Here is a 119,375-nt window from a genome sequence, read left to right on the forward strand (position 1 = left end):
AAAATAATATGCATGAAAATGTAAATAATAATAATAAATAAATAAATATATTAATTAATTAAATTAATAAAATTATTACTATTAATTAAATAATATAATATAATATAATAATGTATTAATATAATATAATATTATAATATATTATATATATATATATATATATATATATAATCAATCCTGAAGCATCTAAGATGCTTCAAGAGATTTGAATTGCAGAGAGATCATCTCTCTCTCTCTCTCGTCCCTCTCCTCGTCTCTTCTCCTACTCTCCTTAATTTCATTGGCCTAATGAGTGTCGATCGAAAATAAAAAAATACTGCTGGACTCCATTCTCCGCCACCGATATTTCTACTAGAACATATTTATCATAGGAGTAACGTATGCATATCTCCTGTGGTAAGGTAAATTCTCACTCTTACCTCAATTTTTCTTAAATCCCAAGTCAAATGGACAATCGGACACCGCCACGAGAATTTAGGGATGATTCTCTACAAGTTTAACGGAGCAAATTTTTCGTGGGGTTAACGTAGGCATGGCCCCAAAATTGGGATAAGGAAGTTATTTAAAAATTAATTTTATTTAATTATTATAGATTTGTAAATGTTAAAATATTGAGCATTTTGGGATTGAACTAGGGTTATTGAATTTAGGGTTCGAGTGAGCGCCATGGGTATGATTTCGAAAACTCTGCAGGCGTAGTTCAAGAATTCAGGTAAGAGAAATAAATTATTACAGATATTTTAAGAATTACTGATTAGTTAATATGTGAAAATGAGAATATGTTATTTGCCTGAAATTATTATGATATGAATATCAAATAAAATTGTGTGGCATATGATTTATATTGAATTGTGATGATTTAATATTTGAAATATAAAAGGTAACGAAAAGTGATAAATATTAATGAGTATTTTTTGAAAAATACTGAAATGTGAAACATTGATATATTTTCGGGAAAATAATATGTTTAAAATACATGGTTGATATGTGACCAACTTGACTACCTTAAATGTACCTTCAATCACGTAGTAATCACATGGCAGACCAATTCTTGCATAGGCTCGTAGTAAAATCAAATGGTATAAATGAGAGACTTTAAAAAGTAATCTTTATTAAAATTTAAATAAACGGTAAGGGGGGAAAGCGAGATGACTAATGAGGAAAAAAATTTAACTAATTACTGAAGATTCAAAGGATACGGAAAGAGAGGGTCTGACCAGACGGGGGGAGAGGACCCCGCAGCGAGGAGTTCCCGCGGGGACAGAGCTCACCCATGACCCACCGTAGTTTTTGTTTTCCGAAATCACCCACAACATTAGCATTTTGAACAGAAGATCAGCGGCTCGGAAAAGCCCGAAGTATAGTGAAGTTGAGTTCGCTCCACGGCGTGCTCTGGCGCGTCCCGCGCTCCCACTGTATCGCCCCCTCAGAAGCTACAAACTGGAAATTGAGGTCTGGACCGGGGAGAACAAATCTTCGTCGGAGGGGCAGCAACTTCGTCCCCGATCTTGCTCCAAAAGGTGATTTTGAGTCACTTGATAGCCATTGTTACCGAATGTCATGGATCTTGAATTCCCCCCTTCTGGATTTTTTAGGGTTCTGAATCTTGTGAACTTATTTCTCTTCTGTCACGATTTGTGCCTTAAAAAAAAAAAGAAACGTTATTGAGTCCTTCAACTTATAATCCTGTTTTAAAACTTTTTTGTTGGTCGATTTGGGATTTGCGGTTTGCTTTTTTAGGATTCTGTTTTTAATTTGATGTTGTGAGATGCCGACTTTAACGTCGGTTTCGTTTGCTTTTTGCCTAGATGCCTGTTTTATGTCGCTCTTTGTCTAGAGGTCTAGTCTCTTTGATTATTACATGAATGTGAGTCGGGCTCTTTGTTTTCTTTTCCCTTTTGGTAAGAAAACAACTGAATAACATTAAACAATACGAACACAGCTAGGCGTACAACCCATGGAACATCTTCATGGAACAATTTTATCATCCCGGGGGAAGCGGGTACTGAATTCCAGAACCTACTGTGCTTTAGTACACACAGTTTCCAATGAAAACAGAAGGTGTAGAGTATAACCCCCCACATGTTTCTAATAATAATAATAATTATTATTATTAATAACAAATTGTCACTTGGATCAACCTTAAACCAAACAGAGTCTCATTGTTTTTACTTTCGGGAACAATTTTGAAAACAGATAACCAAGGGCGTTTTTTGAGTATCAAAATACATGATACAATAACTTATTTTCATTTTCCAAAACAGTAATATAGAAACTGGTTTTTGGATTCTTAGCCAAATGGGCCCAATATATCCCTAACCACAAATGCAACTCAATTTGCTTCTCTAAAAACACGTGAACTTTTTTAATTGACTCAACATTACCAAAAAAGTCTTCTAATACCCCTAACCAACGTCCTTGATTTTGCAGTTCCCAAGGCACTCAAACACTTGATTGATAACTAATAATGTATCTCCTTCAACATGAACGGACTAGGCCTTGTTCCTTGGCTACAAGAAAAGCTTGTTGCAAAGCTCTGCACTCTGTAACAGGAATAGAAGCCTTCCCAATGGTGTTCGACCCACAACCAATATGTAGACATGCACTGCATATAAAACTGCAAGTAGCTGAATCAGCTTGTGATCAAACAGACCTCTGTAATTGATTTAAACAGAAAAGATTACGAGGAGAATTCCATCATATATAACAAATCTATCTGGATTTCGCGTTACTACCTGAATCATTAACAAAATCAAAGCTGTCTGAATCATTAATAAAATAGGCCAGCATTCTAGATGAATTATTAAGAATTAGATAGAGTTGGATCAGCACTCCTGAAAATAATGTTATTACATTGATTCCTTGTGTACCACAACAAAATTGCAATTTTCTCAATCGGGCTAACACAAAAGATCCCACCTTTTTCAATAGATACTCACCCAGTCCTCCCATTTTCCAACCATTGGTAACAATGCTAGTCGAATTTTTTAACAATCAGTTTTCATGTTTCTTTTATTCAATGCTTTTTCCTTATATGTTTCTTATTTTTAATTTTGTTTCCTCCTAGTATGCATTTTACTTTACTGCACTGCATTTTATTCCTTGCTGTGTTTAGAGTTGTTAAATTAAATTTGTATTTTTCTTTTGGCTAGGTCATGGCCGCAAAAAAAATCATTGCTATCTGTCAGTCCGGTGGTGAGTTTGAGACTAATAAAGATGGATCCTTGTCCTATAATGGGGGAGAGGCCTATGCAATAGACATTGATCAGCAAACTCAGTTAAGTGATTTCAAGCAAGAGGTTGCAGAAATGTTCAATTGCAATGCCAATACCATGTCCATCAAATACTTTCTCCCAGGAAATGAGAAGACCCTCATCACAATTTCTAAAGATAAAGACCTAAAGCGCATGGTAAATTTCCTTGGTGATTCGGTCACTGTCAACATTTTCATCATGACTGAGGAAGTTGTTGCTCGTAATGTATCAAATATGCCTGCTAGTAGGTAATTATTGCTGGGTCCAGCACATTTCTCCATCTCTGTCACCCCTTGTTTCTATGCACGCGTGTGAGTTCATTAGTCTTGTATACACTTTTGGTCTGGTACGCAATGCATAAATTTGGCGAGTAAGAACCTGGCATGAAGGGTTGTGCCTTTCATATTGCTAGATCAGAATTTCCTTGATTTTCGTGTTAAACAATATCTTTTCATACAGTGTGATTCTGGACTGCAGTGAAACAGTCAAACTTCGTACTGGAGGGTGTGTTAAGTGTACTTTGCTTAATTCTTATTATGCTTCATTGTGCAGGTCAAGCAGGACAACAGCCTCTGAAGCAGTGGTTCCCCCTGTTGCCCTTGTTGATGCTGTGGCTGACAATACCCATGCCAATGATGATCCAATTGACATGGACATAAATGATGAAACCCCTCTTGCCAGTATTCCGACTGGTTCCATTGAGGGCAGACATCACAAAGCTGCAGAACAGTGGGAAAACACCATCACTGGTGTGGACCAAAGATTCAACAGTTTTACTGAATTCCGAGAAGCTTTGCACAAATACTCAATCGCGCATGGGTTTGCTTACAGATATAAGAAGAATGACAGTCATCGTGTAACTGTCAAATGTAAGACCCAAGGTTGTCCATGGAGGATATATGCATCAAGGTTATCTACCACCCAGTTGATTTGTATAAAAAAGATGAACACAACACATACATGTGAAGGAGCTGTTGTGAAGGCTGGGTATAGGGCAACAAGGGGCTGGGTAGGAAGTATTATAAAGGAGAAGTTGAAACTTTCCCCAAACTACAAGCCAAAGGATATTGCCAATGACATTAAGCGAGAGTATGGAATTCAATTAAATTACTCTCAGGCATGGCGTGCAAAAGAGATTGCAAGGGAGCAACTCCAGGGTTCTTATAAAGAGGCTTATAGTCAGTTACCATATTTGTGTGAGAAGATAAGAGAGACTAATCCAGGTAGCTTTGCTACCTTTGCCACAAAGGATGACTCTAGCTTCCATCGTTTATTTGTCTCATTCCATGCCTCGATATCTGGTTTTCAACAAGGTTGCCGTCCTCTCCTTTTCCTCAATAGCACTCCTTTAAACTCAAAATATCAAGGGGTTTTGTTGGCTGCAACAGCTGCAGATGGAGATGATGGGGTCTTCCCAGTAGCCTTTGCTGTAGTTGATGCTGAATCTGATGAGAACTGGCACTGGTTCCTAATGGAATTGAAATCTGCAGTTTCAGCCTCTCGGCCAATTACATTTGTTGCGGATTTTCAGAATGGTTTAAAAGAGTCATTAGCTGAGATATTTGGCAATGGATTCCATGGTTTTTGTCTACGGTTTCTGGCTGAGAAGCTCAATAAAGACTTGAAGGGGCAGTTTTCTCATGAAGCAAGACGTCTCATGGTTCAAGATTTCTATGCTGCTGCTCAGGCACATGGACTTGAGGCCTTCCAGCAGTGCACTGAGAGCATAAAAAGTATTTCCCTTGAAGCTTTCAATTGGGTCATACAAAGTGAGCCAGATCACTGGGCCAATGCTTTCTTTCGAGGGGCGCGGTATAACCATATGACATCAAACTTTGGACAAATGTTCTACAGCTGGGTATCAGAGGCAAATGAGTTGCCAATTACACAGATGGTTGATGTATTGCGAGGTAAGATGATGGAGTTGATCTATACACGCAGGGTGGATTCCAGTCAATGGGTAACAAGGCTAACACCATCGAAAGAGGAGAAGCTACAAAAGGAAACTTCAACAGCACAATCGCTTCAAGTGTTACTCTCTCATGGCAACACGTTTGAAGTTCGTGGTGAAACTGTTGATGTTGTTGATATTGATCACTGGGACTGCAGCTGCAGAGGATGGCAGCTCACTGGCTTGCCTTGTTGCCATGCTATTGCTGTTTTTGAATGCATTGGTCGGAGCCCATATGATTATTGCTCCAGATACTTTACAGTTGAGAGTTACCGGTTAATATATGCAGAGTCAATTCACCCTGTTCCAAATGTAGACAGACCAGTGCAGAGTGAGTCAATTCATTTGGGAGTTACTGTAACCCCTCCACCTACTAAACGCCCTCCTGGCCGCCCAAAAACGAAGCAGGCTGAATCAATAGATATCATCAAACGACAACTCCAATGTAGCAAGTGTAAGGGCCTTGGCCACAATAAAAAGACATGCAAAGGTTCTTAGTATGCATGTTAGGGCATTTAAAGTAGGCATCCATTCTGTCGCCTTTGAGCTTTTCTCTACTGATCTCCAGCTATGTAACTTCTAGAAATTTTTTTTCCACCCAGCATAACTTCTAGAATTTTGGTTAACAGTTTAGGCTTCTGCATTGGAACCTGAAGATATTTTAGGCTCTATAATTTATATGTAAAGAAATCCTTGTAATTGAGGAGTAACTGCATGATAATACACAACTAGCTCCGTCTGGTCTTGTAATTATATTCTACCATGGCCTCTGAAAGTTTCATTCTGTCTCTCTCTCACGCGCATGATGGAAAGAGAATGCGAGTATCCAAGTGTATCTATACATGAATTGTCCTTGGACATTTGAATCCTGCATGTACGCCTCCAATTGGTGCATGTTTAATACGCATTACCATCATTGTTAGAGGTAGTGCTGCAACTTTGATGGATTGGATAAAAGCCAACATGCTTAATCCAACACGGCAACACCTATTGGAAGTTCAAACTAAAGTCTGCCCAACTCAATCCAACCCTAGTCAAAGGTTTCCAACCGAAGCTTAACCCATGCTCATTTTCTTAAAGTCGGGTTTTGTTGGGCTGAGGTGGGTTGGGTTTGGGTTGACAATTGAGAACATGCTCTTTGTTAATGCCCTCCTTTCTACTTTATATTTTCTCTGTATTTATTTTTGGAAACATCCCCTAATTTTATCTAAAATGATTTAAACAAATTCTTTCACACTAAAGGTAAAAATGTACACGAGAAATGTCTCAGCTGACTAATCCCGCTGTTTTCACTAATTATACTTCGCTTCAATTCTTGAAACAAGGAGTTAACTTCTGAATCTCTGAAAATTTCTCCAAACATGGATTCTTGACATTGATATTTTGTGTAAACTAATGATATTTATTTGAATAGAAAGAACTTTGAATGCATGAGAAATAGCATGCTTGCATATATGTGGTCTGCGTTTTGACAATCTCATTGTTGGATTAAATGTGCCAGCCGTCTCCTTCATGCTTGCAAAAAGAATCGAGTCGACCAGATACTATCAGTCATTTCATTTAACAACTTTCATTTTATTGTTGAAAAAAATAGTTAAAACTCTAGTTCGGAGCAGCATTTAGATGAGATGGGTTTTAATCTTTGATCATTTTCGTATATAGTATGGATGATAAGAATATGATAACAAGAGTGAGCAGTGGGATTGTCAAAATGTGGACTCTCTCTCATGTCTCAGGTAGTTTTGCGCTTTATCCCTATGAAGTTCTATTTCCATTGTGTTAATTTGCTTTAGTATGTATAGACCCTTGAAAACATCAAAACAATTAAGAGATGATGAGTCAATTTTGGTTTCTGATTGTTGTGGGTCTTTTTGAAGACATCCAAGTGTCTTTTTGATGGTCTATTTTGATTCCTTATGGTTTCACTTTCAACGTCTGGCTACCGAGAAGTCAGGTATGTTTAATTTGATGAGCTTCATGATTATGCTTGTTTCTTTTCTGCCATTTTTGTTGACACTTTTGTTTGTGGTAATTTATTTCCAGGAAGTAATATTGGTTACAGGCATTAATAATAATTTTTTGGTGCCTATCTATTGTGTGATGTATGGTTTTAAATGGCTGTTGAATTTTTTTACCTGCCTTCTCAGTTTCTGTTGTGCCCTTGAACCTATTTTTTTGGACCAATATTTTCTAGTATGAATATGTAGTTGATGATTGTATAGCTGTAGTTTGTTAAATGTACAATTGATAATTGTACATGAATAATGCTTATATGTCATTTTAAACTAAAATTACGTCAATATTTGTCATCTAAATGGAAAAACATGCCTAAATATACTTATTATTTTAATTGATTAATATATCCTTGCCATGTTGTATCCTCAGTTTTTCAAACTATATTGCTGTTTTGGTATTGTGTCATATCTGTGTCCATGTCAGTATTGGTGTGTCCTAGTGGTAGAGAGAATGTGATTGCAAATTACCAGTTAATAATTATGTGTTTGTGTATTTCGTCTTCCTGATGTTGCATTTTCTACTCTCTTAAGATACAGAGAGTCCATGATCTACTTGAGGACACTGTGATATTGGGCCTAGTAAAAAAAAAAGGTGAGTAGTCTGAAGCAGGGGTGAATCATGACTAAGTTTAGCCTGGTTGAGACACTTACGGTCCTTGGGGTGCCCGAGTAGTCTGTAGCAGGGGTGAATCATGACTAAGTTTTTAGCCTGGTTAAGACTCTTACGATCCTTGGGGTGCCTCAGCTGGGAATAAGGCATACTCTTCAGTATGATATCACAACTTGACCACATGTATATATCTTATGTAACACATTGTTATAGTTATTGGTGCTCACTTGTTGACACTTACGGTCCTTGGGGTGCCCGAGTAGTCTGTAGCAGGGGTGAATCATGACTATGTTTTTAGCCTGGTTAAGACTCTTACGATCCTTGGGGTGCCTCAGCTGGGAATAAGGCATACTCTTCAGTATGATATCACAACTTGACCACATGTATATATCTTATGTAACACATTGTTATAGTTATTGGTGCTCACTTGTTACTCGGGGTGGAAACACTCCTTTTGAATAGGCTATCTTGTGAGGATTGGATATCGGGGCCGCATAATTTAACATCACTATTAGTTAGGGTGTACTGTTATTCTTAATATCCTGTTGAATTACGACTAAAGTGAATGCTTTAGAAAAGTAAATACTAGCAGGTTATATCATTTAGTTGGGATCTGTTTCGTGGTATGGGTTTCCTGTGTGAGGAGTGGTTTATGGTAATATTAAGTATTTTTCTTCTTGCATTCAGAACATTGGTCATTTGAGCAAGAAACATGCATCTAGATTGTGGAGTTACTTTCTTATGTGCTTCAAAATTAAGTAAGAACAATGTCATTTGAGCAGGTAATGCATCATAACATGCCTGTCAAAGACCGAATGGGTTTCCATATGCCGAAATGAATGATACACATATTTATGACCAAGAGATTATGATTCTCATTTCAAGCGTGCACATTAGGCTACAGTATCTATGATTCTTTAAGCACCGTCATGGTCCTAATATTCATCTTATATATTGAGGGATGTGGTTGCAAAAAAATATATTTCCACGTCTCATTTTGCTCACATGTATCTCTTCCTGGTTATTGTTGAAGTTAGAGTTAGGGGTGCTGTTTGAACTGAATAATGGTGTTTCTTGATTGTAACAGAATGGGTATCAAACATTGGATCCAGTGCTATGCTTCTAACAAGTCTATCAATAAAGGAGACTTGGAAGCGTCTGATGATTCATGCCTTCTTATGCATATTCAACCCCTTAATTGGTTTTTATCTCTGATCTTCAAATACATTCAATGGCCTGAGAAACCCGATGCAATGGAAACTACTGACCAGGTTACATTTCTCTCTTGTTTTGAACTTGTAGATTGTTTTTTGAATGCGTGATTGCATCACAAAGGATTATATAGAATCTGCCTGGTTTATGCTATTGTATTTTTTGTCTTGCTTTCTTTTCTTTTGGCAGTATCCTTTGTCATGATATTGTCCCAGTGATTGCTGGATGATGCTTATATGCGATTTGTAGTGTTTCATGGCTTGTGCAGTTGCTTTAACCTTTTGACCTTAATTTGTAATAGGACCTAAGTTCATATTATGTTAAGGTAGGGAGATCAACCACCAAGGATTTATATATCTAAGAAGATTACGGGAAACATTTAGGGGAAAATAAGAGGGGTTTGCATATGATTTTTATTGATTCAGATATGGCTTTGATAGGGTATGATGGAAGTTTTGTAGTAGGTTCTAAATGATAGGCTGTTGGTATTGTTAGTGGTTATTTAGTCATTTAGCACTATTATTATGCATTAGAGTGTAAGGATATTATGGTAATTGGTATTGTACTTGACATATATTATAAATAGAGGGAGAGACCTATCATTGATGTTAGGTTGTCCATTTTACTCAATTATTTAATATGGTATCAGAGGAAGATCCGACATAAACCCTAATTGCATGACCGCCGCTAAATCAAACCCTAAACATCATAATACCCACGCAACCTGCTACAGTAGAAGGGTCATCAGCATCACTAAAGTTCAGGAGCAGCTTCAGCAGTTGCCGGTAAAAAACTGCAGTCGGTGGAAAAATCCTGAATGCTGCTGTCCCTCTTCAACACCTAAAAAAAACCTCATATTTTGCAAAACTAATCACATAGCAAGCCACAGAACTTGCTGATCTGCCAGCCCTCAAAGTTTCATAGCCATAGGATCCTGAAATCCTCGATGCGCTCCCACGTGCCGGCGGAAAGCCGGCAAGGCCGATCCCACACGTCAGTGCATGAGGCATTTTTGAGCGATCATTTTGCTCCGATTTCCATCCAAATGTCTTGAATCCTACCTCACACCATGATACCAAGTTGTTTGTCATCTTTTTTGTCCAAAGGTATCACCTTTTAAGTTGTTCATGTGCAGCATTCTGGGAATGATTGCATGCTAGTTCCAGAAGCTGTTGGTCAATAATTATAGAGTTCATTGAGGCCTGAAACAGTGATATCGCTGTGTTCTTGATTCATTTTTTTTTATCTTCCCTGTTCATTGTGTGCTTGTGGTTTGCCCCGGTTGTCAAAAATTGTGTGTTGGGATGGTGTCCATGAATTCCAGGAGCATGTTGTTCGCTGTGTATTTCAGGTGTTCTACTGTATAGAGGCTGTTTGGTACTATTATAGCTGCATGTTGGTTTATTGGGGATGTGTTTAAGTCTCTTGGGGCAGGGGCAGCATTTATACGTTGATTTTGTAGGGTTGTGGCAGTGCTATTTCCAGCTGTTTAAGTCTCTTGGAGCAGTGGCAGCATTTATACATTGTTTATGGTTGAATCAACGGTTGACTCGTTTGTGTTTGGTTTAGTTGGTCTAAAAATGCACTTGTGGTTGTTCCGGTTGGTCCAGAAGTTCACTTTTGAAATCCCAAGAGCATTTTGTTCGCTGTGTATTTCTGATTTGCTACTATATCGAGGTTGTGTGTGTGTTGGGATGGCATCTTCAAATCCCAAAAGTGTTTTTGTGTTTCCATCGTCATGCATTTGTTCATTTGTTCAGGTGAATAGCGTACTATAATTATCTCGGAGGAAGAGTATTCAAGGTTCCTACAATATCAAACATCCCAGCAAGCATCTCATCACATTGCATCTTTTGCTCAGAAGGGCAATCCTATAGTTTGTATGTCTTGATATCTTTCCCACTAGTCCTTGAATTATTGACTCTGCTGCTAGACCATGTGATAGGTGTAACCAACTTCTTTTTTTGCCGTCCAATATCCTAAAAATGTACCTAAAGTTACCCTTGCTAATGGATGCACAACTATAGTTAAAGGGAGAGGAACAGTAAATCCTAGTCTCCCCATCTCTCTTTCTTCAATTTAATACATTCCTAAATCCATTTTCAATCTTATGTCAGTAAGCTTTCAAAGGCACTAAATTGCTCTATAACCTTCCCTGATTCCGTGATTATTTAGGATCTGAAGACGAGGAAGACAGTGTTGGTATTGGACCCGAGGCTTGTGGACTCTACTACTTTTGAGTTACTCTCTTCTCCCATTGCTTGCAGAGCCGCTGCTACACCGCTTCAAATTCATTGTCGCTTTGGCCATCTGGCCTTAGACAAATTAAAACAGCTAGTTCCTACCTTGAGTTCAGTGTCTAGTCTTGAGTGCTAGTCTTGTTAGTTGGCAAAACATCATCATCTTCTCTTTGCTTCCTGAGTCAACAAATGGGCAGATAGTCCTTTCATCCTCGTCCATTTTGATGTTTTGGGTTTGAGTCATGTCATGTCGAAATTGGGGTTTTAGTACTTTGTTACATTTTTCGATGACTACTCTAGGATGACTTGGTTGTATTTAATGAAATATCGTTCTGAGTTGTTTAATATCTTTTATGTTTTTTGTTTTCAAATAAAGACTCAGTTTGGTATGCCTATCAAGATGCTTCGTAGTGATAATGCTAAGGAGTACTTCAATACCCAATTTAGTACCTATATGACTAATTTTGGTGTGATTCATCAGTTTTCTTGTTCTCACACTCCACAAAAAAATGGTTTTGCAGAATGGAAAACAAACATATTCTTGAAGTCGCTCGTACCCTATTGTATCAAATGAATGTCCCCAAAGTTTTTTGGAGTGATGTCGTGTTCACTGCTTGCTCTCTTATTAATAAAATGCCATCCTCTGTCCTTGGTGATAAAATTCCATATTTAGTTATCTTCTATAAGGCTCCTATGTTCTCCCTTCCTCCTCGTATATTTGGTTGTGTCTTTTGTCCATTAGTTAACTCTAGAAAAAGATAAGTTGGATCCTCGCGCTATCAAATGCATTTTTCTATACTCAAAAAGGATATTGATTTTATAGCCCTACTTTACATAGATTCTTTGTCTTTGCTGATGTCACCTTTTTTGAGTCTATACCATAGTACTCTGATTCCTTGAGTTTTGTTGACCTTAATGAGCCTCTTCCTCTACATGTCTTTTAGATCCTAACCTAATATTACTGCCCAATCTTCCAACATCTTCATCCAATTTGAGTCCTTCTCACTGCTTGGATCATCCCAATTTGCAGGTATACACATGGTGACTCAAGGGAGGAGAGCCTCCTTTTAGCTTCCACTTCTACACCTTTAGTTCCCTTATCAGATCATCCTATTTCCCAAGATGTTGATCTGCGCATTGCTGTTCAAGAAGGTAAACGTAGTTGTACCCAACATCCAATCTCTAATTTTGTTTATTATGATTTCTTGTCATTCTCATATTACTGTTTTGTTAGTACTTTGTCTTCTTTTGCTCGACCAAAATCTATTTCTGAAGCCCTATCCCATTCTGGGTGGAGGTATGCAATGATAGAAAAGATGTGTGCTCTATAGGGTAATGATACTTAGCACTTAGTAAGTCTTCCTCTTGATAATTCTATGGTTGGTTGTTGGGTGTACATTGCGAAGGTTAATCTAGATGGTTCCTTGGCTCAATTGAAGGCCCACCTTGTTACTAAGGAATATACTCAGTTGTATGGCCTGGACTATTTAGACACATTCTCCCCCGTAGCTAAACTCATCGTAGTATGTTTGTTCATCTCCTTAGCCATCACTTATCATTGGCCTCTACACTAGTTAGACGTGAACAATACTTTACTACATGGTGATCTTCAAGAGAAGGTCTATATGGAGCAACCACTTGGGTTTGTTACTCAGGGGGAGTCAGGCTTAGTGTGTTGGCTCAAGAAATCACTATATGGATTAAAACAGTCTTCAAGGACATGGTTTGGTCGCTTTAGTATTCTAGTACTTGAGTTTGACCTTCAATGGTGTGCAGTAGTTCATTTTGTATTTTATCGCCTTACTCCATCTAGAAGGATTCTACTTCTAGTGTATGTGGATGATATTGTGATTATTGGTGATGATGATCAAGGTATCCAACCTAAAGCATTTCTTGCAGACTAAGTTTCAGACAAAGGATTTGGGACCATTGAAGTACTTCTTGAGTACAGAAGTATCGAGATCTTGTACAGGAACTGTCTTGTCTTAGAGGAAGTATGTTCTTGATTTTTTAGATGAGACGAAGCTGTTGGAATCCAAACATGTTGATACACCCATGGATCCCAATAGTAAGTTACTGCTAGATATGGGTGATTTGTTGCCTAACTCAGGATTGTACCAGAGAATTGTTGGAAATTTGAATTATCTTATACTCACATGACCAGATATATCCTTTGCAACAAGTGTTGTGAGTTAGTTTTTCGATTCCTCAAGAACAAGTCATTGGGATGTAGTAATTTGCATTTTGAGATATCTCCAAGGTGCACCTAGGAGTGGTCTTTTATACAATGATTGGGACCACATTCATATTTAGGGATATACAGATGCAAATTGGGTCGGGTCACCTTCCGACCGAAGATCCACAATCGGATACCATGTTTTTGTTGGTGGTAATATTGTATCTTGGAAAAGTAAGAAATAAGCTGTGGTGGTTAGGTCATGCTGAGTCGGAGTATAAGGCTATGACATGTGAATTTGTTTGGTTGAAGAACATGTTGAAAGAACTAGATTTTTCACATTCTCAACCTATGGAATTAATGTGTGATAATTGAGCTGCTATTCATATTGCCTCCAACCTGGTCTTTCATGAGCAGACAAAGCAAATTGAAGTTGATTGTCACTTTATTCAAAAGGAACTTATATAGAAGCTCATTACAACCACTTATGTGAAGTAGGAGTTTCAACTTATTGATTTGTTCACTAAGGCCTTAGGAGGTACTTGTGTGAAATTCATTTGTAACAAGCTAGTAGCATATGATATATATGCTCCACCTTGAGGGGGAGTGTTAGTGGTTATTTAGTCATTTAGCATTATTATGACTATGTGTAAGTTATGTTATTAAGTGTTGAATTAGTAAGGGTATTATGGTCATCATTGTTTTAAAAGGCTTAATCGAAGCTCGCCTTGAGGCTCACCTCAAGGCAAAACATGTCTAAAACGCCTTGAGGCTCAATATAAAATTCCAAATCCCAAAAGGCTAACACATTACACACTGAGGATTACGCATTTGTACAATAGGCACCCCTTTTGTTCCTTTTTACTTGAGGCTTACGCATGTTGGGTGTGTGATTCTTAAGTATGATTTGGCTAGAAAATATTAACTCCATGTTTATAGAAAAGGAATGTTGTAATGAGTTGATTTCTAAAACACTTGACCTCAACCTTTTCTAAACAATTGAGTTTTATCTTAGATATTGAAAAATAATTTGAACTTTGTGATATTATAGCTATCTCTTGTCATGATTTACGTAATGAATGGCCAACAAGTAGTTTGCAAATTATATTTGATTTTTTTTAACATTATATTTGTGTTTTTCGTAAAATTTTTCTTTATTTTTGAAATATGTAAATTTTATTTACATATTTTTGTCTAAAAAAAAAATTTTAAAAGGCTTACATCCCAATGCCTTAAGGCTTATGCTTCGCTTCTTAATGGTTAGAGCACCTTGCTTTATGCCTTTGCCATTTAGAACATTGATGGTCATTCGTACTTGACATATAGTATAAATAGAGGGAGAGACCTATCATTGATGTTAGGTCTTCCATTTTACCCAATTATTTAACAGGTATTAAGTAGATAGAAGTTAAATAATGTATGATGGATGATCACAAATATTAGGACGATAATAGGGAAAAAAAAAAATGTAGTTTCTGATTGTGAAACAGGTTTATATGAAGGGATAGATTTTTCTTACTTATTTATATCCAAGATTAGGTTCTGTTGTGTGATGCAGGATGGGAAACAGGTAATTGGATGGATCATTTTGACCTTGGAGACTGATTTCAACGAATAGGATCAAGGGATTGTTGGGCTGTAAACCCAGATGTGTTTAGCTAATTAGTAGTTATTATATGTGTTTAATTTAATTTACAGTTAGGCTCATGCAGATGTGGGGTTTATTTGCCATTTCTTGTATTTTAGGGGTTCATTTGTAATTTTCTTATATTTTAAGCTTTCTTATAAGTTAGATGTGAAGGCAATGAAAATTTGAGTTCTTGATGAATTTGCATTTGGAATTTATGTGTATTCTTCCATCCTCCCCACAAGCACTGCTTTCTTCCTCCCTTCTCTCTTCTAGTTCTCTCCCTATTTCTCCCCTGACAACAACTCCAAGTGCTGTTCTGCATCATTTGGTATCAGTGCTTAATCACAGCTTCCATCCTTCCATTTTTAATCCCCCTTTTCCCCCTCTCAATCATTCTTCTTCTTCTGCTTCTTCCTCTATTTTCTGTGAAGTCCTGCCCCCTTTCCCTCTGTAGGAATCAAATTTCTGCAGAACCTTTGAACCAACTTGTCTTCTAAATCTTTCTTTCATCTTTTTTCTCCTTCCCTATCTCTTCTTGAGTCTATATTTGCACTGTTCATTGCCAGAAAATAACAAAAATTACAGCTGCTGCCCCTCAGTTTTGAGCACCGCTTTCCAAGAATCATTTAGCAATGCCACAAGCCATTGGAACAAACAGTTATGATCAGCTCCTCCCCCATATTTCATTGCCGTCCAGCAAGGCTTGCGGCCTCATGTGCCGATGAATCTCCACCCCTTGGCCTTTTGAATCTCCAATTTCTTGGACTTTTCACATTACCACCACCACCTGGAACCACCTCCTCTTGATCCACCATCCCATTGTCGAAGGAACCTTGCCAGTGGTGCCGTTGATGTGTGTGGGAAAATTCCCCCACTCTTCTGCTACTTTTAGAACATGTGAGAAATGAATTCCGGCCATGATAATTTGATTTTCTTCCTGATATTTTGAAGCTCTTTAAAATTGATTGATCGTGTTTGATGCATATGTTGGAGGGTCCCCTGGCACTGCGAGGCCAGCATTAAGAATCAGACTTTATGTTTAATTTATTGGTGATACTTTTGAATTAAGGTTAATTTCAAGGTTGGAAGTTCCATTCAAGAAAATTGCATGAAAAGATTGAGATTATTGGCAAGTTGTATTAAGGTAGTGTTTGGAAGCATGGTTTTCAGACCTTGAATTTGGATTTGGGTAGATTTGAATAAATTTCAATACAGTTTTATACATCATCTTAACCAAATCCAATGCAATTCCAAATCTAAGGTCTCTCCAAACATAGGGTAAGGGTCTTTGGTGATATTCACTTGTATTATATAAGCGGTATGTGACTTGTGTTTAGTTGCCTGCAAAAGTGGAGTTGTTATCTGTGACTCTGTATGTTACAAAGCAGTAGAATGTTTTGGAGAGTGGAGACTATTACTAATGTTTCAAATGGGCTAACAATTTAAGTTGTGGGAGGTCTGCACAATGTCCCAAACGACTTCCCTTTTGGAGACTGTAGAGAACTCTAAACAACTTTTGAGGTCCAACCAGCAATCAAGTGCTTCAGATGTTAGGGTTTTGAGCAGTGGGGTGCCCCAATGATAATTGTAGATAAAGAAGATGATGATGATGCCATTTAGGTGATTGAAGCTGTGATAATAGAAGTCCCAGGTGACTTGGATGAAGATGACAATGTAAGGGATTGTTTACCTCTTTGATCTATTATCACTTCCGACAAGGTTGAAGGAAATTATGAATGGAGATGAACCAAACATGTTTGGACTTCCAAAATTTGTCACAAGCAACTTTGTACTTTAGTTATTGATCCTAGTAATTGACAACTGTACAAATGTAATTTTTGAAGAGGTTGTGAGGAAGTTGAAGATAAAGGCAGAGTCATATCCTGATCCATATAAGATTGAGATTGCTTCAGTGAACAGTACCAACTTGAAAGTTCATGATCTTGCTTGCTTACCTTTGAGATTGGTTTCATCATTAGGGACCTGGTTGCTGAATGTATTATCTTTCTTCTCAAAGTTTGCTCCATTTCTTTTGTGAAATTCATGGCTGCTTATGGGTGAGTCTAGCATGGTGCTTTTGGTAATTCAGATACCTTCTCCATGGACAAAATGCTCTCTCAAGCCCTTCCTCTAACCAAAATTGAACCAGCCTTATGAAGCAAGGTGACTGCTTTCATAGTGACGGATTTCTTACTCATGTTTGGAGAGACCTTGGATTTGAATAAGATGATATATAATATTATATTAAAATTTATCCAAATTCATCCAAATCTCAATCCAAGATCCAAAATTCATGTTCACAAACACTACCTTAGTACTTGCTCTGACCTCTTAGTGTTGGAGTTCCTTTTTTGGAAATTAATATAGGATGGAAAGCAAGTAATTGTTTTGGATCATTCCGAAACCAATTTCAAAGAATAGGGTGAAGAAATTGTTGAGTCCCTACTCTGAACATGTTTTGGTAATTAGTATTTATTTAGTGTATTTAGTTTAATTTGTAGTTAGGCTTATGTAGATGTGGGGTTTATTCATAATTACATGTATATTTAGTTTTTTTTTTTTTTAATAAATTGAAGATTTTTATTTATTTAGTATAAACAATGTCATGTAAAATGGTGAATTTGAATTATGGGCATCCCCCTCGCTATCTCATTTACGTCTCTCTGTACTCGCTTGGCATCGACTTCAACTGCCGTTTGCATCACATTGTCCATCTTAGTAAACATAATTATATATTGAAGAGCACCTCGCAATAAAAATGATGATAAATATGCACTTCATTATTATTATTATTATTATTATTATTATTATTATGTCATTTAGCATACAAAAAATTAAGATGGTCCTGCTCTTTCACCTTTCTTTTTCATATTTTTCCTTTCAATTAATTTTTTAAAATTGATTTGGTATGCTAGAAGGAAATGATTTTGGAGCAAAATAAAATAAAAATTTTCTACAATAAAGAAGTAAAACTATGAAGTTTAATTTTATTTGATTTTATTTCATTATTGTGTAATAAATATTGAATTGGTTTTTTTCACAGGAAAAGAGGCGTGGGGATGCATGGATTCAAATTAATAATGGTGAAATGAAATTTAATATTTGAAAGTTTTAAAAATTATAAGTTACTTTATAGTTGGTGATGGCCCAGAATGTAAATGGGTACATACATTAAAGCAAGGAGCCTGGAGTATTCAAAATACGTTTGGGCAAGGTGTTGGAAATGGGATATGGCTCGTCGGTTGTGGTGTTAGATTAGACAGCACACGTGTAGTGCTGGCAATGTTGGGGTTGACATGGGTTGAAGAAGAGACGGTGCCACGGCAGATTAAGGAATGTTATGAATCGACCAGTGGCACTTATCTGTCGCCTTCACATCCTCCCACCCTATATCTTGGACTGCCACGTCGCATCACACGCGTCCGCCAAGCCTTACCCATCGGCCATCTTCCGTTTGTCCGACAATAACTATATCTATATATGCATGTTGTTTTTTTATTCGGTTGCTGGCTTAAGTTTCTTGGTCCTGGTCGGTGCTTCAGCTTCATTGATCCATACGATCCTTTTTCCGTTGGTCGTTGCTACCTTATATTTGCTGTAAATTACAGATCGCCTACTATATATTACAAGCACATAATCAATTTTAATTTGATTCATGGCTATTACCGTCGCTAGTATTACTTCTGGGTCATCTGCTGGCAGCAGGTCTTTTGTGGTGGTGGCAGTGCTGTTACTGCTACTGCTGCTTACCGTCGGTTGCAGCAGCTCCAGCATCGTTGAAGATAATGAAGTAGCTAAAGGAGCTGATGATCAGCAACAAGCTGGTGGACATGATCGTGATAAAGAGGCAGCGCCGGAAACATCATCCAATTCCTTGGATAAGGATGCCATGCCTTCGTCAGAGTCCTGGACCGGGTGGGCTAAGGAGAAACTTTCTCAAGGCCTGGGATTCAAACACGAGCAAGCTGCTGCTCCTGATGTAGGACGCGGTGAAAAGGCAACGACAGTAGCGAGGGAAAAGGCGAGTGAGGTGAAGAGGGCTGCAACGGAGAAGGCAGAAGAGGGAAAGGAGAGAGCAATGGAGAAAGCAGAGGAGGCCAAGGAGAAGGCAAGCCACAAGGCAGAGGAAGCGAAGGAGGCAGCGGCGGAAATGTAAAAGGGTGCGGTGGAGGAAGCCAAAAGAAAGGAAAGGGAGGCAGAAGAGCTGATACAGCAGGGGAAGAACAAAGCCAAGGAGGGTTTTGACGCAGGCAAAACCGAAGTTGAGGAAACTGTGGCTTCCGCCTATGAGGCGGCAAAGCAGAGATCAAAGGACACAGTGGCAGGTGGTGCTCGCAAGGATGACGACGAGCTTTAATCCATATTAATTCTGTCGCGCATCCTCTTGTGATATCGTCATGCTTGTTTGCTATGTTTGTTCTTTTGATGTAGACGGCATTAGGGAATAGGGATGGTCTTTATTTATGCATGTGTCATGTGTGTGTTCTATTATTATATAGTGTATGGTTGGTGCATGCTGCGTTACATATGGAACGGACGTTGTAATTGAATTAAGCCTTTGAAAGGAAACAGTGTTCTAAATGCTGTGCGTCACCGGCTACAGATCTCCAAGGCTAAAAGGAATCACTTTTGCTTTGATCTACTCTAATCAAAGCCTGTGTGGCATGGCATGAGGACAGATTCGAATATCTAATTTAATGGGGTGCTAGTCTTACGAGTTGAGGTTGTCGTTAAAGAATTCACGCTCCAATGGCAAGAGTGAAATTCATATTTCACTAGCCGGGAAATAAATTTTTATTCTCACATTAGAATGTTTGAATCAAAATATATATCACTTATCGCTCACCATTAAATAGTCGGTCGGAATATTTCCCCCCAACTATTTATCGAGGGGAATGATTTTCAGTTGAGCCACAACCTTCGGATGAGTGTTTTTTCATTTTTAAATAGATCATGCTTGGCGCTTATTAATTTTTATTCTTTGAGAATATTAGTAGTTCGTTTCTGAGCGTTCTTTACTTGATATCTAATAGGATGTCAGAAAGAGTAGACCTTCATGCTGGTGTTTTCTCTAATAATGTCTCCGAAAAGTTCTCATTTGTATATGAGTAATCACTGCAGTTTAATGATCATATATTTTAAGTTCCAAGAGACGAAATAATTCTTTCTATATTCTAATATTCAAATCCACGTTGACCAAATTTCCTTTTAATGCGTGCAATGTGCTTCTTTGTGCAAACTTCGGTGTCTTAAAATTTGGCTTCTCGTTATTTAAATTTCTTGATTTGGAGAAAATATGCTTATAAAACGTGTTCACTCTCAGTTATTTGTATAGGTTAAATGTTGGAAATTATGTTCCTTTGTTCTATGATTATTGATTCTGGAAACAACAAGTCTAGCATGATTAGATTTCGAAATGAAAAATAAATGAACTTGGTTAGAGTTTTATGCTAAAGCTAATAGAATTGTTGTTGTAGTAATGTTGGTGTTTGCAGAACATTAAATGAAGTTATCAATACGATTGTGGAATACAAATAAAGTAGGTGAGAAGTTGTTTTATTCATTTTTCAAGTATGAAATTACAGTATTTTAGAATCTCTTTATGAAGGGAGCGGTCTGTATTTTCTTCTTGAAAAATTCAATAACAATTTGATTTTAAATAAATAGAGAATTTCTTTTTAAAACTTTGATTAGATGACATCAAACTCTTAACTTTGAAGTACACTAAATTTAGCTTATAAAAAATGTATCTTCAAATTACATGGAGTCTTTTAAGAGCATTATAATAACTTGATTTACAAAACTTATTTAAATGTTGTTGGATTTAAAATATCTTAAAATGTGGGGATTACAAATTAAAAATTTGTGATTTACGATAATTGGTCTAGCATAAAAATTATGGGCATTGTTAATTTCAATTATATGTTTGCATTAGATGTTATTATAATATTCTGTCATTTTTTTTTACTGCATAAAAAAATAAATAAAATATTTTCCATTTTTCTTAGTTATCACCTAAATTTAGTATCTTTAATTGCGGGTTATTTTATTAAGTGTGCATTTTTTGGTATTCCTATTTATATGATATATGATGGTGCATAAATCTGAATATAAATATATATGTTTTGTAATTATTATTATTATTAATATTTTTTTAAAGCAAGATATGTGTACAATCCTAATCACTAGATCAATATTTAAAATATATAATATCCAAAACGAGTATCTCTAATTTATGTAATAAACAATGCACTATATGGCACAAACAATCCTGCTAGTAACACAAATCTTTAAAATATAAAATATCCAAAACCACTAATTATATTATCTCTAATTTAAATAATGAATGATTAGCACTTGTGCATCGTAACAAATGAGCAATAGCAATACCCAACTATTGAGGAGCGGGGGAGGTTTGTCTTCACGCAAGGAAGAAGGAAAGGAAATGGTTGCCCATTAACTATTGAAAAGTCAATTTACTTACCCCCACAATTAGAGAGATACATATTGGTTGATGGGACGTTATGTCAGTATTTTAATAGTCGATAGGTAGAGGATGAGACAAATATGTGCGCCATGCATTGACCCCATTTTCCCACCTTCCATCAACTACTACCATTATCAATTATATACATAGGTATGCCCCCATGGCGCAGCTCAGGTGGTTGAGCGGATTTCGGGTGTGCGCTTCATGGAGTCAGGGTTTCCTCCCCACTCGGGTTCGATTCAGCGCCTGAGCTCCTGATTTAACCTCCCTGTGGTGTGTGGGGTCATTCTACAGGGCGTGGGAATAGTCACTGGCCGGTGCGACGGACCGCAAAACGGACGTCGTTGACGGTAGGTGGACACCCGGACGTAATCCAAAAAAAAAAAAAAATTATATACATAGGTAGGCGTATGCAAAACTTTTGAAAATAGAAAATTTCAGCTCCGAGTTCTGTTTCAAGTGTGGGACATGTTATCATTATTTTTAAGATCGTTACAATCACGATAATGGTTTTCCAAGTTATCCACCTCCTTATTGCAAATTGGTTTTACTCGGGGCAAATAAGATTCTTCTCTCTTTATCAAAACAACCCCCTCAGCTTTTATAGTTTTACTCATTTATGTTGATAATGTTATTCTTGCTTCTGACAATATTGCTCAGATTAATGAAGTCAAGAAATTTCTCCATTATTCTTTCACAATCAAGGATCTTGGTGAATTAAAATACATCTTGGGTTTGGAAATAGTTAGATCAGCTAAAGGCATTGTCATATCTCAACGAAAATATGCTCTGGATATTCTCCAAGACAGTGGTTTCTCTGGCTGTAAACCAGCAAATTTTCCCATGGAATCTACTCTGAAACTCAGCACAATAGATCTCTCTCCTCCCCTAACTGATCCTGCATCATTTTGAAGGCTCATAGGTCAATTGTTGTACTTAACTATAACTCGGCCTGATATTGCTTATTCTGTTCAAGCATTAAGTCAGTTTATGGCTAATCCAAGTACACTTCATCTTCGAGCTGCTGAAAGGGTTCTCAGATACATTAAATCTACACCAGGTCAGGGTATTTTTATGTTTACAAACTCATCTCTTCATCTCAAGGAATACTCAGATAGTGATTGGGGTGGTTGTTTGGATACTCGCCGAAATGTGACTGGTTTTACATTTTTTATTGGAGATTCTCTTATTTCCTGGAAATCGAAGAAGCAGCCCACTGTCAGTAGATCATCTGCTGAGTTTAAGTACAGAACTTTAACTACAACTACATGTGAAATTCAATGCCTTCTTTATCTGTTAACTGATTTACATATTTCTCATTCTCAAGATGCCTTATTATATACAGACAGCAAACCAGCCTCTGAAATTGCTTCTAATCCTGTACATCATGAAAGGACTAAGCATATTCTGTTGGATTGCCACTTGTTTCGAGAAAAACTGCAAGCATGCCTCATTACTATAATTCATATTCCTTCTAAGCGCCAACTAGTTGATATATTAACCAAGCCTCTTGGTTCAATTCATTTTCATCATCTTATTCACAAGATGAGAATGATTAATATCCATTCTCATCTTGAGGGGGGGTGTTGGAGCTTACAAGATGATCTGGAGTAAGATCAAGAACCAAACAAAATACATAAAGCTATTATAACTAATATGTGTAGTTAGATTAGTTGTTCAATGGTTGTTATTGTATCTATATATAAGAAGTTTACTTGTATACTACAATTTAATTCAGTTTTTCTTAATGAAGAGAAAATAGATGATTCTTCTTCTTGCTTTTATCTTTGTTTTCAAAGGCTTTCTTGCATTTTACACAACAACCCTCATGAAAAATAAATGTTAAATATTTTAAAAATTGATTAAAAAAAAAAAAAATGCAACTGAATTGCGAATGTTTGATTCTCCATGGGATGACACATTTCGTTCAGTTTCGATTTTGAAATTTCATAACTACAATTTTTCAGTTTGATTTTTAGTTTTGCCCTGACCGAACCAAATACACCCCTAATACATAGTGGCAAAGAGATGGTATTTTATATATATATAATTTTGGTGATTCTAAAATCTTCAATTAATTTTTTTGAGATATAAATTTTTAGTTTTAAATTTTAATTTTAATTTAAATAAAATTTAATATAATTTTATTTATATTTTTAAAAATTTATATAAATTGAAATTTAAGATCGCTTCTAAATATAAAAAATCTAAATTTTGAAAAAATAAAAATAGATTAATGACATATAAAAATGGTAACATAAATAAATTTGAGGATGAGATCTATTCATTTAAGAAGAAATTAAAAATAAGTTTAAACAAAAGAAGATATAAACATGCACGATAGCCATGCCCATACCACACTAAAATATCCTAAAATAATGATAGTGATAATAATTTAAAATATTATAATTAATTTTTTTATATAATATATATTTACATATATGCGCGTAAATATTCATTGGTTAGATCATTGACTTTATTATTATTATTATTATTATTATTATTATTATTATTTTTGGCTCTTTCCTTAGGTCTTATCAAAGCATCAAACCAAATTTAAATTACATTGACCACCAACTTTTCCATTCTCTCGTTGCCCACATGTCTAATTTATAAATGCATTTTTTTTAATAAAAAAATTGTTTCATTTTCTTTTACAATTCAAAGTCAAATTCCTCTCCTACATCAATAAAATTGGTTAGTAATTCTCCACGTTCAAAATGCACATATTAGGTTTTGAAAAACAAAAAAATCATTAACCACCCTTGAAATTTGATAGAAAAATAAAAACATTTTCTAAGATTTCAAAAATACGATAGATCTTTCTTGAAGTTTACCAAAAAGATACAAACCTTCTCTCAAAAGACTTGTGTTTTGCAAAAACTAAGAGAAAACTTATGTCTTTTTTACAAGCCTTAGGAAATGTTCTTAACATTTTTAACGCTTTAGATGAGATCTTTGAGATTTTTGAAACTTTAAGTATGTTCCTATCTTTTTTGTCAAGCCTAAAGAGAGAGATCAGTTTCTTTTACCCTTAGTTTTTTCATTTTTTGTTCCGGTTTTTTTTTTCCCTCGAAGAACAATAATACTTTTAAAGAAGTTTTTCTTGCTCCATTGTGTGAGTGATACATATCATCCTAATTAGTCTCACTTTCTCCACCCGAAATGCATAATTCTATTCGATCGATGCTAAACGTATGCTAAATACAATTATTCCTCTTTAAGTGTCACTCATTATCGCAATTTTTACATTAATTACAACTGAAACCATTCCCCTAGAAAACATATATATATATAGAACCAAATGGATAGGCTATACCAATTTTGTTTAAAATTTAATAAAGTCATCTCTAGTTACATAGTTTGATCATAATAAAAAGGTTAATTATAGTATATCTTAAAAATCATCAATAATTGTCATACAATATTTCTTATCACCTTCATTCGTTCGACTATTGTAATAAATTTAAAATATTTTCTAATAAATTTAAATTTCACACAAATTTCATTTTTTTTCTTTATTGAAATTTGTTAAACTTGTTATTCGACATCAGATAATTTATATGTTCTAATATATCATGGCAAAGGTATAAAGAATCAATCAAGGGAGCAGAAGAACAAACACTATTATTCATATTATTAATAAAAGTATGCACAAATAGTCCACTTTTATAATAATCTTTTCCTAAGAAAACTTTGATACAAATCAAGATAACTCAAAAACTATGGACTCCAACACATCCATCGATCTCAACGTCTCTCTAGATATGAGTTTAAGATTTCCTAAGACCTTTCCTTATCGTTAGGATTGTGCAATGAGCGGGACAATAAATATATATTCACTACCAAACTTTTCATTTCTTGAAACAGGTATGATTGGTGCACATATGTTCTACGTATCCAGTATCTACTACCTAGTTACATAGGTTCTTCATGAGATTCACTGGAATACTAAAATAGTATAGTAGCAATTACCTTATCTTTCATTATATTGACTTGAGGCTTATCGTTATTATTAATATTACCACACTTCAGCGAAACCTGCATTGAGGTGCTTGTTGTCTAGGTTTACCACCAACGTAACAGTTATCTTTTTTTTTTATTTTTCTGTGTTCGATGAGTTGTATCTTAATCAATTATTTGAGTGGTTTATTTTGATCGTCTTTTTGATTGTTAGTTCAGTTGCGATTGGTTGTTGATTTGATTGTTTACTTTATTGCTAAGCTTTTTATTATTGTAGCTTCCACTAACTTGTTTAGTTCTAAAATATCTCTAGCATCTATAGTTGTCATCAATTTGTCTTTTCCCTTATTATTTTGAGTCCATATGTGTCTTTTAATTTTTTCATTATTTAAAAATGTTTAGATAGATAATAAGTGGTTCCAATTCATATCCTTCTTAATATGCATCCATGTTCCCTTCATAGTGGCAGTTTGTCAATGGTGGGGGCTTTGTGGTCCTTCGACCATCAGAAATTGATATGAACAGCGATACAATATTATATAAATTAATATGAACTGTTTGTTTGGCTCCAGACATTAATAAAATAATAAATGAGTAAAATGAGGCATTGATGGCTGGGCCCCACTCCCTTTCATTCCATTTATTGAAGCGGACCTTCTGAAACCCCCACCTGTGCACCTTATTCACGTGGTGGGAGTGGTAGGACCCTTCTCTCTCTCTCTCTCTCTCTCTCTCTCTCTCTCTCTCCAATTACTTTTTTACGTCAAGTATTTTTATAATCTCATTAATTAATTAATCATTAAATAACAACTTTATCAAGCTCCCAAAGCCGGCCTAACTCAGGGTGACAAAAGGGATTAATGGGCCAAGTTTAGACGGATTATAAATGAATTAAGATTAAATAAGTTTGAGTTCAAGTTCAAATTGACTTGTTTATTAATGGGCGACTGCTATATAAATCCAAATCCACCGTTCAATAAATGAATCACTACTTAAAAAAATATGATTTATTTATTTTAAAATTTTTTAAAAGTTTCATATAATTAAGAAGATATTTAAAAAAAAAAAAAACACTCCATTTTATTTTTAAATGGGTGACCCACAACTATTTCAAAATACTCTTATAATCATATCAAATTTATTCCTATAACTATTCAAAAATATTCTAAAATACCCCTATAACTATCTATAACTATCCAAAATGTCATCATAATACTTTATTTTTTATTATTTTCTTTAAAATAAATTAAAATTAGAAAGTTATGAAGCACGAACCTAATACGTGAGTATGGCTAGTCATAATAAAACTTATGCGTGTGTATATTTATAATTGGTTGCATTATTTTGACTTTATTCTTTCCTATCAAAGCTAACATAATAATGCATATTAAACCTAAATTAATGAAGAATGCCCACATATTCACTCAACCAAATCGCATTGCCTCCACTACACTTTTCCAATTAATTAAATTCAAAACCCTAACTCCTTTCCTTAATATAATAATTGGCTGTGATTCCCATGCATGTTCAGAATGCATCCATTACTTATTTTATTTTTAATCTTCAAAGTGCATCCATACAAATACATAACCATGTGTCACAGTTCGCCTTTTTCACACCGTTGTGAAGGGCCGTGCGGCGCTAGCTAAAGCACTCTTGCTTAACTAGCCAGCCTTTTGTTTACCAACATTCATCCACGAAGCACTTTCATTAACATTCAATCAGATAGCAGCGGAAATTATAATCAATTCATGAAAGCCGTGACAACCAAGCAGTAAATATTGAAGCAAACGTAATTCATTAACAAATCCTCCGTTGACATGTTGTACTTAGCGAGGGAGGCAAGTAGGCTAAGCATGTTGACAATTGCTAGTGAGTTTTACAATGATTGATGAACACTCACCCTCCCCTAAAGAGGTTTTTATGTAATTATCATCCTGGCACTAGGAAACATCAAAGTGACCGAGGAGTCATACTGCCATATTTGGCTTACAAAGACTCTACTAGCAGAAAATAACCCTACACTAGTATTTACATGATGGAAACCCATCCTAAGCACACGAGATAAGCGGTCATAGGCAAGCATAATGCCCTGAACAAGCTTAGCCCGTGACACAATGCAATGATACCATTAAAAAAGATTTTCCTAATATCTTTAAGATGAGGATAATATGGGTCATTCCTAATTAGCCCCACAAAAAAGATAATTCTTTTTTTATTAATTAAATACAACTATTAATTCCTCCTTAATTAATTAAATGAAACTCCTATATTGTATATTTTTGCATTAATTATTGTTAGTATTATTCACCCAAAAAAATAATATTTTAATTTTTTTGATTTGACCATTATGCATGGAAGACTAGTAGTTTAGAATCTTCAATTTAGTTATCCATATGCTATAAAAGTTTTAATAATTTTGACTTTCTATATATGAAATTAATAATAATTACATATGTTTATACTCTAAAACAAAATTAATAATTAAAAATTAATTTTTTAATCAAACCAAATCAAATTTAACTAAGTTATCCAACATGTATCAATTCAGTCAATTAATTAATTAACTCTTATCTTATTCAAATATTTTTAATATATGCTGCTAAATAATTAGCACACTCATTTGAGGAAAACGCAACCCTTCACGATAGTGCTCCTTTAATTTTTCATCAACTTCTCTATTTTTACTATTTTTTTTGGCAACATTGATCTCTTTATGAATGGTATAAACTCTCTTTCTCCTTCTCTCTTCGAGAAAAAAAAGAAAAAGAAAAACCAAAACCTCTGAGAAGACAACATTTCTTCTATTAGGTCGTCAAATCCAATGAAAATATATCCAATAGTGAGTGTCACATGATAAGACATTTTTAAAATTTGATAGGATCTACTATTTGATATATTTTCATTGGATGGGAGGGTCTAATGCGATGAAGGACCAAGTTGATCCTCCTCGAGGGCCTAATTTTTTCTCCTCTCACCAGCTATGAGGTTAGAAATTCTCTCTCTATCCCAATATCATAAAATATTGTTTAAGAAAAAATAGATTATGTTTTTAGGGCAATTTAATTCATAATGTGAGGTGGGTTTACCAAGTTAGAAATTTCAAAGCTACAATTACATTAGAATCTCTCTCTCTGCAAGAATACAAATTTAAAAAAAAAAAAGTCAAAACATATTTTTAAGGCAATTTAATTAATTTATTGGAGGTGAGACTATATATAATATTAGAAAATTCAAATTACCATTAAATTAAGATTTCAAAAAAAAAAATTGACATTAAAGCAAAATATTGTTTCATTCAGAGTAAGTTAATATACAAAATTAGAAGAAGTCTTTTCCCAAATTTGTTTTAAAAAATAACAATATGTCATTAGACAAATAAAATTACATTTGGGGCATTATAACAGAAAAGCTAATTGATCAAATTATTTTGGACGAGCCAATCGTAAAATTTTGATCATATTTTCTGAAGAAAAATTAGTAAAATAATTAAATAAATCAAATATTAGTCTTATGATTTTAAAAGCTCTAACTATAAAGCTTGGAAATTACATTTCATAGTTTTTCTAATTAAAAAATTAAGATTTCTCTTTAAAAAATTCACACTAAATACAATTTTTACAAGTTAAATCAATAATGTTGTGCTCCCGATTGTAGTAGCAAATTAAATTACATTACATATGAATATTTTAAACAATCTATAAAATAGGGATAGAAGATAAGACCACCACCCTCCACTAAAGGAAGGTTTTCTTTGCATTAGGTGCCTTCTTCGCTTTTTCACGTCCGCACCTTATAAAAATAAAAGCCCTTCCTCCTGATAATCCGGCCATTTCCGAATTTTAATGCTAAAAAATAAATAAGTTTTTCCTATGGTCAAAGAAACAATTTTGTCTAACCTATTTTTCTTTCTAAGCAAACACAACATGTGCCTAATTTGGAAAATAATAAAAGCATAGGGCATATGGTAGAGACGACCTCTATGTTCTTAAAAGGGGAGACTAATAATCTAATGCCAAATTACGTATCTTTTTGAATGAGATTGATGCAATTGTTGATCGCAAATAAAGTTATCCAAGAGAAAAAATGGAAATGTATCCTTGAACCCGTTTGCTATTATTTGTATTTTCTATTTTTAGTTTTTAATTTTTGTAACCAAACAAATTACTACTTTTAAAATTTTAGTTTATATTTCTGATTTCAATTTTCATTTCTATAATTTTTGACAATAATATTGAGCAGCTAGATATAATTATTTGGTTCGTGTTTGAAAAAAATTGACTATAATTCATTAAATAGATAAGATAAGAATTTGGGATTATTCGAAACCTACAAATGAAAAATAAATTTTTTTTTCACAACTAAGTAATTAATTTTTTTTTAAAATTTTATGATAAATAAATAGATAAGATAAAAATAATAATGATACTAATTATCCATAGTTGCAAACTTCTTAAATTTTATTTTTTACTAAAAAATAATTATAAAAAAAAAGCATGCATTGATTAGTATTTCAGTTCGATTACAAAGCAGTTATATGATGGTTAATAAAGATTTTGAACAAGTAAAAAAATTAAAAAAAGTTATAAAGTTGCTATTTAGTAATATGGATGGGTAGCAAGAGTTAAAAGGACCATTTAGAGATGCTGAAATCGAAATTAATTGCAAAATTAAGTACAAAAAATTATATTTACAGTCATAGACATTATAAGTTATCAATTAGAAAAATTATGCAGTGTAAGTAGACTCGACACTCGTAGAGAAAATAATATCTAAGAGAGAGAGAGAAAGGAGGAAAAGGAGGCGTGCACGTGATCCGCGGAGGAGGCGTACTGAAAGGGTTTTGGCGGAGGATGAAGAGCAATAAAACAAAAGCTAGAAAATAGAAATAAATGGGACTGGATTTGGGTTTCGCTTTTTAGTTTTGGTTTCAAAAATTATCATTTTTTTATTGGACAAGCAATCATTATGAGCACATGAAATAGCAAGGGAGGTACTCTCATCGAACGGAAAATAATTTCTGCCTTCCCAAACACAAACCCAACCCATCGCATCCCCCCCTCTCTCTCTCTCTCTCTCTCTCTCTCTCTCTCTCTCTCTCTCTCTCTCTCTCTCTCTCTCATATATATATATATATATATATTCATATAACACACATACAAAGAGAGAGAGAGAACCAAATCTACCCAGTTCAATTTACTTCTCTCTAAATCTGTTCTGAGGTTTTGTGTTGACACAGAAACAGGAACAGAGGAGGAGGGGAGATCCATCGATCGGTCGATCGAGCTCTCACGTCCGTTCAAATCCTTGTTATTTAATTATTTAGTTGTTTAAAAATTGATGCTGGGAAAGAAGGGGACGGAGAAGGAGAGGGAGAGGGAGAAGGAGAAAGAGAAGAAGAAGAGGCAGAAGAAGGAGAAGGGAATGCAACTGGGGAAATACGAGCTGGGCGGGACCCTGGGCGAAGGCAACTTTGGAAAGGTCAAATACGCTGAGGACATCGAATCCGGCAAGCCCTTTGCCGTCAAAATCTTGGAAAAAACCAGAATCCTTCAACTCAACATCTCCGATCAGGTCCGTCTTCTCAAATCTCTTCAATTACTTTGCAATGGGGGTTCTGGGTTTACTTAGCATTTGGGCAGAAGAGAAATTAATTGTGGGTTTTCATTGATTGATTCATTGGTTGTCTGATTTTAATCAGATAAAGAGGGAGATTGGAACCTTGAAGCTCCTCAGACATCCCAACGTCGTCAGATTACACGAGGTATGTTATGTATCCAATTACTTTCTACATGTATGAATGTTTGTACGCGTATGTTCTCTCTATATTCAGTGGATTGCTGATTGTATGAATGCCAAAAAAAATGAAGGAAGGAACAATACAAAGACAAAAGGAAGAAGAAGATTAAGAAAGAAAGAAAGAACAATACCATGAATGATGAAAAAAACAAGCATCCTGTCGGAAAGAATTTCTTTCTGTGCCATTTAATTTACCTTTCTTTTTATATAAATTTGGATTTCCCGCAATCCCAGAAACTCGGATTCCCATCTTCATATCTGTTTGCGACAATAATAATAATATTAATAAAATAATTTTATTTTTTTAAAAAAAATTATTATAACAAAATAAGAATGTTGTAATTCAGAGATGTAAACCTATTCCATCATGTATTTTGAACCTATTCCATCATGTATTTTGTAGACGATGCATTTTTCATTTCCATTGTATTAATATTTTTGTGCAACTAAAAACAGTTTTTAAGTTCTAAACTTAATAATACCCATAGGCAAAAAAATAATTTCAACTATACTTCTATTTTACATTAATTAAGCTGCACCTGCTCAACTCCCCCATTAACTTCAATCTTCAAAAAATAACGTAAAAAATTAAAACATATTTAATTAATTAATTAATTAATATTTATTTATGTTTTTTGGGACTAGTCAAATTTGGACCACAAAAAAATTTGAGCATTTTTTTGGGATAATATTTTTTGTTATTTAAAGTGAATAAATATATTTATTTATTTATTTATTTATTTTATTATTATTCTTAATTAATTAATTAATAATAATAATAGGCTGGGCCGACCAAACACGGGTGGCCCGTGAATCGAGCCTGACATGGAATGGCTGACACGCAATGTGGGGTCGTTGGCAAATGGCAATGGATGGCATCCTGACAATCTTGACCACATCGCCCACTCTTTCCTCACCACGTGTCCCCGTTATCCTGCCTCACAATAATTAAATGATAGCTGGGGGAGTGGGCCCATGAGCAGAAGTGTCCAAGAAGCCATTATAATCTCGTGGGCCTCCTTGGCAGGCCCAACTCCCCTCTGGCTCTAGCCCCTTCCCTTCGACTTCCACAAATACAACATATACATTACTGTATTAGAAATTCACCAATTATATTAAAATCTCATTTTAACAGTTTAACCTTTGCAATGGTTTTAATGGGAGAACAAATGCAGAAAATACAAGACAAATAAATCAATTTCCTTTCTCATTTGATTCCCGTAAAATGCAAATAAGAGAAATGAAACTGAGAGCAAAAAATAAACAAAAACAAAAAGAGCATACTCCCCCTCTCTTCTTAAACCAAACGATGTGGGAAGAAATTAGTTTATTTTTCTTCAATTTTATATGAAATTTTTTACCTTCACTTTTTTTAGGTTTATGAAAATTTTAAAAAATATAGACTCGGACAAACTTGTACATGATACTTAAAGACCTAGTTATGGTGATTCAAATATTAAAGAGTTCAGCATAATTGCATATGACTTCAGTACTTTACTATGTTGTTAACGTATTATGTAATTTATCCCATCTTATTACAAAAAGAAATGATTCGTCATTAATTGCATTGTGTAGCTCAAGCTTTCAACAGACTATATTGACACATAACTGGCTGGCCCAGCCATGTGATGATACTATATTGTTCATTCAAATTTGAGCATAGGTTGAGTAATCGGTGAGTAGGCAATGGGTTGGTGATAGACATGCAAAATTAGGCATAATTGAACACATTCCCACTATGCCTTTTATGCCAAAACTGCTGTGTGCTGCAGCAGACCAGAAAGTTTCATGTGAATACAGCCGTGGCCCTTCCACTGTCTCTGTCCCATCCCTGTAGGTTAAACTCATAATGTAAATAATAGGTCTCTTTTCAAAACAAAAAACCATAATTGCCCATGGTTATTTATTTATTTATTTTTTAAATAATGGTGTCCGAGACCTCTATCTTTCATCACTTAAATACTAAGTCATTATCTCAAATAAAAAGTCACAACCCCAAAACTGGAACCTTGACCATTTAATCAGAAAGTCTTGAGTTTGCCACTTGGACCACCTTTGAGGTGGAAGGGGGTATAGTTAAATTCTTAATTGATTCTTCCCCTTGGAGCTCTATCCAAATGCTTCATCTTCATTCTTTGTAGTCATCTTCCACATTACCAAATTCAAGAGTTGAGGGGGCCTACAAGATGATGTTCCATTTTTTTTCCCTGGCGTTTGATTACCATGTATGTCATGAACATGCAGGTTTTAGCAAGCAAAACCAAGATTTACATGGTTCTGGAGTATGTGACTGGTGGTGAATTGTTTGATAGAATTGTAAGGAGCCTCTTTCGCCATGCAGAACTTCAATTTGACTATTCTATTCTCTCCAGGTTATTGAGCTTTTATTTTTTAATATATAGGCATCCCAAGGGAAACTCTCAGAAGCCAAAGGTAGGAAGCTTTTTCAACAGCTGATCGACGGTGTGAGTTACTGTCACAATAAAGGTGTTTCCCACAGGGATTTAAAGGTTTGATAAACATTTTGCACATCATAATCCCATAGTCAATAGTAGTTAACATGTTATATATTTCCACCATTTTCAACGTTTGCTCTTTTACAAACTCTTGCAGCTGGAGAATGTTCTTGTTGATGAAAAAGGAAACATCAAGATATCGGATTTTGGCCTCAGTGCTTTGCCTCAGCATTTTAGGGTACATTGCCTTCATGAAACCAGTCCTCTTTAAGTTTTCACATTTCTTGTTCATTTACTAATTCCTTGTTCATCTATAGGATGATGGGTTACTGCATACAACCTGTGGAAGTCCCAACTATGTAGCACCTGAAATTCTCGCAAATAGAGGGTATGATGGTGCCGCCTCCGACATATGGTCATGTGGGGTTATTTTGTATGTAATTCTTACTGGATATCTCCCTTTTGATGATAGAAATCTTGCTGTCCTCTATCAGAAGGTATTATAAAGTTGGCCTTGATCAATTTTTCATTAAATGTTTTGTCTAATTATTCAATATCTTTAAAATATGAGTCCAAAAGACACTTATGGTTTACCCTTGGGGGTTCAGATTTTTAAGGGGGACGTGCAGATACCCAAATGGCTATCACCAGGTGCTCAAAACATGATAAGGAGGATTCTTGATCCCAACCCTGTTACCCGGCTAACCATGGAAGGGATCCAAGCAGATGAATGGTTTAGGCAGGACTATATTCCAACCAATCCTGATGATGAAGAAGAAGATATTTATATTGATGATGAAGCGTTCTCAATACATGAGGTGGTAAGAACATGGGTATCCCCAGTTGTTTGTGTCCATATGTTTTTGCATATATTTCCTTTTTCACCAAGACTGAAAAGGGACTCCTCTTTTTCTTTTTTTCTTTTTTTTATTTTTGAGGTTCAGCCCTCTGAAAATGAGAAGAATCCAGATTCACCCCCCACCATCAATGCCTTTCAGCTGATTGGAATGTCCTCTTGCCTAGATCTCTCTGGCTTCTTTGAGAAAGAGGTGAGGACTAAGCTGATGAGCTGGTAATTTTGTTAGTTGTGCTTTCATTATTTTGTAAAGCCGATGAACTCTATAAGTTTTAGTATTTATCAATGAAAGGGAACCTGACTGCGAATTATATACATGTCTTCTTACTTTAGGATGTCTCAGAGAGGAAGATCAGATTTACATCTAATTATTCTCCAAAAGAACTACTTGAGAAAATAGAGGATACTGTAGCCCAGATGGGATTTCGAGTCCAAAAGAAAAACGGAAAGGTTAGTACTGTGGTCCTGTATATGTTCACCTGAGGCTTTTGACCCCCATGATCAGACTCATTTTCGTTGCAGAGGGTTGTATTCAAATACAGATGCTCATTTCTCACAGAACGAAAATTCAGAGAGCATAATGATAAAAACTAATGCTTACATCAACATAAAACAATCTAACGAAGTAGAAATTATTATAAATTTCAGAAGTCATTTTCTCCCTTTTGATCACTGGTGCCAAAGTTGGCTATTTTTACTTAAGGCACTTACCTACAGATTTCTCACTGGCCTTTATTATATTTCTTGATTACCTGTAACAATAATGTTAGTTTTATTGCAATTTTTACTGAAAAGTTGGTATACTTTTGCCTATATCTAGCTTAAAGTGACGCAAGAGCACAAGAGCCAGAGGAACACGGGTTGTCTTTCAGTTGCAGCAGAAGTAAGCACTTTCAATGTTTTGCACTTTAATTAGGTCCTAACGCAATAAAATTTTTCAATGGTACTAGTGTTCCATCGCCGCTTCTCTGAAAGTTTCTTAAATTTCATGGTACTTCTCTCTTTAATTCTGCAGGTTTTTGAGATAAGCCCGTCCTTGTACGTAGTTGAATTAAGAAAATCGTTTGGAGATTCATCATTGTATAGACAGGTTTGATCTCCCCCTTTCTCTCTTCCCCCCCCCCCCCCCCCTCCCCCCCCTCTCTCTCTCTCGGGGTAACTCTGTATGAGTGGGTTTGAGCGTGATTTCTGAGAATTAATTTTAATGTCTGATATGTGCAGTTGTGTAAAAAGCTTTCAAATGATCTGGGTGTATCTACGAGCCCAGCAATGTTGGCCACAGGACCGTGAGGGGAGGTTTCTGTGTTGAACATAGAAAATGAACAGAGAATTGATGTAATCCGAATTTATGTAAATATGTTCTTTGTTGACATTGAATTAGATATATGATAGTATGGTCGCAATGAACTTGTAGCCTGCTGGCTATCTTTTTGTTGTTGCATCTTCTGTTCAGAGTTTAGCTGTGCCCGGATTCTGCAACATTTTCAAAGTTCATACTATAGATGGATCAAGTCAAGCGAGATACTTGAACCTGACTCATGACTACATGTTCTTAAAACTCTCAACTCAAGTAAGCTCAAATTGCCTATAAAACAATATTAAATAGAAATATGAATATTAAAAAAGTTTGCCAAAAATGTAAGGACCTTCTTGAGATTTCAAAAATTCAGTTGACCTCTTTTGAGGATTTAAAAATGTCATAGAACTCCTTTAGGTTTGTCAAAAAGGCACAAATCTTCCCTTATAAGACTTACCTTTTTTCAAAATATAAGAGGAGGTTTGTGTCTTCTTAGAAAACTAGGAAGGTCCCTAAAAAATTTTAGGATAGTCTTTGAAATTTTTGAAACCTCATGAAAGTTAGTGTCTTTTTGTCAAACCTTAAAAGAGGTTAGTGATTTTTGTCCTAAAATTAAATATATGTATAAAATGCAAGTATAGAAATAATAAAAATAGCATGTGGGCAGTTATAATCTTGAGTACTATTACAGAATTTGCTATTCAAGTAATTTAAATTTGGCTCAATCCCAAGCATAGCTTAGCCATTAGAGGATCTAACCAAAAGTCTAGTTAATTCAAATTATTATAAAAATTATTTGCTTGTATGAAGGAATAGTTGTTAGAAAGAAGTCATTATCACTAAATCATTCAAGCCAAGCAATAGGAGCCTTTAGTCATCACCTCTAACTTGATTGACTTTGGACAATAGGAACCTTCTCATCACGATATAAAGACAACTAGCAACCTCTATTTTAGTTGTAGGAATCCCCTTTGTACATCATCATTCCTTAGCTACAACTCTTGATGGTAGGAACCTTAATAGGCCACTACTCAAGTTGAATTGAACAAATAGGAATCCATTTATCAAATAAGAATCCATTATTTTTACGAACATAAGCAAAAGGGTTATAAATGTAGAATTTATAACTTAAATTGAGCTATGGATTAGGAAGATTGATGGACCATTGACAAACCCACCAAGCACCCTAATTTGTTGTTCTGGTCTTCTTTTTTTGCAATTTGACAATAAAGAGCAATTATAACATAAATGACCTTTAGAACTGTGTGGAAGGCCCAAGGTCAATTATTCAAAGGCATATGGATGAATAATAATGGCGCAAAGAGCCACTAAGTTAAAACACACTATAGGAGCGAATTGAATCATGAATTTGGGCCAAGGTTTAAGTCCCAAGTTACTCACTGATCCTTATTTAAATTGAGAATCAAATCCCAAAGTTTGTTATCGTCTAATAAGAGAGTTGACTAAATTAGTATTAACTGCATTTAGATGATATAAAACTGACATGAAGCATCATATCGTATGAACATATACTAATGTAAGAGATAATTTCTTATTTTAATCTTTTCATTGCAACATTTCCATTTGCTTACAAGGCTCTAATGATGTTGATATTTTACTCAATGCTTTAAATAATTGTACTATATACATAGTACAATACCCACAAAACAGTGGATATATATGATACAATTATTTAAAGTAATAGGTAAGAAAAAGTATGATATTTGGTAAGTAAATGTAGCATTACTATTGTTAATAATATATGTGTGTCTATTGGAAAGATAAAAAAGGAATGCAAATATTATCATATTAAAAAATTAAAATTTTCTAGCCTGTCAAAAAAAGCCAAAAAAAGAAAAGCAGTCCAAATTGAATTCCAATCCTAAGAGTTATAGTGTTTGACTTTATAGACCTGAATAGATTTTGAATTCTAAGAGATATTTTGAATATAGATCCAACACTCCTGTCTATGCCCTTCTTTTTTCATGTTCTCTTGTCCCCCATCTTTTTTAGCAATGACAGTAGTGAACATATATCAATTCAAATAACAAAACAAATTTAATTTGTGGTTATAAGGCTAAATTGCAAATAAAACAACTATATTCTAAAATCAACACATCAAAGCCTCAAGGTCTCACTTCATGATGATGATTATATGAATCCATTTAAAGCAATATCTATACAATTTAAGTTCAAAGTGTCTTAACTCGAGTTAATCTATTTCTGTCACCACCTCTCACATAACTTTCAATGCTAGCTAAGAAATCACTCTTTATTAGAAGTGTGTCACTTAGTAATGTAAATCATAAATCATGTCGACTTTATATTTCATCTATGTTGTGCCTATATCATTCTAGGAGTGTTCACTTTTTATTTTTAGTTTTTAAAATTAAACCCCTCTTTTATCTTATCATTTTCATACAGTTATTTATTTATTTTAAATGCACATTTCTTATTTACAATATTTTATTATGTACAAAATAACTAATTTTAATGTTGGGATCTAAATTTGTTTGGAATTATGAGTTTCGAAACTTGAATTTAAATATATAGGAATTTAAAAGAAATACCTGAATTTGAATTTCTTTGAAATAAAAAAATACAATACAATTCTGCACCATGTTTCATTTAAATTTACGCAAATTCAAATCCAATAACTAAATTCTATACTCCCAAACACCTAAAAATAATAAATAACTCCACAGCTGCAAAAGCTTTATATTATGGTGTAGCATTTAAACCCTGAAGATGTCGGGCAAATGGGTATTCTTTCTCTCCCTCTAACGAGGTTTTAAAGTCTGATGAAGGATTACTTTAAAACTTGCACTGAACAACTTCATTTTCAGCTCATAAAATTTTGGAACGGGAAAAAAAATTTCTCCAAAACTGCAGTGTGGGTAGCTATTATTTCTAAAATGAAAAATGGAAGAAAAAAAAATTGCAATATACATAAAAATACAATATGAAAAACAATTTTACTACTTTATAGCCTAAACACTTCATAATGAAGTATTAAATGCTAATTAAGATACACAAACTTTAATTATTTACTGTACAGAAAAATATTTACATAGTGGGAAGAGAAAAATAGGGGTTAAATTAGATCCCAAAGCTTCTCCTTCACTCAAGACAGAAGCAAGACTAACTCATTGCTAGACTGTCATCGAGCTCTTTCCAGTCACCACTGCATATGCCTAAATCAAGCCACCTCTGTCTGCCATTTCATGCTTCTTATTCAACATGGTTCGATATTGATCATCTCTGCCTTCTAAATTACGCATAATTTCAACCTGCAGTAAAAGTAGGAAACATCATTAATTGACAGAACACAGGAAGTCTCTCATCCTACAGATTTGGGATAGCATCTCATCTTCCCGTAAGCCAGCAGTGACTAGTGAATTGCAATTCAGGACAAGCCTACAGCAAATGCCCAAAACCTTGGCAAGATTTTGGAACTTTTGGTAACAAACAGGATCCAAGTTGGGTAAACATTTTAAAAGGTCACATTAAATCTTTCTCCTAAGCAAAATACCTAACACAAGCAGCAAGTATTCATAGACAAGCCACTTTGTATTGCTTAACAAATACCACCAACAAAATGATCCATAAGCAAGAATAAAGTTCAGCTAGGCGTGGCAATCATGCAGCTGCAAATAGTTAAAAAATAAAGGCAGCCCATCATTTAGAAACCCAAAGCATCAAAGCATGTACAGCATGTATGTCAGAGGGACTTGACATCCCCGTGAGAAAAAGCCCAAAACTTATCCTGAGAAAAAACCCAAAACTTATCCTTTCTTATAATCGATGCATGTGAAACAAGCATGTGCATGCAAAACACTAAAATGGTCCATACTTCTTGTGGTTTCAGTGATTATTTCTACTATAGCAGGCTTTGATACCTGTTTTTGGAACAAATCAAACTCATCAGAGCTCAGAGAACCATCACTGTTTGAGTCAAGGAGCTGCATCATCTCCCGTGCATCTTCCCCTTGGGCACCAAGCTCTTCCATCACCTCCGTTAGCTCCTCAACGCTAATCTTGCCATCTCCATTTTTATCGAGAAGGCGGAATACTCGATCTCTCTCGTCAATTTCTATAGTTTTGTGGCTTGTGGAAGGAAGATCTTTAAGGCGCAATGCTGCAAGTTCAGCTGCAGCAATCATGATGGCTTTAAGCCGTTTTGCCTGGTCATAAAAAAAAAATGCAATCATCAATTCAGTTTTTAAAGCACATGATTGTACCTTACACAATCTAATTTTGAGTTATCCCTTCAATAACAAGTAAAAAAAATGGCAAAGATTTTGTAAATGCATAAAGGCAAAAATTTACATCCCAATTTTGACTTTTGTATGACAAATGACTTGAGGTGCATAAACTTTCAGCCACACTAATATGAGTATGAACAACACATGTAGGGTGCAGGGGGTGGGGGGTTGTAAAATGTGTATCCAAATAATAACTGGGATTACTATTTAGAATTTCCATAACATTGTAATTTAGATTTTTACCTCTTCTGGATCAGTAAGACCACTCTTGTACAAAGAATGAGATGCAGTTCCACCAGAAGCCAACATATCCATCTCTGTAGTCCGTATTTGTATTTCCATGAGTGGTCTAGTCCTGCTGTCATCACTCACATCAACTGCCATGTGCAAACTTTTATAGCCATTAGCTTTGGGTCTAGCAATATAATCTTTTGTCCTGTGTGGCATTTCTTTCCACATAGATTGGATGATTTCATGTGTCCTGTAGCATGCCTTCTCACCTATTTCTGGTACATCTACTACAGATCTAGGTTTCAATATGATTCGCAATCCTAAAATATCATTTACTTCTTCAGGCTTACGCCCATCACTTAAAAGCTTCTTCATGGTGCTATAGCGAGTTTTATAGCGACCTTTAACTGAGATATCATCCACCATTTCAGATAGCAAGGGATCTGTTTTTAAGGATTGAAGAAGTTGCTCCTTGTAAATGTCTATTAGAGGCTTATTTCCTGTCTCATGGCTTCTCAGCCAAGTATCAACATAAAGGTATGAATATGGAAACAAATATCTGAAAGAGAGGTCTTCCAACTCCAGCGATAAAACATTTGTTCCCACAGCATGAGCTAAAGGAGCATGTATCCTCATAACCTCCAGGGAAAACATCTGCTGTTGATATCTTGGCAGGAAATCTAGATGTCTCATCGTATCAAGCTTGATGGCTAGGTCAAGAATCAGAGCCCTTACATCATAGTATGTCAGGCAGAATTTTCTTAATGCAGCAGCAGTGTCATCATCAACAACTTCTACTTTTGTATGAATTTCCTTAACACGCAAACTTTCATGCAATAGATGAGCAGTAGCAGTACTGATCCGATCCCTAACATCCTGTATGGATACAGCACCTGCCTCCAGAACCTCCCGTAGTATGCCAGCTGAAATAACTTCTGCATCCACCTGCAAACACATTGTCGGTAAATATTCTAACTAAAAATGTAAATAAAAAATTGGCCAGCAGTTTCAGAAAAGAAAATGCTCTCACTTAACCCTTTTGAGAATGGACCGTAAGCCACACACACAAATTGTATTCTGAAGTTTTTACAGAATAAATAGCTTAAAGATATCTATAGTTTTGGGAAGAGCATATGTCAATTATTAAGTTACATCCATTTAAAATGGAATACAGATATCTTGGAAATATAATGCCATAAAAAATATTACATTAAGAATGCAGTGCCTTATGTAGCACTGAAATGAGTAACTTACTTCATATGCACAGCAAATCAATGAACTGGTGTTATACAACACAAGTGGTTTTTCTATTATTTAATTTTTTAATTTTTCCTAATTAGAAAAGTCTTTTCCTTGTACAATTTTTCCTCTTTACTGGACAAAGAAAGTGTTTGGGAGAATAATCACATGATTCTCAATACTGCTTTTGCTAATTTGTGTCATTTATTATACTCCTTCAAGACAAAATAACGTTAGGACCAAGGGAGTTCTCATGGATGGGCTTGATATACATAGGTGAGCAACAAATTGACCCAAAAGCTTAAGCCATTATGTCTTCGGCCCAACCATGTATGTAAGCACTGGAATTCTCAACAATCTCCCCCTCACTTGTGACTTCCAACACTCCCCATTGAACATAAATCATTCTTGATCACTCCATATCATGCAACCAACTAAAAGTCATTACTCAACCATGGGTGCGGCCATAAAACCATTGGAGTCGCCTGTCTACAGAATTAGCATCCGTAGGATCCACCGCTCCTCTTCTACAGGATCAACATCCACAGGAACACATGCATGAATACTCAAGCCCAATTTGAACTTTCCCCCTTGAGCGGAACCTTCTCCGTTGTGGGAGCAAGCTCATTTCTCCAATAGTTTGTCATGTAGGCATTACCCCCATGGCTTCCATGCCTCATATTGCATTCCATATGCCTCCAAACCAATCCTACCTTCCACCTCTTGACTCTATTCGAATCCATCTACCAAGTCTAGATGATCTTTATTGGCATCAGGTCACACACTTGGTTCTCCAATTGTCAGAATGTTAAGAGAATTAGTTTCACACCTCGACTTTATGATGTTGTACGCCCAAAGTTACAAACCGATGGCACTGATACCACTTGTTAAGACTAAGGGAGTCTTCATGGGTGGGCTTGATATACATGAGCGAGCACCAACTTAACCCAAAAATTTATACCATTAGGTCTTGGTCCCAACAATGTATATAAACATCCATCCTCCACTCAACTTTTCCAATGTGAGAAAAACTCACAAGCGGAATTCTCAACAAATAATTGTTGCCTTCATTGCATAACTTTTTTATTACTTCCACAAGAAAACTCTTTCCAATCCTACTACCTACTTTTAGGGCTCTATTGATAATCAGGATTCGTGCCAATGACAATGTATATATAAATTATCAGTTAGCAATATAGTTTCAACAGATATAGTCAGGCCAAAAGCCCACTTCAGGAATTTTAGAAAAATCTAACTGTTTCTTGTAACAATCTTATTTATTTCAATACTTTTATTCTTTAGGGAATATTTCTAGAATATTTAGGCTTTAATTTGGGAATCTACAGTTTTCACTTTAGTTTTAGTAGCAAGTCAAGAATCCTATAAATATCCAGCTGTAATGGGTTGAGTTACAAATTGAATTTGAGTGATCTGTATGTGCCTAACTGCACATGGTGATCCCTCGTGAAAATATACATTCCTTTATGCTCCAATCTCTTTCTATATCTACCTCCCATCTCCTTAATCCTACATCACTCTTGCTTGGATTAAGTGAAAAAAAAATTTGTACCCATAAATGTGTATTGAAGTTTTGTGCTCTTACAATGACTTTGAGATTGGGAAGGGTGAATTTAAAAGGGATACCAAAATTAAGGCACACATTTAGTGCACATAATTGTGCCAACAACTTCACATCCCATGTGGATTCTGTAGTCCTTAAACAAGCAGAGCTTCAGAAATTTTTATAAATAAACACAATCAGTTTCACACAATCACCGCACTAATTATAACAAAAGATTGAATAGCTATGAATCTTACTCTTGCCTATTTTGTTCTTGGTGATATTCGTTTTGTAGTTTCCACACACAGCTAATCTCAAACCCAAAATGAAGGGGAGTGGTAGGATTAGGTAGCTGTCAACTCATTTCTAGTGACATGATCTCAAAGTTTGCTATGTCATGTGATCTTATAAAAATAAACACATACATTTTAAAAAGATAGGAATTTAATAACCTTCATGGATAGAAAATGAAAAGTCAAATAATTTTTTTCTTAACTGAGGGTAGATTGACAGATTAAGCTATTCCAAGTCAAAGTTTACTTAAATATAGGGGCATTTAACAGCCTTCATGAGTAGAAAAAGAAAAGTGAAATAAAAATTATTTATTAATCGTAAGGGTAGATTCGATTGATGTATAGATTGCAAAGTTATTCAAAGTAAGGGTTTAGTTACTCAATATAAGATGCCAGCTAGGTATATGCATCAGGAAATAAGATAAAGAGAAAACAAAAATGAATTAGTATAAGAGAACTAGATGGTGGAACTAAGTGAGAGAAAATGTATAAATATAAAGATACCTTACACACACTATAAGGATTAATATGATTTTTCTGTCAGAAATATAGTAAAAGAGGCTTAAGGTGAATTGAAAGGATGATTTATAATTGGCATAAAAGATTCGGAGGAGGATGAGCGCATCCAAAAACAATGAAATTATAAATAATGTGGTTTAAGACAAGTCAACAGTGCAGAATGGGAAGAACTTTGAAAAATATAAATAAGCAAGCAAAGACATGCAAAAAACAAGTGTTAAGTGAAGCTAGGCTTAAAGGATATAATAAAATTATATACTAGAGTTTTCAACGATAAAGATGGAGAGAGGCATACAAAAAATTGCTAGGGCTGGAGAATGAAATAGTAGAGACTTAAGTAATATCAAATGTATAAAATGGGGATAACAAATGTTTGTCAAGAAGAAGATAAAAAGAACAACACTGAAATTATTTTAAGAAATTATTTAATGAAAACAAAGTACAAGGCTTACACACAAAATGGAATAATGAGGAAAATGCTAAGACTTTATATCCATCAAAAATGTAAAATGAAGTTAATAATTTTCTAAATTATACAGAAATGAAGTTGTTAGACTGAATGATGTCCCTATTGAAGTTTGGAAACTCTACGAAGATAAGAGGGTAGTAATATGGTGGACAAATTTATTTTAAAAATTATAAGGATTAAGAGAATGCAAGTCGAGTATACATGTGTATATATATATCAAATCAGACACGCACATAAACATGAATTAGTTTATGATCTTGATCTTCAATCATGTACCATGCGCCACATACTCCATGGGTGTTTTCCGAATCTTCTGCAAAGTTCTGAGGAGATACAACTACCTTCTTCCCTACTTTGATATGTGACTTTGATGAGGAATCACACTTGACTTAGGGTGAAGGCAAGACCTATCCCTCTTGTTTATATATTAGCACATGGAAAACCCTACCTATCACAGGCTCCCTGTGTAAACAAGGCCGACACACAATACCATACCATGGACTAGTGTTTTAAGGCACAGAACAGTCTCCCAATCAAACGATATAATTAAGCTTAACAAAAAATAAAGTTCTCTGGATTAAAATGGATAACATGTGGCCACAACAAGGAAGATGTCAAAATACACATAACCTCGTGATTGTGCATTAGGTCCAAGATGAAATCATGCATATCATTGTGAAAACACACACAATCTCGTGACCATCCATTCAACACATAAGTGTGGTCAAAACAACATGGAAAAAATGTGATCAACATGCCTGTTTTGCAAAAGGTCCAAGCATTTGCCCAAAATGATCTAGCTTCAAAGAAGCTCCTTGAGACTAAATTGAACTAATGTCTTGATACATCACACAATGAGACTGGACCAAAATGTCTCCAATAGCCTCAGCATCCTTCATGATGTATACGCTTCTTACAAAAGCCAATTAGGACCAATATCAAACCTGTCTCTAAAACATACCATGATGAGACTAAACCATAATGTCTCTATGTTTCACAAATAATGCTTACATCAAAGAATTTAATTGAGATCAATATAAAAAAATGTCTCCAATTTAATCATAATGAGACTACAATCTCAATATTTCATAAATGACACCAAACAAACGTCTCAACACATACATATATAAGTCATAATATGGTCATATCAAATTTACATACATGTGCACACATCATAGCAGGCAATCACTAAATTGATCAATTTTATTGTTCTCGTGAATAATACAACCATAAAGGTATAATTGGAATCTATCATTGTAATGCATTCCCACTAGCTCCAACACATCAAAGGGTTTCAACTACACTCATGCTAGTCACATGCTCCTGTAAGACTTTAGGGGTTAATCCCTTAGTCAATGGATCTGCTATCATCTGTCTAATGCTATGTACTCAATATGAGTCTATTTATCCCTAATCTTTTCTTAGACAAATAAATATTTGATGTCTATATGCTTCAACCACGAAGAACTACTGTTATTCTAAGAGAAACTAACAATAGCAATATTATCATTATATATTAGTTGCGGTCTCATGATGGAATTAACCACACGGAGTCCTATAATGAAATTTCGCAGCCATAAAGCCTTACAAAAATATAACTAGATGTGAACTTCCTATCATCCAAACATCCTACATAGTCTACATCAAAATAACCAATCACCTCAAGATGATCTGATCACCTGTAAGTGAACATGTAGTCATTAGTAAAGAAAAACTAAAACATGAAGAACAATAGTATTTTTATTCAAATAACTGAACCGTGAACACTACATGCTTTAGAGAGGATACAAGCAGAGGTATTTATACACTATTACATGATACAGGTAATAATAAATAAGGTATCATAAATCCCATGATTTGAGATAAGATCTGCTTTGTTGCCATATATCTTTTTTTTATAATCAATAGGCTCTGATTTGTTAGGCATATATGATCCTCTGACAATTGACTTTGGATCTTTGACACTCAGTCTTTGTTGTGATAATTTGCCTCGGATCTTCGTCATTTAAATCTACAACGAACATATGTGACCGTCAACAGTTTTGCTTCAGAATTGCTTTCTGAGTGTGCCGAGTTGTGATGCATTGTTAACACTCTCCCGCAAACTTTATCGAGGTTGGAGGAAAAGTTTGTTGCGAAAAAAATAATGAAGAGCGGCCTTTGAGTGAACTTATTGTTGTATTTCCAGGCGTGGCCTGAGGGGGCGGTAATCCAGCCCGATAAGAATTGTGTAAAGGTTGGAGTTAGCCCTGTGAATTTGACCTAGGGCCTTCTCTGCCCCGCAAGGAGAGTTTGTAAAGGTTGAGGTCAGCCTTGTGCTAATTGACCTGGTTGTATTAAGTGCCGCTCCACCCGTTAAGTGAGCATTAGTGGAATCCTTATGCTGGTGTGGCCAAGGCGGGGATGTAGGCACAGTTGGCCGAACCCCGATAACATATCGTGCGTGCTCTTTATATTTCAGCGAATTTATTTTCCACACATTTATTTTCAGCACATGTATGTTGTATGCTTGATTCATTATATGTAGTACATGTATTGATTGGGCTTATAATTAAATAGAAAGACCTTAGGTTTGTATAATGCTGCTGTTGAATTAGCTAACCAAGGAATAAATTTTTAATACCCAATTCACCCCCCCCCCCCAACACTCTTGGGAATACACCAAAGCTAACAATAAACAATGGTAGGGCGTGTGCATGTTTGAGAATACATAAAACTACCAACAACCTAAGAATAACGGACCTTTTTCATATATTTTCTATCATCATCATTTTGAGGACACTATTTTCTTAAGAGTTTCTCATCCTTCACTACTGGTGTTGCACACAATGAACAGAATTGCATATTAAATATGTTTAGAACTCTCTCAATGTAAGTTTTCTAAGATAAGTCTAAACACCCCTTGATCTATCATAATGTATTTGTATGCCTAAAACAAAAGAGGCATCACCAAAATCTTTTATATCAAACTATTGCAATAGCATCTTTTTGGTGTCACTCAGAAGACCTGCATCATTGCTAGCAAGTAGTATGTCATCAACATAGGGCACAAGAATTACAAACATGTTCCCACTCATCCTCAAATATACACAAGGATCAACTGCATTCTCTTTAAACCCAAAGGAGGTGACTATTTCATCAAATTTCAGATACTTTTGTCTCAAAGGTTGTTTCAATTCATATATAGATATTTTTCAGTTTACACACTAGGTGTTCTTTCCCAAGGTCCTCAAAGCCATCTAGTTGTTCCATATACATATCCTTAGCCAGATCTCCATTAAGAAAAGTAGTTTTAACATCCATTTTGTGAAGCTTTAGATCAAAATGTGCTACCACGGCCATTAGAACATGAAATGGACCCTTCTCAGATACCGGAGAGAAGGTTTCTTTGTGATCAATGCCCTTTAGTTGGTTGTAGCCTTTAGCCACCAATCTAACCTTGAATCTTTCATTATCGCAGCTTCTTGGAAATTAACCAGATCATTACCAATTTCTATATCATATTCATGTTTCCTACATATACAACATCAAATCATCTGAAATTGCAGGCCTTCTAACTCTTTGGGATTTCCTTAATGGAGGATTAGGGTCCTCTATACCTCAACCTCCATCATTAACTGATATAGAATCAAGTACTACGATTGGTGGAATAACAACATCTTCTATTTGTGGCAACACAACATTTGAAAGACAAAATGTTGTTACAATACTATGATATGTTCCTCTCGAAAAACAACGCTACGTGGTTGTGAATCATCTCTAAGAATTTCATCTTTAATGAAAACATCTCGATCTGTCTCAATTACTCTAGTAGTGTTAGAAGGCCAGTAAAATCTAGAGCCCCTTGAGCCAAAGTAGTTTTCAATGAAATAGCCACTAATAGATTTAAGACCAAGTTTCTTCAATTGTGGTTTATAAGGTCTAACCTCAGTGTCACGGACCCCCAAAATGGGACTCAAGTAAGGGCCGTGTGGCACTCGTTGGGAGCTCTCCCTCAACAAGTCAGCCAAGTCTCACACGTTCAAGCCTGCAATCACGAGCACCTGGTGAGTTTCAATACTCAAGAACACCAAGGAACAATAGGATATCACATGAGCAATATATTCTTATACACCGAATAAGACTATAACAATCAGAGACATCACAATCCAAGGCAACAAAACACCACAATAAAAGGGACTACTTATATTATTCAACAATAGGAGAATAATCATACAAACGATAACATAGATAATCATATATTCATTCCAAATCCCTGAAGAATACAATTCTAGCAGTATCTCACTCCCCCTTTTCCCCATTACATTGTCACACCCTAACATCCTCCCCCACTCAATTTATCGACGTCCTCGTCGATGTGTTGTAGACGGCCTTCTCGCTCTTCTGATGTCGATGTAGATGTCGTTGACTACGAATTTCTGAAATCTTCAATCTTCTGTATGGCATGCTGAAGGTTGTCTGCTGTTTCCCAACTATTCTCTTCTTCCCCCAGTCCTAACCACTGAACCAAAAATTGTTGTTATTGACGACCTTCTAGATTGACGACTCTGTCTGCAATGATCTCCTGGACCTCTTTGGTGACAGGATGCCTTCTGGAAATTGTTGCTCTCCTTAATTTTTGTCGGTGCGGATCTGCTTCATCTGTATGAAATGGCTTTAAATTGCTTACATGAAACACGGGATGGACTGGACGTCTGTGGCTTTTCATCCACTCGGGTTGTTCAAGCCGATAAGATGCATGTCCCACCTTTTTGATTACTTTGATTGGACCTTCGTAACGACGTAACAGCCTTTTATCCTTGCCACGAAGAAAGCGAAATGTCTCCGGCGGCACTTTTACAAGAACCAGATCTCCAGCTTCAAATTGTTGTGGTCGTCTCCCTTTGTCAGCCCATTTCTTCATGCGCTTTGATGCTTTTTCTAACTGAGCTCGGGTGACTTCGATGTTTTGCAACCAATTTTTCGTGAATTGGTAGGCTTTCGGGCAATTTCCTTTGTATGGACCATCCAGAGTGTGTGGGAGAGTCGGTTGTTGACCTGTCACAATCTCAAAAGGGCTTTTATTAGTTGCAGAAGATTTCATAGAGTTAAAACAAAATTGTGCCGTGTCCAATCAAGTAACCCAATTCTTCTGATTGGAGTGAACAAAATGTCGTAAGTATTCTTCTAGCATCCCATTAAAACGTTCAGTTTGACCATCTGTCTGTGGGTGATAGCTCGTGGAAAGATTAAGGTTTGAACCCATCAAGCGAAAGAGTTCACCCCAAAATCCCCCCGTGAATCTAACATCCCTATTACTAATTAAGCTTTCTGGAACACCCCAATATTTCACTACATGCTTGAAGAATAACTGCGCTGTCTTCTCTGCTGAACACGGCTTCGAGACTGGCACGAAAGTTGCATACTTTGAGAACCGGTCAATCACCATCAAAATTGTGTCAAACTCCTCAACTTTTGGCAACGAGGAAATGAAATCCAAAGAGACACTCTCCCATGGCCTAGCAGGAACTAACAATGGTTCCAATAAACCTGAGGTCTTCTTTCTTTCTACCTTGTCTTGTTGACAATCAAGCACGTTTTAGTATAACTCATCACATCATCTTGCATATTCGGCCAATAGTACCCCTGTGTAATCAAAGCATGAGTTCTTCGCCATCCCGGATAACCAGCCCACAACGTATCATGGCACTCTTTCAGTAAGGTTTTCCTCAAGTTTCCAGCTTTAGGCACGTAGACTCTCCTGCCTTTAGTCATTATCAGTCCATCTTCTACCCAGAATTGTCGTGTCTTCCCTTCGTCTATTAATTTGCTTAGTGACTGCGCCTGCTGGTCTGTACTTAAATGTTCCTTGATAAGATTCTTCAAAGGTAGTGCCACCCTGCTAGTTGATAGATGACTGATGATTTTCAATGCTGCCAATTCAATTTTTCTACTTAAAGCGTCGGCCACTTCATTTGTCTTCCCCACTTTATATTCAAAAGCAAAATCAAATTCAGCTAGCTTCTCCTGCCAACGGGCTTGTTTTGACGTTAGTCCAGGTTGTGACAAAAAATGAGTAACTGCTACATTATCGGTTTTTACCACAAATTTGGACCCCAAGAGATAGTGCCTCCACACCCGAAGACAGTGTACCACTGCGAGAAGCTCCTTTTCTTGTGCTGTATAGTTCCGTTCGGCACCTGACAATTTTCTACTTTCAAAAGCAACTGGATGCCCTTCCTGCAAGAGAACTCCCCCTAATGCAAAGTCTGAGGCATCTACTTGCACTTCAAACGGTTTTGTCACATCAGGAAAGATTAGCACAGGATCTCCTACAATCTTTTCCTTTAATTCAACAAATGCTAATTGGCACTCTTCTGACCACCCCCATGGTACCCCCTTCCTCAGTAAATTCATTAACAATACAACTCTTCTAGAGTACCCCTCTATAAACTTTCGGTAGTAGTTGGCTAGACCCAAGAAAGATCGCAGTTCTCTAACGGATGTAGGTGCTCGCCACTCCTTGATAGTTTTTACTTTAGCTGAATCCATCCGAATCTGGCCCTCCTCAATGATATGCCCCAAGAATTTAATACGCTTTTGAGCGAAAGCACACTTCTCCCTTTTTACATATAACTGATTTTCTTTAAGTTTTTGAAAAACCTTTCTAAGATGATCTTTATGTTCTTCTAAGGATGCGCTGAAAACCAGTATGTCATCAAGATAAACAACAACAAACTGATCAAGGTAGTCCCGAAAAACCTGATTCATTAGAGAACAAAAGGTAGCGGGTGCATTTGTTAGCCCAAAAGGCATGACAAGGAATTCAAATGCTCCATACCGGGTGACACAAGTGGTTTTCGGTTCATCTCCCTCGACAATGCGCACTTGATGATATCCCGACCTCAAGTCCAGTTTCGTGAAATATCTAGCTGTACTTAACTGGTCAAAAATATCAGCAATCAGTGGAATGAGATACTTGTTGCGCACGGTCACCTTATTAAGAGCCCGATAATCTACACACAAGCGCAAACTACCATCTTGTTTCTTCTGAAATAACACTGGGGCCCCAAAAGGTGCTTTTGAAGGACGGATGAACCCTGTTGCAATAAGATCATTCAGTTGTCTTCTAAGTTCAGCTAACTCTGGTGGCGCCATTCGATATGGGGCACGTGCTGGTGGCTTTACTCCTGGCAAAAGTTCAATTTCGTGGTCAATCTGCCGTCGAGGTGGTAAAACCCTAAGTAGCTGTTCCGGGATCACCTCCTTGAACTCTTCTAAAACTTCCTCAATCTCAAGTGGATATTTCCCTACCTCTGCATCTTCTGAAACTATCGGTAGAACCACGAAAGAAGATTCTCCCCTTTTTATTCCCTTTTTGAATTGGATGGCTGAAAGCAACTTCCTCTCATCGAAATTGTTGTAAGCTGCGGGGACCGCACAAGGTGTACTTCCCATAATCACAAGACAATCCGCAGCTGGGATAGGCATTGAGCGTGTCACTTTAAGAAAATCCATCCCCAATACCACATCAAAGTCGTCAAGGGGTGCCACTGTGAAATCAATTGTTCCAGACCATGATCCCATCTGGCATGCCACTTTAGGTACCACCCCCACTGTGGTTAACGCTGGAGAATTCACTGCTTTTATCTTGCCCACATCCTTATCTACTTGCAATTCTAATCGTCGAGCTTCAGAATCAGCAATGAAATTATGGGTAGCTCCTGTATCAATCATGGCCCTGATTTTCTTTCCATTCAAAAGTAGATCAACATACATTAGTCCCTTCTCCTGAGACTTGTTGTTAATTACTTGACGCTCTAATGCTCTCAAAAATCTCAATGCTCCCACCATATTCGGTTGTTCTTCTGGGGTTGCTATCAGGATTTCAGTTTCCTCTCGAAGAGCCTTTATAGCATTCAAAGCCTTACGATCAGGGCACTCCGCCACTCGATGTGGTCCCATGCAAAGAAAACAGGATATTGGTCGACGCTCTCCACCCCCTGTTCGTCTGCCCCTCCACTCCTTAACCATGGGCGCTCTTTTATCTTTCCAAGAATTATTTGTCTCCCTATCCCTTCCCCCATTTGTGGGCTTATACACTTTACTGGGCCTGGAATCATTATTGGCGGACGTAGGGAAATTTCGCTTCCCATAATTATTTGAACAATCATCCAACCGTTCGGCCGCAGCGAGAGCAGAAGAGAGATCACCAGCACCCTGCCGACGCAATTCATTCCTTGGCCATGTCTTCAAGCCCCGAAGAAAATGAATTAGTTTGTCTGATTCGGTCATGTCTATAATGTCTAACATCAAGGTTTGGTATTCTCGTACATAGCTTCTTATTGAGCCAGTCTGTTGCAATTCCATTACTTTGCACTTTGCTATGTACTCCACATTTTCGGGATAGAATTGAGTCTTCAAGGCCTGTTTCAACCCCTCCCATGTGTTGATAATACATCTATTGTGCTGGATGTCATTCCATTTAGTTCTCCACCACACTTTTGCATCCCCTACTAGGTATATTGTTGCCAGATATACCCGATCCACCTCTCGATCCACTCCTGAGCACGTGAAGTAGTGCTCCATATCAAAGAAGAAATTATCCAGCTCCTTGGCATCTCGCGTACCCCCAAAACTTTTAGGTTCTGGTACCTTAGATCGAAAACTCTCAATGGGATCTGCAACTGGCCTTCGGGCTAACTGTGCCACTACATCCACTTTCACAGTGATCTCTTGTAAATCCCTCTGGACTTGGACCACTGCACTTCGTACATTACCTATCTCCTTCAAATCTTCCTTCAAAACAGTAATGGACTCCTTAACATCTTCTGCAAGGAAATCAAAATTATCCGTTAGCTCCCGTAAGGAGGCCTCAAGCTCTATTGGCTCTCCCCGTTGGGACGAAAGAGATGGCAATATGCCCTCAATATGTTGCAGCCTACTCTCAAAGGCTTCCAACTGCTCGATACTCTTCTGGAAGGCCTCAAGTTCTCTTGGCCGTTTCTCCAGGGATTTCCCACATGGAATGAATTTTTCAAGTTCCTCCAGTCTCTCCACAACTTTTGATACCCCATAGAGAGATTCTATAGGGTTTTCTTCAGCGGCATCAAGCTCTGTTGGCACGCTTTTCTCTTTTATCAATGTTGCCACCAACCCTTGGAGTTCACCGCACGTTCTCTCCAGGGTCATAAGTTGTGTCTCAAGCGCCTCAATGCGCTCCACTTTTCCTGACTTGTTTCTCATATTACCACTCATGGTGCTCGCACAAACTGTGCTCTGATACCAACTGTCACGGACCCCCAAAATGGGACTCAAGTAAGGGCCGTGTGGCACTCGTTGAGAGCTCTCCCTCAACAAGTCAGCCAAGTCTCACACGTTCAAGCCTGCAATCACGAGCACCTGGTGAGTTTCAATACTCAAGAACACCAAGGAACAATAGGATATCACATGAGCAATATATTCTTATACACCGAATAAGACTATAACAATCAGAGACATCACAATCCAAGGCAACAAAACACCACAATAAAAGGGACTACTTATATTATTCAACAATAGGAGAATAATCATACAAACGATAACATAGATAATCATATATTCATTCCAAATCCCTGAAGAATACAATTTTAGCAGTATCTCACTCCCCCTTTTCCCCATTACATTGTCACACCCTAACACTCAGCTTTATAGCCCCAAACATGAAAATGCCTCAAACTAGGCTTCTTGCCCATCCAATGCTCATAAAGAGTTTCAAGAAAAGACTTGCTAGATACCTAATTCAAAATGTATATGGTTGTATTAAGGCATCTCCTTATAAAAATTTTGGCAATGTAGAATGACTGTGTTAGCCCTAGGGGCTAAGAGTTCTCATTTCCAACTTGTTTTGATGACAACAACCCATTATTGGTTCTTAGGTTTACTAATATTTTTCCTCAAGTTCAATTCAGATATACAGGACAATTCCAAGGCAAGCATAAGGGTCAGACATATATCGAACAAGCAAAGAGCAAATGACCATCAAAAAAGTTCCACACATGGCACATCCGGAGCTCAACCACCCAAACAGAGCATATATAAAACTCTACATTAATTGTATTTTTGTTGGGTTGTGTGTGTGAGAGGTAGGATGTACGTTACAACTCTTGTGAATGCGCTGTGGTAAAGAGTATCTTGCAAGAAACGAGCAAATTACATATGCATATAGTTCATAATAGGTTAGAACATGAATTCTGAGTTCTCACATGTATATCAAGTCACTTAACTGCATAAGATGTCAAAATAGCTTTCAAACATATTTTATCAAACCAAGACATCTTATAATTGGTAAAAATTAATTATGGACAAGATTGGACTTTAACTTGAACAAAAACCATTTTTGGACTTGTCCACATCCATTTCGGTCCTTATATAACTAAAACAAAGGGGCTCGTCGACGAATACAGTGGATTCGTCAACAAACACATGAAGGGAACTCATCGACATTCACAAGGGAATCGTCGACGATTAGATCCCGAGACCACCTAAAATCTCAGAGCAGACTCATCAACAAATACAAGGGATTTGGCGACAAATGTACAGGGTGGCTCATCGACGTATGCAGAGGAATCGTTGACGAAGAGAAACCAAGACCTATCTGAATTCAGCAGAGAAGACTCGTCAATGAACACAGGGATTCGTCGACATACGCATGTGTAAGACTCGTCGACGAGGTCATGGAATCGTCGACGAGTGTCAAGCAGCAGAACGCATTTAATGCGCAATGACGGCTAGTTTTCAAATTGTCTTTTCTCCATTAATGCCCAACGGCTCTCTAGCAAGTAGCTAGTCCCTTTGCCCTTTAATATGAGTCTTGTGCATTCATTTTAAGTTAGTTAAGCATTTGGTTGTTGAGCACATTCATTGAGCATTCATTCTAGGGATTCATCTTTGCTCCCAAACTCTCTTGCTCTTTGCTCTTGTCTTACACATCATTTACAAAGAGAGTAGTGTGAGGTTTGGATTTGTATTATTAGATCAAGAAGGAGCACTTCGAAGTTACATCTATTTGATTTGTTTCATTGTATTGAGGGGGTTCTTTGAGAGCCTTTGTAAGGTGACTCTTAGCGAGCATCATGTTGTAGCTCTTGGTGAGCAACTAGGGTGTGTACCTGTGATTGTAAAGGCTTCTCCGTCTTGAAGGAGGATTGCTTAGTGGATTTGGGGAATCCTTGAGTTGGTCTCAAGGCGTGGATGTAGGCTTGGGGCTGAACCACGTTAATATCACTGTGTTAAGCTTTTCTCACCCTACCTCTTTTTATTGCTTGCTTGTTTGTATTTGCTTTGAATATAAATTGTGATATAATACTCTTGCATCTTGCCAAGATAATTTTGTGATTATAGAAAAAGTAATATATCCGCGAAAGATGTCTATTCACCCCTCCTCTAGACGCACACCTAGGCTGACAAGTGGTATCAGAGCAAGTCACTAAACCGTCAGAGTAACATCTAGAGCGCAAAGATCAAATGGCGGATATGTTTTCCTAAGGACAATCGATTGATCTTCCACCAAAGTTCAACAGAAGCAACTACCCTGCATGGAAAGACCGAATGACAATCTTCATTCAGTCATACGACTTAAAAATGTGGAATGTAATCACCGATGGAGATTACGTATTCAAGGATAAAGAAGGTGAGATAATACCAAACAAGAAGTTGTCAGAATCCGACGCAAGGTTAGTTCAACTAAACTTCAAAACTAAAAATTTTCTCTATTGTGCTGTGAGTGATGAAGAATACAACCGAATTTGCGGATGCAACACTACAAAGGAAATGCGGGAGAAGCTCCAGGTAACATATGAAGGTACGTCTCAAGTTAAAAAGTCAAAAATCTATATGTTGGTGAAAGAATATGAGATGTTCAAAATGGAAGAAGGTGAGTCAATTAATTCTATATTTACATGTTTTACACATATAACAAATGGATTGAAAGCACTTGGTAGGGAATACTCTATGGAAGACAACGTGCAAAAGGTGCTTCGCTCATTATCGGAATCATGGCACACAAAGTTTACTGAAATTGAAGAAGCAAAGGACCTATCCAAAGTCACTCTTGATGAGCTGATTGGGTCTCTCATGACCTATGAGATCAAGAAGAAGAACGCTTCAGCTGAAGTAAATAAGCCCAAAAAGACAATGGACATGGCTCTAAAGACAGGAAGCAAGAAGGAAATTATTGAAGAAGAAGAAGAGTGTGACAATGAGGAAGAGATTGCTCTAATCACTAGGAGAATCAGAAACTTCCTTCTAAACAAGAAGGGTAAGCAAAAGAGTAAAGGAGATTCAAGCATGAAGTGCTACAATTGTAAGAAGCCCGGTCATCAGATGGCCGAATGTCCCTTATTCAAAAACAAAGACAGTAATCAGCAAGGGGATAAGAAGAAATTCAAAGCCATAAATGCAACCGAATGGGACGAGCTCGATGGACTTTCAACCGACGGAGAAAACGAAGAAGAAGTTGCAAACTTTTGCTTCATGGCAGATGAGCAAGATGAGGTAATTTTTGATGACGAATACACTCCCTCATTTGATGAGCTAGAAGATACTTGTACAAAACTCTATAATGAATTAATTGCTACCAAAAGGAGAAATAAACATCTTGAAGAAACCCATTCAAAATGCAAAAGAAAAGAAGTATGTCTTTGTTCTACATTAAAGGAAGAAAATGAATCTTTGAATACAAAAAATGAAGAGCTAAATAAAAGTTCTCAATTAGATCACGAGTTTTACCAAAAGAAAATCGAAAAATCTGAAAAACCAAATTAATGAAAGTGTTGAGGAAAACTTGTTTTTGAAAAAGAAAATCGAGGACCAAAGCAGGATTATTTATAAGTTTACAAGTGGAAAGGAAAATTTTGACAAAATACTTGAGGCTCAAAGATTTGGGATTTTCAAAGAAGGTTTAGGTTATGGTTTTTCATCATCCAAATCTATTGGTGTTACAAATTTATGTGCCAAAAGGAACTCATTACCTAACAAAAATTCGGCAACCAAACCAAACCCTTTGTATGCTAATAAAACTTGCTTATATTGTGAAAGAAAGGGTCATGTGCGCTTCACATGTCCTTTTAGAGGAGACAGAGGAAAAGGAAAGAAATATGTATAGGCGATCAAGAATGCTAACCCCATCGGACCCAAGGAAAATTGGGTACCAAAACAAATCACCTAACTCTCTTTGCAGGTTTGCTTGAAGACCTCGTTGATGAAAAACAAATGGATCCTTGATAGCGGGTGCTCAAGACACATGACGAGGGACGCCAACAAATTCCTCTCACTCATCTACAAGAAAGAAGGGCTCGTGACATTCGGAGACAACGCCAAGGGAAGAATCATAGGTAAAGGTAAAATAGGTAATTCCTCTCTCTCTCTATATTGATAATGTTGCTCTCGTAGATACACTTAAGCACAACTTGTTGAGTATTAGTCAGCTTTGAGACAAAGGACTAAATGTTTTATTTCAATTCACACAATGCTCAATAACTGACTTACATGGAAATACTATATTGGTAGGCAAACGTGAATCAAACGTATACACCATTGAATTTGATGATATTAATTCTTGTGATGTTAGATGTTTGACTGTAACAAGTGAATCTAGTTGGCTATGGCATAGGAGGTTAGGTCAAGCTAGCATGGACCTTTTGCATAGACTATCTTCTAAAGAATTAGTAAATGGCTTACCTAAAGATAACTACACTAAAGACAAGGTGTGTGATGCTTGCCAATATGGAAAACAAAGTAAATCATCTTTCAAAACTAAGAAAATGATTTCCATATCAAGACCTTTAGAGTTAATACACCTTGATCTATTTGGGCCAAATGATGTTGCAAGTCGAACTGGAAAATTGTATGCATTTGTCATCGTTGATGATTTCTAAAGATTTTCATAGGTTATTTTCTAGCAAACAAAAGTGACACATGCAGTGCTTTTATTCACTTTTGTAAAAAGTTCAAAACGAAAAAGGTGTGCCCATTGTCCACATTAGGAGTGATAGGGGGATAGAATTTAGAAACCAAGAGTTAGAAGACTTTTGTAATGTAATTGGTTATTCACATAACTTCTCCGCACCTAAAACTCCACAACAAAACGGAGTAGTTGAAAGAAAGAACCGAATGCTCCAAGAAATGGCTAAAACAATGCTTAATGAACATAAACTTCCAAAATATTTTTAAGCTGAAGCAAATGCTTTATTTTAAATGATAGAGATCGCTTAGAAAAATTTGACTCAAAATCCGATGGAGGGATATTCCTAGGGTATGCAATGAACAGTAAAACTTATAGAGTATTTAATAAAAGGACCCAAACTGTTCAAGAATCAACACATGTTTTTTATGAAATTAACCCGTATGCACCCAAAGCAACAGTTGACTTAGAAGAAGATGATCAAATGACTACTATGAAAATTGAAAGGGAACTTGAGCAACTTAAGATTAACGATGAACAAAATGAAAATGCCCAAGAAATCAAAAATGATCATCAAGAGTCGTCGCCTAAGGAAGATTCTGCAAAACCTGAAGAAGAAAATCAGGAACTCCCTAGAACATGGAAATTCGTTAGAAACCAGTCAACTGATCAAATCATAGGGAATCCATCCCAAGGAGTCAGTGCCAGATCACACTTGAAGAGTGGATGCAATCATATAGCCTTCGTGTCCCAATTAGAGCCTAAGAACTTTGAGGAGGCTGAAAATGATGAAAATTGGACAATTGTCATGCAAGAAGAACTTGACCAATTCAAAAGAAACAAAGTATGGGAATTGGTTCCTAAACCCAAGAACACAACAATAATAGGCACTAAATGGGTGTTTAAGAATAAAAAAGACCAAGATGGTAACATTGTAAGAAACAAAGCTAGATTAGTTGCACAAGGGTATAACCAACAAGAAGGAATTGACTATGATGAAACTTATGCCCCGATAGCAAGACTTGAAGCCATTAGGATGCTACTTGCCTTTGCTTGCTATAAAGGCTTCAAGTTATTTCAAATGGATGTAAAGAGTGTTTTTCTAAATGGGTACATTAATGAAGAAGTCTATGTTAAACAACCCTCAGGTTTTGAGAGTCATACACACCCTAAATATGTATTTAAACTCTCAAAAACTCTTTATGGACTTAAGCAAGCACCAAGAGCATGGTATGAACGATTAAGCAAGTTTCTCTTGGAAGATGGCTCCACAAGAGGAAAATTTGACACTACCTTGTTCTTGAAACATAAGGAAAATGATATGTTAGTCATACAGATTTACGTAGTTGATATCATTTTCGGTGCCACTAATGAGAATATGTGTAAAGAATTTGCCCAAACTATGCAAGAAACATTTGAGATGAGTATGATGGGCGAATTAACTTTCTTCCTTGAGTTGCAAATAAAACAAATAAAGAATGGAATTTTCATTAATAAAGCTAAATACGTCAAGGACATGCTTAAGAAATTAGGGCTTGAAATGGGAAAATCGAAAGCAACCCCTATAAGCATAACAACGAAACTTGATAGTGATGAAAAAAGGAAGAATGTTGACCAAGAACTATACAGAGGGATGATTGGTAGTCTGTTGTACCTCACTTCTAGCAGACCTAACATTATGTTCAGTGTTTGCTTATGTGCTAGATACCAATCATGTCCCAAAGAGTCACATCTCAATGTCGTCAAGAGAATTTTTAGGTACCTAGCAGGAACACGTGACCTTGGGCTCTTTTACCCTAAGAATGCTCCTTTTGACCTCACCTGCTATTCGGATGCTGACTATGGGGGATGCAAAACTGATAGGAAAAGCACCAGTGGTACGTGTCACTTTCTAGGACACTCACTTGTCTCATGGTTTTGCAAGAGCAAACTTCAGTTGCTCTCCCAACCACCAAGGCAGAATACATAGCAACAGGTAGTAGTTGTGCTCAAGCGTCATACATGAAGCAGCAACTCGAGGATTTTAAAATTGAAATTAGGAATAGCATCCCAAGAGAGGGGGTGAATTGGACTCTTAAAAAATTTCTTTTAATTCCTTTTTAGAATTCTTAAACTTATTTTATTTCTTTTAACCAATTTGTGACTTGTTTGTTTAATTTGTTAAGCACTCAAGAACTTAGTTTCTTTATTTAATCCTTAACCATACAAACATCCAATCATTCAACCAAACCAATCAACTATAATTAGAAAGCAAACAACCAAGCCAATACACAGCACTTATGTAATATAAAAATTTAAGATGGTTGTTTGTTTTTATTAGCCAAATTTGAACCAAGCCTTGTATAAATGAATTTGCTTCTTCAATATGATGTGCAATATAAAATCCAATCACTCTTTCCAAATATTTAGAATTCAGATAAACTCTTAGTTAATTTCTCTTTGGGATGTTTAACCAAGTAACGTACTCCCGTATGATTTCCGCAAGATATGGTTTAACCAACGTACTCCCTTTCGGTTTCCGCAACCCAAATCAAAATAAAACTTTAAGTTTACTTGATTCCCAAATATAACTAGTATATATGATTTTCAATTTAAACCATTCACGCAATTTAAATATGTACTGAAAATAAAGAGTAGAGAAAGAGAGAGTGAGACGGAGATTTTTACGAGGTTCAGCTTATACCCAGCCTACATCCTCGCCTTTGGTAAACCACCAAAGGATTCACTAAACCTGTTCCTTTAACGGGCGAAACAAACCTTTACAACACTCCTTGGTTAAGGCTAGAGCTCGCCTTCTCCAAACGATATCCCCTCGTCCGGTCACTCCTTAACTACGCTAGAGCTTGCCTGTCTACGCAATATCCCCTTGCTTAACCAACGATCCAAACAACCCTTGGAATCGTCAATTTACAAGATAAAGATCAAATAGATGCGTACAAAGAACTTGCTCCTCAAAGAGCTAGTTAGTACACCAATTACAGCACAACTAATATACTTCAAAGTAAATCACAATATGGAAATTAACTTGAAGCTCAAGGAAGTATATCACCGATTAATTCTTTCAATGATTGAAAGATTCAGAATTTGTAACACAATTCGGATGGAAGAAGATCAGCTAAAACTCAGTTGAATTCGTGCACAATATGTGAGCTTGAGAGCAAGAGAGAGCCATGAGAATTTGAGAGCAATTTGAGAGAGACTTTGAATTTTTTCAGAATTTGAATTCTTGGTTGTGTTGATTCAATGATCTTTAAGGCTTATTTATAGACTTTAAAAAGTGTATAACTTAATCCTCAAGTAGTTTGAAGTATTCGCCAAGTTTCCATAAGTTTTGAGCCACAAACAACCCCATTTAAAAATTTGACCGTTATGAAAAAAATCAAAACAGCCGCGTGGCAGATGACTGTCCATTTTGGGCAGTCGTTTGTCCAGTTAAAACAAAGGGGCAGTAGGGTGTCAGTCGTCTGTCCAAACACGCACAGACGTCTCATTTTGCTCTAACAGTCGTTTGTCATGCTGTCAGCTTCGAGCACCCTTCAATCTTTTGATCATATCTTTTTCTATATAACTCCAAATTTGATGATCTTGGTGTCAAATGAAAGCTAAGAGAAAATCCTACAACTTTCATGTTGAACACATTTTAAAATAAGGATGTTTTGATGGAGAAAAATGTACATCAATGCAGATGTAGAAAAATTGACAGCATTTAAGAAATCCTCTTTTTGGTGCTTTTCATTCCAAAACTGATTCTATCCTTTTTGAAACAATTTTTGACCTTATAAAAATATTTTCCAAGTATGTTCAAAGGTATCTATGTCCAATAAATTAACCTAAGAGCTTCATGCATCCATATTGAAATTCTTTGAAGTACTTACATGAAATTTCCTAGACTTTTTCAAATTTTCAATCCTTGAATTCCTTAAGGTCTTTATGCTTGCTTCATCTTTCTTTAAGCTTTCCATGTTGATCACTTTGGCTTTCATTCTTGAAGCTTTTTCTTTAATATCAATGCCCTCATGATCTTCAAGTTTTAATCTTTAAATCCATGCTTCAAGCTTGATATAATCATCCTTATCTGAGGTACAAGCTCTCATGAACTCTTTAACCTTGCATTCTTCATTTAGTCCTGAAAATACATCACCTAACATAGCATATTAAGATCCACTTGTTTTTAGCATCAAAATAGGATATTAAGCCTTGTAAGGCCAACAAAAATCTTAGTAAAGGGTACACCAATCAATTGTGACAATACCAGTACCATCAACATCTCGAAAAACCCGTGCTTACACTCTAGGACAAAACACATTGAGATCCGGCACCATTTTATTCGAGATCATGTGCAAAAAGGGGACACTGAATTAGTATACGTGAATACTGAAAATCAACTAGCCGATATTTTGACAAAACCACTAAATAAAGAAAGATTTAATAAAATTGGGCATGAATTAGGCATGTGCACTCCAAAGGATCTATCTTAATTGTGCCATGAATATGGTCCCAGATTCACAAGCAAAAAAGGTCTCTCCAAGAGATAATCTCCCATATAGGAGAAACTTTAACATTGAAGAGGGCCTTCCCGATAAAGGAGTAGAAGAGAGCAAACTTGTTCTTTGTTTTTGAAAGGATGAGTGAAAATCTCACTAAAGAAAATCAAGTTGTTCTTCAATGGCTCAAAACTCCTGAAGTCATAATGCAGCAGTTTTAACTGCAATCGTCGACGAGCCAGAGGCTCTCGTCGATGATTGGTAAAGAGCACCTCATTGACGATAGCACGATACTCGTCAACGAATCCTAACGGAGCAACTTAAAATCCTAGCATACCAGAACTGATTTTTTTTTTTTTGCCCTAACCCTAGGTTTCTCGCGACCCTTCCTTCCTTCGTCCATCTGAACACCACTCTCCATCTTCCATCCTCTTCTAAACTCATCTCCTTGACTTCCCTCAAAGCCCTAAGCTCCGGCCACTCTCATGGCACCACAATCAAAGAAGAGGGCTGCCGGTTCTTCTCATCCTCCAGAAATCAGCAAGGGTTCTTCAAAAAATCCACCTTCTGAGCAAGCTCGAAAAGCCTCCACCGAAGCTCAGTCTCGCTTCATCTCTTCAAAAGCCGAGCTCCATTACCACAATGACATCTCCAAGCGGCACATCATTCATGGTAAGATTGTTCCTTCCTCCTTCCTTCAGGATAACTTCCCCACTATGTTAGCCAAGATCAAAGCTATAGGGTGGGAAGTTTCGTTCAATTTAGGAGAGCCAGTCTATGATGAGTTAGTCTGCAAATTTTATGCAAATTTCGTTTCGTCTTCTCGTGGTTGTGTGGCCTTCTCTACCGTTAGGGGGGAAGTAATTCGGTTATCAAACCAAACCTTTTACGAGGTTTTGGGTTGCCAATTTTATCCGGTTCAAAGCCTTCCTAAGGCATTGTGGCCTTCAAGGTATGATTGATTCGATTCACACGAGGCCTTGAAGTTAATCACTGGTGACCCCCATATTCCTGCACTTGCAAGACCAAAATCTACAGACCATACTGTTGAATTTCGCATCCTACACCACATGATCACATATAACTTGTTGCCACGAACAGGCGGGCAAGACTGGATGACTCTAGGTGACATTTTTTCCATGTATTGTCTATGGAATGGCAGGGGGATTTACTTGCCAACAGTTATTATTCAGCATATGGAGGAGAATTTGAAAAGACAAAGGCTACCCTTCATAGGATGCATTTTGAGAAGAATGAGGACACCAACACCTAGGTGAAAGCCAATGAGCTACGCAGGGCACTGGTGGATGATGTGGAAGCCGCCATGGACGAGGATGAGGCAACTGAGGAACAGCCAGTTGATCCCGTCCTAGAGCGCCTGGATGGCATTCAGTAGGCCTTGGCACAAATGGACCAAAAAAATAGTGCCCGTTTTGATTCCATCGACACTCAACTAGCCGCCATCCTTGCCAAATTGGATCACCAGCCGTAGCAACCTCGTATTTTTTTTAATAATGACAAAGAGGGAGAAGAAATCGTTGACAAAATCGTTTTGTGAACTTTTTGAAGAAATTGTGATGCAAAATTTCTTTTTATATGGCTGATTTTGTATTGAGGCAAACGAAATTTGTAGAAATTTGTAATGTAGCACAACCTTCTGTAAGATCCGTTGTGCTTAACTGTAAGGTAGTTATTGCTCTGATGATGCTTATATTGCATCATTTTAATGTTTTGATCATCTTGTCCTGGTTATGTGTTTTGAAAAACTATGGAGCACTGACTATTGATTGATCCTTGATAGCTATTACTTAATTTAAACTGCTTGTGTTAAATGGACTGATCATACTGAACTGTTTGTGTTGAATGGAATATGGTGATATACTGAGTATACTGAACTGCTTGCGTTGAATGAAATATTGTTGAAATATTGAATTGTTTCAGGGTTGAATATATGGAAAAATGCTCTATTAACAAACGGCATGCTGCCGAAATTTCTATTGATTTTTCCAAAAATAAAATATGATAAAAGGGTCATAAAGTGCATATATTAAGGGGGAGGAACTGTTAAAATATTTTTAAAATGTATGCATATCTTGAGGGGGAGCATTTTTAAGAAATTATTTTTCAAAAGAATATCAATGGTTTGCCATCATCAAAAAGGGGGAGAATGTTAGCCCTAGGGGCTAATGGTTCTCATTCCAACTTGTTTTGATGACAACAACCCATTATTGGTTCTTAGGTTTACTAATATTTTTCCTCAAGTTCAGTTCAGATATACAGGACAGTTCCAAGGCAAGCATAAGGGTCAAACATATATCGAACAAGCAAAGAGCAAATGACCATCAACAAAGTTCCACACATGGCACATCCGGAGCTCAACCACCCAAACAAAGCATATATAAAACTCTACATTAATTGAATTTTTGTTGGGTTGTGTGTGTGAGAGGTAGGATGTATGTTACAACTTTTGTGAATATGGTGTGATCAAGAGTATCTTGCAAGAGACGAGCAAATTACATATGCATATAGTTCATAATAGGTTAGAACATGAACTCCGAGTTCTCCCATGCATATTGAGTCACTTAACTGCATAAGATGTCAAAATGGCTTTCAAATGTATTTTATCAAACGAAGACATCTTATAATTGGTAAAAATTAATTTTGGACAAAATTGGACTTCAACTTGAACAAAAACCATTTTTGGACTTATCCACATCCATTTAGGTCCTTATATAAATAAAACAAAGGGATTTGTCAACGAACACATGAAGGGAACTCGTCGACGTTCACAAGGGAATCATCGATGACGAGATCCCGAGACTACCTAAAATCTCAAAGCAAACTCGTCGACGAATACAGGGGATTCAACGACGAATGTACAGGGGTGGCTCGTCGACGAACACAAGAGATTCGTCGACATACGCATGTGTAAGACTCGTCGACAAGGTCATGGAATCGTCGACGAGTGTCGGACGGCAGAATGCATTTAATGCGCAATAATAGCTAGTTTTAAAATTGTCTTTTCTCCATTAATGCCCAACGGCTCTCCAGCAAGCTGCTGGTCCCTTTGCCCTTTAATATGAGTCTTGTGCATTCATTTTAAGTTAGTTAAGTACTTGGTTGTTGAGCATATTCATTGAGCATTCATTCTAGGGATTCATCTTTGCTCTCAAACTCTCTTGCTCTTTACTCTTGTCTTACACATCATTTACAAAGATAATAGTGTGAGGTTTGAATTTGTATTATCAGCTCAAGAAGGAGCACTTTGAAGATACATCTATTTGATTTGTTTCATTGTATTAAGGGGGTTCTTTGAGAGCCTTTGTAAGGTGACTCTTGGTGAGCATCTTGTTGTAGCTCTTGGTGAGCAGCTAGGGTGTGTACCCGTGATTTTAAAGGCTTCTCCGTCTAGAAGGAGGATTGCTTAGTGGATTTGGGGAATCCTTGAGTTGGTCTCAAGGCGTGGACATAGGCTTGGTGCCGAACCACGTTAATATCACCGTGTAAAGCTTTTCTCACCCTACCTCTTTTTATTGCTTGCTTGTTTGTATTTGCTTTGAATATAAATTGTGATATAATACTCTTGCAACTAGCCAAGATAATTTTGTGAGTATAGAAAAAGTTATATATCCGCGAAAGACGTCTATTCACCCCCCCTCTAGATGCACACTCGGGCCGACAGACAGATTATACATCTCACTATATCCATAAGGGTGCGATTCTAGTGCTCAACTATTCCATTCTACTAAGGGGTTCCGAGCATGGTATATTGGGTTTCTATACCACATTCCAAAAGAAATTTAGCAAAAGGTTTAGGATCTCGGCTTGTCTCGTCATTATCTTCCATAATAATCACCTCCTCTATCTGACCTTATTGTTTTATCTTTTTTCCCACTTTAAGCTCAATTGAGGCTTTGAATGCATCCAATGATTCAAATTTTTCATGAAGTTCAATAAAATCATAACGAGAGTAATCATCAATGAATGGAATAAAATATTTGTAATCACCCATAACAACAAGGATAAGAGGACCACAACTGTTTGTATGGATCAATTTAAGAACATTGTGACTTCTATTAGCCCCTTTGGTTCTAGCATTAGCTGTCATTTCCCTTTTTATACAATAAACACAAATCCCAAAATCTGAAAAGTCTATAAGTCATGAAGAACACCTTCCTTAATCAATTTCTCCATCCTTTCTCTCAAAATATGCTCCAAACATCTATGTCATGGAAGAACTTTCAATTGTTCTACGACGCTTGTATCCAACAATTGCATTCACTACAGATGAAGATGTAAAATTAGTGAAACTTAATCGCATTAAAGTTTACATAATCCATCAATCAAAGAACCATAACCAACAACAGAGGAATTAAACCTTAAAAGGGTTTTTCCTTTTTTAAAATTGAAAGAGTAACCATATTTGTCCATAAGTGAAACAGAAATCAATTTTCTCCTTACGGAAGGTACATAAACAACGTCTTTCAATTCTAGTAAGTGACTAGTAGTCAATTGAAGTCTAATAGTTCTCATTTGTTCCACTTTAACTTTCACTCAATTCCCCATGTTCACTTTTAGTTTGCCCTCATTTGGTGTCCGCTGGCTTTTGAACTCCTTTCTTCTCATTCCAAATCTTAAACTTCTAGCAGTATATCTTCTTTCGTCCAAGTTTGTGGCAAAAATTGCATTATCCTTCAAACGTATTAGACTTAAATTCAACTAACTGCTGAGGTTTCCCATAGTCCTCCTTTTTCTTCCCAGATTGAAGGTCGTCTTTGTCATTTCTTCCAAATTTCTTCTTCTCACTAGAAGAAGATGAATCGTGAGCAACAACTTGAACCGAGTTCGTCTTACCTTTTCTCAACATCTCTTCCTCCTAAACAACAAGTGCAGTGATTTCATTCAAACTCCATTACTCTTTCTGTGCATTCATGATATGCTCACGCACTCCACCAAAACCATCATATTTGTTGGAACTCAATAATTTCATATATGTCCCCTTCTCAGCCTTGTCAAACTTGGTAAATTTTTTGAAAAACACTTTCAATAAATCATTAGCATTTCCTGTTTTAGGAACACTTTGTTTGATGGATTTCTCCATTGAATGCTTCATAAGCATTAGACACCCGATTTGAGTGTTCTCATCCCTTTTAATGAGTTTTCTCACTAACAGAAGCATTTACATTTGGTTTCATAGGTTCATCCTCTCTCAATCTAGTCCTCATAATTTGTCCCAGACAACGTTTTAATAGTAGATAATTGCAAAGGCAGGGCAGCTAAGGAAATATTAAATAAACTTAATTATTACACATGCAAATAACATAAAATACGCTATACAAACAACATCCCCTTTGTTTAATCCAGACATGGGTGTCACGGGCTGAATATTTCACACCTTTGTGAAAGGACCGTGCGTCAATAGCCAAAGCCCTCTGGTTTAACTAGTCAACCTATCGTTTACCACAATTCATCCACAAAACACTTCCATTGTCATTCAATCAAACATAAGTGGAAGCAGTAAGCAAGTTATGAAAGCAGTGGCACTTTAAGCAGTAAGCAGTAAACATTGAAGCAACGTAATTCATTAACAACGTCTCCGTTAACACTGTGTGTCTAGCGAGGGAGGCAAGTAGACTAAACACGTTGACAATAGCTAGTGAGCTTTACAAGTCGATGAACACTCACCCTCCCCTAAAGAGCTTTATGTGCTATTCTCACTATGGCACTAGGAAACATCAAAGTAACCGAGGAGTCATATGGACTTTTTTAGCATAGGGAGAAACTACTACTGGAAAATAAACCAACACTAGTATTTACATGATGGAAACTCATCTCAAACGCATGAGACAAGCGGTCATAGGCAAGCATAATGCCCTGAATAAGCTCGGCTCGTGACGCTCCCCCACTTATGCAATTGACGTCCTCATAGACTTTGACGCTAGGTACACTTCAACTTTGTCCACGAACGGCTACATATCTTCCGCAGAAACCCAGCTGATTTCTTCGTCGCCAAGGCCTTTCCTCTTCGCTAAGAACTCTCGCTACTTCTTCCTTGAGGATGTGAACTCTCTGTCTGCAAGGATAACTTCAACTTCACGTCTGTCAGGTTGCACTATCTTCAATTATGCTCTAGCTGACTGACTTTTGCTTGGATCTTTGGTGTCGGCATTGAACAGCTTGAGGCAACTAACGTGAAACACAGGATGCATTTTCATCCAAGTCAGAGGGTCAATTCTGTAAGAGGTCTTCTTGACTTTGGCCAAGATGGGGACTGATCCTTCATATTGACAAAGTAGTCTCCTATCTCGTCCCCGTAGTGACCTGATATGTTCAAGATTGAGCTTAACGAGCACCAAGTCACCTACTTTGAATTGTTGTCGTCTTCTCCCTTGATCACTTCTTCATCCTCTTAGAAGCTTTCTCCAAGTAGGCTCGGGAAATCTCTGCATTCTGTCTCCATTCTCTGGTGAAGATGTACGTCTTAGAACTCTTTCCTCTGTACAGTTCATCCACTATGTGAGGTAACAGTGGTTGCTGGCCTATAACAAGCTCAAAAGGACCCTTGTTGGTTGTTGAGCTCCTTTGGCCATTGAAGCAAAACTAAGCCACATCAAGTAATTGCACCCAATTCTTCTAGTTGATGTTGACGAAATGGTGCAAGTACTCTTCTAGTAGCCCATTGAATCTCTCTGTCTGTCCATCTGTCAGTAGATGATAGCTCGAAGAGATGTCACTGAGGATTCTGAAAAGTTTTTTCTAGAAGTTGCCGGTGAATCTTGAGTCTCGGTCACCAACAATATCTTGGAGAACACCCCAATACTTCACAATATTCTTGAAAAAAAATTGTGTCATCTCCTCTGCCAAACAGTACTTTGGTGCAAGTATAAACGTACCATACTTCAACAACCTGTCTATAACCCCAAGTATAGACCCTATAACTATTCTATCTCCCACTCTGGGCAAGTTGGTGATGAAGTCCAGTGAGACACTTTCCCACAGTTTGGATGGTACTAGAAGGGGCTCCAGCAACCCTGCAATCTTCCTCCACTCCACCTTGTCTTGTTGGCAAGTGAGACAAGTTCGGGTATAATCAACCACATCATCACGCATGTGCGGCCAAAAATACCTCTGCTTCAGTAAAGCCAAAGTGCGCTGCCATCATAGATGTCTAACCCACATGGCATCATGACACTCTCTCAACAGTGTCTTCCTCATATCACTAGCTCGTGGCACAAAGATCCGGCTACCATGGATCATCAGCAATCCGTCTTCCATCCAGAGCTGACGTGCTTTCCCCTCTTCGGTCAGCTTCATAAGGTTCTCAAAATTGGATCTTTGGCTAAGTTCTTTTTTATGCGCTCTCGCATTGTCGTGGTTACAGTACTCACAGTCAAGTGTGCTACCATCTGCAAGGGGGCCAGCTCGGCCTTCCTACTCAGTGCATCAACAACTTGGTTCAGGTGCCTCGCCTTGTGCTCAAAGGAGAAATCAAATTCTGCTAAGAATTCCTACCATTGGCTCTGCTTGGGTGTCAACTTCAGCTATGTGAAGAAGTGGCTAACACCCGAGTTATCCGTTTCCACCACAAACTTTGACCCGAGTCACTTGGGCCGCGACACGCGGAGACAATGTATCACCACCAGCATCTCCTTCTCTTGAGCTGTGTACTTCCGTTCTGCTTCACTAAGCTTACGGCTCTCGTACACAAATGGATGCCCCTCATGTAACAAGACTCCTCCAAGGGCTAAGTCTGATGCATCTATTTGCACCTTGAAGGGTTTCATGATATCCGAAAGAGTAAGTACCGAATATTTCATCATGGCATCCTTCAAGTCATCAAAAACTCCTTGTCACTTCTCTGTCCAGTTCCATCCTTGACCCTTCTTCAGTAGTTCTGTCATAGGAGCAGTCCTCCGCGAGTACCCCTCTACGAACTTCCTGTAATAGTTGGCGAGACCAAGAAAGGAACGCAGCTCCTTCACTATCGTTGGGATCTTCCATTCTTGAATCGCTCTCACCTTCTCCATATCCATCTAGATATGACCTTACTCAATCATATGACCCAGGAATTTGATGTTCCGCTAAGCGAAAGAGCTCTTCTCTTTCTTCACATACAGACTGTTCCCCTTCAGCTTGTCAAACACCTTCCATAGTTTATGTTCCTCCAGAGTGAAATTGTAGACAACAATATCATTTAGGTACACCACGACAAACTTGTCAAGGTACTCACGAAATACTTGGTTCATCAAGGTACAGAATGTTGCAGGCACATTCGTCAACCTGAATGGCATCACCAAGAATTCATATGCCCCATACAACATCACACAAGTCGTCTTTGGCTCATCCCTATCAGCAATTCTCACCTGATAGTAGTCTGACCTCAAGTCAAGTTTAGTGAAGTACTTGGCATGACTCAGCTGATCCAACAAATCAGCAATCAACAGAATATGATATTTGTTGCGCACTGTCACCTTGTTGAGTGCCCAAGAGTCTACACACATCCGCATGCTCCCATCATGTTTCTTCTAAAACAACACCAGTGCTCCGAATGGTGCTTTGGAAAGGCGAATATATCCTGCTTCCAACAACTCATCAAGTTGTTTTCTTAACTCTGCAAGCTCTGGAGGCGCCATCCGATATGGCCCCTTAGAAGGTGGTTTCACTCCTGACAACAACTCAATCTGATGTTCGACACTCCATCATAGAGGCAAGTTATAAGGCAGCTTATCCGGCATCACCTCCTTGTACTCATCCAACACAGCTTGGATGGTCGAAGACACCAGCTCTTGGCCTACTTAATCATCTACCACCACCGTGGCTAGATATGTCTACTCACCCCTTCTCAACCCCCTTTTGAGTTAAATGGCTGAAAGGAACTTCTCATCATCTCCTTTCTTTGCAACGGCTTGCACCATGCAAAGGTGATCTCCCATCAGACACAATGAACCAGCAAAAGGCATCAGCACTACCTTAGTCTCCCTCAAGAATTCCATTCCCAAAATGACTTGGAAGTCATCCAATGGCACCGCTATGAAATTCACATGACCTACCCCATTGTTCAAGCTTCACAATCACTTGCTTAGCTACTCCTAGAGTAGGCTCGGCTACAGAATTCACCACTTTCATGTGTCTTGAATCCTTCTCCAAGGATAAGTTGAGTCTCCTTACCTCTGCCTGTGAAACAAAATTATCAATAGCCACGGTATCCACCATAGCGCAGGTACTCTTCTCATATCCTCAAGTCCACAAGCATCAGTCTTTTTGTTTGTTTAACTTTCGGTGCTTTTGCCTACTTTTCCAATGCGTTCACTAGCCGCATTGCACCCATCCTCGTGTCCTCCTCTTACCCATCACTTTCCTCTACCTGCTCCACAGTGAAAGCTTGTAAGACATTAAGTGCTACCCTGTGAGGGCACTCAATACCTCTGCGAGGGTCTCAACACAAGTAACATGAGATTTTACTCTTTCCAGTGGGTGTGTTGAACCTTCGAGACGATGAAGCTTCTTTTGAAGTTGATGCTTTGTAGTCGGCTCCCCCACTTTTTGGTTTGCCTTTCCTGAAAGACTTTCCGCTAATTCCCCTACGCCAAACTTTTTGGACAAAGCGGTTTATCACCAGCGTAGTCGGTCAAGCGTTCTGCGGCAGCTTGTGTGGTATATAAGTCTTGAACTCTTTGCCTATGACATTCTGTTCTTACCCACGGTTTCAACCCTCAAGAAAATAGAATAGCTTATCCTTTTCCAACATGTCCCTGATATCTAACATCAAAACAGAAAATTGTTTCACGTATTCCTTGATTGACCTAGTATGCTTAAGGTCTTTCAGCTTCTTCCTAGCATTGTACTTAACACTCTCACAAAAGAATTGGGCCTTGAGCTCTCTTGTCAAGTTTGCCCAACAATCCACAACATAACGTCCATTTTCAATCTCATTGTACTTAGTACGCCACCACAGTTTGACATCAACAACCAAGTACATAGTCGCAGTATCCACTTTCACCTGTTCTGAGTCCATCCTCAAAGCGCGAAAGTAATACTCCATATCAAACAAGAAGTTCTCTAACTCCTTAACATCACTGGCACCCCCATATGTCCTAGGTACTGGTACCTTGATCTTGCTAAGCCCCGGAGTGTTAGAGTTTTCCATAGCAAGAACCATCAAATTCACCTTTGCAATCAAATCAGCTATCTAAGCTTGCAAGATCTCCACAGTATGGTGAAAGTCCTCCAACATTTCACTTATCAAACTTTGTCGATGCTTTTTTGATCCCACCACTTCATCAACACGTTCCGTCAATCGAGCCATCTCTATGGCCACATTGTTGGCTGCCATCTCAGCCTGTACTTCCAACACACTAATTCTCTTAGCATTGGTTGGCATAGTCATTTACCAAAACTTTACCAATCCCACAACGAAGGCAACTGAATTCATGCAACAACTAACTGAGCTCTGATACCAGGTGACATGGGCCGAATATTTCACACCTTTGTGAAAGGACCGTGCGGCACTAGCTAAAACTCTCTTGTTTAACTAGTCAGCCTATCGTTTACCACAATTCATCCACAAAACACTTTCATTGTCATTCAATCAAACATAAGCGGAAGCAGTAAGCAAATTATAAAAGCAGTGGCACTTTAAGCAGTACATTGAAGCAACGTAATTCATTAACAACGCCTCCATTAACATTACGTGTCTAGTGAGGGAGGTAAAGGCTAAACACGTTGACAATAGCTAGTGAGTTTTACAAGTCGATGAACACTCACCCTCCCTTAAAGAGTTTTTTGTGCTATTCTCACTCTAACACTAGGAAACATCAAAGTGACCAAGGATTCATACTACCTTTTTTAGCATAAGGAGAAACTATCACTAGAAAATAAACCAACACTAGTATTTACATAATGGGAACCCATTCCAAATGCATGAGACAAGCAGTCACAGGCAAGCATAATGCCCTAAACAAGCTCAGCTCGTGACGGGGCAATGTCAACCCATTTACCATTGCAGTTCCGCTTAAGGGTCAAGAACTACAATTTTAATAACAGTTCACCTCAGAATAAAGCAAAGTAATTGAATATTATCCATTTCAAAAATTCGATATCAATAGGACATCACAATCTTCAAGTGTATAATACCCAATCCATTTTTTTATTCCCACAAAAATATTTCACAACAAGTGACACACTGATAGGGTACAACCACCAACCATGAAATTTCCAGCACCGTTAGCAATCTCAAAGAAAAAACAAATTACATGACCAATTTCCCTTTAAAAAGAAAATTTTTTATTCTTAGTGAACACAGTTGATTGTACCCCAAAATAGGTGAGGATTCAAGCAATTATGCTCACTAATTTTCAAAACAATAATGGTCATTCAGATTGCTTGCTATCTATTCCAACTTTGCAACAAATTGGAATTTCAATTCATGCCCAAAATAATGCCAACTTCCAAAGTATGAATTTAGTATGCTTTTTGCATGTTCTGCAAATAATCACAAAAAATTGTCCCCAGAATCAGAGAGTACGACAAAAATATGAATTAAAATTTTGAATTTAGAGATATTAATTTCTGGACAAGTCAAAAAATTACGAAGCAATAACTATACTACAGGAAATTCAAAATGAAAATGTGATTCCAGGCATGGTGCAAGTAAATGATACAATGTGGTATACCAGGCCTTGGAGAAGTACCTGAAGATCGGCGAGAAGAACGGCAACGGACAAGGCCTTGGATAGAGGAGATCGGCCATCGGGTGGGAGAGGCAATGTCTGAAGAATAGGGATGGAGAGGGTGAGAGAGTCAAAGAGTATGCGAGAGGAACTGGTGGATAGGACGTTGTTCATCCTCTCAGTGAGCTGATTGAAAGCTCCGACCAATTCCACCACCATCTTCCCTCCCGGCTGTTCCAGCGTCGTATTAGGCATCGCGGGCGCCGTGCTCCGGCAAAGTAATCGGAGTGCGCGCACCCTGAGTCCGCGGTGGGGCAGCGGAAGATGGAGAGGAGAGACCGCTGCTTGGCCATACTTCCGAATCCTGGTTACAGGAACTGGCTGCTGAAGAAACCTCGAGTCACGAGCCGACGCATACATCCCTAACCCCCACCGTGCGCCACCGCCTCGGAGCCGATCAGCAGATGAGTGTGCGAGTGTCTACTTTTTTGAGAGAGTGAGAGAGAGGAAGGAGAGAGGATGAGCTGAACAAGAATCCGCGCGGCCAGCGTCATGCCACGTATGTTGCATGCTATAAACGGCGTCGTTTTTGCTGCTCGCCAAAATGACGTCAATTAATTGTTGTTTTTTCTTTTTTCTTATTCCCTCCTAATTGAAGCCCGAGGGTGGTGGGGTCTTCTTTCAATTTCCTCCTCCTTCCGGATAAGTCGTACAATATTTGAATTCTTAATGCATTCATATTAAATATAATTAGTGATAAAGTATGTTATATTCACTTGCAAAAACTATAGTATCTACTAATCACTATCAAATTACAATGATGTTAAATTAATCCTTAGCAAAAATATATCTTTTGACTGTTGCAAATTATCATTAAATTTGATTTACATTTAATACATATTGCACAAAAATGCACAAGTATATTGTAACGACCCAGAAAATATTGATATTCAAATATTAAAGAGAGAGAGGAAAATGGAAACAAAAACAGAATGAGGCAGTAAGCTTCATTGACGAACGCTTCGCGATCGTCTACGACATCGCATTTTTGGGATAATAATAATATCAAGGAATTGTTAGAACTCGTCGACGAATACAGGGTTTCGTTGATGAGTGCATAAGGAAACTCGTCGACGAATACAAAGCTTTGTCGATGAGTACATAAAGAAATTCGTCGACGAATACAGGGCATCGTCGACTAGAAAATACCGAGAGGAGGTATGGAGCAGCCTGAATTTCGTCGACGAATACAGGGACTCGTCGACGAGTGCGTAAGGAAACTCGTCGATGAGTGCACAAGGAAACTCGTCGACGAATAGAGGGCTTTGTCGACGAGTACATAAGGAAATTCATCAACGAATACAGGGCATCGTCGACGAGAAAATATCGAGAGGAGTTATGGAGCAGCCTGAATTTCATCGACGAATACAGTGACTCGTCAACGAATTTAATGAATGACTCGTTGACAAGGTGACGTGTCTCGTCGACGAATCTGGCAGTATAAATATTTGAAAATCGGGATTTTTATCCATTTTTCAGCTCCCCACTCTCTCTCCTCTCTCTCTCTCTCTCTCTCTACGAATCCTCTCCCTTCTCTCTTCGATTCCGGCCCCACCAGTCGCCGGATCGATGACCCAAAACTACCACGACGCTCCTGGCGGAGTTCTCTACAAGTCTGCCGGAACAGATCGTCGGGAAAACAAAGTTGAATATCATCTCAAATTCAGGGTAGGTGTTTTATCCAGTTTTTTGCCTTGTGACAGTTATAGAAAATGATGTAGGTGGAAAAATACTAATATTTTGTTCTGGGATATTATGTTTTCAGGTCGTTGAATTAGGAATCCTGCGGGTATAGAGCCAGCATTATATAGGAGCTTTTCAAAGTTAAGGTAAGAAAAATATGCTATGTTAGGAGTTTTTATAATGTTAACAGAGATTTCATAGACGCATATTTATTCCAGTTTATTATACAGTATTTACAGAATATGCATTAAAATGTTGTATGGCCTTAGTGGATTTTTATGTGATGAAGAAATTTATATAGTTTTTATAATGTATGTTGAATACACAGTTATTGACAATATATACAGTTTATGTAGTTGTTTTTTAGCATATGAGATTATACAGAATACACAGATATAGATATATATATATATATATATATATATATTCACAGAGGTTATACAGAGAATGTAAATGCATATACAATTTTCATATGAATAGTTTCATGAAACAGATATGTACATATATACATACACATGTTTACAGTTACTCAGACTAGTATTTATATTACAGTTTTACACAGGACAATAATACAGAGTTATAGCATGTCATGTTTCCTATTACCATAACGTACAGAATATACAGACAAAGTATATAGACAAAGATACAGACAGATATATATATATACATAGAGGTAGCATCAAGATGCTACGAATACAGTATACAAAGATTACAGAGTATACAGTAAAGAAAGATAGAGTTATGGTAATTTTGGAAACATAACGAAAACAGTAAAAGAAGATATATATGTATATATGTATATAGTAACAGATCCTTGTGGAAAGATTATAGACAGACACAGTACAGATACAGTTTACAGAGCACGGTACCATTGCTATATACGGATAGAGTGCAACCACATATCTCAGATAGTATGTGGGTACCGTCTAACCGTGCTCGGAGAATATGTAGCTCCCCAGTACGCTGGGTAGAGGGGGCCGATTAGACGAAGTAGCAGCCAGTCCCGCACCTAGGAGAGGATACAGTTTGGCCGGACTGAGGTAGTGTAGAGTATATTGACTTATCTGGAGGGCCGACCAGATATAGTCTCGCCTATGGGCCGCACAACCCTGTCATGAGGGGTCAAATCATGATGTACAAAGTCCCAGGGAATAAGCACATATATGTATATGTTTACAGTTTTACAGTATATGATGAGTATAGTTTGATAATACCAGTATGAAAAGTAAAAAATCAGACGATACAATATATTTTAAATTGTGAAAGAAAGATATGCTTTACAGATGATTTATTACATTATAGTTCAGTTATTATTTTTAAAGATATCTTTAACTTAGCTGTCACACACTAGTAATAACATATTTCCACTTACTGAGTGTCGACTCACCCTATTAATTTAACATTTTTCGGGTGAGCCAGTTAGGCGAGCAGATTAGGCTCGCGGATAGAGTGTTTGATCACCTTGGTCTAGGGTGAGTTTTTGACAGAGTTGGGTATATTTTTTAGTAGATGATGATAGAAGGGCATTTTTGTATGGCTATGGTTTGTAGATACTGGAGTCTGGTGTTGTTCTGTATATATATATATATGTAAATGGTTATATGATTTGTGTTTCTGCTGCTTAGGTATGAATGCGAATACACAGATATATATATATATATATATAATTGGTATGAATTTTGAGGTCGTTACATATATTATGTATCTTGTTGGGATTTGTGGAGTCTAGTTATGTTTAATCCATGGAGTGAAGGCCCAAGCCGATACTGAGAGTCTCGCCCAAGTGCTTGACCAGTAAGACCCTGAAGGACGACCAAGTCAAGATTTGCAAATTTCCTTAAGGACGAGATCATACAAGTCTCGACCATCATCTCGACTAACAAGACTTAATGGTGTGACTAGGTCAAGGATGCCAAAGTTCAAGTTCCTGGTTTCCCGCGAGGCTCAACCAAGCTGCGACCATGGGGAACAGGGGTGCGACTAAGTCGATGGCGACGATCTTCTGTGCGAGATTTCGGCAGAACTTTCCTATTTCGAAAGTTATGATATTGTAAACCCTAAAATATATATATCAAATGTTCATTTATGTGTAGTGAGCGGCATAGAGTGTTGTAGCAACGTAGACAGAGTGTAAGACTCTTGTGTGCACGATTCAAAGGTGTTCGCTTTGGTGTTTAGGGTGTGTGCACGTTGTTTCTTCCTTGTTGAGAGTGAGAGAAACTCTCTAATTGCTGCACTCTGTATACTTCCCTGATAGTAGTGAAATCCCTACAACTCAGTGAATGTAGGAAAAATTGTCGAACCATGTAACTATTGTCTTATGTGTGCGTGTGATTATTTTCTTTAGCGTGTGCTTGTCTCTATCTTGTTTCTCACAAGTTTAGTGTTTTGGGAATTTTCGCGTGTTTGTTTATTCCCTTTTCAACTAGTATCGGAGCCAAGTTAGGTTTGAGTGGGAGCAATGGAAAAGGAAGTAGGAAAGACGCCTAGGATAGAAAAGTTCGATGGCACGAACTTTGGATTCTGGAGAATACAAATCGAGGATTATCTCTATGGGAAGAAGTTGCATCTACCGCTTCTAAGAGAAAAACCTGCAACCATGAAGGACGAGGAATAGACTCTCCTTGACAGACAGGTAGGGGTGAGCAAACGGTCGGTTCGGCCAGATTCGGTTAATTAACCGAATTAACCAAAAATTTCGGTTAATAAATTCTGTTAACTGAAGTGACCGAACAAGGAGAGCTACCCGAACCAAACCCGACCGAATTCCTTTTCGGGTAATTCGGTTAACCAAATCTAACCGAAATAATTAAAATTAATTATTAAAGAATGGAATATGTACCTGAGTCACTGAATTGATCCATCCAGCTACTGGAAGAGGGATTTGGGATCGGGATCGGGACGAGACAGAGAACTGGGAAGTGGGAAGTGGGAAGAGGGGCTTAGCCGCCGGCCCTTAGGGCCCGAGCCTTAAGCAAAGCAACGAAGATTGAAGAGACGATTTGCGAATAGGGAGAAGGAGAAGTGGAGAAGGACTGCCTGCTAAGTCTGGCGGAGGGAAACAGAAGAAGGACTGAAATCTGAAGGAGAAGGAGAACTGAGGTCCGAGATCGAGAGGGGAGACTAGAGAGGCTGCGGCGTAGAGGAGACTTTGAAGGAGAACTGGAGAAGGAAAACCAAGGGTCTGAGACGCCGAGACGGAGTCATCGAGAAGCTACAACGCATATGAGACTTGAGAGGACACAAATAATTGGTCAGTCGGGGCCGTCTGGCATAGAGGAGACTGGAGAGGACCTAGCATATATATATCTATTTTATGTTTAAATTTTAATTAATTCTTAATTCAGGTAATTCGGTTAACTGAATTAAATTTTTTCATAATCGACCCGATAACCGACTACCCGAAATTTAGCGAACCCATAACCAAACCGAACCGACCGAAATTGATCAGTTAATTCGGTTAATTCAGGTTTCCCTGAATTATGCTCACCCCTATAGACAGGTACTGGGAGTTATCAGATTAACTCTATCTAGGTCTGTTGCACAAACGTTGTAAAGGAGAAGATCATAGCAGGTCTGATGAAGGTTTTGCCTGGTATATGTATGAAAAGCAGTCGGTAAATAATAAGGTACATTTGATGAAGAAATTATTTAATTTAAAATGGCATAGAATGCGTCAGTTGCACTATGACGCCCCAATTTTCATACCATTTTTTTCCTCTTCAATAAATAATAAATATTAATCAAACATCGACCATGTCAAAAACTCTAACACCATTTAAAAATAATCCGACCCGAAGTGGGGTACAGGGTAATTAGTTCATCATATACACACATTCCTAATAGTGGAAGTCAATATTTACAAACCATCCAGAATACAAATACCTATAGTTTTATACAACCATAGACATCCCCAAAAACCCACAATTATATATCCCTAAACAAAACACTCACCCTATCTTTCAGGATACCAGCTCCCCTCTATCACAGAGCTCTATCACCTGGTTTGTCATGGTTTCCTGTAATATTAGATATTTGGGTGAGACACATCTCAGTAAGACAAAATAAATTATTCACAGTGTGTGGCAGTATGAGTTTCGTCACATCATAATATATTCATTTCAGCGATAATACCATTTGAGAAAATATACAAATTCGTATTCATAATCATATAAATATAAAACACAATCTTTTATAAGTTTTATTCCATTTCTCAAATTCATGCACATGCAACCCATATTTATCAACGCAAGTTCCCTATGATAGGGGAGATTACACACCCATGCATGTAGCTCTCCTCTGCTTTGATATCGTTTGTAACCTTACTCGAATAGTTCGGGTGCAGTTATAACTAATACTTATCAGGATACTCACCTTACTCAGTAAGCCCTCAGGCGGAGAGTTTTACTTCGCCTTAATTATTTATGTAATTAAACTCACACTTTTTACTTTCTCATTTTCATTTCACAATCTAACTCATGAGTGTCCACTATAACCCATCCATGTGTCATCTGTAACTCATGGCTACCTTGAGGATATTCTCCACGCCATGCTTCCCCCCATGGTCAGGGTTATGCAGCCTGAAGGCTGGATCTAAATTGCGGTTGGCCTACCCGATTAGATCAAAATAAGAAATCCATCAATTCGTCTGTAGTATGATTGGCCTGCCTATCCCTAATCCAAACCCAGGGGCCAAGACTACCATTCTCACTAACTCAATCGACTGTCACGCCACACACTCCACGAGACCGTGTGGTTGCACTTATCATCCCACTAGCAACGGTACCGTGCTTTCATAAATAATCCAGTCCATTAGGGTTCTTATTTCCACATTTCCATATTCACATTTCAACATTCACAATTCAGTATTCACGTTACAATATTCACATTTCAGTATACGCATTGCACGATTCACATTACAATATATTGGTACATTTCATCTCATGATAGTATATATCTCATTTAACGTATTTCAATATTTCTCAATAAAGCGTATCGATATTTCTTATTTCCTTGTTTATCATAGAAAAGCATTTCTCTCTCTCTCTCTCTCTCTCTTTTTATATATATAGAGAGACCCGAAAAAACTATAATAATTAAATAATAAGGGAAAGGAGAGAGAAGGACAATTTGTAATTTGGAAATTCAAACAGGGGTCTCGTGGATGAACACAGTACATTTGTCGACGAACGCGCTTGATAAGATCGTCGACGGGGACATGTGTCTCATCAACGAGAAGTTACCAAGAGGCTATTTTCAGTTCTGAATTTCGTCGACGATGAACAAGCATTCGTCAACGAACTCCCTTCATGGCCTCGTCGACGAAGTGACGTGGCTTGTCGACGAGTGCAGGTGTATAAATAGCCTAAAATCGATTTTTTCCTGCATAAATCACGGGAAGAACCTCTCTCTCTCTCTCTCTCTCTCTCTCTCCTGTTCATCCCCTCTCCCTTCTCTCTAAGATTTTGGACCGATCTCTTACCGATTCGACAATCTGCAGCCGCCACGATACTCTTGGAAAGTTTATCTCTAAGTCTGCTGGAGTGGATCGTTGGTGGGACTAACTCGAACTCTATCCCAAATTCAGGGTAAGACTTTTTATTTAGTATTTGGCTTTCCTACAGTTTTAGAAAATGTAGTACTCGAAGAAATACTGAAATTTTGTTTAGGGAGATGTTATTTTCACGGTATTGAATGGAGAACCCAGCGGGTGCAAGGTTAGTTATTTTAGGAACTCTTCAGTAGTTAGGTAAGAGAGTAAACTAAAGCAGTGATTTTTCATGAAAATCGTTATTATTTAATAACATATTAATTTTCAGAAAGCATGTATTACATATGAGTATATTTGTGAAAATGTATATTTGGGAAAATACTGATGTTACATAGGAATATATATTTTTACGTATGAAATGTCAGGAAATGTGATTTCATAATAGAATTCATGATTTTATTTAGTATTGTGTGGCATGAATATTATTTTACGCATAGTGTGTTATGTTAAATAAATTTTACAAAAAAAGCATGTTTCAGTTATTTTTAGGAACAACATGATAATACAGTAAACTATGATTTCAGAACATATGATAAACAGTACATTTATTCAGATCAATATGTATGATATGTTCGGCACAAGGTTGTGATTGATAGTTGGCACAAGGCCGAGATTATGCATGTTATTTAGCGTAAGGCCGCAGTTATGAATGTATTCGGCACAAGGCTGTAACTATTTATGTTAGTATAGAATTCAGAAAAATGCTATCAATCTATTAACGTTAAACAGTATATAATAGAACGTAGATGATAGTTCAGATTAGTTTCAGCAACACAGTACCGTAGCTATACAGTTCAGTTTAGTTCATACTTGTGCTAACTGGCCCTGCTAGCAGAGGGGGTGGGAGATGGATAGTCTATGTGACTTTCAGTGAAGAGTTGTAGACGTCCACCTAGCAGTTCAGACCAGGGTGTGGCGGGCCTATCGTACTTATAAACATTTTTGACTTAGCAGTGGTCGGCTAGCCATTGTCGGGTCTTGCCTTTAGGCTGTATAGTCTGTCATGAGGGTTAATACATGACATCATCTAGCTATACATCCTGGGTAAACTTCAGAACTACTATTTATAGCATACGATTTAATGAACATTAAGATACAGTATGTTTCAGTATAACTATGTAATATATGATAATTTAATTATGATATCATTAGCATTTTTCAAGCACATGACATGTATTGTATATTTATATAGCACGCAAATATTCATGTTGCCACACAACTGTATTTAGTTTATTTCCCCTACTGAGATGTGTCTTACCCTAGTTTAAACCATTTTAGGGAACCTAGAAAGACAGGTGGACCAAGCCCCACGCCGTTGAAGTGGTTGTACTACCCCGCTAGGTTTAAATATTTAATCATAAATACTACGAAATTTGGAAATTAAGTAAACTCAAGTGTAAATTGTTTTTGGGCTTGCGGAAACCGAAAGGGAGTACGTTGGTTGATCAATACTTTGCGGAAGCCACAAGGGAGTACGTTGTTTGGTCAACACCCCAAAGACTTTTTAACTGAAAGTTTATTTAAAGTCTAAACTTTTGGAAATAGTGTTGGATTTTATATTGCACATCATATTGAAGAAGCAAATCCATTAATATAGGGTTTTATATCAGTGAGCATAAATTATCATTCACTACAGGGCTTGGTTCAAATTCATATCCATAGGGCTTATATAAACAAACAACCATCTTAAGTTCTTATGTAACAACCTAATTTTTTTTTTACTAATAAATACTATGAAATTCCACTACTCTGTATCTTCTAATTAACATAAAACCATCAACCTTAGCAGCGAGAAGCTAAAATCATATAATCACAACCGTATGTGAATATAATACCATAACGTACAATACCAGAATGCTAACATACTTCCACAGTATAAATACACAGTTGTATCTCCCAAAATATACCTCATATGAGACTAGAACTATACAAGGAAAACCTTCCCCAAAATACTCACTTTAACAACAGGCAGCACTGAAGCCCCTTTATCTGCTCGCCTGATCTGCTCGCCTCCTGGATCACCTGAAGAATATCAATTAAATGGGATGAGGCGTCGCTCAATAAGAAGAAACATGCTATTACTAAGGTGTAGTAAGTGAGTCATATACTTGGAAAAATATGATCTGAAACAAGATACTATATATAACAAAATTGAGTAAAACCTGAATACCTGTTATCATATAAAACATGCTTATGTAGCTTAACATAAACTGATTATTTAGAATGTTCTATTCATAATATTGATAATACTTATAAGTATAACTGTCGTTTGTAAATCTGATCATAATATATATAAATAATAATTTTGAAAATTCTCTGGATGGATAACTGAAGTCATGAATTAACCCCTCGCGACAAGGTTATGTGGCCCGAAGGCGGGACCTAACCTGGCTGGCCGACTAGGGTAAGTCAACTAAACTCTAACAGTCAGATCGACTCCCTCAACCCATATCTGATGGGGAGTCTGTCCACAACATAGGCACGATCGACTTCTGAATACCACCTATTATCTGAATATGGGTTGCACTCTGAACTGAATATAGTTACGGTACTGTGCTCTGCTGCTGAATATGGTCCATCGGAGTCTGATACTATATACGTAACTGATATTTCTAAAATATTGTTTTTACCATGATTCTGTAACATCGGAAATAATCATAACATCATATAAATTGTTGAGTAAACTGTAATAACTGAGTTTCTAAGATATCTGCTTAACTGTATAACTGAAATATTTGATTTACTGTTTGAACTGAATGTTATGGTTTTGAAATAGGTATATCATAATATTCTGAAAATACTGCAAAATACAAGTTTCTGCGCATATGCTGAAAATCACGATATTCTGAAAATTATGGAAACTTTCTAATGCTAATACTAACTTATGCCACACAATTAAATATCAATATTATCAGACTCTGAAACTGCATAAATAATATGAATAATAATTTGCTGAAAACATATAATTTATACTGAACCATAATAGGTTTGCCTAACATAGCATATTTCCCTTACCCGATTCCTGCTAAAATCCCCTGCTGTGACGGGTCCTACACCCACAGGGCTCCCCACTCAATACCTTGAAAATCATATATCCCAGAACAAAATATCACTATTTCCCTGAGTATTATATTTCCTACAACTGCTGGAAAGCCAAACTTTGACAAAAAGACCTTACCCTGAATTTAGGATGAAATCCAACTTTGTTCCACCGACGATCCGTTCCGGTAGACTTAGGGAGAACTTCCCCAAAAGCGTTGTGGTGGCCTCAAATCGTCGATTTGGCAAACGACGGGGCCGAAATCGAAGAAAAAGGAAAGAAGAACTGTAAGGGAGGGGAGAGAGAGGATTTCGATAAATTTTTCTACGTAAAAATTGAGTTTCACACTATTTATACTGTGACCTTTGTCGACGAGCCACGTCACCTCGTCGACGAGGTCAAAAAGGCAACTCGTCAACGAAATTCAGAGTCGCCTAGATATATTCTTGGTATCTACTCGTCGACGAAGGACACCTTCGTTGACGAGCCCAAAGTGCGCGTTCGTTGACGAAGTCGGCAGCCTCCTTCTGTTATTTTTTTCATTTTCCTCCCTCTTTATTATTTAAATACCATTATTCTTTGGGTCATTACATCTTACATTACCAAAGTGCTGTATATTTTAATCTTGATTTGGTTGTTCGCTTTCAAATTGTGGTTGATTGGTTTGGTTGATTGATTATTTGGATGATTGAATGATTGTGTGGTTGTGGATTGAATAAAGAAATAAACTTTTGCTGAAAGTTTGAAAAATCAACAAGAAGTTAAGAATTCTTAAAAAGATTTAAAAGAAAATTTTTAAACCCAATTCACACCCCTCTAGGGACTACACCTTAGTTTTCACTGCATTTTAGAAATCATTTTAAAGAATCTCATGTTATTCTTCATCGTCCGATTTTTAATATTATCATTGCTTATATTTTTATCACAAAAATGTTCCTTCTATTTCTCGACATGGTTCATCCAAGAATGTGACGAAGATAGTGAACATGAAGAAAATTGTGGAAAGAAAATTAAACTCAAAATAATTTTTTCACAAACACGAGAAATCCCAATACATCATTCTATTTTATAGGAAATATGAATTATTGAAATTACGACAAAACTCTGAAAGAGAAAAATAACTAAAATATGAATTGGCCAATTACTATATTGAACTTATGTGTGTTTATTGGACTTCAAATAACTTAAAATTCTTTTAATCATGTCACTGTCATCAGTCCTACAATATTACTCATTTGCATATGCAATCATTCTAAAAGTTCTACCTACTTTAGTTTGAGTGTTTTGTTTATGCAAAAAGTTCTACCTACTTTATTTTGAGTGTTTTGTTTATGCAAATTTGCATAAACTAAATCATCATTGACAACACACGTCCAATAACACTGACTATCGTCTAGTGAATCATCTTGAAATCTAAACATTAGTAGATGATTTAAGAAAGAGCATGAGAAAAAAAAAAGGTGTAATATCAATTTCCATATTCAATCCACATAAGTTGGATCATCTTTTATCCTCTGGTATATAAAATGTGCAACATGCCAAATAAATTGGCAACACAATAGGTCAATGTTGTTGCGCTTGCCTAATTGAAAATATTTTATACAAATAGGTTTTTCAAATGCACTTTAGAAGAATGCAGGTTGAAGGTTGAATAGTTTCATTAGCATTATTAAATTGTATAAGTTCACTAACATTTTATTTGTCCAACCTGCAAATCATTGAATCAAAAGTATTCCATATGATAGAAAGAGGAATTGAACCTCAATTGAACTACACCTTAAGAATTGAAATTGAATTGACTGGAGTCATATAAGAGACATTTGAAAATTTTCAAGTTTCAACCACATTGAAAAACAAAAAAATGATGCAAATCTTACATCAAACATTTTTTTTCCCTAACTTCACAATATAAATTATAGAAACTTGAATCTAATCCACATATAAATTGTCATCACCATTACAAACTACATTGTCACCGATGCTGACAATGAAGTTTCAAATCTATTAAAAAAATGAAACTTTCAATACTTGGTCACAACACTCAATGGGGTGTCAATTTTTTTTTAAAAAAACTTGATGGGACCATAAATTACAAATGGTTAGGATGCAACCCTTAATGATAGTGTACAATCTTTAATTCTTCAAAGTTACTACAATCGTTGATAGTCTTTAATCCTATATTGGCGTGAGCTTTGATGATTATGCAAGGGAGACAGACAATAATAAAAAATTGAGATAAGCAAAGATGGAGACGAATGTTTATGACGATAATGCATAGTCATAGCAATAAGTCCCATTATATTAAATTAATCAACAAACGGAAGATAATATTTTCTTACGAAATATATAGTTGTCATCCCTTTTGCAAAAAGAAAATAATAGAACTACTCCACATCAATTGGTGCAAGTAAACTTTTAGATTTGTAAAATTTTTTTTTACATCACTTAGCTTTTGAAAATTATGAGAATGTCATTGTCAGGGTTATATAAAATTTTAAAATTAGATTTTACATTTTTTACCAAAATAAAACGTACGTAAATTTCTAATTAAAAGTAGATTGACTACTCAATAAAAACAAAAATCGTACTTCTAAGAAGACTTTGTAAGATTTATATCACAACTATCACGAAAGTAGATACAAAATAAAGTAGTATTCATTCTCATAATTTAAATAAATTTAATATTTGCCTCTCACACTATAAAAAATAATAATGTAGAAGAATACTGAGTGGGATTAAAAACTTTTATGTAGCATTAAAATAATTTTGAATATATGAATTATATAATCAAAACTTTAGAAAGAATAATTATATTAGATATATCACATTTTAAACAAATAATCAAATGCTTAAATTTTAATTATAGCCTAACTTATGATTATCAATTTGAATCAAATTATCCTACAAATAATCAAAATTTAAGGATTTATAAACAATATTGTGATTCGGCAGCCATTTAATTATTTATTAAATTTAAATTTTAGTTTTAAAATATTAATTTAAAAATTAAAATAAAAAATTATTCAAATATAGGAAAAAAGTGATTTTGGAATAGGAAAAAAGGCTTTGACGCAGAGAGTTCTGATTCGTTGCAACTTGCACGTGCCAGGCATAGAACCATTTCCCTTTCTTAATGCTAAAACCCTACGCTAAATCCCAAGTCGTGCCCCTCCGTCAAGCTTCTCTCCACCTCGCTTCAGTATGCTCCCTGCAACTTCTTAAGCTGCCGACCATTATGCCGGTGAAGCTTTCCCCGCCATATGTTTTGATCCCTCTCACCTGCAGACGAAGGAAGCTATAGCCCTTTAGATCCGGCATGTCGGCCGCGTCGAGAGGCCTCATTTCTCGTCTCCGATTTCTTTCTGTCGGCACTTGGCCGTCGTCTTCAACAACATATCAGCTCAGAAGCTTCTGTTCCGAATCACTTATCGGCCACGATGCCATTGAAAGCGAGCTCAACAACCGCGGTTCTCCTATTATCGAAGCCAAGCCCGGAGTCATGACCCCCACCTCCAAGCGCACCGGATTAATCGCCGTCAAGTGCGGAATGACGGCTCTCTGGGATAAATGGGGCGCTAGGGTTCCCATAACGGTGCTTTGGTTGGACGACAATATCGTATCTCAGGTCAAGACCTTCGAAAAGGAAGGATTCGCAGCTCTACAGGTATGAATAAAAGTGAATTTTCGCCTTTTATTTTGTTTTACTTTGCTTTTAATTCTTCTTTGTTCGATACTTCAATGAGTGTATTGAGTTGTATAGTAGTGTTGTAGTGTTTTTTTTTTTTAATGAGTTTATTTTAAATTGTTTTGTCGAATACTCCTACGGGTGTGTGTTGAATTGTATAGTTGTGTTGTGCTGTGGTGTTAGTTAGATTGGTTGCGGGCACAAGAAGGCCAAGCACTTAACGAAACCTGAAGTAGGTCATTTTAGAGCTCAAGGTGTTCCTCTCAAGAGGGAATTGAGGGAGTTCCGGGTCACAGAGGATGCTCTTCTTCCAGTTGGTACGTCGATTGGTGTCCGCCATTTTGTTCCAGGCCAATATGTTGATGTCACTGGAATAACCAGAGGGAAAGGTTTCCAGGTAAACTAATATTTTGCATTTGATTTTCATGTTTCTTATAATTCCCGTATAGTGATACTTGGTGCGTGGCCATATTTATTAATTTATTTAAATATAAGGATTCTATTTTCATTGTCTCAACTTTGCATATCTAATTTAGATTTGCATAATACTTCAAACCAAATATATGTTGGGATACAATTATTAAAATTTAATACCCGATATATTTATCAGGGACGGGCGTTCAAGATTCTTGACTCATGCTTTTCTCGTGTATTTTTTATTCATGTTTTCATACAAGTCTTAATCCTTTCTATATTGTATACATAATTAACATCTACACATGTACATAATTTTGCAAGCATGAAATGCTTTCTCGTGTTTTTTTTATTCATGTTTTCATACAAGTCTTAAATGTAGACTTTTCCTTTCTATATTGTATACATAATTAACATCTACACATGTACATAATTTTGCAAGCATGAAATGCCTCTGGAACAAGTCCTAGGATTTGGGGCTTGTAGCCAGTGCGAAAATTGTCATTGAAAATTTTTAAATATTGAATGGATTATAGTTCATATTTCACATTCAAAAAAATAAAATAAAAATAAAGTGAAAAATTCATTATGGTTTTATATTCTACGACTTTTTTCCCTAGCTATGATGGCAATTAGTAATTACAAATCCTTTGCCTTATATCCTGGAATATAAATGCTCACATGCTTGAATGTTTTTTTGAATTTCTGCAAAGCTCCAGTATTTTTCAAGCTTATATTAGTTTCTATCATGAGAAAATGATGATTATGTTGGTCGAGTATTGTGAGCCATTAGCTTTTTTGGCAGGAAGCATGACCATCACCTAATACTGGAGATTCTAGCTGTTCAACAACTCTTAATGATAAAAAAGAAAAATGGAGGTTTTAGCTGTCTGAGTCCCATTGCCCTATGCCTGTAATCCTCTTTACTTGTTGACAGTGTTATGCTGTAGCAAATGTCTTGAATTAAGGGTTATTACCAGTTATTCAGTGTTAGTTATTTAGTACTACAGCTGTTGTTAGTAAGCTTGAATTGGTAAGGGCATAATGGTTATTGTTGTATAAATGACATGTATTATAATAGAGAGGGAGACTTATGATGTGATTTAGGTTTCCCAGTTCACTAAGGTCTTGTTTGGAACTTGAAAAATAATAGGAATAGGAAAGGAATAGAAGAGAAAATACAAAGGATTCAGCTTATGCTGTGATTAGGCTTCCCAACATTTGGATCTGCAAAGCCATGAGAGAATGTAGGAGAGAAAGGAAGAAGAAGAAGAGGGAAGAGAGGAGAGAGGGGAGAGGAGATGCAAGGGGGAATCACACATTAACTTCTCAATTCAAATTCATCAATAACTAACTCCTACACGACTTTCACACACCATTTATAAGAAAGCCCCTAATACATGAAATTACACATATACCCCCAAAACTAGATGAAATTACAAACATACCTCCCAAATACATTACAAACAAACCCCCAAATACACATAATCTTATTCCTATACTAATTAAACCAAACACACATAATAAACTAATTAATTAAACACAACAACCCCTTTTCAATTCTTCTCCATTAATCTCCAACAAGGTCAACCCATGGTTTGGTTCCTTGTTTGACATCAAATCTCCCCTAGTCAAAAAAATAAAATAAAATTTGGCCCTTGAATTTTGAAATATTGGAGGATCAGAAGTAAAGTAGACTTGGACCCTTTGAAGGCCACACTTGAGTGATACAATAAACCATGTTTCATTGACAACACCATAGACTTGAATTGAGAATTGGCATCAATGAACACATTAGGAATGACAAACTCAACAATAGGAATGTTTGAAAGACTTTGGATGTCTTCTACATATGCATTTTTCTTCCTTATTTTGTCTTCAAGTTCAGTAACTTCGGCAGATTCTTTGTCTTGGTTCGTAAAGTGGGTTTCAAAATTATCATCTTATGTAGTGGAAGAAGTGTTCTCTTATCCTTCAGTCACCCAAATCATCCAACCAAGGAGAACCAAGGAGTACATGGCCAATATTCATGGGTATGAGATCACACCAAACATTATCAAAATAACCACCCATGTGGATAGGAACCAAATATCTTTCACAAACATGTAGAGTTATCAACCCAAGATATCTATGAGGCTATGGTGAGATTTTGGATGAAGTTGCGTACGATTGACACCATTTATAGAAACCACATTCATAGGACATCTTCCATCAATAATGATTTGTAGATATTTCCTCCACATTTGAGAAAGGTGTGAAAAAGCTTGAAATTTTGCCCATGTATGAAAAGTGGCATTCCATTTTCTAATAATTTGCACCATATTGGATTTTTACATATACTCACTGTGACTGTACATCACCAAAGTTCCTTAACATAAATTGACCACAATTTTCAATCCATTCACGTAAAGCCAGAAGTTTGACTCCAAATTTATGAGAACATCAAGTAAAACAAATCCTCATAAACAACTTATGAATGGCAGCAATTTGGTTTAATTGTGATGTTGGCATCAAATTTCAAGCCTTTCATATCAAATTATCATGCTTGCTTGAAAATATTGTCCCACAATCAAAATATCTTGCTGTCGGCCAAAACATCATGGAAAAGCCCCAAAATATTGTTGCTAAAGCAATTTCTCACGAGTCTGCCTGTTGTAGGGTATTCCGGAAACTTTTCTCATGCACAGCATTGGTGCGTGAGTTGCTGGTGGCGACTTTTCGACGATGAAATTTAGAGAGAAGGGAGATCAGGGATTGGGGATTGCACTGGTAGTGGTGCTGTGATGAGAAAAGCACAGGGAAGTTAGGGGGTTTTGAGGGCTCATTGTCTAGGAGATGTTTTGCCGGCATGTGGGGCTTTATCAGTGGTCAGATGGTGACGAAACTCCACAGGAAGGTGTTTTGGGGGGGTTCTGTCATGGGGAGGGAGATATTGTGAAAATCTTCCATGAAAGGTGTGTTTGAAAAATGAGGACATAAGTACATGACTGGATTTTTTGAAAAAGTTTAGAACTACTCTTCGTTCCTTTGTTTTCCCCTGAAATCTATGAGTGGTGATGATGGAGAGGGATAGAAAGAAATGAGAAAGAAATAAAGAATGACTAAGAAGAAGAAGAATATGGAAGAAGGGAGTAATTAGATAAAGAGAATAGAACATAGAAAGAAGGTTGGAGGAGAACATAAAGAATGAAGGAAGAGGAAAGAAGAAGAGAAAAAAATGAGGAGAAGAACTGAGTAGAAGAGAAGGAGAAGAGGAACAGAAGAAAAAAGTAAAGGGCAGATGCAGCTGGGCAGCAGGGGATTAGGAGAAAAACAGGGGAACAGATCAGAGAAAAGAGGAGGAGAAGAGAGGGGGGAAATGAGGGATTGAATTGGAAGAAACGGAGATTGATATTGGGTTCTGATACCAAATGATGCAGGACAGCATCATGAGTATAGGAGAGAAGGGAGGAAGGAGGAGGAGGAGGAAAGAGAGAGGAGATACCGCGAGGGGGGATCACATGTGAACTTCTCACTTCAAATTCATCAACAACTACATCCTACATGGCTTTCACACAGTGTTTATAAGAAAGCCTCTAATACATGGGATTGCACATATACCCCTAAAACTAGATGAAATTACGAACATACCCCTAAAATACACGAACTTTACAAACAAGCCCCCAAATACACATAGTTCTATACTAATTAAACTAAACACACATAATAAACTAATTAAACACAACCACCCTTGTCCAACTCTTCTCCATTATTCTCCAACCAGGGTCAACCCATTGTTTGGCTTCTTGTCCTACATCACAATCCTATGCATGTTAGCTGTCGTCCACACCACTGTAGGGCTGAAACAACTCCAGAAATAGCTAGGAAACACCACAGTTGCCGAAAAAAATCCTTGATGATGCTGCTAAACCATAAAACCCTATGAGATTGCAGAATCAGCATCACAATTGCCTACAAACGTTGTTGATTTGTAGCCTCCGAAGTTCCGTCACTGGAGGTCCCCCCACACACTCTCACACGCCGGTCGAAGGTTGTTGCTTCGACTTCACATGCCAGGAGGTGAGGCTTCGTTAAGTCTTGTTTCTTATCTGAGTTGTTGCCACTTGTTTTGAATCTCTATAAACCATGATATCAAGTTGTGGGTCATGCGTCCAAAGGTCCAACCTTTAGTTCTTCATACATTATTGATTTGTATCCTCCTGAAATCCCATTACGAAGGTACCCTTTGCCCTCCCACACCTTGGTTGAAGGTTGAATTTCGAACTCCACGTGCTAGCACGTGAGGCTTCATGAAGTCTTGTTTTTTATCCGAGTTGTTGGCACTGTTTTGAATCTCTCCGTAAACCATGATAGCAAGTTGTGTGTCATGTGTCCAAAGGTCCAACATTTTTAATTCTTCACTCGTGGCACTTGTCAATGCCGTTTCAAGCTGTTTTGTGATTTGTACTTGAGTTCATTGGGGCTGTGATAGTGTGTTTGTGATTCATTTGGTTGTTTATCTTGTACATTGTTGTTCTGTTTTGTGGGTGTTGGGATGCACTCCATGAATCCTAAAAGCATGTTCCCCTCATCACTGCCGCAACTAAGAAGTTGAATGGAAGTAACTATGTGCAATGGTCTAATGCTGTCAAGATCTATTTGACATGCTCAGGAAAGTCCAGACATTTGAGCACAGGTCCTGTGATGACAAATGGAAAGAAGTATGGGTTAAGGAGGACGCACTGATGGCAACCCCTAGATTGTATGAACACATTTGAAGGTATGTAAGAAGATTTGGGATTATTGCAAACTTTTGTATTCTAATAACAAAATCCGTTTGTACGGTCTCTCCTTGAAGCACTTTTAGCTACAATAGGGAGATAGGAGTTTGACAGAGTAGTTTGTGGAGATGAAGCATATCCATGAGCTACTCAACATCATGCAACCAATAAAAGCTAATGTTGAGAGATGCAAAAGTGGAGGGAGGAGATGAAAAAGCATGTACTTTGTACATGCTCCAGCACTCATTCCTCGTTCCAAGTTTTGAAGCTTTGACCCTTAGTTCCAAGAAGAAATTTTTAAAACCATGGAGGAAGGGATGAACATGGTAAAAATACCACAAGTGTTGTCGCTTCATGGTAAGCTCTCACTTGTTGCCAATTCAGTAACCGTAGATTCCAACTCTATTGTTTCAAAGGAGTATTTGAAGTTTCCACAATATCAACACACCTGCTTCCCTTCCCATTGTATTTTTTTTTCTGAAATGGGTAACCTTAAAGCCTGATTTGCTTGTTGTCCAATGTCTCTCCCACTAGTCCTCAGGCTATAGATTCTATGCCATTGATGGTAAAGACAAATTCCAGAGTGTACTAGTTGTGGACGAGAGAGGGTCATCTGATTGAGTAGTGCTCGGATCTTTAAGGTAAGCTCTCACTCATGTAGTCATCACAAAATCCATCTCTACTGTCTCAAAGGAGAAGTATTCAAAGTTGCCACAGTAACAAGCGCTCTGCAAGCTTTTCTTCCCATTGTATTTTTTTGCTCAGAGTAACCCTAAAGATTTATTTGCTTGTCATCAAGTTTCTCTCCCACTAATCCTTAGGTCTTAGATTTAACTGCCAACTTATCATTGATAGGTATAACTGATCGCTTTTTGTCCTCCAACATTATAATACTAGTAACCTACCTTGTGTTATTTATTTATTTTTGATAGCAAAATAAGAGAATTCATTAATAGATTAATAATTTACATAAAGGAGAATAATACATCTCCTAATAAAATCTGGAACAAACCAAAAGGAAAATATAATAACAACAAAAGAAAGAAAAGAAAGTAATCAAAAACTAGAATTCCCAAAATCAAACCAACAGATTACTCCTGTATCGCTAAACTTCCAAAAAGCTCACACCATTAAAATACCCAAAACCAACACACTGCAATGAAGCCAAATAGTGAGTCTTCTCCCAAAACCAACAACCAATTCAACTTATTTCCTGAATATATCCATGCATTATGCTGTAACCATAACCTTCACTATATGCAAATAAACCACATTTCCAAAGTGCAGCCCTATACTTCGTCCTACTATAGCCGACAAATGAAATATCCAAAAGCTCCTCCAGTGATTTTGGACAAACCCAACTTTCTCCCAAAACACCAAAAAACTTGTTCCAAATTCTCTATGTGAAATCACAATGCCAAAAAAAAAGATGAGATGGGATCTCTAAGTTATTATAGCAAAGCACACAAACATTTGGAGAAAGTGCCTTCAATAGGCTTCTAATTTGCAATAAGTTATTAGTATTGATTCCATTAAGCACAACCAAAAAAGTAAAAGCCTTGATTTTTTTGGAGAGAAGAAGAGGTATTAGAAAAAGAAAGATTTGTAATAGCATACCACCGAATGATCTAGACCAAGAATGAACATCCCTCCCCAAAGAAAGATGACATTTATTCAATAAAATCAACAAAAGGAGAACATCTCAACTAACTTTTTATCCTCATAAAGTGAAAATCCCAAGAAGGCAAATGATTGTCTGAATTTCTGGAAAAGAAAGAAACTACGTTATTTTGCCCTAAGTTCAAACGAAAGAGACGAGGAAAAAAGTGGATAAGACAACATTCCCTAACCAAGGGTCTTTCTAGAAACAAATCTTAGAACCCCTTCCGACTACAAATTTAGTTTGAAGAGTAATAAAGGGTAAATCTAAGGAATATACCTCCACGGACTCTTTGAAGAACATTGAAAATTGGCATTGGTGTCCCAACCATTTAACTAAGAGAGTGGTGTTTTTAGACACCAACTTCTCATGACCCAACCTACCCTCCAATTTTGACTTGCTTGCACACCACTTCCCAAAACACGTTAAATGATCCCTGTCTCTAGACCACAAAAAATCTCTCATAATCTTCTCAATCTTGCTAGCAATCCCCACAATAATCTAAAAAATTGGCAAGTAGTACAATGGGATACTAGACAAGCAAGCATGAATAGGAGTGACCCCCTTCTAACCATCTAAACCCTTCGTCACCCTTTAGGTTCTAAAATCCACACCCCTCTTCTCCCTCCCCCACCCCCAAAACACCCCACAAAGGGACCCCTAAATTAGTCAAAGGCCAATTTAGTAAACCACACCCCACATTAGAAGCCCACTTCCTAGCATGCTTACCAGGCACGTTAATATTTGCTAAATCGCTTTTCCCCATGTCAATATTAAGCCTAGACACCCTCTTAAAAACACAAAGAATACCCATAAAGAAAATGGTGCCATGAGCAAAGAAAAGGTGCAAAACCATCACTCCCTCTTGCACCATTGCCAACCCTTTTACCAGCCCCCTTTCCACAGCCCCATCCACCATCTTGCTTAAAACATCAACTACCAAACAAAAAGGGGGAAAGTGGGAGACCTTGTCTGATGCTTCTTGAGACACTAAACACAGACTTAGGTTCACCATTCACTATTACCAAAAACACAATAATCTCTCATCCACTAACACCATCTTTCACTAAAACTCTTAAAGAGAATTTATCCAAGAACTCTAACTAAGTCTTTCATTACCTTTCTTGAAACCCAATTTAAAGATAAATACACCTCTTCTTTCTCCTTTGAATGTCCTCATCCACCTCATTAGCAACCAAAATAACATTTGCTATTTGTCTACCCCCATGAACACACTTTGGGCACTATAAATGGTCTTATCAAGCACCGCGCTCAGATTATAAGCTAATAATTTAGTAATGATCTTATACACACTAGAAATTAGGTAATAGGTCTGAAGTCCTCTATCTTAATAGATTTACTCTTCTTAGGCACCAAAGTAATAAACGAGGAGTTTACTCTTGCTCAAAATCCCAGCCCGATAAAATTTAGTCAAGATTCTAACCAAATCCCCTTTAATCACATCCTGTCTATCCTAAAAAAAAGCCATATATTAAAACAATCTGGTCCTGAAGCTTTGTTCCTCTCCATCCTAAATGACCTTTCCAACCAACTCATTTGACCTTCCAAAAATGGGATTCCACCCTAACCCCTCAACCACTGGTAGACAAATGTCCTCTTAAGAATACAGGTTTGAATAGAAATTAGTAATTTCAAAAAATGGGATTCCACCCTAACGCCTAATACAATTCTTTCTCATTTTCCCAGTTGCCAACCTATGAAAGAAACCCTTTTTGACCCATTTAAAGTTGGTCTCTAGCCTCCAGCTCCGCATTTCCTTAAAAATCACCTCTTCCAATCCTTTTCTCTTCCTCGCTCTTCGGAAGGTTACCATCCTCTTCCTTCCTATCCAAAGAATCCAACTCATCGACAGTGCTGGATTTTTTAATTTTAACTCACCAAACACTTCCCTTTTTTTTTCCCTGGCATGAAAGGGGGTAGAGTTAGTCCTAAAATAACTTGGAATGAGGTAGTGAGAAAGGATTTAATATCCCTGAATCTAATAGAGGAAAATGCTCTAGATCAGGTGAATTGGCGGAAAAGGAGTCATGTAGCCGACCCCACCTAGTGGGACTTAAGTCTTGTTGTTGTTGTTGTTGGTACCAAACACTTCCCCATTTCAAACTTTCAAATTCTTTGTTCTTTCAAGGTAGAAAGAGAAGTTTTTAACTTTGATAGATTGGAATGACTCGATTTGTATAACGAGTTTGTGGGTAGCTGATTGTCCTCTTTGGTGCTAAAAAATGAAGAAATTCAGTGGGTCTCGATTCAGATTATGGGGGGTTTACATCTCAGAGTGAAAGAGGTTTTCTTCATCTAAAGCTACTTGGGAACATGTGGGAAGATTTTTGTGCTTTGAAAGGTACAGTGAGGAAGGTTGAGGCAGCTCTATTCGTTTTCCAAAAGGGTTTGAAGCTGCTTGATTGTGGAAGCCTTTATTTATTTTGAAGGTAATTGTTGGTCGGGAAATGAGAAATTTGAAGCTGGAGGGATGATCCTTTGTTGTGCCGATTCTGGGTACATGAATTTGTGAAAGGTCAAGACAGACAGAAGTATTATGGTGCTGACATGGCAGTCAAAGCGCGAGGCGAACTGAGGCATGAGGGTTGCTTGGAGGCGCGTGGGGTGAGGCGAATGCACATGGGTCACGAAGGTGAGGAGCACATTTATTAAAATTGTCTGCAAAATACCCTATATAATGAATCCTTGATTGTAAACACGTTAGCAATATTATTTAAATTTTGAAATATCAAAATATTAAATAATAGAACATAACAATGAATGCTATAACACAATTTTTTTGTAATGTGTGATGTTCATGCCATAAGTTCCACAAAATAGAAGCAGAAATTTCACGCAAAGGAGCAGAAATTCCAAAAAAGGGATCATCAACAAAAGGAAAAAAATCAGAAGGCCCCCCTTTGGGGGGTGTTTAATTCACAACTCTGACTGTGAGCAGCTTAGCAGGCCAGACGAAGAAGAAAGGAAGAAAGAAGTTTGAGAGCAGCTGAGCAGATGTGTCAGGGAAAGGTGGCAGAAATTGCATAAAAAGAGCAAGAATAAAAGGAAAAAAAAAACAGATGGCTGAGATAAAAAGAGAGAAAAAAAGCACAATATAAGGGAAACATGTGAAACATGTGAGGCGGCACAGGATAAGGGAAACATGTGAGGCGCGCTTCACTGTAGCGTGCCTCACTGCGTCTCTTAAAGGTCAGCTCGCCTCAATACCTATGTGCGAGCCTCCCCGCCTTAGTGCTTTTTGTGTCTAGGCATGCCTTTGATTAGTATTCGGTTTGGGATTTCAATTTTGAAGGAGTGGGGCGGTCAAGATCTGGATTTTACTATAATGGGCCTCACACTATTTGGTGGGGCGGAGGTAAACCAGATCTTGACCTTCCCATTTTTTAAAATTGAAATTGCCTAAGCCAGAATGTGCCTATTTCTGAGGAAAGGTGGAGGAGTAAAACTTGAGCTGTGATAAGAAAATTTAAATGGAGTTTCTGGGACTGAAGAAGCTCAATTGGCATGACAGAGTGGGAGGACCACTCAAAGGCAGAAGCAGTTCAGCAGATTTACAATGATGACCCAAATGCTGCAGAAGAGAATAGTAAGGAAAAGATGTTCTTCTAAGGGTTGCTGAAGATGATGTCCAGAGGGGCATTGAAGGATTTGGAGAGAAGAAAATGGTGCAACCTAACAATTTATAGATGACTATTCCTGTGCAAAAAGCTATTTCTTCTTTAATATTTTCTTTGGATGGTTCTAAGAAACAAATGGATGAGCAGTATAAAGAGATTTCATTGAAGGAGGATGAGCTTGGCAAGGAAAGCTTGTATGAGTCCAATGATGATTTGGAGGGCTTGTGTGAGTCTAATGAGGTTTATTATTGGATCTGTTGATGGTGGAACAAGGGATAGGCGAAGGCTTTTTGGGTTATCAACAGATAGGCCACAAGGTACTATTTGTCAATCCTGAGGTATAAGTGAATGCTTTCTTTTCTTATATGGGCAGCATGAGGCAGGGGGTGAAGCTTCTGGAAGGACCTCTGAAGATGCACAGGTTAGTGTTGACCATTTGAATAGCCCAGATAATCAAATAGAAATTTTATCTGAAGTGGGGGCTTTGGCTATTGTTCCTTAAAGAGATTGTCCTCCCGTTCAAATTGTTAATGTGTCTGCTTCAGTAAAAGAGCTAGGTATGGCTGTTAATGATCTTTTCATGGAGGATTAAGAGAGTCTCACATCTCAAAGGGGTATATTACGCATTCCTTGCATGTCAAATTTTACGCTTAGTTCTTTATGCCAAAAGTATACATTCTTTGAGGGAGGGGTTGTGATCATTAATTCGTTAGGATATGAGGGGATGAGAGAGACAACCAGGATCCTCGAGAACTCCTTGAGGGGATGAGAAATAAGATGGTGAACCCTTTAGGAAAAGAGATGAAAGTGATAGTTTCTATTAAGATATATAAGATGGGCGAACAAAAGAAGGTGCAAAAAGAATTGAATAAGTTAGCTACTTTGGTGAATTTTGGAAGGGCTGGGGGAGGAGGTAGGGAAAAGTAGTTAACTTATTAAGATAATTTGTGGTTAAATTAGGGATCTAGGGGATGTGAGAAAAAAGGACCTTATTAGGGAAATTTTGAATAAGAGTTCTGCTGATATTGATTTTATCTAAGAAACTAAACTTGAGAGTGTGGTTATGGATTGTCGGGTGATTCATAGCATGTGGGAGGGTAGGTTTAATGAGCTGGAGGTTCTTCCTTCTTGGGGCGGCTACAAAATCCTTATCTCATCAGATACTCGTTCACTTGTTAAAGCTGATAGTTTCATGGGTTTTTTTTCTTTGCTGCTCTTGTTGGAAGTGAAAGGAAGGGGTTAATGGTGGTTCTCGTTGGTGTATGGTCCTTCTAGACCTGCTCTGGCCTTATTTTTTGGATGACTTATTTGATGTGTTTGGTTTTTGCTATCCTAGGTGTGTTTTTTGGGGAGATTTTAGTGTGATGAGATTTCATAGGGAAAAAAAAGAAGGGGGGGGGGGGGGGGGTGCTAGGATTACCTTTAGTATGAAGAATTTTGATAGCTTTATTAGGGATTGTGGGTTGAAGGATCTTCATTGTCTTATTATTTTCTTCGTCAGTTCTTTTTTTTCCACTTTTTTTTTTGGGGGGAGGGGGGAGTAGCTAGTCTTTTGGATAGGTTCTTGTTTTCTAGTGAATGGGAGGATGAGTTTCATAATCTTTCCCAGGGGATCTAGTCTAGGCCAATGACAGATCGTTTTCTTATTTTTTTGGGGTGTAGCTAGATCAAGTGGGGGCTGACCCTGTTTAGATTTGAAAATATGTGGATGGCCGTAAGTCCTTTTAGCCTTTCATTAGGAACATTTGGAGTGAGAATGTTGGAAAAAACAGAAGGATTGGGAAGGGTTTAGGTTTATTAAAAAATTGAAATGCCTAAACAAGAGTTCATTGGAATGTTGAAGTATTTGGGGGTTTGGAAGCAGAGAAAAACAGCATTTTGGGAGAGCATAATTTGCTGGAAGGGCAAAAAAAAAAAAGCGGGTCTTTGGACTTTGGAGTGTGATAAGGTGAAGAGGGTAAAGCTGATTAATGAATTAGAAGAGGTGATTGTTGGGAATTGAGGATTTGTTTTTTAAAATAAGTGGAGGTGATTTTTAGGGAATTATATGGCTTTTGAAGGGCACTTTATATATATATGGTTGTTTTTTCCCTCAATATTTGATGCATACACAATTTCTTTGTTATTGCATATTGACTATATGTAGGGTGATATTCTAATGCCAATACATGGAAGTCAAAAAATTATTGTTTTGATACAGCAACATGCTGATTGTTATTTTTTGTCCAATCCCTGCAAGGGATGATGATAAAATGAGAAAAAACTTACTGATGTCCAGAAACTTTGTTGTTTAGAATTCTTATGCTGAAAATCACCCCTTTAAAACTGTTGTTTTCTGTTTACAGGGTGGGATGAAAAGACATGGTTTTCATGGAATGCCAGCATCTCATGGTGCATCATTATCACATCGAAGTATTGGTTCTACAGGCCAGCGAGATGCTCCTGGGAAGGTGCGTGTAGTTTCTGTAGAATGGTGAACTATGAAATTTTGTGTAGTGCATCAATGAGAACTTTGGGATGCTAGTTTAATGAGATGCAATAGGTGGATGAGCATAATTCTTTTTGTCCTTGTTAACCATTTTTTTTGGGGGAAGTTTGAAGAGTATTTTTAATATTTAAACTTAACTTATTTGGTGCCATGTGAGTGTAATATCTCTGTTAAATGATCATAATGTATCAGGAGCACTGCTCCGAGTGAGCAAAAGCTTACTTCTTGTATACAACATACTTCTGTTTAAAAAAAAAGTGATGTATATTGAGTTTGGGCAAGAAGTTGAAAGTATGTATACAGAATAGGAATATATAATAAAGGGAATTGTTAATGATGCTTAGAAGCCTAGTAGTTGTATTCAAATTGAGATAGGATCTTCTTATGACAATTTTCTTATTTGCCATAAGAACCTTGAATTATTAAGACATGTACAATTTACGCGCATTTGTCTGTCATGCAACTATTCATTATTTAAATGTCATTTCCAGGCCTTTTATGAAGATATTGAGTTTTTCCTCTTACATGATATTCTTTTTCATGTTGATTTGTTGTTTCTATGTGCATTTTGCTGTCAATTGCTTAAAGTACTCAAATTTCTCTCATATTCTCCCTTACCATGTCATCTTGCACCTTTAGTATTTTAACAAGAGCCAAGTTTCATAGTCTCTATTATGTTGAAAGTGTTTTTTGTTCAGTCAGGGATGGTTTTCAGCGATTTTCTTCCCTGGTGGAGTAAACTATTTTTTTTTTGTTTTATATATGGATTACAAAAGGAGGTTTATGAAGGTAAAAGATAAGATCTTTTTTCCATCCTTTAAAATAAAAAGGCCCGCCTATGTGGGTCCAAGGAAGGGGCGGACCACAATGGGTCTATAGTACGCAGCCTTACCTTACATTTTTGCGAGACGCTGTTTCCACGCCTCAAACCCGTGACCTTTAGGTCACATGGCGACAACCTTACTGTTGCGCCTAAGCTCCCCTTTAAAATGCAGTTGTTTTTTTTATGTTTAGGTGAAACATACAGAGAAAAATCAACTTGTTCAAAAATAGAATTTGTCTTGCTAATTCCAAGTTGAATGATTTCTGGCGCTCATATTTTTCCAGAACAAGAAAGACAATGGCACCCTTGTGTAGAAGTGAAACTTGTAGTCTGTTGATGAAAGCCATTTCATTTACATTTCCATACTTTTGGTTGTGTGGTTTGCATTGAATGGAGGCTATTTCAGAGTTGAGACTAATTTGTAAATCTTTTAGTTGTTTGGGGTTGATAACTAGATATACTTTGTTGGCTGACAACCAAATAACTTTAGCTTTTAGGTTGAGTGGTGATTTAATGTAGTATCATAACCTTGATTACCATAAGATTGTGGGATCAATTCTTGTTGGCCACTTAACTTGTTTTTATTATTTATCCTACATTGGATGTTTCTTTCATCTATTTAAGTATTCATTAAGCTCTTTTATGAAAATTCTCTCACATAAGTCTGGTAGGCTGAAGCAATGGAATGGCAATTCCGTTTTTCAATATTGATATTTGAGTTATTGTATTGTAAATATTTCACTATTTTCTTCTGAATAAATTTATTAATTTATGTTTTATTTATCAAATTGTTGGCCAACAACCTCATAAGTTTTTTGGTTGAGTGGGACTTTGTTATTAATTAGTAGACAACTGAAACTGGAAGCAACTGAAGGTTAACATATCAGTCTACCTATATCAATGGAAAAGTTCCCCTCCTCCCTAAAAAAATGGATATTACTTTCCAGTTTTTGGAAGTAATCTACTTTTTTAATGAACCGTGAGCTTTGGCTTCTTGGTAAGGAAACAGAAAAATGACCACTGATGGCACCAGTGAATATATTCTAAATACAAAAAAAAAAAAAAATACAAAAAAAATTGTATCTAGAAAATCAACTGCCAATATTGACGCAATGCTGCCTTTCAAATCAAAACTGCAACATCTTAAGCTGTCAACTGTTAATAATATTAAGAGATGTCTCTGCTTCTTCAAAAGCTCTAAGATTTCTTTCTCTTCAAATTATCCATATTCCAGAAATTAGTTAGAGGAATCAATTCTATAATCTTCTCTGTCTGTCTGTCCTGAAGCCCCTCCAGGCCTACAAGTCCCCCAAGACAGAACCTGCTGCCACCCACTAAACCCCCAACACAGCTAAAACATGATCACAAAGGTTTCTCAACTATTTCATTCAGCATGAAAATGGTTCAATCTCAATTTCCTTCTGCATGGAAAGCACCTCTTCATGATAATGGTAATTTCTGCAAATTATCCAGTGTTGAAATTCTTTCCCAAGCAGCTTTAATGGGACGAATAGGGAACTGAAAGTTGAGTTGTCCTCCCAAGTGGGGGGGTAAATTGGATTATTAAAATTGCTTTTAATTCTTTTTGTGAATTCTTTTTCCTCTTGTTAAATTATCAAACACACAGTAAAGAACTTAGTTTCTTAATCAATCCACAATCCAACACTTCAACACAACACAACACGACAAAACTTAAACAAACATCCAACCAATCAATCAACTTTAAAGTAATCAACCACTCAATATAATACTCAGCTTTTTGGCAATTCTCAGCTTTTGTATGTAGCCCTGTGTATGAAATCCAACACTCTTTCCAAAAACTTAGATTTTAAATAAACTTTAAGTTAATAAGTCTTGGGTGTTAACCAATCAACGTACTCCCTTACGGTTTCCGCAATTTATATTGATCAATCAACGTACTTCTTTTTAGTTTCCGCAAATCCCAAAATCAAATGAAGCTTTAGTTTATTCAATATCCAATCCACACAGTGTATATGATCAGAAATTAATTTCAACCACGCAGTTAATATATGCTGAAAATTAAACAGAGTGAGGAAAGGGAGTGACACCACGTTTTTTTACGAGGTTCGGCTTATTCTCAGCCTACGTCCTCGTCTTTGGCCAATACCACCAAAAGATTCCACTATACCACTCCTTTCCGAGCGGAACAAACCATTACAAGCGATACCCTACGCTTAAACACTCCTTCGGTAGGCTAGAGCAACGTCTCTCCAAGTGATACTTCACACTCAGTCACTCCTTCAATAGGCTAGAGTAGTGCCTCTCTAAGCGATATCCCATGCTCGGTCCAACAATCCAACAAACTGGAATCGTCAATCACTACAAGAAAAAGAACAAGAACTTGTGTACAAAAGATGCTCTCAGATAGAGCTGATTAGTACAACTATAAGCACAAAATATACTTCAATGTAAATTTCAATATAAAGAAATTGAAGCTCAACTTAAACCTATCACCGATATAATCTTTCTTTGAATGAAAGATTCGGACTTTGAAGCTCAATTTCGGTGTGAGAAGATTAGCAAGAACTTAGTTGAGAGAATAGCAAGATGTGAGCAAGATAGCTTTTGTGAATTGAGAGCACTTGAGAGTATGTAGTTGCTGAAATTATTTCTTGGTTATTAAAATCTTTGTCTTGGGGGCTATATATAGTGTTTAAAAAGTTAATTCCTTGTTCTCCAATTTTACTTGGAGTGTTGCTCAAGTTTGCAAAAAAGTGAGGAGCCCAAGAAACCAAATTTTGAAACTTTTCCATTAGCAATTTTTTTAAAATCTCTCAAGTGGCAGTCACCTGTTACGCATGGTCAGGCACCTGCCTCAGTTAAATTTAAAAGTCAGAACACTAGCAGTCGCCTCAGTTGACAAGGCAGGCACTTGTTTGGCTATCGTGAAGCGCCTGTCACCTTTCTGTCTACTAGTCTTAAAAACATAAAACGAGTCAGTCGCCTAAGGGTTTTGGTCAGACGCCCGAGGCTTTCAAAATACTTGTTTTTTAAGATTTTAACTTTGAAAACTCTTTTCTTTTGAGACCTTCATAATTTATAACTTTGAAAATTATATTTCAAGGTCTTTTTAAAAATAGTTTCTAGGATATTAATTTTTTCCTAAAAGATTTTCCTAAAAGAGCTTCAATGCTTTTATATTGAGTTTTACTTGAAGTACTTACATAAGACTTCCTTAAGACTTTTGACATTCTAAGCACTTAAGTCTTCATGCTTTGTTCTTTCTTTGGCTCCATCTTGTCGTCAAGCTTTTAGCAAGTTCTCTTTCATGCTCTCATGATTTTCAAGCTTTATTAGACTTTAGCAGGTTCTCATTGACGCTCTCATGATCTTCAAGCTTTAATAGATTATCTTTGAATTCATGCTTTTTATGCTTCATTTGATCATCTTTCTTTGGAGTATAAGCTTTCCTTGATCCTTGTGAGTTTTTGACCTTGTGATATTTAAGTCTTGAAATATCATCACTTAACCAAATATGTTAAGTTCCTCCTGTTTGTTATCATTAAAATAATATTTTAAGCCTTGTAAGGCCAACAAGAACTTTAATGAGAGCCCTTGGTCTTAAAAGAGAAGGGATCCACCGATAGCTATAAGCTGTTGTAAGCACCCTTTTGCCCAAGTCTAGAGCTCGAGAAGCCGGTACCTTATTAACTCCGTCTATCATTTTTTGACTTCCATCACCCACGCATAAACCTGATCATCTGTTAATGCATACAGCTTCCATTTCCTTCCCTATCTGACTCTCGCTACATGATTAAAGCTCATTTTGCATTGTGTGAAAATTATTGAAGTTCTTAATGGTTGTGTAATGGTATTGTAGTCCTTGTAATATTGTGCGTTGATTGCATGGGCTTGTAAAGTCGACATGGAAACAAAAGTAGGATGAATCAGCTCATTGTTTTAAAAGGCTCAATCGCGGCATGCCTAAAATGCTTTGAGGCTCAATCCAATACCAAATCCTAAAAAGGATATCACATTACACCCTAACGCTTATGCATTTGCACCAAAGGAATGTCCTTTGTGTCTTTTTAGTTGAGGCTTATGCATTTTGGGCATGTGATTCTGAAGTTAGATTTGGATAGAAAATTTTAGCTCCATGTTTATATTTAGTGTTTGGGAGCATGGGTTTCGGACCTTGGATTTGGATTTGAGTGGATATGGACAAATTTCAATGCAATTTTATCTTAGAATTTATTCAAATCCAATACAACTCCAAATCTAAGATCTCTCCAAACATAGGGAAAAAGAATTTCATAATATGTGTTGATATCTAAAACTCTTGAACCTCAACGTTTCCAAAATAATTGAGAGTTGTATCTTAGATCTTAAAAATAGTTTGAACTTTGCGAAAAGGAATTTCACAATATGTGTCGATTTCTAAAACTCTTGAACCTCAACCTTTCCAAAATAATTGAGAGTTGTATCTTAGATCTTAAAAATAATTTGAACTTTGTAAAGTTATAGCTATCTCTTATCATGTGATTTCAAGTTAGCAATTTTTAAGTGGCCAATCAGTAGTTTGCAAATTATATTTGATTTTCTTTAACATTATATTTGTGATTTTTTTTTAAAAATATCTGTAATTTTTTTTTTCAATATTTTTATATAAAAATAGAATTTTCAAAATACTTATGTCCTGATGCCTTCAAGCATATGCGTCTTTTATTAAGGTTTAAAGCACCTTGTCTTAACCGTTTTACAACAATGGTGAAAACCATTGCTGCCTGCTAGAAAGTATCTGGTAAGATAATATAGTTATGAGTAACATTTATAGCAGAAATGATATTTTGGAAAGGACGTACAAAAGTATTGATGGAGCAGTATAATGTGCCTATTGAAGGAAAAGAAATATCACATGGTCTAATTTAGATATGTGTTGGAAGGTCGGCTTCCTGTCTGAATAACAAAATAGTTGCTGGTTTTGAAAATCAATTGCATCTTTTTGCAGGTTTAGATGAGTGTGTAATATGTAGGCTCTATTTTGGGACATTGGTTGCAAACTCTTTGCACATATTTTACCTTGACTGTGTTCTTATCCAGTGAAAAGATTAGAAAAATGAAAAAAAATATTCTTTTCTACAACAGATTGATGTAATGTTAACTACTAAAAATTTCAGTGTCCCTTCCCCCGTATCTCATTAGACCGTCTTATTCAAGTTTATTTGTTGCTGCAAAAGATTTGTTTTAGCCTTCAGATATGCTGAGGATATCATGATTGTGAATCTTTTTTGTAACTCAAAAGTATTCTTTGCAGCATTGCCACCCTGGTATGGTTTTGACTTTTGCATGTTTTTTGTACAGGTGTTTAAAGGCAAAAAGATGCCTGGCCGCATGGGTGGGAAGCAGCGAACAGTTAAAAATGTATGGATCTATAAAATTGACCCTGGGAGGAACTTGATGTGGGTGAAAGGCCAAGTATGGTTACTGATTTTTTTTTTTTTCACTTCTGAACTAAGTGCTTGATGAATGGAAGTGCAGGATACTCTTTGTCTATTGTGAAATTCCTGTATGCTGCTGATATTCTATTATTCTATCATAACTGATATTAGAGTAGTTTAAAGATCCTGGTCAAATTTAATATCTGATGGTAGTGTTTTTTCTTTTGGGTGGGTATGGGTTGGGGGTTTGAGTTGCTGATAGCCACATGAGAACTTTTTATTCTTTTTTCCTGTATTTACTCCATTTCATTAATTTAAAAAACTTGGAAATTGTCTTAATAACAGGTACCGGGGGCTGAAGGGAACTTCGTGTTTATTAGAGATGCTGTTTACAAGAAACCAGATATTTCCACCCTTCCATTCCCAACATATTTTGTCCTAGAAGATGAGGAGGCGGCAGAGTTGGAACCAGTGGTTGCTGATCTTGGGGAATTTGACCCTTTTATGGCTGCAGATTAGTAGGTGGCTGGTTTTTCATTCTTTGTTTGAGCTGCCATATTTGTTTTGATGGTGGATATGGACAGAGAAGGCCATCATTAACGTGTGTTTGAATACCTGTTAAAATTTGTTGGCAGTTGACATTAAATTTACAAGATGTGCAAAAAAGAAATGGGGGCAGAGCAGTTGTGGAGGAATGTAAATCTGATGATGAGCCTCTGAATCCTAATGTCTGGATTTGGAAATTTTGTCCAAATAAGTCGCTAGATAATGTGTAGAGTTTTTGGCCTCTGCATTTATTTTATTTTTTTGGAATACAATTTATACAGGCATTATGTTGTTTCTGCATGCACGTGCCGGGGTTCGGTGGGCATGGAAATTATGACCCAAGGGCTTTGTTAAGTTTTTAGTGAGATTGATGGAAGTCTCCACCTTGGAGATGTGAAAAAATTTTCCCCCCATTTTTCTTGGGGGTTGAGGGTAGGCGTGGGGAAGAGAAGTGCAGTGATGTGGTTTTTTAAATCAAATTGAAGGCAATGCAATGAATGATGAGAGTGATATGACGGGGGGATGTGGGTATCTCTGTCCATCTCCACATCTATTTCCATTTCCACATAGGCCACTCCTTTATGCACATAACATTCACGTTCGCATGGGGGGTCCAGTGGCCCCAGACGATAAAAGGTATGTTCAACTCATTATATGGCAAGGTGTTCTAATAAAGTTCTCAAGAGCTTTTGCAGATGTGGTACTTTTAACCTGTCTTGAGTATGGCTAAATTTAGCTTAGTCTCTGGACTTGAGCTTACAGAATCTGCTTGCTGTATTATCCAAGCAAAAGGTGATATTCTTGTTAAACTCATGTTCTACAAGCATTAAGGTTTACTTTTATATGCACAGTACGATCCTCGTGTAGGAGCACCTAGCCATACGCTACCCGATTCAAACATACAAAGGATTAACATCCCTTGATAGTCCAATTGGATATAAGACGGCACTGTCCAACCAATACAAATGTGACTTCAGTATCCATTGAGTCGTCCATGTGGCTCCTAATCTCATATGAAAGCTTAAGAGACCTTTGGAGGATGCCAATTGTTGAGCTTTCCTTAGAATGCTCACTTAATACCCAAGACGATACTTGGGAGGTAGGCCCTTCACCTAGTGTTCCCCTAAAAGTAATCTCTCTAGTGCATTCTCGTTTACATATAAGTCACCATTTGTGGGCCTAATGATCGCACATCATAGCTTGAGAAAATCTCCATGATAATTATTTGAATTCACTAAAACATTATAGTGACCTTCATAATGTGTTCTATGACAGCTTCATATTGAATCCATTCCGAAGTTTCATCCACAACCAATTTGACATGAACATCATAACCATCCACACGCCAATTGACATATGTCATTGATACAAGAATGTAGCATCATGACATCTTCCCCCACTCCATGTTGTCAACATCCTTGTTGATAAGAACACACATTTGTCTTCTATTGAAACTTCCACAAATCCCAAGTTGGAACACTTGAACACCCCAGCTATTGCAACTTGTCATTACAACACACACTTATTTGTCTCTTCCAGAAGTAGCACGAAACACAATTCTATTATGACAAAACATAAAATGCTCTTCTAAACTCATACCTGAATTGATATTCAACTTCTTATAGAAACCACACTCTATCCTATGATTCCTTGATGGAATCATCATGCCTAAGAACATTGTTCAACCTTTCTAGCCGTTAGTCATCCCTATAACTACATAGTCAACAGATAGAAAACACTCCTCTTAGAACCATTCCTCACTAATCCTTGACACATATCCATATTTCATCCTTGTCCTTCAAAACCCAAACCCCCTCACCAAAGTGTACAAAATTTGTCATTTGATTTACCCAAGGCAAACTTCATCTTAGAGTTGACCTTACTCTTGAAATCAACTAGAACCCACACCACTTCAACTGGAAGAAGAATTTCATAACCACAGTGTCATTCCATTTATGATTCCATTTCACAATGTTCACCCGTGAGATCCCTTCCCCAATACCCCCACTTTGAGGTTGCTATTGAGCCTTTTTTTTTTTAAAAAAATTTTTATATAAAGGAAGTTCATTACATATCCCCTCTTCCCATAAGATTATTACATTTAAGGTTCCACCGTTTCCCTTTTTCACTTTCATCATATGTACATAAGGCTCCGCATCAATAAACCAGCCTAGTTCATTTTTTACATTGCATTACAAGTTTAACTCTACATCTCAAAAGCTCTCCAAATCTAATAGTCTTGCTAATATGAGCTATCCCAAGAAGTAGAATGTCAAAGCTTCCAATAGTCCACTACAAAGATGAATCCACATCCTTGAAGTCTTTCAAAATGTGGCCAATCATGTAAATCTGAGGTTCCACATCCCTAAAGTTTCCTAAAGTGTACCTAATATCTTTATGAACCACTAAATGCAACAATTAGTTATTTGGTTTACATAACCATGAGATAAATTTTAAAATTCCATCAAAAAGTCCATAGGGCTCGATAGTTTAGCACTTACCTTGGGTGCTAACACTTAGTATGACTTTCGGTCTTCCATTTCCTTTGACATTTAATCCTCAACACAACCATGTGCTGAAGATTGAAATTTCAATTACTCTTTGATTGATCACAGTCCGCCATGGTTAACTTTCTAATACCAATGCCCTTTGACTTCCTATACTTAAACTTAATCTTTTCTGCACTCTAACCAAATTAGCCTTTGGTCAAGTTGCTCTGGAAGTGATTAACACTACAACAACAGAAAAAAAAAAAAAAAACACAAAGCCCCCCTTCCGACGAACCAAATGGATTATATGCCCTCGGCAATATGGCTCCAATGTCATTTTCCAAACCACAACCCAATGCCCTTTGGCATAGGTAAAGATAAGGCCCACAAGCCAAGGGTGCACATGCGCTCAATTATCTACTCCACAAGTGTGGTATTCAACTGTTCTCTTCCTGAAACTCAAATTGCAGGGACTTCTTAAGGTTTCAAGAAGTCCTATAAGCAACATTTGTCGTCCCTTTTGAGTCCACATCCCACTGAGTTCTTCATCTTTGTTGCGATCAACATAGAGACACACTTATGTGGCTTGAAATATCTATTTAGGGCTTTCATAATTCTTTCTTTCACCTAAATTCAAACATCTCATCTATCACTTTTGGGGGTGAACTTCCCAAGTTTTGTGAAATACACCTCCAACAAAACCCCTGCATATGTTCCCTTCTATCAAATCCAAGAATATCACCTTTTGCCTATGGAATAAGGACATCACATAATCTCATTGGGCTATTATCCAACCATAAGTGCTAACTAAAATAGGAGAATTCCTATACTGTGGCCTTAATACTTGCCTCAATGGCACTAGATATTCACCTTATAAATTCCTGTAAATCAACTATCATCCCCTTCATCATGGGAATAGGGTATAATCAAGTATCTTGATTTTTACAACATAGTCAACTGAAGGCCAACTTTCGCCTTATTAGCTCAACGAGTCACATGACAAGACTAAATGTAACTTCATTCTTAACCCACTCAATATCATATCTTGAATTACCACAATAGAGTTTATGTCCATAGTATCAATCTTTGTTTTCACTCGCATAGAAAATACCTATTTTGATACCAACTATCATAGGGAAATAAAGTTCCATGGCACAAGGAATCACCCTTGTTTTAATATGCTTAAAATGTGACAGAGTCACACCTGCGCAATGACAATACTATATCAAATCCTATGTAATCATACTTATCTTCTTCCACGGAAACATTTTGATGTCTAATATATAGAGGTCAAGTCTTATGACATGACAACCCTTGTCCTAATTGAAATTTCACAAAGGAAACATGATTCGAATAGTAAAAGTGTTAACACTCATGTTTCACAAACACTAAGTGTAACTCTCATCTTCACAACACAATCCTCATGCAAGAGCACCTATCACTTACCACCTACTAGTTGGAATTAGGAAAAGTGCCACCACGCGTCACCTGAGTTAGACATAAAAAGGGTCAACGTCTCTCAATAAGTCCAATTGGGCATGAGACAACCCTATCCAATAATATGCTAAGTGCCAATATGAGTGTAAGTCTAAATTTCTAGGCCAACAGTGATGTGGGACTTTATTCTCTAATAAGTTATCCATAGGTCTCCCAATTTAATTATTCGTCGCTTGAGCTCTACCAAGGGTATCATTTAGTACTTAAAAGGATATTTTGAGAAGATAGGTCATTCACCTTGTATTTTCCAAAAGTAATCTCTACATCTCATTCTTATTCACATACAACTATTATCTATGAAGTTAATTATTATATATCATAATTTGAGAACATAATAACTATTCAAATCTACCATAATAACTTGACAATCATAATATATATAATAGGACATCTTTATAATTGATCTAAGCTAGTGACATTTTATCCCTAATTTATTTGGTATAAACATGTAGCCATCCAAAGTAACTATCCAAAATTGTGCAATTAGGTGGCCATTATATGTTAGAAATATGAGAATCTGCAATTGAGGGTTATGTTATTGTACTATTCACATTAACCTAAGAATAATAACAATATTAATAAAAACAAATAGGGATTTCCTATAATAAAATTCATCTTTCTTCTTTCCTTCAAATCAAAATTTCAAGTTTGAAAACAAGTCTGCCGTTTTGGCCTTCCACACCCCCAACGCCCAAATTCTTCGTGCAAAAGCCACCGCCACCATCACCACCACTACCACCACCGCCGCCGGAGTTCACCTGCATTCGGGCACGCCCTTCTCTCCCCTCCTAATTTCGAACCTTACCCATTCCAATTCCGCACCCGCCCACGCACTCTCTCTGTCTTGGGTTTCTAGGGTTACCGTTGGTTGGGTGCTGATCCTGGTTCCTCAGATGCTGCTGCTGCTACTCCTGCTCCAATGAAGCGGGAACACCCCTCCGACTGCAGCAACTGCAGCGCCGAAGAACGCATCCTCCTCTACAACGTCCGCCACCGTGGCCTTTCCCGCCGCCTTTGCGCTGCCTGCGTCCTCAAGCTCCACCCCGGCTCCTTCTGCCCCATCTGCTTCACCGTCTACGGCGACCATCCCCCCGCCGACCGCCGCGTCTGCCTCAAGTGCTCCAGCGTCGCCCACTCCTCCTGTGTCGGCGGCCCCGACGCTTCCGCCTCCTACGAATGCCCCCCCTGCTCTAACCCTAGCTTCCTCTTCTTCCAACTCAACAAGAAGATCAAACCCTCATCCGACTCTGAATCCGATCCTAAGAGAGAGATCGACTTGGACTCCGCCAAGGCTCTCCTGGCCGCCGCTCGCATCGCCTCCGCCTCTATGGCCAAAGCCGTCAATGTTGCTAGGGTTGAGGCCGAGAGACGGGTCAGAGAAGCCGCCTTGGCCAAGAGGAGAGCCAGAGAAGCCTTAGAACGAGTCGCTTATCTCGTCGCCAAGGACAAAGAAAAGAATCCCGCCCCCAAAGTACACTCTAAGGTTGATACCGCCATTTCAGTGCAGAAGCGGATTCAGAATCAGCTTCCGCCCGATGGGATTGACAAGGACAGAAATGGCGTCGCCGGTGAGCCCAAGGACATACAAAATCACAGCACTCAAGGGCACAAGGACTGAGTCAGTAAACCGGCCATGGGTAGGGAGAGAATTCATTCAGCTGATTGCTTCTGTGAATTCGTGAGTTGTGGTACTTCTTTGTTATCTTCTTTGATAGATGCTTAGGGAGTTAAGTAGAGATGATTCAGATTTTAGAATAGGCTGTCGTGTACCCAAGTTTTCAATCAAAATCCTTTCTAGGTGATGCCCATTTGTACTCTATGAAGACTGTTTCTTCCTGATTTTCCATTGCCCGAAATGGATTTGCCATTCACATTTTTCTCCGTGTAGCACTTGCTTATTTCTATTAGTGTTTCAATGATCTACTTATCGTTGAGTTCTATGTTGGTACAAATTTTTGTTGCATGTGTCCGTATAGTTTTCCCAAACCGTTATGAGTTGTCATTTGGAATTTTTTTTTGTTAAGTTTCAATTTTGTGTTTTGGCCCTGGTTTTCTATTTGTTTACAATCCCAATTAATGCACTAGCATAATTATTGCGTCAGTGTTTGACAATGCCATTCAAATTCCTAGCATTTCATTAAAGATGACATGATTTTTTTTTTGGGGGTCAATAAAGATTACATGATTTAATAACCTATTGATGACAATCTACTGATTTGCAGTTTGGTTTTTGAATGACTATTGACTCATACAAAGTCATTAATCTTTTGAAGTTTTTAAATATTTCCCATACTGTTATTTGCAGTTCCTGAATGGCAATTTCTTTTTCTTTTTTCTTTTTCCCCCTTCTTCTACAATCTTGCAGCAAACTAATTTTTAAACCTTCATGCTTCATCACAGATTCCAATCTCCTAATTAATTATTTAGCAGTTTCTTTGACACTTATTGTTTGTGAATAATTCTTGAATCCTGGGTTTCTTACTTAAATTGTCCACAGGTACATAAACTGCTTGAATTATTCTTTCTTGTAAAAAGTAAATCCAATTCTATTATTTGGGTTGAGAGAAGTATATGAATCAAGTGAAACCGTGTAAGCTGAGGAGCAAAAGGAGGAATCCGTCCGAGGAGGGGCTCACCTTGAGTGTCAGTGTTTGATGCTGGCAAAAAATCTGTGTCATAATAGATTGTAAATTGTGGCCATGGTTCATTTTGTGGGGAAGAGAAAAGAATTGGGAAAAAGTGGAAATAAGAGGGGGTGGGGGGGGAGGGCAGGATTTCAGTATCTCTCCAACTTGGACAGAAATCAGAATGATGAGAGTACAAAAGAAATGGGCATGGTGGTTACTTTCCTTTTTTTCTTTTTAAATTTTTTTTCTCTCTCGTAAAAATTTATCGTCTATTCTTTCCCCTTCTCCCTAATCAAATGAAGCATGGTGTCCTTTTTTCTTGTTTTGGTCTATTAGTACTTGCTCAAATGGTTTAAGTGTGTTAATGGGTATAATAAACTGCTATATGTAGAGAACTTTATAAGGGTGATCTCTCTCTCTCTCTCTCTCTCTCTCTCTCTTCCCAGAGGACTCTTGTCTGATGAAAACAATTTAGATTTCCTTCTGATGTGTCCCTTTCTCTGCAGTGTTAATGATAATTCCACAGCTTAGTATACCCTTTTCAATTGCATACAGAAGACTTGCAACCTTTGTCCATTTTGATATGGGACTTGTTTAAAAACTATTTGCTGATTCTGAAAGTTCTCATGCCATTTATGCGAGGTACTATTTTCTTTGACTTGTTGGTGTCACGATTTTGCCCTTAAAAAGTGCCTTGCGTGGTTGGGTTGAGCCCCAACCTTATAACCAAGAGGCTCCCTCAACTCTCAACCGAAGTGGGATTCCAAGCTCACTTTCCGTACATCATTATAGCCCCTAGTCAAGTGAGAGCCCTATGGTTTAGTTTGAGTCCTTTATCCCTGTGTGTGGTTTAGTTTGAGTTCTTCATCCCAGAGTTTTTACTCCCCACAAAAGCCTATTCGTATTGCTTGGATTTTGGGCAGATCAATAACGAACTCTTCATACTTAGATTTGAAATTTTTGCTATGACCCCCAAAACAAAACTAACCTGAGAAGACTCTGATTCCAACCACCCAATGGTTAAACAATGCTTCCTTAAACTTTCCTGTGTTGTTTAGTGTTCAAGGGCCATGCAGCTTTTCTTTGAGGGTCCTCTGTCCTCCTTTTTTAAGAAATAACCTTTGATTATGAATCCATTGCATGATCAGGGTGCCTGAATTTCACCCCCCTTCAGCTCGCACATTATTATGATGGTCATCGTTGGTAATCCTTACTAAGGTTGTGAGGGCAACTGGCTCTCGTCAGTTAGCATTCTATTAATTAGATATTCAGACTGTGAGGGCTTGGGCTGAACAAGTCAGCTAGGCCATGGTTTAGTCTTATGTCTTGAGCCAGTTTGGGATTTCTCACCCTTGGTAGGTCAGACATGACCAAGCCTCTTGCACCACCCTGGGGATGATTCAACTAGTTGTCTCCAAGCTACTCAGAGGTTGCAATCTAACTTTGTTGTATCCATGATCATCCTTGCAGCGATCTATTTGGTATTCTTTATCCATCCTTAAGAAGTTTAGTAGGATTGTATTTGATAACTAGGTGATTTGAAGAATTGAATCGATTGAAATAATTAAACAGATTTAGATGGATGATTTGGTGTAGTTCTTTTGAATATTTGGGTAAGTTTTAATTCCAACAAGTCAAGACAAACACTCTGGTTTGTTCTTGGTTCTACTAATGATAGAGCTCAAACTGACTGATCTAAAAAATGAGCTAAACAATATGAGGACCCACTTTTTGTATTTTTGGGGGGGTGCCGGGGGTGTTTCAAAACCATATTGAACCTGGACTGATCCAAACAAATCAATCCAAAATAACCTTGTCAACATTTTAAGCTATGATTCACCTTCCTTTGATAAGCACCAGAGCAAAGTTTTAAACCTTTGAGGGCTTTACAATGCATTGCCATACCACTTGTGTTTGCTGTGTTTTGTATTATGGTTTGGATAATGTAAGCTATATTATTAGATATACTAATAAAAAATTACATGCTTGCCAATTTAAACTCATTAACTATCTCAATTATTTACCCCTCTGGCCTCATCTGTGTGCGCCCGTGTTATTTTTGCTCGCAAGTTTCTATTTCTTTGTACTTTGTTCTTTGTTCTTTTTTTTGGAATGCTTTTTATATCTATTCTCTCATATATTGCCTGCATTGTTCTTTATTTTTTAAGTACAAATTGTATTTTTTTTTGTCTCCTCGGTGCTTGGGTTCTATTTTGGGTTCCGGCTTGTTGGATTTTGATTTAGTATCATTTTTCTTTGCTCATTATTTATTTATTACTCCGATGTATCCTTTTTAATAGCTTGTAGGCAGAAGGTAGAGTTTGGAATTGGCAATTTGTGTGGTAGCTGAATGAAATAAATTTAGCCAAATGATGAGTGCTTTTAAAAGGTGGGAATATTTTGAGGCAATCTTTTAGAAGCATAAATTTTGAGACTTGGATTTGGGTATTTGTGGATTTTTTTTTTCAAAAAATTGTATCAAATTTACACACATATATATATATATATATATATAAATCTAAGAATCAAAAAGTATTTCATGCTTGAGAGTTTGAGACATGATTTTTTGAGTTGCATGGCAAGCATATTCAATTATTCTAAGACAAAGTTGGGTTCATCCGAATCCCACCAAAGGAAACAAAATGAACTGGAACTAAAGTAAAGGATTGAATTATTCCAAAAGCAGGGTACGTTTGGTTAGGTTTTGGTTACAGTAATATGAAATTGAATTGAGTATGGTTTGACTCAATTTTTTTCTCCAACCAAATTAAATTAAATTCATATTAACACCAATTCTATGTTTAGAGAGTTCTTGAATTTGGATAAGATGAAATACCAAATCGTATAGAAATTTATCCAAATTCATTCAAATTCAAAAGTAAGTTTTTAAATACCTATAAAGATGTTCTCTGTTTAACGAGATATTTCCAAATAACAATGGGTGAGATGTTGGCAGCGCAAGGTGCCTTTCCTATAAAATACTAACCATATAAAAGTGATGCAACTCCAAATAACTTCAGAGGGTATATTCTTACTTTCCCATTGATGGGTGATTAAAGACGAAAGGTCAATGTATAAGAATTCATTCATGAATATCCATGATGGCCCAACTTTGCTTAGGATTAATTTTAGATCATTTATTTAACTACCCTGAAATTGTATCAAGGCTTGATTCATCTATTAAATAATCGATCACAGATGAATTTTATTTGAATTGGATATTAAACTATTTAAGAAAGAGAGAGGGGGGGGGGGGGGAGGCTCAATTCATTTATATCCCCAAAGATTATTATCTCAACTTTTGAAGGAGTTTATTCAGGCAACAAACAAGCATATGAATGGTCTGTACAAGTCCAAATAAGTTGTTCAAGTTGACAATAAGCCTCAAAATTAGAGTTGAAAATTATTTATTTGTGAAATAAATGAGATAGTTTTTACGGAGTTATATTGTTTATGGTAAGCTTTATTTGTCTATAACTTCATTTGAGAGTAGCTTGAAAATTTTGGTCTCATAAGACTTAACCTTGTAAGGTTAAACGGTTGGTTTAGTGTCTATTTTTGGATGAACTTCTTTACCGAAATAAAATTTAGGTATACTTCTTTGGTAAGCTATTTTATTTTTCCAATTTCACAGTAAATTATTCTCTTCCACAACATTAGAAATGGTTCTTAATTCTATTCATCAAAATGATTGGTCCTTATCAAACTCAAAATTATTTCCTAGTTTTCCACCTTCAATTGGAGCATTTGGAAACCTAGAAATAAACACATCTTTGAAAACAAACATTTGGATTTTCATGATATAGCGGAGAATCAAATTCTAATTTGGGACCTTTCAAAAACCCTATCAACCCTCCTTCCACTGACCATCCCTTAGATTTCATTGCATTCTTGGATACCCCCATTTTGCACTTCTAAAATTATTGGTGTGATGCCATATGAAAAAATAATGACATATCTGCTTTAGCAGGATTGATTGGTAGAGACACTAATCTTAAGCCTCAAGTATCATGGGTTAAAGAGTTACAAAAGCTCTTTTGCCTCTGTTGAAGCTTGGGCAATCCTTGAAACTCTTAAAATAATTAAATTTCGATGAAAATAAATTACAATTGTCTTAAATGCTAAATAGACCCTCAAGATCATTCTTTCTATAGTGAATACGAATTCGGATACATTAAATCTTATCTTTGATATTTTAATTCTAGGAGGCTCGTTCTCCTTGTGCAAATTCTTATTCATCAATATAAAGAGAAATAAGCTAGCTTATTATGTTGCTGCATGTGCTACAAATGCTCTTACTCTTGAAAAATTCATAGGGCTTCTCATTTCGAAAGATTGTAATTCTCCAATCCTTAATTTGGACTTATTCTTAATGAAATGTCAGAGAATTTTTCAAAAAAGAAAATATCACCTAATCA

At 36.9% G+C, this 119,375-nt stretch overlaps 6 protein-coding genes across 13 annotated transcripts; 5 read left to right on the plus strand and 1 right to left on the minus strand.

Annotated features, from left to right (window-relative positions):
* Window positions 1–1,209: 1,209 nt before the first annotated feature.
* On the plus strand, window positions 1,210–5,963 carry LOC131151661 (uncharacterized). 2 transcript variants are annotated; one of them, XM_058102976.1, is made up of 3 exons: window positions 1,210–1,520; window positions 3,153–3,502; window positions 3,807–5,963. In XM_058102976.1, the coding sequence occupies exons 2-3, from the start codon at window positions 3,156–3,158 to the stop codon at window positions 5,701–5,703; spliced, it is 2,244 nt and encodes a 747-aa protein (XP_057958959.1). In that variant the 5' UTR covers window positions 1,210–1,520; window positions 3,153–3,155; the 3' UTR covers window positions 5,704–5,963. The 2 variants fall into 2 exon arrangements, with proteins under 2 accessions (XP_057958959.1, XP_057958960.1); XM_058102977.1 differs by lacking the exon at window positions 1,210–1,520 and having other exon boundaries at window positions 3,298–3,410.
* A 923-nt stretch (window positions 5,964–6,886) lies between these two features.
* Window positions 6,887–19,669, plus strand: LOC131151662 (late embryogenesis abundant protein D-29). The gene is made up of 3 exons (XM_058102978.1): window positions 6,887–6,941; window positions 8,918–9,101; window positions 18,132–19,669. The coding sequence occupies exon 3, from the start codon at window positions 18,744–18,746 to the stop codon at window positions 19,242–19,244; it is 501 nt and encodes a 166-aa protein (XP_057958961.1). The 5' UTR covers window positions 6,887–6,941; window positions 8,918–9,101; window positions 18,132–18,743; the 3' UTR covers window positions 19,245–19,669.
* A 10,618-nt stretch (window positions 19,670–30,287) lies between these two features.
* Window positions 30,288–36,090, plus strand: LOC131151664 (CBL-interacting serine/threonine-protein kinase 1). Of its 6 annotated transcripts, none has more exons than XM_058102986.1 (13): window positions 30,317–31,112; window positions 31,240–31,302; window positions 33,582–33,653; window positions 33,740–33,847; window positions 33,951–34,031; window positions 34,111–34,181; window positions 34,266–34,290; window positions 34,402–34,614; window positions 34,732–34,842; window positions 34,983–35,099; window positions 35,470–35,532; window positions 35,665–35,739; window positions 35,871–36,090. In XM_058102986.1, the coding sequence occupies exons 1-13, from the start codon at window positions 30,879–30,881 to the stop codon at window positions 35,937–35,939; spliced, it is 1,302 nt and encodes a 433-aa protein (XP_057958969.1). In that variant the 5' UTR covers window positions 30,317–30,878; the 3' UTR covers window positions 35,940–36,090. The 6 variants fall into 6 exon arrangements, with proteins under 6 accessions (XP_057958967.1, XP_057958968.1, XP_057958969.1 ...); XM_058102987.1 differs by having other exon boundaries at window positions 30,318–31,112; window positions 34,738–34,842; XM_058102984.1 differs by having other exon boundaries at window positions 30,288–31,112; window positions 34,111–34,290; window positions 34,738–34,842.
* A 2,819-nt stretch (window positions 36,091–38,909) lies between these two features.
* Window positions 38,910–75,143, minus strand: LOC131151663 (probable GTP diphosphokinase CRSH, chloroplastic). Of its 2 annotated transcripts, XM_058102981.1 has the most exons (4): window positions 74,619–75,143; window positions 40,455–41,387; window positions 39,846–40,130; window positions 38,910–39,236 (listed from the first exon to the last, which is right to left on the minus strand). In XM_058102981.1, the coding sequence occupies exons 1-4, from the start codon at window positions 75,015–75,017 to the stop codon at window positions 39,141–39,143; spliced, it is 1,713 nt and encodes a 570-aa protein (XP_057958964.1). In that variant the 5' UTR covers window positions 75,018–75,143; the 3' UTR covers window positions 38,910–39,140. The 2 variants fall into 2 exon arrangements, with proteins under 2 accessions (XP_057958964.1, XP_057958963.1); XM_058102980.1 differs by having other exon boundaries at window positions 38,910–40,130; window positions 74,619–75,100.
* A 12,904-nt stretch (window positions 75,144–88,047) lies between these two features.
* On the plus strand, window positions 88,048–108,638 carry LOC131151665 (large ribosomal subunit protein uL3m). The gene is made up of 5 exons (XM_058102988.1): window positions 88,048–88,595; window positions 88,804–89,013; window positions 101,434–101,538; window positions 107,722–107,835; window positions 108,144–108,638. The coding sequence occupies exons 1-5, from the start codon at window positions 88,248–88,250 to the stop codon at window positions 108,315–108,317; spliced, it is 951 nt and encodes a 316-aa protein (XP_057958971.1). The 5' UTR covers window positions 88,048–88,247; the 3' UTR covers window positions 108,318–108,638.
* Window positions 108,639–112,857: 4,219 nt separating this feature from the next.
* Window positions 112,858–114,268, plus strand: LOC131151667 (uncharacterized). The gene has a single exon (XM_058102989.1). The coding sequence runs from the start codon at window positions 113,250–113,252 to the stop codon at window positions 113,946–113,948; it is 699 nt and encodes a 232-aa protein (XP_057958972.1). The 5' UTR covers window positions 112,858–113,249; the 3' UTR covers window positions 113,949–114,268.
* Window positions 114,269–119,375: the final 5,107 nt, after the last annotated feature.

This window comes from Malania oleifera, chromosome 3 (genome assembly GCF_029873635.1).
Source record: "Malania oleifera isolate guangnan ecotype guangnan chromosome 3, ASM2987363v1, whole genome shotgun sequence".
Classification (NCBI taxonomy): Eukaryota; Viridiplantae; Streptophyta; class Magnoliopsida; order Santalales; family Ximeniaceae; genus Malania; species Malania oleifera.

Excerpts from the sequence above, each read along its gene's own strand:
- LOC131151661 (XM_058102976.1), top strand. The coding sequence starts at position 3,156 with ATGGCCGCAAAAAAAATCATTGCTATCTGTCAGTCCGGTGGTGAGTTT. Across the intron at positions 3,503-3,806 it reads TCAAATATGCCTGCTAGTAG|GTCAAGCAGGACAACAGCCT; the intron begins GTAATTATTGCT and ends TTCATTGTGCAG.
- LOC131151662 (XM_058102978.1), top strand. The coding sequence starts at position 18,744 with ATGGCTATTACCGTCGCTAGTATTACTTCTGGGTCATCTGCTGGCAGC.
- LOC131151664 (XM_058102982.1), top strand. The coding sequence starts at position 30,879 with ATGCTGGGAAAGAAGGGGACGGAGAAGGAGAGGGAGAGGGAGAAGGAG. Across the intron at positions 35,100-35,469 it reads TCCAAAAGAAAAACGGAAAG|CTTAAAGTGACGCAAGAGCA; the intron begins GTTAGTACTGTG and ends GCCTATATCTAG. Across the intron at positions 35,740-35,870 it reads ATTCATCATTGTATAGACAG|TTGTGTAAAAAGCTTTCAAA; the intron begins GTTTGATCTCCC and ends TGATATGTGCAG.
- LOC131151663 (XM_058102980.1), bottom strand. The coding sequence starts at position 75,017 with ATGTATGCGTCGGCTCGTGACTCGAGGTTTCTTCAGCAGCCAGTTCCT. Across the intron at positions 41,388-74,618 it reads TTCTTCTCGCCGATCTTCAG|GTGGATGCAGAAGTTATTTC; the intron begins GTACTTCTCCAA and ends ATGTGTTTGCAG. Across the intron at positions 40,131-40,454 it reads GTCTTACTGATCCAGAAGAG|GCAAAACGGCTTAAAGCCAT; the intron begins GTAAAAATCTAA and ends TTTTATGACCAG.
- LOC131151665 (XM_058102988.1), top strand. The coding sequence starts at position 88,248 with ATGTCGGCCGCGTCGAGAGGCCTCATTTCTCGTCTCCGATTTCTTTCT. Across the intron at positions 88,596-88,803 it reads AAGGATTCGCAGCTCTACAG|ATTGGTTGCGGGCACAAGAA; the intron begins GTATGAATAAAA and ends GGTGTTAGTTAG. Across the intron at positions 89,014-101,433 it reads CCAGAGGGAAAGGTTTCCAG|GGTGGGATGAAAAGACATGG; the intron begins GTAAACTAATAT and ends TTCTGTTTACAG.
- LOC131151667 (XM_058102989.1), top strand. The coding sequence starts at position 113,250 with ATGAAGCGGGAACACCCCTCCGACTGCAGCAACTGCAGCGCCGAAGAA.